This window comes from Pecten maximus, chromosome 9, assembly GCF_902652985.1.
Source record: "Pecten maximus chromosome 9, xPecMax1.1, whole genome shotgun sequence".
Lineage (NCBI taxonomy): Eukaryota > Metazoa > Mollusca > Bivalvia > Pectinida > Pectinidae > Pecten > Pecten maximus.
This window is the reverse complement of record NC_047023.1, coordinates 39912320-40028495: the sequence shown is the minus strand read 5'-3', so window position 1 is coordinate 40028495 and position 116176 is coordinate 39912320. Positions and strand designations below refer to the sequence as shown.

Below are 116176 nucleotides of genomic sequence, written 5' to 3'. Positions count from 1 at the left end.
TAGGTATGGCCAGATCAAACACGTCCATATCAGGTCAGTCATTAGGTATGGCTAGATCAAATACGACCATATATGGTCAGTCAGTCGGTTTGACCAGATCAAACGGCCATAGCTGGTCAGTCAGTAGGTATGGCCAGTCCAAACACGACCGTATCAAGTAAGTCATTAGGTATGGCCAGTCCAAACACGATCATATCTGGTCAGTCGTTAGGTATGGCCAGATCAAACATGACCATATATGGTCACTCATTAGTTATGGCCAGATCAAACACGACCATAATCATCTGGTCAGTCATTAGGTATGGCTAGACCTGACACGGCCATTTCTGGTCTGTCATTAGGTATGGCCAGACCTGACACGGCCATTTAGGTCTGTCATTAGGTATGGCCAGACCTGACACGGCCATTTCTGGTCTGTCATTAGGTATGGCCAGACCTGACACGGCCATTTCTAGGCATTCAATTCTTTTGACTAGATCTGAAGCGATTACAATTTCAGACATGGGAATGACATATTCAAATGCCATGGATTATTAAGTATTCTACCATGTTTGCTATGCAACGCCAGTTTTGATTGGTTTAAAACTGTGTATTATTTGCCAGTAATACACTCTCGTGTCAATAATACACGCTCGTGAGTCACGGCTGTTACAATCTTTCCCCTCCAAAATCGTGAATTTGTAAACAAACATGGCGGCGCCAAAACGTTTGAACGTCGGAGACCATGTATTTTACAATGGAGAAATTTGCCAGATTGTTAATTTCTATCCACCCAGAGCAGACTTTGCTAAAAAATATATTGTAAGGTCAATTTTCACAGGCAATCTTTGGAGAACACTTCTACATGAATTGCTGGCCGACATCCCCGAAAGTTCTCGCAACGTTGCCGTCAACTGGCTTTGGAATGACGCCAGCTTTTGAATATTCATTAGCACGCGCGAATTATCGTTTCTTGAGAATTGTAACAGCCATGTAGCGACACATTTCCCTGGGATTTCGTTGCCGTTTTTTCTATTAGGAAGAGGTAGATCTCAGAACTAAACAGTTCATGGTAGAATAGAAATAATCAACTCTGACTCGTGTATTGTTGCAGGATATACAACTCGGACTCGGATATTTTGCAATTTTAATTAATAACTCAGGCCGCCTGAGTTATTAATTAAAATTGCAAAATATCTTCGTCCTGTTGTATATCCTGCAACAATACACGAATCATCGTTAATTATTTCTTAAATAAGACAACTGAGGCTGTATTATTGGCGAAAAGAACTCCGTCAGAATGACAGGTGTTTGTTATATTTATCTGTTATCCAGAATATATTCACATTCACAATGACAAAAATCAAACAACCGTTATATAGTTAAATATGGGGGATTTTTAAGTATATCCCATTGAAAAAAAAATTACCATACATGAAACATTACAAACACATATCCACCCTAAATAACTTCTTCACGGTTTTGTGATAGAACTAATGTTGTGTATATTCATCCTCAAGTTGTATGTAATGAATTGAAGTTGATCTATGTAATCAATCTTAGAAATAGATTCTAACAATTTCGAAAAAAAAACTTAAAAGTAACAAAAAAACGATAAACTTGACTTTTAATGGATAGTTTAAATTCATTTCGAACTAACCTAAGTACATGTAAGTGTGATTTACAGAAAGGAAGTAAGTCATCGATTTTGTAACAAACTTTTATTTCAAAACCGCATCAGAATTCCAAAACTCATAACTATAAATAGCACCATAAAATCGTATCCAGTACGCACTCCGGTCCCTTTGTTGCCCGCTAGTTTCTCCTCCACTCCGTTTCCGTCTGTAAGAGCGGAAGTTGGTTTCACTTCCGGTGAAGTCCGGTCCGGTTTTGTTTCCTTTTCTGTAGTTGTCATGCCTTCTTGTGTTTCGGTTGTAACTTCTGGTATTGCCACTGTGGATGTTATCTGAAGGTTTTGTTTTGCTGTTTTTACAAAATCCAATTGAAATTGTATGAGTTACATATCAAACAATGATATAATGTAATAACTATGATAAGCTTAAATAGTCTAATCTAAAGGAAGAACATAGAAATAAAGACACAGGACCAAGGTGAAATATATACATACAAAGGCAAACCCCATAAACCGACATAAAATTTTACATGAAATTAATTTTAAACAAAGAAAATAACAAAACAAAAAAAAAACAAAAAAAAAACAAGCCGACAAACAGATTGTTTCGAAACATACACTGTATAACTTATTCATACACTGTATATGGAAATGTATCCCAGACAATACCCTGTGTATGACGGGGATACCCCTTTGAACATATTTGTTTAAGTAGTCGGATGGCACAGTTTCCTAAATTTAGCCTGAATATCAATCTTTAATTGACGCCTCTCAACTATCGGCCACGTGCTAGGGTAACGATTTAGTCAACTCTGACCCAAAACAGGTTTCCCAGAATCCCTTTAGCATCGAGATTTTCTTCTGTACATTATGTTGAGAAGATATTAAACACTTTTCTCAGTATCGAAACACATCTGATTTTGTCTTTCACTTTTACACTATCTACTATTTCCATAAAAGTTATGGATTCAATACCAGTTGAGTTACAACGCGAATGTTGAGCTTTGATTTAAACAAACATCTTTAAGATCATGATTAATATCACGTGGTACAAGAGACGCGCACATTTTCAGCCAATTGTGTGACTTGTTTTGTGGCTGTCCATGATGTCTTTCCCCTTGATGGTCTCACTTTGTTATTTGAGAACGTGATATTTTTTTTTAACTTTGACATACATTAACATAACGGAAATACGCGTCGAAGAGGCTGAAGACACTTAGTCTCCGGAATATCTGGCCTAGATTCAATACCATTCCCCGTCTTAAGGTAATGTTCCATTAGAAAGTATTATTAGATTTGAGGAAGTTAAGGACCTTTTAAATCTTTAATGCTGACCTATCGAGAACTTTTCCCTAGGTTATGGAATGTTGGTGACGGTGTTATACGTACATATGTTTAACAGTTTTCATGGTAATTGTTATTTTCCCGTGTACGTGCTTGCACTGTATCCGAACTTTGACCATGTTTTTGCTGACAACCTATGCACCTTTGTGTTACCTCAGATACACACCTAAAACTGTAAGGTTGTATATGACTAGTGGCGTTGTTTGGGAATCTGCTAGACATTCATACGAGCCAGCGTCGGACATTTTGACGTTTTCTATGTGGAGATGACGTTCTCGTGGGTAATCCATCATCAACTTGACCCGACTGTCCCCCATGACCTTTGTCCCAATAACAACTGGTATTCGTCTGTTCCTTGTCCAAACTATCTGCAGAAATAGAAATAAACATAATTAAAAAAAATAATAAAATCGGAAGCTACGAACCCTTGCACACGTTGTAACATGTGCACACGGCACAAACTTACGTTTGCACACGGTTCTAACATTTGCGCATAGTACAATCTTGTCTCTAGAGACTCCAATTTAATAATAAAAAAATAATACCATGAAATGCTCAGCAATTTTGAACTATTTTCTGTCTCTATATTAAAAAGTTCTAAGTTCAGACTTTTGCTTTAATAAATACATGATATATCGCTGGACAATTAATCAACATCACATCACAATTTTGCAGACTATTTTATAATTGGGAAAGTGCAATCATATTTCATATAAATGAGGCTGGTATGACCCATTTGACTAGTGGGGCGGTGCTCAAACAGCGGAACTTTGCTGAAATTTGCTTTAGAACCCCGCTCTTTCTTAATCCTTGGGTGGATTACCACCAAATTTGGTGTTAAACATTTTTGGGGAGGACAATAATACTTTATATAAATAAGGCTAATTTGACCCTTGGGGCCCCGAGTGGGGTGGCCGAAAAGGGGGAATTTTGCTGTAAGTTTGCGTTCTATATATAATTATTCAAATGTCAGATGACCATTAAGGGTTATGGTCCTCTTGCTTTCTGTAGCGACTCTGGTTACATATTTAAGGACTTAATTCCTTGTTAACAAAAATAATGACTTGAGATCGACATGATATTATTTTCATTTTATCGATATGTTTATCATTATTATTTTGTTTGCATCCCGATACTTGTATATCCGTTTGGCTGTCTTTTGAGTTAGTTAGCCCGAGTTTCCTCTGGCACCAAACACCAGACGTCAGACATTTTGACACACAGAACACAAACAGTCAATATCTACTGGAGCAGAAAAAGAAAGAAAACATAGGCTACATCCATAGAACCGTGGATTGGATTATCACCAAAATATCAGAAGATATGATATTGTTACTGAAAATAGGTAAAAACTTAAAAGAGCTATCTAATTAGACAGAATAGATACCAAGGCTGAGGCATAACAAAACATTAAGAAACAAAAGAAGAATATATTTTTGGGGAAAAAAACAAGAAAAAAAAAAAAAAAAAAAACAACATTTTAATATTCGACACCTAATTTTACATCGATTCATATTTTAAAAGGGGACACAAACAAACTGTTATTGTTTAATTGTGGAAATCCTATGTTCGGATAGAGTGTACATTTCGGCTAAGATCCCGAGGTTCCATTTCCTGTTTAGATTTGTGATATCCTTCCGCTCCTTCCGTCCTCGTCACTTTATTGATCGTGTCAGAAATATAATGATAATACAAGGAGGTAAACAACATTTGTATAACAAACTATCGGATGTGCAGAATTACTCCTATCCCCATCACATACCATAATACAATAATAGATTTCATTTCAAGTGTTATATATACAATTTACAAAACATGTTAAATCGGCTCGAGCAATAAAATGGTAAAATGGGAGCGAGAGGTTGTCTATAACAGACGTGAACATGTGGATTTGACCAGGGTTTACGACTTCCTGGTAACAGGTGGATTTGGCCAGGGTTTTTACTTCCTGGTAACAGGTGGATTTGGCCAGGGTTTTTACTTCCTGATAACATGTGGATTTGACCAGGGTTTACGACTTCCTGGTAACAGGTGGATTTGGTCAGGGTTTACGACTTCCTGATAACAGGTGGATTTGGCCAGGGTTTTTACTTCCTGATAACATGTGGATTTGACCAGGGTTTACGACTTTCTGATAACATGTGGATTTGGCCAGGGTTTACGACTTCCTGATAACAGGTGGATTTGGTCAGGGTTTACGACTTCCTGTTAACAGGTGGATTTGGTCAGGGTTTACGACTTTCTGATAACATGTGGATTTGGTCAGGGTTTACGACTTCCTGGTAACAGGTGGATTTGGTCAGGGTTTACAACTTTCTGATAACATGTGGATTTGGCCAGGGTTTACGACTTCCTGATAACATGTGGATTTGGCCAGGGTACGACTTCCTGATAACATGTGGATTTGGTCAGGGTTTACGACTTCCTGATAACAGGTGGATTTGGCCAGGGTTTACGACTTCCTGATAACAGGTGGATTTGGCCAGGGTTTACGACTTCCTGATAACATGTGGATTTGGCCAGGGTTTACAACTTCCTGATAACAGGTGGATTTGGCCAGGGTTTACGACTTCCTGATAACATGTGGATTTGGCCAGGGTTTAAGACTTCCTGATAACATGTGGATTTGGCCAGGGTTTACGACTTCCTGATAACAGGTGGATTCGGCCAGGGTTTACGACTTCCTGATAACATGTGGATTTGGCCAGGGTTTTCGACTTTCTGATAACATGTGGATTTGGCCAGGGTTTAAGACTTCCTGATAACATGTGGATTTGGCCAGGGTTTACGACTTCCTGATAACAGGTGGATTCGGCCAGGGTTTACGACTTCCTGATAACAGGTTGATTTGGCCAGGGTTTACGACTTCCTTGTAACAGATGGTAGGCTGTTCCACAAAGTTGCCGCTACCTTTCCAGAGTACCGGTTACAGAGGGTTTGGAACGCATAACAAGGATTCTGTAAAGAGTGACATGTTCCTGTAACTTCGGAGCTACTCTATGTATTGTCTTTGAATCTTTCAAATATGAGTATGAAACCAGGCGTGGTGCAGTGTTCTGGACACTCTGTAGGGGATTAATCAGTACATCAGATACACCAAAGAGGAAAGTATTACCATAGGCTAATCGAGAAGTAACAAGCAAATGTACCAGTGTCTTACACGCATCTGTGGTGATGAACCGCTGGCTACATACATGTACAATGTATCTGATCTGGAGATAAAGGAAAATGCAATAGTCTTTACCTGTTTCTCTGTGTTCATAGATCTATTAAATGTTTCTCACAGCTTGGACTTTCTCAGTAGTCTGGGCACCAACCTTTAGCTGGAGACCCATAGTGAGGTGACACTTATGGGAAAAGATCAGTTCTGTCTTTTCTTGATTTACCTTGAGCATAATGGAATTCATCCAGATACTGATAACATTTATACAGGCTTCTAGACTTAAAATTATTGTGTCCAATTGTTATGTATGTTGACCATGCAGATGTGTGAGTCATCAGAACAGCAATGGTACGGAAGACTATAACGACGACAAATATCCCTGATAGGTTTGTAACAAAGATATGACACGAGGATAGATTGACTGACCGTTATGTTACGTCACAGGATACTGTATTGCTATACGCTCTGATGACCTCACGTCGATTTACCGTCATCCTAGTAGGTTTGAAATTGGCTGACTTAGAGCTCTTTTTGATAGGAGACAAATATTGATATGGAATTAGATATCCATTGTTTAAAAGACTTTTTTTCTTCTTTGTTTTCATTTAGGAATATGAATACAAAGACACTTTCATATGCTGCAATGTTTTTAGATAAATAAATAAACTTATTAATAGATAAATTTACAAAAAATAAACCTTTTATTTTATAGAATTCTTCAACTTAACCACGACCTGGACAATTCTGGAGGACTCAATTCGAACGCGATATGAAATTAAACAACACAGTAAGAACGCAAAAGAATCCGATGGGGACGTGGTATGGTCTTCATGGATGTTGGGGGACCTGGAGGAACTTTGAACATGTTTATAAAAGCGAATGAGATTTTGGTCTAAAGAACCTAAAAGTGACGTTGTAAGGTTGTCTCTGTTACTTTTAAACACGAACATCTGATTGGCCTGATTAATAAATTAAGCGGACCAATCAGATATTGCCTTTCATATGCTGCAGTCACAGCCAGATGACAACATTTTTCGGGACACATTTTCATTTGCTGTTACTTTTTTTTTATTTAGTCATGCTAAACTGGAACAACTATCGACCTACAATTCTGATATCGGTTAAAACCAGGATTCACTATGAATCCACCTTAGCTGTATGAGTTGATTAATCCTGATGTAAACTTCATCAAAGTCAATACTATCTCGGAATGACAGAGTACACGTAAGAGAAACGAGAGGGGAGGGAGGGTACAAATTCCATGTCTGTTAAATAAATTACTTATTCAAAGAATACAACTTTTTTTTTATTATTACGTTGTGCATGTATAAACTCCCTGGTATATATATATATATATATACACACAAACTGTACCTACCTGTATATCATCCTTATCCACGAAACATTCCAATCCCACTGTGGCTGCTATATTGACATTCCGGTATAAAATGTTGCCCGCTGCTGCAAAAGAAGAGAAGTATATAAATACGTGTTAAGATATGCTCTGTTCGTAAGATGTTCTAACAGGCGCGGCAGTATGGCCCCAACACACGTGTATCTCTTAGATTCGCTGTTTATTTAAATTGTTTGTGCTACAATGTACACATTTGTTGTAGTTTGGGTTCCTTGTCGGGTATTTTCCATTTCTGTGAGGTTTTGATATAATCAGAATACTGTTATATTGAACAAAAATAAATAAAGGTTTTATATATAATTTAAAGAAAATGGTGCATGAACTTTATTTCATATGATCCTTTTTATATAAAAACGTTGAATTAGCTGTTATGTGGTTGTGAGTTTAGAGCTTTCACACATTCTACACTTCTTTACAGAGGTTGGGTTGCCATTCATCTAATTCGATTTCTATTATCACACCCGATAATAGGCCATGACGGTCATCTTAAATTTCTAAATTAGATGTTGTAGCTGTACATAAGGATGAGGTGTAATCGGGTGGCTGTACTCCCTGTCAAACAAATACAGCATATCTCATGTCGTGACGAGGAAAACAGTATCTACATAGTTCTCATGTCTCATGTCGTGACGAGGAAAACAGTATCTACATAGTTCTCATGTCTCATGTCGTGACGAGGAAAACAGTATCTACATAGTTCTCATGTCTCATGTCGTGACGAGGAAAACAGTATCTACATACTTCTCATGTCTCATGTCGTGAAGAGGAAAACGGTATCTACATACCTCACATGTCTCATGTCGTGACGAGGAAAACAGTATCTACATACCTCACATATCTCGTGTCGTGACGAGGAAAACAGTATCTACATAGTTCATATGTCTCATGTCGTGACGAGGAAAACAGTTTATACATAGTTCACATGTCTCATGTCGTGACGAGGAAAACAGTATCTACATAGTTCACATGTCTCATGTCGTGACGAGGAAAACAGTATCTACATAGTTCACATGTCTCATGTCGTGACGAGGAAAACAGTATCTACATACTTCTCGTCTCATGTCGTGACGAGGAAAACAGTATCTACATAGTTCTCATGTCTCATGTCGTGACGAGGAAAACAGTATCTACATAGTTCACATGTCTCATGTCGTGACGAGGAAAACAGTATCTGCATAGTTCTCATGTCTCATGTCGTGACGAGGAAAACAGTATCTACATACCTCACATGTCTCATGTCGTGACGAGGAAAACAGTATCTACATAGTTCTCATGTCTCATGTCGTGACGAGGAAAACAGTATCTACATACCTCACATGTCTCATGTCGTGACGAGGAAAACAGTATCTACATACTTCTCATGTCTCATGTCGTGACGAGGAAAACAGTATCTACATAGTTCTCATGTCTCATGTCGTGACGAGGAAAACAGTATCTACATAGTTCTCATGTCTCATGTCGTGACGAGGAAAACAGTTTATACATAGTTCACATGTCTCATGTCGTGACGAGGAAAACAGTATATACATACTGCACATGTGTGATGTGACGAGGAAAACAGTATCAAATAGTTCTCATGTCTCATCTCGTGACGAGGAAAACAGTATCTACATAGTACACATGTCTCATGTCGTGACGAGGAAACAGTATCTACATACTTCACATGTCCTCATGCCGTGACGAGGAAAACAGTATCTACATACCTCACATGTCTCATGTCGTGACGAGGAAAACAGTATCTACATACCTCACATGTCTCATGTCGTGACGAGGAAAACAGTATCTACATACCTCACATATCTCGTGTCGTGACGAGGAAAACAGTATCTACATAGTTCACATGTCTCATGTCGTGACGAGGAAAAAAGTTTATACATAGTTCACATGTCTCATGTCGTGACGAGGAAAACAGTATCTACATAGTTCACATGTCTCATGTCGTGACGAGGAAAACAGTATCTACATAGTTCACATGTCGTGACGAGGAAAACAGTATCTACATACTTCACATGTCTCATGTCGTGACGAGGAAAACAGTATCTACATAGTTCACATGTCTCATGTCGTGACGAGGAAAACAGTATCTACATAGTTCACATGTCTCATGTCGTGACGAGGAAAACAGTATCTACATACCTCACATGTCTCATGTCGTGACGAGGAAAACATTATCTACATACAATAAAAAATGTACTTCACATGTCTCATGTCGTGACGAGGAAAACAGTATCTACATAGTTCACATGTCTCATGTCGTGACGAGGAAAACAGTATCTACATAGTTCACATGTCTCATGTCGTGACGAGGAAAACAGTATCTACATACTTCACATGTCTCCTGTCGTGACGAGGAAAACAGTATCTACATAGTTCTCATGTCTCATGTCGTGACGAGGAAAACAGTATCTACATACTTCACATGTCTCATGTCGTGACGAGGAAAACAGTATCTACATAGTTCTCATGTCTCATGTCGTGACGAGGAAAACAGTATCTTCCTACTGCACATGTGTGCTGTAAAGAAGGGGACAGGTCTCTTGTGGTGAAGGGGAAAATAGTTTATACATACTTCACATATCTCCTGTCGTGAAGGGGAAAACAGTATATACATACTGCATATGTTTCACGTTGTGAAAGGGATCACAGTATTTCTACCACAATAGGTTGGTGATATTCAACTCCCAATGCATGAAATAATCATTACAACTGTTGAATAACATTCAGTTTATACCACACGTGAAATAAACTTTAAATGCGTTTTGATTGGTTGACACAATGACCTTTGACCGGGACTATATTTTGATTACGTGGTTCAATGCAATTTTATTGGCTAACACTTAGAGGTCATATGGCTTCACGATGTTCTGCAAATAGTTACTCAAAACTGTAGTTCGCAGTTGTTATGCTATATTCTTGAAAAATATATAACGCTTTCTATCAACGTATTGCTTTGAAAGAATAAACCTACTTATTATTTTGTTATGATTTGTAATAAATTTCAATATTTCCATCGTTTTCGAATTTGTCAGTTTTGCATATTAATTAGCGGCATTCCTAATTAGGTGATATCCTTACACCACGACTGATATTGTGAAAAGAACAAAACAGGTCACTTCATTCTCAAGATAGCTTTTCTGTTGTGATAGTAACAGGTCACACAAACTCGTGGTTGTTGTATATGGTATTTTTCTAACTCTGGTTAATTATTTTTCCAAAGTTACAAAAAACACTAAATTAAGCTCGGGTTTTGTAACTTCTGAAAGAAATACCATATACAACCACTACTCATTGTGTAACTTCACTATACATACTGCACATGTCTCCTGTCGTGAAGGGAAACACAGTATACAGATATAAAATATAAATAACTGATTTGTCTTTAAGTGTTCGTCTTTGGTTGGTTTCATGCCTAATTAGTCAACAGTTAAAGCTCTTTCCCAGAGGAGACGTGACCGATCCGATCAAGTGATTCCTAAGGACACACGACTGTTGACTGCTATTAAAGGCTATGAAACAAGTAGTTTTTGCTACATGATTGATAAAAAATAATCAGAAATGAAGAAGGCATCGGCAATCGCGATCAGAATCAGAAAGACGTTTTATCATAATCATTTGAATGCTTGGACCTGTTCGGATGTTACACGCCGCGGTCATCATCTTTGACTGTTAATCGGTCAACATTTTGACTGTTAACCGGCTTGTGACGATTTTCTTGCGATTTTCCTACGAGATAGTCGAAAACACTCAATTTATATTACATAGAGAGTGAGGTAGCAAAATAGTTTATAAGTTTTTACATTATGTCAATGTCGATGTCATGATCGTCCCGGGAAAATCCGACGTGTTCGATACTTGATGATAAGCCTCATGCTTCTGGTGTCGCTTTAAGGATTGAATCTTGATTTGGTCGATTTCATGGGGTCATGAATTGAGTTGCTCTTGAGACAAATTTAATGAACTGCATAAAATACAAGAAAACATAAATTTGATAATTTTGATAATTATTCGATGCTTATAACAGCAATTTAGAAAAAGTGAAATCGTTCCGCGGAAGGGTTTTAACCATGTATTCATACGCACTGATCAGTGTTAATCTGGTCAAATTCATGAGCAAATGAAACAGATTAAGTTTGGTTTCATTGATTTTAAGTTAGAATAACTGTTTCGTTTTTAACACTGTTATCCTCTGTTGTTTGATGGCACACATATAATTTAAGTTTACATTACTTGACTACCTTGTACAGTTAAACAACAGACTATGACTTCATTGGGCCAATCTGACTTCTCCAACACTTGTTACTAAGTATAAACATCACGGGACTATCCCATTCTGTATAATTTCTATACCAAACGTATTGTTATGATTATCTTAATCTTAAAATCATATGCAATACATACTGATCACTAACACTTTATCAATTATGTTACCGTCTGGAATTTAGTTGCTAAGAACAGCTGTACTCAAACACCAGGGAACTAACTCGATACACTATATATAGGTCAACAATCTAATATCATGATGGTGGCGGTGGAAGGGATGAGGTGAGGACTTTGACTCTGATGAGTGTTAAAAAGGTTTATATGTCAAACCTCCTCTATTGACGATGTGTATATTTGTATATGTGCGAAGAATATATAAACATGTCCCCTGCCATTCGAATCAATACTCGGGACCCAGACTTACACGTGCATGTCTCAGATGTCTAGCCACCAACCCCCTTTTTTCTCTCCTCAAGCATATGTGTAGAAGAATTTCATATTGTTAAACTGTTGAATCAATATAACCCTCGTCAGTAACCCCCGGAGAGAACGCCCCTTGCTTTGTTATACAATAAAACCTCTTAATCAAAAATTTAAGCTCGATTTGTAAAGTTTCATTTACCAGTCTACTCGGGATATTCCAAGATACATGTAAATATTATTTTCGTTTCCTTTTAAAGGAACAATATAACCATTTCAAATCCTGTGCCATTGTTGCCAACACTAAACTACATGTACGCCGTACATCGGTGCTCGGACGACAAGGAAATGCAATTTTCCTAATTACTGCTTTTTAGCAGCATACATACAATTTAATTATTTTAACTACATTTAGTTCACAAATACGATAAATAAATGCTTACCTGCAGACGAGGAAAATTCAACACTTAAAAGGACAAAGAAGAGTACACCGCCCAAATCGAGCATCATTTTCGTGAGCGAGTCCATCATAAGAGGGATCAAGGTACACAACTAAACTCCCAATATGATCACAAAAGCGCTTAAACGTCAAACGCTCAGGCGACCTTCAATGTATCTGAAAATAAGCTTGTATAACACGGCTTTAAAATCCTTTGTACACTCGTATTGCCTTTCGTTGTTTAAAACACACTACACATGATATGTCATTACAACATGACAGAAAAAGGTGGCAGTCTCCGGCTCGTGTTCCAAGAGTGCAAGCTGAACATTACAAGTGGGTAATTCAGCAGTGGCCTTGTTAGGCCAGCCTGACTCCTGAAATTCCACACTACTCCAGTGTACCGCGAGGGGATGTCGAATGAAAACTCACCACAAATATGACCCAGCTCGAGTGTTTTTCAACATTATAACGAGCAATGTATCATACACTTTATGTATCCCATCTATATCCACCACGTATATAATCAAAATAAAGGATGAAGGTCCTGCTATATGGCAAAGTGATCACTACACTCGTAAAAACCTTCTACGCGGGTTTTTTTTATCACCAGTTGTACTCACGTAGAATGGCTGTAGATTTTGTGTTAAAACGGTAATGACTTTCGCAGATCGTTTTTTTTGTATGTATCAAAATCGAAATCAGCCATGACCCCGATTGGATGAATTTGATGTCGGTTTTACAAAATTGAATATTCCCAGTCCGACATTACACATGCAATGTCTAGTCCGTGATGTATAGGAGGAGCTTCACGTTCTAGCACCTGTTTTGACTGAGACCTTAGATCATGTGGTTAACTAGCGACGTAATACCGCAGGCTGAGACATAGCCTTGTTGTTTAACATTCTATAGATAAGAATTATATCATGAGCGAATCAGTCTCTGTCAGTTTCTTTAATATGATATAGAAATGTATGCAAACTAAATGAACTCTCGCGCCACGAGATTAAAATGCACGGTTCTTACTTCCGGTGCCGAGCACCGACCAAAAACAGAATCTGAGGCGTCGTTTTGACCTTGGCATCCGATAGCGTTATTAGTCACTTGCTATAAAGTGCCTTCTGTAGGCTGACGATTATGTCGATAAACTTGTCGACAAGGATTTGTAGAAATGTGACGTGTATGTAATGGCCAAATAAAACAGATGTAAATCATTACCGCGGGAACTCAAAAACAGAAAAGAATTGTTCGCAACAATCGCTATAAAATCCACTCAATTTGCAGTTTGATGCTATTAATGCTGACTGCCATTGTCACTACACACGTACTTACTTTTCAAATACTTTGCTAATATGTCATATGATATGAACTGACGATATTTCAACAATGCTTTTCCTCCTCACAGAGTAGGTCATTAAACTATTTAAGGCACTGTTAAGACCTATGATGGGAATCGCTAGCAGTATACACAATTAAAACAATATACATGCATGTATAGACACTTATTTCTCAACATCAGTTCCTCTGGCGAAAATCACGTGCGTGAAACGTGTACGACCCTCGGCATTAATTATTGTGTCATTATAGACACAAAAATCTAAAAAGTCTGTAAAGGTGCTATACACACAAATGTAGGCTCCCAAACACACCTTGGCTGGTGTCACAGACAACAACTCTATTTCATGAATTCAGTGTACTTTGTCTAAAACACATGTTAAAGAGAAGATGGAGGTCGTGTATGTAATTGTATATTGGGTTGAAATTGACTTATTACCAGCAGGATTGCGTCTATCCATCAAAAGTAAACAAAAAAGAACAAATTAAGTAACAAGCTAAACAATAAGCAGACAAGGAAAATATAAACGCCGAAAACACTGATTAATAAATTATAAAAACGCATCGGGGAAAAAAATATGTATCCACTAATGTGCACGCACACGTTTTATCATTGAGAATTTCCGTATGATGTGCTCCTCCCAGGAAAAGCCCGGATGTTCCTGCACGTTATGTAACGCTTGTATTATCGCCGCGACGCCATCTGTTTGATCGACAGTGAGAATGTAAAACTAATCATAATAAATTAGGTCGTGTATATATATATAACCTACCGAGCATGGAACACCAATAACCTATCTTAGATACTACGTACGGCAAAACGCGAATTCGAGCGGTTTGGGCGAGAATCGATGGGCGTAACTCCAGATTAGGTGCTTTGTTTATAGAACATGGATCTGTTTATAAATAATATCCTACAATTTTAAAGATTTAGAACCAGATTTGAAAAGCTTCATCAGCTTTATGACCTGAATTGTTACGTTTTAAAACTATTTTCTGTGAATGTACATCTATAATATTTTAACACAATTGATGCAAAAATGCAGTTCATTTATTTCAATTTTTTTCAGATAAACAATAGGTTAAGATAGGATTATCATTTTAATTGATGGGAAACATTAAATATGTGCTTTTAAAAAGAGAGAGAAAAAAAAAAGCAAACAATGCTTTGAAAACCTCCGGAAAGATCACATGATTTAGATCAATTGGCTCCGAATTTTCTTTTGATTCAATAATTCATGTACAATTAATCGCTGGTTGACAATACGACAATTTGTATGTTACCTATATATATGGTTGTCTATGTTACCTATATATATGGTTGTCTATGTTACCTACATATATGGTTGTCTATGTTACCTACATATATGGTTGTCTATGTTACCTACATATATGGTTGTCTATGTTACCTACATATATGGTTGTCTATGTATACCGTCAATATTACTGGTTGTCAAGGTAACAATTTGTATGTTACCTATATATATGGTTGTCTATGTATACCGTCAATATAACTGGTTGTCTTGGTAACAATTTGTATGTTACCTACATATATGGTTGTCTATGTATACCGTCAATATAACTGGTTGTAAAGTAACACTTTGTATGATGTCTATATAATTGGTTGTCTATGTATACCGTCAATATAACTGGTTGTAAAGTAACACTTTGTATGATGTCTATATAATTGGTTGTCTATCTATACCGTCAATATAACTGGTTGTAAAGGTGACAATTTGAATGTTACCTACATATATGGTTGTCTATGTATACCGTCAATATAACTGGTTGTAAAGGTGACAATTTGTATGATGTCTATATAATTGGTTGTCTAGGTAACACTTTGTATGATGTCTATATAATCGGTTGTCTAGGTAACAATTTGTATACTGTCTATATAATTGGTTGTCAAGGTAACACTTTGTATGATGTTTATATAATTGGTTGTCAATGTAACACTTTGTATGTTGTCTATATAATTTGTTGTCAAGGTAACACTTTGTATGATGTCTATATAATTGTTTATCTATGTAACACTTTGTATGATGTCTATATAATTGGTTGTCTAGGTAACACTTTTATAACAAAACAAATCTTGGATAAAATGAGAGTAAATTAGCCTATGTATTCAGTACCATTTAAAGTAAAATGTAAATGAACTGCACATTTATTTCATATGGTATTGACTATTAATCTATTCACAGTGTATAGCGCGCTAATGGACCATGGCGATCTGGTTTGGTATGTTGAAATCACTGGACTCACGTGGTACATACAAATGTATTTAACCCATTTTTTTTAGTCCAGACTATCGCTGTACGTTGCCTGTATATCCTCTCTCATTGACATCAATGTTATACTATGTATACCCTCTCTCATTGACATCCATGTTATACTATGTATATCCTCTCTCATTGACATCCATGTTATAATATGTATACCTTCTCTCATTGACATCCATGTTATACTATGTATATCCTCTCTCATTGACATCCATGTTATACTATGTATACCTTCTCTCATTGACATCCATATTATACTATGTATATCCTCTCTCATTGACATCCATGTTATACTATGTACACCCTCTCTCATTGACATCCATATTATACTATGTATATCCTCTCTTATTGACATCCATGTTATACTATGTATACCCTCTCTTATTGACATCCATGTTATACTATGTATATCCTCTCTCATTGACATCCATGTTATAATATGTATACCTTCTCTCATTGACATCCATGTTATACTATGTATATCCTCTCTCATTGACATCCATGTTATACTATGTATATCCTCTCTCATTGACATCCATGTTATACTATGTATACCCTCTCTCATTGACATCCATGTTATACTATGTATATCCTCTCTCATTGACATCCATGTTATACTATGTATACCCTCTCTCATTGACATCCATGTTATACTATGTATACCCTCTCTCATTGACATCCATGTTATACTATGTATACCCTCTCTCATTGACATCCATGTTATACTATGTATATCCTCTCTCATTGACATCCATGTTATACTATGTATACCCTCTCTCATTGACATCCATGTTATACTATGTATATCCTCTCTCATTGACATCCATATTATACTATGTATACCCTCTCTCATTGACATCCATGTTATACTATGTATATCCTCTCTCATTGACATCCATGTTATACTATGTATACCCTCTCTCATTGACATCCATGTTATACTATGTATACCCTCTCTCACTGACATCCATGTTATACTATATATACCCTCTCTCTCATCGACATCCATGTTATACTATGTATACCCTCTCTCTCATTGACATCCATGTTATACTATGTATACCCTCTCTCATTGACATCCATGTTATACTATGTATACCCTCTCTCTCATCGACATCCATGTTATACTATGTATACCCTCTCTCATTGACATCCATGTTATACTATGTATATCCTCTCTCATTGACATCCATATTATACTATGTATACCCTCTCTCATTGACATCCATGTTATACTATGTATATCCTCTCTCATTGACATCCATGTTATACTATGTATACCCTCTCTCATTGACATCCATGTTATACTATGTATACCCTCTCTCACTGACATCCATGTTATACTATGTATATCCTCTCTCATTGACATCCATGTTATACTATGTATACCCTCTCTCATTGACATCCATGTTATACTATATATATCCTCTCTTATTGACATCCATGTTATACTATGTATACCCTCTCATTGACATCCATGTTATACTATGTATATCCTCTCTCATTGACATCCATGTTATACTATGTATATCCTCTCTCATTGACATCCATGTTATACTATGTATACCCTCTCTCATTGACATCCATGTTATACTATGCATATCCCTCTCTCATTGACATCCATGTTATACTATTTATATCCTCTCTCATTGACATCCATGTTATACTATGTATATCCTCTCTCTTTGACATCCATGTTATACTATGTATACCCTCTCTCATTGACATCCATGTTATACTATGTATACCCTCTCTCATTGACATCCATGTTATACTATGTATACCCTCTCTCTTTGACATCCATGTTATACTATGTATATCCTCTCTCATTGACATCCATGTTATACTATGTATATCCTCTCTCATTGACATCCATGTTATACTATGTATATCCTCTCTCATTGACATCCATGTTATACTATGTATACCCTCTCTCATTGACATCCATGTTATACTATGCATATCCCTCTCTCATTGACATCCATGTTATACTATGTATACCCTCTCTCATTGACATCCATGTTATACTATGTATACCCTCTCTCATTGACATCCATGTTATACTCTGTATACCCTCTCTCATCGACATCCATGTTATACTATGTATACCCTCTCCAATTGACATCCATGTTATACTATGTATACCCTCTCTCATTGACATCCATGTTATACTATTTATATCCTCTCTCATTGACATCCATGTTATACTATGTATACCCTCTCTCATTGACATCCATGTTATACTATGTATACCCTCTCTCATTGACATCCATATTATAGTTAGTATACCCTCTCTCATTGACATCCATGTTATACTATGTATATCCTCTCTCATTGACATCCATGTTATACTATGTATACCCTCTCTCATTGACATCCATGTTATACTATGTATATCCTCTCTCATTGACATCCATGTTATACTATGTATACCCTCTCTCATTGACATCCATGTTATACTATGTATATCCTCTCTCATCGACATCCATGTTATAATATGTATACCTTCTCTCATTGGCATCCATGTTATACTATGTATATCCTCTCTCATTGACATCCATGTTATACTATGTATATCATCTCTCATTGACATCCATGTTATACTATGTATATCATCTCTCATTGACATCCATGTTATACTATGTATACCCTCCCTCATTGACATCCATGTTATACTATGTATATCCTCTCTCATTGACATCCATGTTATACTATGTATATCCTCTCTCATTGACATCCATGTTATACTATGTATATCCTCTCTCATTGACATCCATGTTATACTATGTATACCCTCTCTCATTGACATCCATGTTATACTATGTATATCCTCTCTCATTGACATCCATGTTATACTATGTATATCCTCTCTCATTGACATCCATGTTATACTATGTATACCCTCTCTCATTGACATCCATGTTATACTATGTATATCATCTCTCATTGACATCCATGTTATAATATGTATATCCTCTCTCATTGACATCCATGTTATACTATGTATATCCTCTCTCATTGACATCCATGTTATACTATGTATATCCTCTCTCATTGACATCCATGTTATACTATGTATACCCTCTCTCATTGACATCCATGTTATACTATGTATATCCTCTCTCATTGACATCCATGTTATAATATGCATACCCTCTCTCATTGACATCCATGTTATACTATGTATACTCTCTCTCATTGACATCCATGTTATACTATGTATACCCTCTCTCATTGACATCCATGTTATACTATGTATATCCTCTCTCATTGACATTCATGTTATAATATGTATACCCTCTCTCATTGACATCCATGTTATACTATGTATACCCTCTCTCATTGACATCCATGTTATACTATGTATACCATCTCTCATTGACATCCATGTTATACTATGTATACCCTCTCTCTTTGACATCCATGTTATACTATGTATATCCTCTCTCATTGACATCCATGTTATACTATGTATATCCTCTCTCATTGACATCCATGTTATACTATGTATATCCTCTCTCATTGACATCCATGTTATACTATGTATACCCTCTCTCATTGACATCCATGTTATACTATGCATATCCATCTCTCATTGACATCCATGTTATACTATGTATACCCTCTCTCATTGACATCCATGTTATACTATGTATATCCTCTCTCATTGACATCCATGTTATACTATGTATATACTCTCTCATTGACATCCATGTTGTACTATGTATACCCTCTCTCATTGACATCCATGTTATACTATGTATACCCTCTCTCATTGACATCCATGTTATACTATGTATACCCTCTCTCATTGACATCCATGTTATACTATGTATACCCTCTCTCATTGACATCCATGTTATACTCTGTATACCCTCTCTCATCGACATCCATGTTATACTATGTATACCCTCTCCAATTGACATCCATGTTATACTATGTATACCCTCTCTCATTGACATCCATGTTATACTATTTATATCCTCTCTCATTGACATCCATGTTATACTATGTATACCCTCTCTCATTGACATCCATGTTATACTATGTATACCCTCTCTCATTGACATCCATATTATAGTTAGTATACCCTCTCTCATTGACATCCATGTTATACTATGTATATCCTCTCTCATTGACATCCATGTTATACTATGTATACCCTCTCTCATTGACATCCATGTTATACTATGTATATCCTCTCTCATTGACATCCATGTTATACTATGTATACCCTCTCTCATTGACATCCATGTTATACTATGTATATCCTCTCTCATCGACATCCATGTTATAATATGTATACCTTCTCTCATTGACATCCATGTTATACTATGTATATCCTCTCTCATTGACATCCATGTTATACTATGTATATCATCTCTCATTGACATCCATGTTATACTATGTATATCATCTCTCATTGACATCCATGTTATACTATGTATACCCTCCCTCATTGACATCCATGTTATACTATGTATATCCTCTCTCATTGACATCCATGTTATACTATGTATATCCTCTCTCATTGACATCCATGTTATACTATGTATATCCTCTCTCATTGACATCCATGTTATACTATGTATACCCTCTCTCATTGACATCCATGTTATACTATGTATATCCTCTCTCATTGACATCCATGTTATACTATGTATATCCTCTCTCATTGACATCCATGTTATACTATGTATACCCTCTCTCATTGACATCCATGTTATACTATGTATATCATCTCTCATTGACATCCATGTTATAATATGTATATCCTCTCTCATTGACATCCATGTTATACTATGTATATCCTCTCTCATTGACATCCATGTTATACTATGTATATCCTCTCTCATTGACATCCATGTTATACTATGTATACCCTCTCTCATTGACATCCATGTTATACTATGTATATCCTCTCTCATTGACATCCATGTTATAATATGTATACCCTCTCTCATTGACATCCATGTTATACTATGTATACTCTCTCTCATTGACATCCATGTTATACTATGTATACCCTCTCTCATTGACATCCATGTTATACTATGTATATCCTCTCTCATTGACATCCATGTTATAATATGTATACCCTCTCTCATTGACATCCATGTTATACTATGTATACCCTCTCTCATTGACATCCATGTTATACTATGTATACCATCTCTCATTGACATCCATGTTATACTATGTATATCCTCTCTCATTGACATCCATGTTATACTATGTATATCCTCTCTCATTGACATCCATGTTATACTATGTATATCCTCTCTCATTGACATCCATGTTATACTATGTATACCCTCCCTCATTGACATCCATGTTATACTATGTATATCCTCTCTCATTGACATCCATGTTATACTATGTATATCCTCTCTCATTGACATCCATGTTATACTATGTATATCCTCTCTCATTGACATCCATGTTATACTATGTATACCCTCTCTCATTGACATCCATGTTATACTATGTATATCCTCTCTCATTGACATCCATGTTATACTATGTATATCCTCTCTCATTGACATCCATGTTATACTATGTATACCCTCTCTCATTGACATCCATGTTATACTATATGTATACCCTCTCTCATTGACATCCATGTTATACTATGTATACCCTCTCTCATTGACATCCATGTTATACTATGTATATCCTCTCTCATTGACATCCATGTTATAATATGTATACCCTCTCTCATTGACATCCATGTTATACTATGTATATCCTCTCTCATTGACATCCATGTTATACTATGTATATCCTCTCTCATTGACATCCATGTTATACTATGTATACCCTCCCTCATTGACATCCATGTAATACTATGTATATCCTTTTCATTGACATTCATGTTATAATATGTATATCCTCTCTCATTGACATCCATGTTATACTATGTATACCCTCTCTCATTGACATCCATGTTATACTATGTATATCCTCTCTCATTGACATCCATGTTATACTATGTATATCCTCTCTCATTGACATCCATGTTATACTATGTATACCCTCTCTCATTGACATCCATGTTATACTATGTATATCCTCTCTCATTGACATCCATGTTATAATATGTATACCCTCTCTCATTGACATCCATGTTATACTATGTATACTCTCTCTCATTGACATCCATGTTATACTATGTATACCCTCTCTCATTGACATCCATGTTATACTATGTATATCCTCTCTCATTGACATCCATGTTATACTATGTATATCCTCTCTCATTGACATCCATGTTATACTATGTATATCCTCTCTCACAGACATTCATGTTGTTGTTTTTTTTTTGGGGGGGGGGGGGGGGGGTTGCATTATGTGTGTGGATGTTAGTGTGTAATAACGTTGTCTACGTATTTATACATATATATGAGTGTAAGTGTACAAAGTTACCTTCACACTATAACTTAACCATGGTAACATGGATTGCGTGGTTTCTTTGAGGACGACCAGAGTAGATAGTGTATTTAACAATCGTTTGATGTTAGGTGTTCACTGACTCATATCTATAATGTAAATCAAAGTGAACGAATACTTTTCACTTCATTTTTTTAGATTTGGTCAATTACAATGGTGTTATACCCTTCCTGTGTGTGGTGGGCATGATATTAACATCTTAAAGATCCTTGAACGGATAAATCACAACAGTTGGAACCTTTTGATTTTCAAAAGATCTTATGCTTTCAGTTACATTTTCTAAAAGAAACTGTTTTTTTCTGAACAAAACAGATGTTGCCGATTTCTAAATTAAATGTAATAATAGTAAACATATAACTTGACAGATATAATAAATCAATAAAAGAAAACTACAAACTGTATTTGTACATATAATTGAAAACATTGTGAAACTTCGTTAACTTAAACTCAAAGTATTTCTCTAATGCCGGTCGAAATATCTTTTTATCTTGTAGATATCTCGAAATACTCGGATACCCCACCAGTGAAATGCTTGTATTTGCACACGTACTGAAAATGAGACAGTAGAAAGACTTAAGGGATTTTTTGCATAAGCTTCAAGATCAATGACAAGTTTCTAGTTTTGTTTTTTATTTCTGACCTGAAATTTGAATTGGGGTTTTACTGGCACATGTCGACATCGATATTCAAATACGTTGCCTTTTCAGCAGGCGACAAAATGGTGACACGATTAATGTACAATTCAGATGACAGAATTAATAAAGTGCGCGTGTAACCTAAAGGAACATGGCCGCATACAGTTCATGAAATTTGATTTTCTAGGTAAAGTAATTACGTAAGGCAAAATTTTATCAACGATGTGCACATGGCCAATATTGTATAATTATCTTTGAATCAAGAATGTTTGAAAATACGCTGTTTAATTAAATTCGAGGAAAATGGACCACGTATTAAGTTAAATTAGCTAAAACTGGTTTTGCAAACATCCGTTATTTTTTATGAGCATATCGCCTTAAGATACATCGACAGAGTAAAACAGGTAATTGGAGTATACTTTATCTTGAAACTTCTGTCACCGGTATGCTAGGGGAAAATACCTTCCTCTCTTGATGACATTTGATTGATTCAATAACATATTCAAAAACTAAAACAGTTAAAGTTGTCTTATTTGTAATATAATTCCCGAAACGTTTACACCATTATTGTTCAACAATGTCTACATATACTGTAGTTACAATGGTGTATTAATGACAATGTTAATACTTTGTCAGTCCCGAAAATTACAGTTATTTCATACAAATTTACAAGACAGAAAAAACGTGCTAACAAACAAACATGATAAAATTGATGTACTAAAACAAAACATCTCAATTTTTTAGAAATATGTAACAAGGCTCATTTTGATTTCCTCAGGAACGTGACGTTTTAAGAAGATACGGGTCGCAAAATCTACCCCCGCCCCCTCCATCCTCACACACCAAAATATGCTGATGGACAAGTTATGTGCTCCATGAGCAATTCTTTAAAACAATATTGATATATATTTCAATTCAAATAAACATAGATAAGCTTCTATCCTCTACTAAAACGGCTTGGAACGGACATTGCGATCGAAGTGTTATATCTTGCGAACGTTATGCTATTCGGAGATGACGTTTGACAAGATGGACGTTCCCAGCCAACGTACAAAACAATCAATCTAGTGCAATTTCAGGAAAATGATCTGTGTTTTTTCCAACAAAAAGTGTCTTCGCCTGCGAATAGGGGAAGCCGGCTTTCCCAGCAAGGTTTGCTCGATTTACGTTTAATATAATGGAAAGCCAGTCGACCTTCACATGATTGGAATAAATCTATGAACACATTAATCAGAACGGCGGGCTGTCCAAATCAAGTAGGCCTAATGTGGTATTGTTTCAGTAGCCTAGTTTTCTTTCAGTGTTTCTATATTCAGAGTCTCTATACTGTACTTCAAATACATGTTTGCGAAGTTATATATATATATACATTAAGTACATTCTTAATACATTGTATATCAAAAACAAGTTAAGATTACTTATAGATGTGAAAAGAAAAATAGACATATCATATTATTCTCTCTAGGTCTTTTTACAAAACTATGTACAACGCTCGCTGTATGGGAAATGAGGGGTGCCTTCACCTCCTACGCGGAAGGTTTTGGCTCTGTGTTACAGTGGACGTCAAATAACTTAGAGAATAGATATACTTTATCACGAAGGATATGTAATTTATAGAAACTTAAATCATAAACCTATACATTATGTATTCACCCTGCAATAGCTAACGCGCTGTCGTGTATCCGTAAGGGAAGATGGTCACATATGATAGGTGTGCACTTATAGTTAACTCACGTATTTGTCGTTACACTCTGACCGCGACAAGTACAATGTCTAACTCAGAAATATTTTAGTTCATTAAAGCGACTATAACTGTAAACAAAGGTCCATGGGCCAGAATGGCCACGTGACTCTAATGGTCCTTTTACAATACATGATTATGTACGCACGTAGTATCTACTAATTGTATTCTCAGCAGCAACTACAGTGGTGCTGTTGGCCAGGGTGGCCATCTTGGAGTTCTGACCAGGCGTGATACATGTACATGTATGTTATACAAAAATATCATGGGTGTCTATGCAATAGTACGGTGACTGATTTGTGTAATTTGGTGCTTTCGTCTTTTCACCCCGAATAGATGAAAATCAAATATCTTAATTCTCGTCCTTTCGTCTTTTCGCCCCCGAAAATTAACAAAACTTAAATTTCGCCTTTTCGACATTTCGCCCCGAAGAGACGAAAATTAAAAACCTTAATTTTCGTCCTTTCGGGGTGAAAAGTCGAAAAGACGAATTTAAGGTTTGTTAATTTTCGACTCTTCGGGGCGATAAGTCGAAAAGACGAGAATTAAAGGCGCTAATTTACGTGCATTTATTTCGTCTTTTCGCGTATGATGTTTCGTCTTTTCGGTAGAAAAGTCGAAATTTAAGTTTTGTTTTTGTAATGACGAGAATTAAGATATTTGATTTTCGTCTTTTCGGGGCGACAAGACGAAAGGACGAAATGGCACAAACCAGCCACCGTAAAATAGTCCAGAATATCAAAAAATGTAAAATACATGTATTCTGGACTATGGCACAGTTACCCATGCTATATTTGTATAATATATATTATATTCCATATAACTAAGAATTATCCTAATTACGAAAATCAAATGTGTCCGACAACGTGTTTTGCTTTATACCGACATGTAAATTAATGCAAAACAATTACAATACATATGTTCGATATGAATACAATTTGGATGACAGATAGTTAGGGCGACATGAAATATTTATCTGTCATTCAAATTGTATTCATATCGACTGTATACTACCATTTGGTAACAGTTCAATGCTTATATTTACATTCATAAATATTTTGTATTTACTGTAGGTTATGACGCGTTTAAATTTGCCGCTTACCCTATCACTGACATCATCAAGTTCAAATACCGGAACAGCCGACATTTCCAGAAGGAATAATATAGTCCCTGATGACGTTATTAATAGCAACCACATAAGATCGTTTTTGTACAAATTTGGCTTTATTTTTTATTTCATATACGCTTGTAGGTATCGTCAAATTGTTCACAATTGCATAATTTCTGATTGTTCAAAATCGAAACCGTTTTTTCTGCGCAATGATAAACGGTTAACATTTAAAAGTGATGCGGCTTTGAACGGGCATTGCCCAGGACAGACTCGATTCCTCGGAAACACTTATGTTTCTATCGACTGGATTTACGTTATTTTAAGAAGAATACCAGCGTTTAGATTCTAAATGAAAGTCGTCTTGACAGTAGGGGGAAACGATTCCAAGGGTATTTCGTTCGAAACAGATTCCAGTCTAACCGGTCAACTCAGTGTAGCTAGGCTAACTTAGCAGACGATTTTCAACTTCACAGGGGCTCGATTTTGTAAGGTAGGCCTTTGACATCAGTTAATAACTATAAAACTAAAATCCAGTAGGCTTACACATACACAACCGGAAACCACGTCGATACTCCCGATATTTATACAAGATTGATTTTATAAATACATTACTTTTATTGTTCACGTATCTTGCATTTCTGAAAATTCGGAACGAGCCCCTGTGAGTGTCACGACATTGACAATTTGATCATATTTCGTATAGATCAAGAATGGCACTTATAGTAATTTCGTATTGACTACATTTTTCTGATTATAAAATGATACTCTCATAACTTGTGATGTTGCTTTATTTTTCGTTGTGGCTTCTGTAAATAAATGCTAGCATTCCAATGCTCTCTAGGCCGAAAGTAACTGGCGGCCATTGTTTAACCTACAACACCTGGGGCTGTATTCCTACACTGACCGAATCACTGTAAAATGTAGTATACAGTCTCATGAATACAATTTGGTTTACTTACGACATATAGACAAATGCAACACAGAATGTAAATATATGACATTTTATTGTTCACCAATAAAATAATTTATTAAAGCAAAGTACATTTAATTTCTCTAAAAATTATTTCCGGAATTTTTGTACCGGTATTTTCCGGAATCTATAACTCCGGTTGAGTGGCATATTAGTCACTTCTGTCATGGCGACTTACTAAATGAGCGACATCAACGAGATCGGCAAATTCAATCCAAGTAATCGGTATTGTATACAGTGTGGTAAGGTAGTATCATTTCAATTTGTAATAGCTGATTAGCCTATATATCATTCTAGATATGTATTTTGGTTCAAAGGTAAAGGATGTGGTCGAAACGAGTAAGAACATGTGTGCATATTCGGAATGGCATTTAAATGTCGTGGATTGATGTTATGATTAACACACCACGGTTTAAAATGTGTCCTATACGGGGTCACGCCAAATTCCCAATATGCGAAAAGTGGTTTAGGCCTATTGATTATGCCATAGGTTACATGTAGGTTTCAGCACATCGGTTTTAGATTTAATCTGAAATATTGAAATAATCTATCAAGCTTATTTAGAAGGGAAACATTTACACCGCACTTGTACATGTGGTGTACTGTTATATGAAATTAAACTAAATAAACAAAACTGTAACTTATTCAAGGTCATAATTATAACAAAAACATTTACTGTTTCAATTTCCTGATAATGTTTGCTAGAAAGGTTCGGTTAGCCAAGTAGAGCACGTGCCGTAAACAAAAAAAAAACAACATCAAAACAGAATGCTCAAGTTCGAATTCATGCAGAAATCAAACACGCTAGATAAACTGATTCATCTTAATTCATTCATTTAAGGGATTGTTATATTCTCTATACATATGTAGATACTAATATGTGTCAAGTAGTAATAACGACAGTACAGACAAGTAAATTGTCGAATTTTCGAGGCAATCTGCCCCTTTATCAAGACAAGTAAATTACATACGATCACATATAGACACAGAACATACTATATGCTTTATATTAGATACTAATATGGATATTATTGAATTTTAACGAGGATTTAGATTCCATTTACCTATAACATGCCTAAGGAGCGTGGACGAAGGGCCTCGAGAGGCAATACAAGGTTGAGGAGAAGGTCAAGGCCACCTACCAGGGACGCTTTGCCTCGGGAACCGGAGGAGGTCCAACAGGAACCGGAAGACATCCAACAGGAACCAGAAGAGGTACCAGAGGAGGACCACCAGGGGCTAGAACAGGATTCAGCTAACTTTGGTATGAACCAATTATTAGATATCCCTCCACCCCCAATGGTCCCCAGTGTCAGTGATCAGTTAGGGGATCATGTACATGCTTCTGTTAAGGAAAAAATTTGGAAAAATGAATATTTGGACCTAGGGGTACTATCAGATTTAGACCCTGAGCTAGGTATGAGACAAAATGTAGTCTTCATTAATGGATCATTACAATTGAGGGTAGCCCAGGCAAAATCCAAAGTCAATAATATTGAAGAATGGACCAATGCATTTTTGATATACACTAGTATCTATTTGGTTAAATGGCCAGAAAGGGCCCAGGAGTTGATTAAGTATATGAGCACCGTGCGATTTGCTGCCAAAAACTTCAATGGCTTTGGGTGGAAAAATTATGATGTACAATTCAGACTACGCCAGGCTCGTAACCCACTAAGAACTTGGTCCAGCATTGATCATGAGTTGTGGCAAATGTTTGTGTCGGCCGCCTATAGCACGGCTAGGTCTACTAGTAATACATCCAGTCCCGCACCTTCAAGTAAATGCTATGCTTTCAATTACGAGGGTGTTTGTCATCGTACACAGTGCTCTTACTCTCACACATGCATACGTTGCTCTGGAAATCACGCAGCAGTTAGATGTTGGGCTAGTAATAAGGCAGGTCCATCCCAGAACTTCCGTCCCCGTCAGAGCCATAATCCTCAGATGTTACGGGGCACCAACCAGAATAATTTTCGCTTTCGTTCCCCCGGCAGTTACCAAATGCGGCCCAGAACATTCAACCAGAAAAATATGGGAGTTAGGCAATTCCCCAATTAGGGTGTCCAATCTGGTACAGGCGCTTCACAATTTTTCAGACCAAGCTATAGCTGATGAATTAGCAGCAGGTTTTCATAATGGCTTCCGCTTGTATTATCTAGGCCCCAGACAGCATATCGAAACTCAAAATCTCAAGTCTGCTTTGGACAGTCCAGTTCAACTAGTACAAAAACTTGAGGAGGAAATAGAGTTAGGTAGACTTGCGGGCCCTTACCCTAAGCTCCCCATTAGCAACCTTAGAATATCACCTTTGGGGCTAGTTCCTAAAAAAAAGTGGTGACATGCGAATGATTACTCACTTGTCATACCCAGCAGGAAACAGTGTCAATGACTTTATAGATCAATCTAAAATATCAGTTAAGTACACTTCATTTGATAAGGCTTTGGAAATGGTGCAAAAACTAGGAAAAGGGGCTTTACTGGGTAAAAAAGATATAAAATCGGCATTTCGGTTACTCCCTATTCATCCTGGTGACTATTGTTTGTTAGGATACAAAGTTAGTGGGAATTATTACATAGACAAGTGTTTGCCATTTGGTTGTAGCATATCCTGTGCACTTTTCGAAAAATGTGCTTCTTTCCTAGAGTGGCATGTTCGTCAACAAGCTAAAACGTCAAATATTGAACATTATTTGGATGATTTTCTCCTGGGGTCTGTTGGTAATTCGGCTGAATGTGCTTGTTTAATGGATACTTTCGATAAGGTTTGTGCAAATTTGGGTGTCCCTTTATCTGATGATAAAACTGAAGGTCCTACAACATGTCTAGTGTTTCTAGGTTTGGAAATAGACACAGGGAAATGGTGGTTAGGGTTCCTTTAAAGAAAGTAGAAGAGCTGTGTTCCTTAATTACTCAAGTGCTTGGTAAGTCAAAAATTAAGTTGGCAGACCTACAGTCCTTTGCAGGTAAAGTTGCATTTTGTGCCAGGGCTATACCTAGTGCTCGTGCTTTCTGTAGACGGATATACGAATCCATGTCGGGTGTCAAAAAGGCGTACCATTACATTCGTCTCGGTGCAAACTTGAAGGAAGATCTTAGGACATTACACACGTTTTTCCATTCTTTTAATGGTGTTTGTTATTTCCCAGATAGGGAATGGTTGTCAAACGTGAGTTGTGAGCTGTACACAGACAGTTCAGGCAACAGTGCATTAGGTTGTGGGGCACTCTTTCAGAAACAATGGTTGGTAGTGAAGTGGTCAGAATTTCACTTCTCGGCTGAGGTTTTTAGGGATATTACTTATCTTGAACTGATTCCAATATTTCTTGCTCTTCTTGTGTGGGGCCAGGAACTTCAGAACAAGAAAGTTATTTTTCATTGTGATAACATGGCCCTGGTGGAAATTTTAAACAAAAAATCTTCTCGATCTTGCAGAGTTATGTCCCTTATCACACCCTTGCTATTAGAGTGTATGTACATGTACCATAATGTCCAGTTCAAAGCAATGCACGTACCAGGGGTTAGTAATGCTAAGGCAGATGCACTCTCTCGTTTGCAGTTTCACCGTTTTCGGGAATTGGCCCAGGATTCATCCCAACAGGCTTGTGTCATTCCACAGGCGTTCTGGACAATTTTCATGCAGAATTCCACAGATTGATAGTTCGGTAACTGATAATACCAAGTCTACTTATAGAAACGCAAGATTATCCTTTGAGCAGTTCAGGTCACAAACAAAGCTCCCAGCAATTTGGCCTCCCCCTACTTCACATATTGTTAATTTTATTCTATTTATGTTTAAGAAGGGAGTTGCTTACTCAACAGTCAGAACATACTTGGGTGGGATAAGCTTCTATGCTAAGACTCGTTCTGGTACAGATCAAACTAACACATTTATTGTTCAAAAATTGTTAGAGAGGTTTAGACGAGAAAAATTTCGGCAGGATAGTCGTGCCCCTGTGTCAGTTGAAATGTTAGTTAAATTGCCAACAACTTTAACAAGGGTATGTAAATCAATATACGAGGCGAATATGTTCACAGCAGCATATTTTCTGGCATTTTGGGGTTTATTGAGAGTAGGTGAGTTAACTGTCAATGGAAGAAATACAGACAGAGCTATACATATTCAGGATGTGCAGTTGTCACATGAAAAAATCATGCTTAGAATACGTTTTTCCAAGACTGATCAATCTGGCAACTCTGTGCAACTAGTTATAAGCAAGGCAAAAAACATAGCAGTATGCCCACTGCGTGCATTACAGGCTTATTTACAGGTTCGTCCCAAACTTGGAGGTTCTTTTGTTTTGTCATTTGGATGCTGCACCATTAACACGATATCAATTTAGCTCTGTTTTCCGTAAGGCACTGGCTTTCAACAATGTTGATACAAACCACTACAAAACACTCTCATTCAGGATAGGTGGTGCGTCACGTTGTGCTCAATTAGGAATGGATTCAGAGACTATAATGCAGGCTGGTAGATGGCGATCATCATGTTTCACCAGATATGTAAGAACAAAAAGTATTGTTATGCCACAGTTGGCTTAAGTGTTGCACGGGTTATTCCATTCAGGGCACATAGCGGCATAACTGACAGCATATTTCAAGGGCAAATAACTCGTTAATAATCGCTATACACCATGTATTAGTTTACTGTCATTAATTACTGGCTAGCTTCTCTTGTATCAGGAATTATATAGTTTATAATATGATCTCTTTGCCCTGTTAATCTTTTGTTCGATAGGTTTTGATAACAGATTTGTATATGGCTGCAATGTGAGGATAGTAGGATCTCCCATAATACGCAGAGCGGAGGAGCATGCCCTAAATAGGCCTGGAGGTACCATGTTCGCTATGGAACGAATTGGGATGAACATAGAGTGGGTAGGCATTGGCGGTTTAAAACTAGACCGTCTTATACAGGTAATAGTTGAAAATGTGCACTTGAAAGGTCAACCTGATATGCTAATCATTCACTGTGGGGGCAATAGCATTGGGCAAGGCAGTTCTGTATTGGAGCTGTGCTCCTTTGTTAAGGATATTCTAGTGGATCTGGCTAAATTTCTGCCCCATACAATATTGATTTAGTCTCGGATATTACCAAGATTTCATTGGGGGGAAGAAGCTGACATTTCTGCATCAAATCAAGTGAGAATACGGATGAACAGGGAGGCTGCTAGTTTTCTGTTATATAGGCTGGGGGGTGGATATATTAAGTACCCAGACCTGAAACTGGACAACGATTTGTATCTTGAAGATGGTGTTCACCTAAGTGAAGTTGGCAATGAATTATTCTTAAATACAATACAAGGGACATTAGAACAGTTCTATTCCTGGGGAGGGGGGCATATCCCTAAACAACTTTCAATACAGGCATGGCTTTTGACGTGGACCTGCCACCCCCCTTTTTTGGTGTGGCGGTGGTCACTGTAGCAGTTAAAGGTTAACCGCTACAGCTCCTTTTGGCGGAACCACGTCAAATCTGGATTATTTGACACTATCGATAGTGTCTTTTTGCAGTTATCACAGCTATTGATTTCTACTGGCACTTAGTGATGGTGCATAGTGCTGGAACATTATCAATTTGTGTTTAAGAAATTATTATTTGCTTAGTGGCACTTATCGATAGTGCAATCAACTATTGGCTTGTCGGCACTTATCGATAGTGCAGTTTATTATTTGCTGGTTGGCACTTATCGATAGTGCAGTATATTATTTGCTGGTTGGCACTTATCGATAGTGCATTTAATTGATTGAAAAATTAATACGCATTTATAGATAATGCTGTTTTCTTGATTATCAGACATATATTTGTGACAAATACATTTCAAGTAATTATCAATTTCTGATGAATTAATTAATAATAGTATGATCAATTAACAACTTTTCTGTTTCACTTAAGTCTCTGTGTATGATGGTTATCCTATACACCAATTTCAAATGTTGTATTGTTTGTATTATTAATGTTGTCGATTTTGCCAAGCACTCATCGATGAGGGCAAATCGAAAATAAAGCCATGACCTGAAATGTCTATTTGGTGTTCTAGTCTTTAATAAGACATTTTATTGTTCACCAATAAAATAATTTATTAAAGCAAAGTACATTTAATTTCTCTAAACATTATTTCCGGAATTTTTGTACCGGTATTTTCCGGATTCTATAACTCCGGTTGAGTGGCATATTAGTCACTTCTGTCATGGCGACTTACTAAATGAGCGACATCCTACCCACCCAACCCTATATATTTAGGTCGTTATTTTGTCAGATACTGCTCTTGGGTTTGTTTTGTGTTTCAGAAATTGCCTGATTGATATTTCGGCTACATTACTTGGTGCATCAACATCTGGGCAACAGCATTGCATTCAGTTACGTGTAAATGACATTCCACATTGGAAACCTGAACAATCATTCGTAACTTACCAAGCTCAATTGTGGTCATTCCTGGTGCTTTGGGAAGGTATAGTAAGCAGACAATGTGAATTCATAGACTATTGGTATCTGCTAAAGTTTCTTCATGGTTAATTGGCTCGTTGGTGATCCTGAGCCCAATTTGTATTGTTTACAAGGTAAGGTATGTGTAACATGTTCAATATATCAGGACATTCGGAACCACGTCAAATCTGGATTATTTGACACTATCGATAGTGTCTTTTTGCAGTTATCACAGCTATTGATTTCTACTGGCACTTAGTGATGGTGCATAGTACTGGAACATTATCAATTTGTGTTTAAGAAATTATTATTTGCTTAGTGACACTTATCGATAGTGCAATCAACTATTGGCTTGTCGGCACTTATCGATAGTGCAGTTTATTATTTGCTGGTTGGCACTTATCGATAGTGCAGTTTATTATTTGCTGGTTGGCATTATCGATAGTGCATTTAATTGATTGAAAAATTAATACGCATTTATAGATAATGCTGTTTTCTTGATTATCAGACATATATTTGTGACAAATACATTTCAAGTAATTATCAATTTCTGATGAATTAATTAATAATAGTATGATCAATTAACAACTTTTCTGTTTCACTTAAGTCTCTGTGTATGATGGTTATCCTATACACCAATTTCAAATGTTGTATTGTTTGTATTATTAATGTTGTCGATTTTGCCAAGCACTCATCGATGAGGGCAAATCGAAAATAAAGCCATGACCTGAAATGTCTATTTGGTGTTCTAGTCTTTAATAAGTATATGTTACATGTACCGTCCGTAAGGAGAACGCTCTGTGACTCGTCATACATATGTTACATGTACCGTCCGTAAGGAGAACGCTCTGTGACTCGTCATACATATGTCGCATGTACCGTTGGTAAGTAGAGCGCTCTGTGACTCGTCATACATATGTTACATGTACCGTTGGTAAGGAGAACGCTCTGTGACTCGTCATACATATGTCGCATGTACCGTTGGTAAGTAGAGCGCTCTGTGACTCGTCATACATATGTCGCATGTACCGTTGGTAAGGAGAACGCCCTGTGACTCGTCATACATATGTTACATGTACCGTCCGTAAGTAGAACACTCTGTGACTCGTCATACATATGTTACATGTACCGTCCGTAAGGAGAACGCCCTGTGACTCGTCATACATATGTTACATGTACCGTTGGTAAGGAGAACGCTCTGTGACTCGTCATACATATGTTACATGTACCGTCCGTAACTGTGACCCGTCATGCACACCCACGTGACTTTATTCGATTTTCTTAACAAACATCAACCGAGGCCAACATTGTTTCAATTCTCATAAACATATATTTATAGAACGATTTTTATGACTTTTGGCTCGGTATCGTTATTTCGTAAACTCATTTAACCTTTATACGAAGAAATCATCGTTATCTACAGCTATAACAATTGTGAATAATCTCGGTTCTCCGACCGAAACAAGTAAGAAGTCTAACTCAGGAATAAACGCAGTTAAAATTTATATCAAATTTACCTGTTGTTTTTTAGTTCATAAACATCTGCGAATCCATCGCTAAGTCTTGCTAACCGTGAAACTCGAGGTATTATGCTCATATTTGATACCCTGCAATACTATTCGCAATATACCGCTCGGCTAGAGAGGTCTTCTGGTAAGCCAGAGTTCCCGGTTCCGATCTCGAGCGCAGGCAAGGATTTAAATTCAATTAATCATGTGTTTGTTACATACTGAATGATTAAAACAGCCCAATGTTTATCTACGTGATGTTTACCGGTTCTTTTTTTCTCGTGGTGTCGATCTCCTGTTTCATGCTCTAATGTTACTTTAGTATATGTTTGTAAGTACATGGGATGATTGGTATGCTGTGAGCCTCGTATTGAAGGAGGTACTCAATGATGTTCTTTTTAAGTCCTACTATTCTCTGATTATACAAAGCCGTGTACCCAAGGACTTGTCTCATTTGATTAGTTTATATCGACGAGGCAGCACTCTAAAGTACAAAAAAAAAGACAAGCTGCTTTTGCAAAATGGACAAAATCGGTGAAAGAGTAGTCATCCAATATTTCCATAAAAAAGGTTTAACAATTAAGGATATTCATAATGATGTGGTAGCAACACTAGAGAAAGATGCCCCTTCATATGCTACAATGAAAAGGTGGGTGGCGAAATTTAAGCACGGCCGACAGCCTTGAGGATGACCCCCGTCCTCGAAGGCCTGTCAATGTTTGCAACCCCAGATTTGGTCAATAAGGTTCATGATATTGTTATGACAGACGAGTCACAGAAAGATATATAGCCAGTACCAAGACTTCTTACAGTTGATTAGAAGCACACCAGGCGCACATTATCACGTGCTAATCTTAAACTTTTTGAGGAAGATCCTGCCCACTTTCTTCAGAGATTTGTCACTATGGATGAAACATGGGTCCATCATTTTACCCCAGAGGCCAAACAACAATCGAATGAATGGAAACACCTTGGCTCTCCCCCTGCTAAAGAAGGCAAAGACTATTCCATCAGCTGGGAAGGCTATGGCCTCGGTTTTCTGGGATGCAGATGGTAGTCTGATGATAGATTATCTCCAAACGGAACACACAATCAATGGCACATACATACACATACATATGGTTCACTTCTGAGGCAAATATTAAACTCAAGGGACGCGGAAAGCTCACTAAAGGTGTGCTATTCCATCAGGACAATGCTCCTGTTCACAACATACGATTTTGGCTTTAAATTGATTGAGCATCCGCCTTATTCACCTGATCTCGCTCCATCAGACTTTCATCTATTTCCAAAACTGAAAACAGCTATTTCAGGCACCCACTTTCAGTCCGATGATGACGTCATACATGCAGTGGATGACTTTCTGAACAGCTAAGAGCAGGAGTTCTATAAAAGTGGCATCGGGGCTCTTAAACACCGCTGGCAAAAGTGTATAGATACTGAAGGGGAATTTGTGGAAAAATAATACAATATGTCCGGCAAAATTCAAATCCTTCAATATGAGGCTCACAACATCAGCCCTCGTATGTTGTTGAGTAAAGAAAACGTTGACAAAGTTTGTATTGTTCTGTAAAACAGGTTTTATTTTCTTTACACGTCCTTTCAGTTCATACAAACGTACACAATACACACACACACTGGTATACTTACAGGGAATATTGAAATATGAATATATTAAAAGGGAAATCATGTTGCTTGATAAGCAATAGAAAATTTAATCAATTAACAACACGAGCAATTAATTACCAACGTGCATTTGTGATAAAAAGACGTGATTGCACGACAAAACACGTGGTAAGAACTGCGGATCATTTTTCGGCATTTTGATTGTTTATCATTTTCACTAAAATGATTCCTTATATTGTCTAATATTTTTATTTTGGTGTTATAAGTGAACATCAGTTCAGAAGACATGATGTTATGTTCCGGAATCAAGATAGATAGGTTCAATTTATCAAACTATTTTTGTGAGATAATAATCTCGACAACATTAAGTGGTGGTACATGAATCAATATGCTACATTTGTAACTTATTGTGTGAATAAAAATGCTATGTAATATCTTATGACAGAAACTGAAAATATTATTTATTTCTCTTTGAATAATTTCTGTCAAAATCTCACCAAGTAGTATACAGTGTACATTGCAATAACAATATGATGCATTTTTTCCAGTAAAAGATAATGAAATAACCAGATGTGGGTTCATTACGGTGCAGTGCATATATGTAGCCACAGGTGCTTGACACGTTCATGTGACCCAGAACAAAAACACAGATAAATAAACCCTTGGTACGACTCCTAGTTCATTTATAATTGACAAGGACAAAGACATTGTTTAAAATTCAAAGTTGTTTTTTAAAGTACAAATGGAGTCTTCCTACATAGCATCTCGGGAGCAGCAGTCCGACTTGAAATCTGTTTGGTATCACTGGTAAGGTTAGGTTAGTTCCTTAAACAGGAGCCATATACACATATAGAAATAATCAGACTTATTTGTGGTCAGAATCGAACATTAAATAACATGTCTTCAATTTCGAAGACGATGTTTATGACCTTGAATGAGATATGTGATGGTCGGACCCTCGTCTGGTTAATTTGCAACGCTGAGTCATAGAAATGTGTCAGGCCCCTATGTACATGTATGTTGCTTGTTCAAGCAACCCTATGAGACATTTTGTCAATTATTAGAATCCACCTTCTCAACACGTTTCAAAACCTCTGATTTCATCTTGATTTTGTAACCGTTTTGAACAAAGCGCCACTGCCATTACACAGATAGGATTTCAAAACGATCTTACATAGGAAATGTCTTTGTCGTATTGTAGGATAATAAGCTCGGGAACAAGAGAATGTGATTCTGAGAACAATAAAAGTCAAACTCAGATAACAGATGGATGAAGGTAAAATACTAATCGGTGATATTTGTTACACGTGTTGAAATATGAATATATATCTGGGTTCAATAACACATCCACTCACCTAAAACAAAGAAAACGTATGTCCTGATTATTCAGTTATGACAGATTTTCAGTATCATCATGCTAAACAGCGTTCCGTCGTACTAAGATTTAACAGTTCGAAATTAGTTTAATGAATTTTATGAAAATCATATTCAGAGTGTATATTTAACTATGTATATTACAGTTGTACGTTATCCGACGGTTACAAAATACTAAACTCCCTATATTCGTTTAATGATTAAAGTTTTAAAGCTTTACGTACTTAATTACTTAACTTAAAGCTTAATCATACTTATTATAAAAAAATCATCACACACACAAAAATAAAAATCTTTTAAAGTATACCAAACGAAACAATATACAATCAAATTTAGTAAAATACACTGTAGCTACTATCAGACCTTGTTAAACACTGTCTCAGAAATCTCTACATGATTCAGATTTTACTGATGGACTTTTGATTATAACTATTGCCATGGAAACGGCAGAATTAAGATCAGATTTATAGTTGTTATGAAGATTTTCAAAAGTGAAATCACCGGAATTGCCGATAAGGAATTTGATTCATCGAAATGTACAATTTATTTCTCAAATGTTCATTAAAATACAAAAGAACGACAACAGACGAAACGTAAATACAGATTTTGCATGTTAAACTAAACCATTTTCACATACATTCCTCACAATCCTATTAGTAAGACATTACACTAATATTACTGAATCTCCTATATTTGGTTTTTCATCCTACGTCTTTTTCTCTCTCGTTCAGTATTACAATAAAAATGTTCTATTTATACAATCATTCCAAATGTCATTCAGGCCCTTCAATCTTCATCATCTTTCATACAATTAGTCATATACCTACACTTCCGGTTACACTTGTACGCAACCTCCTTTCACCGCCAGTACCGGAAGTCAGCGTTAAATTACAACCATACTCCTACAGCTACACTTAACTATTTACAAGAAGGGATAAACCTACACAAGACGACCACAAACAAAGGTCTAGTGTCAACTGATCTAGTCTTTGTTTCCTGTGGTATGAGCTAAACATAGAGAGCGAGTAACTGTCACATTTCCGTTTAACCTGCTAATACATGGCTTGACGGGAAGTGCTCCGATGTTTTGATCAAACTAGTGTAACTTGGAGGAAAGTCAACGCAACGTTTACTTCTCATTGTCTCGAGTCGAACGAGTAATATACTCCTGACACGTGGTTTGGATTAACGCGACACCGAATTAACGTAGTTTGAATCAAAGAGGCTCCTAATTAACGCAGTTCAGATTAGCGGTACTCCGACTTAACGTAGTTTATTATAATTAGATAAAAACGATTCCGAATTAACAAGGTTCGGATTAACGAAACTCCGAATCACTGTAGTTTGGATTAACGAGATTCCGAATTAACGTAGTTCGGATTAACGAACTCCGAATCACTGTACTTTAGTTTAACGAGATTACAAATTAACGTAGTTCAGGTAAACAAGAATCTGAATTAACGTAGTTCGAATTAACGAGATTCCGAATTAACGTAGTTCGAATTAACGAGATTCCGAATTAACAAAGTTCAGAATCACGCGATTCCGAATTAACGTAGGTCGGATGAACGAGATGTCAAATCACTGTAGTTCGGATTAACGAGACTCCGGGTCACTGGAGTGTGATTTAAAGAGGCTCCTAATTTACATAGTTCAGATTAACGCGACTCTGAATTAACGTAGTTCAGATAAAAGCGATTCTGAATTCCGAATCACGGTTTGGATTAATGAGATTCCGAATTAACGTAGTTGAAAACAACGCGATTCTGAACTAACGTAGTCTTGATTAACGAGACTCCGAATTACCGGATTAGAAAATGCTGTGTTATAAAATAACCAATACCATTTCAACTGAATAAGAAAAAAACAGGTGATAAGCGGCACATGTCAGTAATATATCAACTGATACAATGATAGCTTATTATTTCGGATGAAGAAATGAGTAGCTAATATTTGAAACCGGAATGTGGAGTGTTCGTTGTGCATGATTCCGGATAAAAGATATTGTTTGAAACGCGTATGTGGTTTCGGTTTAAACAGATAGCTTTTTGATATTTTTTTTCTAATAACTATCAATCATCTTGAATTTGTATACCTTTTATGTAATGTTTTATCGACATTTTATACTCCCTTTAATGTGTTATGAGTTCCTACCTAACCTGTGGACGGACTATCAACGAATACTGCAAAAATAGGGGCTACATTTGGCTACTGTGATTGTACACTAGAAATGATGAAATGTCGCCACGACATTCTGATCTTATTGTTGTAATAACTCTAACAAAACCTAGATCTCATTTAACCATCAATATGCCATATTTAACTTGTAAGATAATTCATTGGCACTAAATTAAAAATCTGTAATGTATCCCGTGGATTAACCAATACATCCGGAAGTAGTCACTAGGTAATACTGTAAATCTGATCCCGTCGCCTGTGTTCGGATTCCGGAATAATACGATTTTATAGATCAGATTGAGCAGATAGGACAAACATTGCACTGTCTTCACCAGATGGCCAATACGGTAACAAAAAATACTAAAACTGGAGTAAACGTCGCTCTCATTAACGGTGATGAATTCTCTCCTCCTGGGGGAGAATCTGAAAATAAGATAAAAGTGATGTTTATCTTCAATTTCCATACAAGTGATGACAAAATGCATAGATAGCATGCCATGTCAACGTAACATCCATTACGAGCCAACCACGCTGTACTGCTTGGTGTTGTTTTAGCTAACGTAAAGTAAATATCCAATCGTGTATTATCAGTTTATTTTTACACCATAATTTCAAAGACATCCGACTTTATGTAAAACGTTAGTTCAGTCATCCAAGGTTAGAACTGAGAAATCGTATGTCTATAGCATAAACATTAAATTGGGCATCAATTCTGTCTCAGACAGTAAATCGAGATGAATACCTGTTCCTTGGTTGTTTGGTTTTGGTGAGGTAGCTTTTATTTCCTCCGCTGGGTTGTGAACGTTGTCTTTTTTCATCGTCGTTGTCGGTTTCATTGTTGTGGATTCGGGTGTCGTTGGCAATGTCGTCGTCGTTGTCGTTGTCGTTGTCGTGGATGTCGGCGCAGCTGTGGGTGCGTTCGTTGTGTGAATCTCTATCAATTCTGTAATTAGCGAAATATCACCAGGCTGTTATCGAATATTCGATTTCGTATCAGTATAGTGTTACTTTGGATAGGGCAGCTTCCCAATTATCCTATGTCAAGTCTGGAGACCAGTTCATTGGGGAAAATACTGAATAAAAATAGGTTCTAGTTTAAACGGATAATTTTGACCTGTTGATGTTTTACTCGCTACATGTATATTTTTTAAACAGAAAAAAAATGCATTTGTATTTCAAAGAATCATTTATAATTATTAGCAAGAAAGTATAGGAATATCGAAATTGAGAAAATTGCAGATCATGAAAAGCAAGGGAGGTAATTGAATCAAACTAACGGATTGTGCTGGAACTGCTATTAGCTGTGTTGACTGCCTCACAAAGGTAAGTGCCGAAGTCTTCCGAAGTGACACTGTCTATTCGGAGTGCCATTATCCAGGTGCTTTCGTCTACTTCCGATATATCGACAGCTAAGTTTTCTGTCGAGTCTTCTTTCCGCCAAGACATCTGAGGTAAGGGGTGGCCCCGAACAGTACAGTTGATCTCAATCATCTCTCCTGCGGAGAACCGGTACTCTGATGGCTGTACAGACACCGTGGGTGGATCTGAAGCGGGAATAAACATACTCTATAATATCTATATTGACATACTCCGTAATATCTGTATTAACATACTCTGTTATATCTATATTGACATACTCTGTAATATCTATATTGACATACACTGTAATATCTATATTAACATACTCTGTGATATCTATATTGACATACTCTGTAATATCTGTATTTACATACTCTGTAATATCTATATTGACATACTCTGTAATATCTATATTGACATACTCTGTAATATCTATATTGACATACTCTGTAATATCTATATTGACATACTCTGTAATATCTATATTGACATACTCTATAATATCTATATTGACATACTCTGTAATATCTGTATTTACATACTCTGTAATATCTATATTGACATACTCTGTAATATCTATATTAACATACTCTGTAATATCTATATTTACATACTCTGTAATATCCATATTAACATACTCTGTAATATCTATATTGACATACTCTGTAATATCCGTATTGACATACTCTGTAATATCCATATTAACATACTCTGTAATATCTATATTTACATACTCTGTAATATCTATATTGACATACTCTGTAATATCTATATTGACACACTCTGTAATATCTATATTTACATACTCTGTAATATCTATATTGACATACTCTGTAATATCTATATTGACATACTCTGTAATATCTGTATTTACATACTCTGTAATATCTATATTGACATACTCTGTAATATCTATATTGACATACTCTGTAATATCTATATTGACACACTCTGTAATATCAATATTTACATACTCTGTAATATCTATATTGACATACTCTGTAATATCTGTATTTACATACTCTGTAATATCTATATTGACATACTCTGTAATATCTATATTGACATACTCTGTAATATCTGTATTGACATACTCTGTAATATCTGTATTAACATACTCTGTAATATCTATATTGACATACTCTGTAATATCAATATTTACATACTCTGTAATATCTATATTGACATACTCTGTAATATCTGTATTTACATACTCTGTAATATCTATATTGACATACTCTGTAATATCTATATTGACATACTCTGTAATATCTGTATTGACATACTCTGTAATATCTGTATTAACATACTCTGTAATATCTATATTGACATACTCTGTAATATCTATATTGACATACTCTGTAATATCTATATTGACATACTCTGTAATGTCTGTATTGACATACTCTGTAATATCTGTATTAACATACTCTGTAATATCTATATTGACATACTCTGTAATATCTATATTGACATACTCTGTAATATCTATATTGACATACTCTGTAATATCTATATTAACTTACTCTGTAATATCTATATCGACATACTCTGTATATCTATATTGACATACTCTGTAATATCTATATTAACATACTCTGTAATATCTTTATTGACATACTCTGTAATATCTATATTGACATACTCTGTAATATCTATATTGACATACTCTGTAATATCTATATTGACATACTCTGTAATATCTATATTAACTTATACTGTAATATCTATATCGACATACTCTGTATATCTATATTGACATACTCTGTAATATCTATATTGACATACTCTGTAATATCTATATTGACATACTCTGTAATATCTATATTGACATACTCTGTAATATCTATATTAACTTATACTGTAATATCTATATCGACATACTCTGTATATCTATATTGACATACTCTGTAATATCTATATTGACATACTCTGTAATATCTATATTGACATACTCTGTAATATCTAAATTAACATACTCTGTAATATCTATATTGACATACTCTGTAATATATATATTGACATACTCTGTAATATATATATTGACATACTCTGTAATATCTATATTGACAAAGTTTAGGAGAGGGCGGATCTTGTTATGTTGGTTTACAGGTATGAACAATTCGTCGGACAAGAGAGAACAAAATGGTAATTCGATAAATAAATGATACTAAACTAGACAGTATGTAAACGTCATAAAGAGAGTTTAATTATATATATAGAAATTTTGTGGGACTCAAGAGCTTATACTGATATATATCAGTATATCGATAATATGTGGAACATGGCAGTCTTTTTGGTATCTATGATGGATCAGATTAGATACAGATTCCCGTTAAGACAGCATGTCGGATCATACAGGTCCTGATATAGACAGTGGGTCAGACTAGAGAAGTTACTAATTTACTCACATTCTACGTCTATCTGTATAGCCAGAGTGTCGGACCCGAGAGGGTTTTCAGCGAAGCACGTGTAAGTTCCAGCATCGCTCCCTTGGATATTGGTCAATGTTACTGTCCCGGGCCCTATTTCTGTAAAACAAAAAAGTTTGTCAATAAACACGCCGTGCTCCATATGGTGGATTTTTATCGCCATACCGGCACGTTTTACAAATCCTACCTGGCTGCAATCGCCATAAAACCCGTAATGAGGCTCCCAACACCGACTGTTTTGTTAGAAATGTGATTTTTCTTCTCCTATATTCTATACAGTAGTAATATTTTTACAACGAAGAAAGCTACTTAAATCATTTAAAATACGTCAATCTGGAAAATATTGTCGTGTTAACGTACCTGTCTGTCTGTCGTCCCTGCTCCAAGTTACAGTTGGTGATGGGGTCCCGGAGGCGAAACATTCTAGATCAACTTCTGTTCCTTCTCTAACGATCATATTACGGCTCGACTGTTCGACGATCACTTCAGGAGCACCTTATGGATTCACAAACAAAGTAGATGTTATCGAACTAGTCTAATTTTGTAAAATAAACATTTCAAGTCCACTTCAAGGGCGATAACTCTTACACTAAAGTGGTACAGTAAGTTTCACAATACCAAATACAGATCCAAAGTGATTCTGTTAAGATTGCATGTCTTTACATGCTTGCTTCTGTCGAGAGTGTTGTCGGGAAAATACACTGTTGACAATTATCCAATCAACACCTGGGACAAAATCACGTGATGTATAACATACCTAATGCAAAAACAGTGATATTATGTTGCGCCGTGCCGTGCGCATTCTCAGCGTCGCACGTGTACACCCTGTAGTCGATGCGGTCAATATTGCGGATGAGAAGAGCAGAAGTGACCACTCCGTCCAGCGGCTCCACGTAGTTGGTGGTTTTAAATTTCCAACTGTCCATTATACGCTGACCATCGATATACCATTTCATGTCTGGAATGGGACTGCCCTCTGCCGTGCATTCCAGGGTCGAGTCTCGACCGATGTACTGACCCATATTCCTCATCATGGTTTGAATCTCTGGCGCATCTGAAAAAATAGGTCAGTCATAAAAGCCACACGAGTTATCTCCCTTTCAAATGACTTGGCAAGTTTGTATGCCAATTTGATTCCCCGATATTTGTAATAAATCAAAAATGAATTTCTTTTAAAAACTGATGATTATTTTTAAACGCAAAATTAATTTATGTAAAATGTCCATTGCATTGATACATTTAGTCTGAATATATACTACTTAACCGACACATTGTGTATTTTGCCTACTGCTACGTTGTACAGTAGCCCGAGTTTCTTCTGGCCCTGACACCATGTCTGGTGTACCAGATATGGAGTAAGGGCCAGAGGAAACTCAGGCTAGTTGTACAGGTACATGGTACAAGGAACCCAAGCACAGATTCGTGACTCTAAACTACATGTACCGAGAATAATCCAAATTATGAAATGCTGAATTTATATCTATTATATCTTTATATAATTAATTAAAATTCAATTTAGCCTTGGTTAATCCAAAGACTTTGGTTTTGATTACGTACAAAGCACGTCCACGGTGATGTTTCTTGAGGCGCTGGGTTCGATACCATTGGAAGCATGACAGATGTACTCGCCGGCGGAATGACGAGTTATTTGAGGAATGTTGAGAATGTTGCCAGTTTGCTCCAATCCTGTAAATACAACAAACAGAAAATAAATGCATTCCGAAAGACAATGCTGTATATACATCAATGCTTTATAAACAGGAATTCATTCAAATATGTTAAAGATAAGACTGTAAACTCATACGTGAGAATGCACTTTAAATTTGTTCATTTTGACGTATAGCATCGATTGTAAGAGATGTAAAAACTAGTGCAAAGAAGACAGAAAAATTACAGAAAGGAGAGAATGAAGAAGCAAAAGAAAGGCTATACAATTATCAATCATTCACACTGTAATAACGTTTGAATTCCTTAACAATTTTTATCTTCCTTTACTTTAGCATCAACTATTTCTGTCCTAATTTTATATATTCTTCTTTAGTCGTTCAATATATAGATTGTATATATTTTCCATTCGTCTACTTACGCTCCCGGGCTAGAGATTGGTGATCAGAACCGGAAACTCGGCGATACCACGTGATTTCCGGTTTTGGGTTACCCTTCACGTGGCATCTTAGTGTCACATCGTCAAATTCAGAAACAGCCATATTGTTGCTTGTCATTTGACTGTCTATTGAAGGCGAAACTGAATGAACAATAAAAATGTCCTCGTATTATCGCAGGCGACATTTCTTCTGATTTACATATCAAAGGGAACATGTAACCATTTCATTAAATTAACTTACATATACTTTGCATATTTTCCCATCAATGATTTGTGTTGTTCAATTTGAACGCAAAATGACGAAATTTTCCTTTGTTTTGACGACGCTATACATTGTACATACTGATACTTGTGACTGATCTGTACATACTGATACTTGTGACTGATCTGTACATACTGATACTTGTGACTGATCTATACATACTGATACTTGTGACCGATCTGGACATACTGATACTTGTGACTGATCTGTACATACTGATACTTGTGACCGATCTGTACATACTGATACCTGTGACTGATCTGTACATACTGATACTTGTGACCGATCTGGACATACTGATACTTGTGACTGATCTGTACATACTGATACTTGTGACTGATCTATAAGAGTGACCTCCCTTTGTTTCACTAGCGATCGCCTGACAGCTGTTGGGAGCCGAGAGTCATGGGGGTTCGGGTAAGTGTATAGTTTAAACTTGCCAAATGTCTCATATTGTACAATGTAAAGGCTTTCCGCACTAACGAAGTTCATATGTGTTAGGCCCTTCCATACATAGCTGGTGGATTCCGGTATAATGTATAGCTCTGGACGACGGACGGACAATTTCTGACAGATGGTCGTCGTCAGAGCAGTGTAGGCAGGATATGAATATTCGTTCTATGGTTTACTTAGTACTTACAGCCATGTTAGGGTAGGACTATGGAAGTACCAGGATTCGTTTATCAAAGATTGAATCCGACTATTTGGTTTCATTCCCCGAGAAGCACGTAAAGAAAGACAACTCTTATTTGAGATTGACATTAGTACAGATTTAGAGAGTGCTCTCCCCTTACCCAGAACTATTAGGCTGACTTGTTTTTCCAGGATAGGGAAGGAATGAACCACACATCTGTATACACCCTCATCCGCCGGTTTGACGTTATTGATGACGAGACCCCAATCTTTATCATAGGAACGGGCCAGACTGTATCGGGAGTCGGGCAAGATAATTCGATCATCCACCGTAATGGCTACATTATACTGGGACATCCACATCACCTGTGTACAGGTAAAAAATACAGGTTAATAACAAAAACAGTTCAGGTAAAAAGTATCAAGGTAAAGAACAAAAGTACAGTTAAAATACTACAGGTAAAACACTACAGGTAAAACACTCCACTACAGGTAAAACACTACACTAGAGGTAAAACATTACAGGTAATAAACTACACGACAGGTAAAATACTACACTAGAGGTAAAACACTACACGACAGGTAAAATACTACACTAGAGGTAAAATACTACAGGTAATACACTACACGACAGGTAAAATACTACACGACAGGTAAAACACTAGAGGTAAAACACTCCACTACAGGTAATACACTACACTAGAGGTAAAACATTACAGGTAAAACACTACAGGTAAAACACTACAGGTAAAACACTACAGGTAATACACTACAGGTTAAACATTACAGGTAAAACACTACACTACAGGTAAAATACTACACTAGAGGTAAAACATTACAGGTAATACACTACACTACAGGTAAAACACTACACTACAGGTAAAACATTACAGGTAAAACATTACAGGTAAAACACTACACTACAGGTAAAACTACGTAACACTACAGGTAAAACAACCTCTACAGGTAATACACTACACACAGGTAAACACTACGGTAAAATACTACAGGTAATACACTACAACTAAGGTAAAACTACTACATACAGGTAAAACACAGGTATACACACTACAGGTAAAACACTACCACTAACATCAGGTAAAAAACACTACACTACAGGTAAAACACTACACTACAGGTAAAACATTACACTACAGGTAAAACATACACTACGTAAACATTACAGGTAAAAACATACAGGTAAAACAACGTACACTACAGGTAAAACACTACTACACTACAGGTAAAACATACAGGTAAACACTACTAAACTACAGGTAAAACACTACAAAAACTACAGTAAAACACACATAAACTACAGGTAATACACTACACTACAGGTAAAACATTACAGGTAATACACTACACTACAGGTAAAACATTACAGGTAAAACACTACACTACAGGTAATACACTACACTACAGGTAAAACATTACAGGTAATACACTACACTACAGGTAAAACATTACAGGTAAAACACTACACTACAGGTAATACACTACACTAGAGGTAAAACATTACAGGTAAAACACTACACTACAGGTAAAATACTACAGGTAATACACTACACTAGAGGTAAAATACTACACTAGAGGTAAAACATTACAGGTAATACACTACACTAGAGGTAAAACATTACAGGTAAAACATTACAGGTAAAACTACACTACGTAAACATACAGGTAAAACCATACGGTAAACACTACACTAAGGTAAAAACACTACAAACTAGTAACATGGTAAAACATACACTAAGGTAAAACATTACACTACAGGTAAAACATTACAGGTAAACATACAGGTAAAACACTACACTACAGGTTAAACACTACACTACAGGTATATAACAACAGGTAAACACTACAGGTAAAACATTACACTACAGGTAAAACAATACAGGTAAAACATTACACTACAGGTAAAACAATACAGGTAAAACACTACACTACAGGTAAAACACTACACTACAGGTAAAACATTACAGGTAAAACACTACACGACAGGTAAAACACTACACTACAGGTAAAACACTACACTACAGGTAATACACTACACTAGAGGTAAAACATTACAGGTAAAACACTACACTATAGGTAAAACATTACAGGTAAAACACTACACTACAGGTAAAACACTACACTAGAGGTAAAACACTACACTACAGGTAAAACATTACAGGTAAAACACTACAGGTAAAACACTACACTACAGGTAAAACACTACACTACAGGTAAAACACTACACTACAGGTAAAACATTACACTACAGGTAAAACACTACAGGTAAAACACTACACTACAGGTAAACACTCCACTACAGGTAAAACACTACACTACAGGTAAAACATTACAGGTAAAACACTACACTAGAGGTAAAACACTACACTACAGGTAAAACACTACACTAGAGGTAAAACACTACACTACAGGTAAAACACTACACTACAGGTAAAACACTACACTACAGGTAAAACATTACAGGTAAAACACTACACTACAGGTAAAACACTACAGGTAAAACACTACACTACAGGTAAACACTACACTACAGGTAAAACACTACAGGTAAAACACTACACTACAGGTAAAATACTCCACTACAGGTAAAACACTACACTACAGGTAAAATACTACAGGTAATACACTACACGACAGGTAAAATACTACAGGTAAAACACTACACGACAGGTAAAATACTACAGGTAACATGCTTCAGATACATTTTTTGTAAACGTACTTATTATGTCGCACTTTTAGTGCAAAACCAAAGTAAAACAGTAAAGCGGAAATATGATATTAAAACAGCAACAACACAGAAATAATGAAGACAAACTATAATTAGTGCTAAATATGTCAATTAACAGTAGGACATACACGTGTAAATATGTCAGTTAACAGTAGGACATGCACGTGCAAATATGTCAGTTAACAGTAGGACATGCACGTGTAAATATGTCAGTTAGCAGTAGGACATGTACGTGTAAATATGTCAGTTACGAATTCGTAAACATTGATATAAAGGACAGCTACTAAATGGAGCTCTTATTTTTGTGTTGAATATAGGAATTATAATGATATATATGTATATATTGATATATATATAAGTAGTTTTCGTTTAAAATGACAGCTTTTAAGATTAAGGGAGATAATCGTATACAATTCTGATTACATAGATACATTCATGTTTATAACATTTGTCCGCCTTATGACAATCGGTGATTGATTTTTTTTTATAATGCATCATTCATTTCCAGATAGCAGTGACTGTATGGATGTTTACTGATAGTTGTTGCCTTGATGTAGCTAGCTGTTTGGTGTACCTACCCTATGGGTGCCGAGATCCTGGATACTACACGGAAGCGTGACGGAGAAACCTCGCTTGGCTGTGATGTTGAGAGGCGTGGTTTCAAGAACGGGTCGAGCTGGAATGTACGAAAAAGACGCTATATACATCAAATAAATCTACCAGTAACATTATTGCTAGCAAACATTAGGTAGGAAGAGTGCTAGATGTGTTGTTTTTTCAGTCAGTTTTTCAGTTTGTATCTTTTTACTTTAACGGAAGTAAGAAACTCTTTCCTTTCAATAATTATAAATTCCATTTCTAATAAGCACTGTTGGTTTTCCGTCACTTATGAACTGTATACTTCACTGTCTGTTATTTCTTTCTGTAGTGATGCGTAATGAGTGTAGAATGGTGCCCATTATTATCCTGATATTACTATGACCCCAATGATATGATACATGTACGCAATAATCACAGAATTAGAGTCTTCGTGACGTTGAAAGCTTGGTTTATCTTGTTTGGTGACACTTGATTGTCATTTCTATAAGAGGAATGGTTACATATCAATGTATGGTATAATGATACTAGTGTCAACAGTATTATCCTGATGTTGCTATGACCCAAATGCTTTGTAGTATTGGCCAATTCGGAACTCCTCGGGTAAAAAAACGAGGAGTTCCGGATGAGGATTGACCCCAATATTATCCTGATAGTACTATGACCCAAATGTTATGATAATAATGTAGAGGTACGTCTTAAAGAGGTAGGCTACAACTGTTTGCCATAAACTATAAGTGTTACCGTACAAATTCAGATTTGATTTATATTCAGTTGAAAACTTTGTTTTGTTCATGTGAAGTGCAAGTTTTGATTATAATATGTTGCAATATTATCTTTGAACCTTAAACAAAGTCTAAATTAAATGTCAAACTCAATACTTCTAAACATTCCAAATATTCAGAACTCATTTTCAGAGCGTCATTGAAGTCTAAAAATTGACAGAAAACATACAGGGAAGGAATTTTGTATGCTTCATAAGTAAGCTGGCAAATGATATCGATTTATGATCAGTAACTTATATTTGGGACTGCGTATGATAATATACATAAAATAAGCCAGTCATTTCATGTAACGAGGGCAGTTTGTCAGATTTGGCAACTTGAGAGCATATACAAACACGTCATGGGAATCTATCAGAGCCACAGCTATCTGGTCATGGCCCTCGCTCAGATAAAACCTTCACTCACATGCTGCTGTTTTTCTATAGAATATGTTATATAAGTTGTTTTTTAATGTTCTGTGATTTAGTAGACATAGATTATTACTTTAAATTTCCTTAACCTTATAATCAAGAAAGTTTCATTCGAAACACGGCCCAGTTTCACATATGAATTAATATATCTCAATTTCATTTTGAGGTTTTCATGATGTAACGTGTATACGTTTGACCTTCACAGTGACACACGTCATTGGTACTGTATAAAGGGACACAACTCTGGTTAACGTGACAGTGTAAATTTAGTGTTACAGTATTACAGTACTCTAGGACACTGTCACAGTCAGACAGAGCAGTATGGACAATCTAAGAGAGGACGATATAAGGATAATAAATTCAAAGGGAGGTAATTTAGATGGAAAAAATTAGCTGAGAATAAATTTCAAAGTGATCAATAGAAGAGGTATGAAAAAGGTCCATATGTAACTGCCGATTCTATTCTTTTACATACCGGTATCACAGATTGAGAAGCTGCCTACTGACGTAGCTGCCGTTCTATGTACCGAACATATTGAACCCCGACACTGTAGCGTACTTGTACAGTGTATGGTGTATTTATGGCAGCAGGAAACGCATACCTGACACGCATGTATACAAATACACATTGAGTAATCATACCCTCCGTAGAGTACTTGTTAAATCATGTCTATCAGCTCGGCACTTCCAATCATTGTTTATGACATGTCTCTCGGCCTGGTCACTTCCATTGTTGTTGATGACATGTCTATCGGCTCAGTCACTTCCATTGTTGTTTATGACATGTCTATCGGCCTGGTCACTTCCATTGTTGTTTATGACATGTCTATCGGCCTGGTCACTTCCATTATTGTTTATGACATGTCTATCGACTCAGTCACTTCCATTGTTGTTTATGACATGTCTATCGACTCAGTCACTTCCATTGTTGTTTATGACATGTCTATCGGCCTGGTCACTTCCATTGTTGTTTATGACATGTCTATCGACTCAGTCACTTCCATTGTTGTTTATGACATGTCTATCGACTCACTCACTTCCATTGTTGTTTATGACATGTCTATCGACTCAGTCACTTCCATTGTTGTTTATGACATGTCTATCGACTCAGTCACTTCCATTGTTGTTTATGACTTGTCTATCGGCCTGGTCACTTCCATTGTTGTTTATGACATGTCTATCGACTCACTCACTTCCATTGTTGTTGTTGACATGTCTATCGGCCTGGTCACTTCCATTGTTGTTTATGACATGTCTATCGGCCTGGTCACTTCCATTGTTGTTTATGACATGTCTATCGGCCTGGTCACTTCCATTGTTGTGTATGACATGTCTATCGACTCACTCACTTCCATTGTTGTTTATGGCATGTCTCTCGGCTCAGTCACTTCCATTGTTGTTTATGACATGTATATCGGTCTGGTCACTTCCATTGTTGTTTATGACATGTCTATCGACTCAGTCACTTCCATTGTTGTTGATGACTTGTCTATCGACTCACTCACTTCCATTGTTGTTTATGGCATGTATATCGGTCTGGTCACTTCCATTGTTGTTTATGACATGTCTCTCGGCCTGGTCACTTCCATTGTTGTTTATGACATGTCTCTCGACTCAGTCACTTCCATTGTTGTTTATGACATGTATATCGGTCTGGTCACTTCCATTGTTGTGTATGACATGTCTCTCGGCCTGGTCACTTCCATTGTTGTTTATGACATGTCTCTCGGCCTGGTCACTTCCATTGTTGTTTATGACTTGTCTCTCGGTCTGGTCACTTCCATTGTTGTTTATGACATGTCTATCGACTTAGTCACTTCCATTGTTGTGTATGACATGTCTATCGACTCAGTCACTTCCATTGTTGTTTATGACATGTCTATCGACTCAGTCACTTCCATTGTTGTGTATGACATGTCTATCGACTCAGTCACTTCCATTGTTGTTGTTGACATGTCTATCGACTCAGTCACTTCCATTGTTGTTTATGACATGTCTATCGACTCAGTCACTTCCATTGTTGTTTATGACATGTCTCTCGGCTCAGTCACTTCCATTGTTGTTTATGACATGTCTATCGACTCAGTCACTTCCATTGTTGTTTATGACATGTCTATCGACTCAGTCACTTCCATTGTTGTTTATGACATGTCTCTCGGCTCAGTCACTTCCATTGTTGTTTATGACATGTATATCGGCCTGGTCACTTCCATTGTTGTTTATGACATGTCTCTCGGTCTGGTCACTTCCATTGTTGTTTATGACATGTCTCTCGGCCTGGTCACTTCCATTGTTGTTTATGACATGTCTCTCGGCTCAGTCACTTCCATTGTTGTTTATGACATGTCTATCGGCCTGGTCACTTCCATTGTTGTTTATGACATGTCTATCGGCCTGGTCACTTCCATTGTTGTTTATGACATGTCTCTCGGCTCAGTCACTTCCATTGTTGTTTATGACATGTCTATCGACTCAGTCACTTCCATTGTTGTTTATGACATGTCTATCGACTCAGTCACTTCCATTGTTGTTTATGACATGTCTCTCGGCTCAGTCACTTCCATTGTTGTTTATGACATGTCTCTCGGCTCAGTCACTTCCATTGTTGTGTATGACATGTCTCTCGGCTCAGTCACTTCCATTGTTGTTTATGACATGTCTATCGGCCTTGTCACTTCCATTGTTGTTTATGACATGTCTCTCGGCTCAGTCACTTCCATTGTTGTGTATGACATGTCTCTCGGCTCAGTCACTTCCATTTTTGATGACATGTCTCTCGGCTCAGTCACTTCCATTGTTGTGTATGACATGTCTCTCGGCTCAGTCACTTCCATTGTTGTTTATGACATGTATATCAGCTCAGTCACTTCCATTGTTGTATATGACATGTTTGTTAGCTCGGCATGGTTTTTGTGACTAGCAAACGGAAAGTACAGAACCAGCGGGACATGGGTAGTATTTGCACAAAATATGACTAGGCTGTAATATTGTGATAATTAAGGTGTTATTGGGCGGCTATGGAAACAGAAAAAAACAATCGATAAATATCATTTAATTCGTGATAGGTCCAACTGATTCCCATGTCCAGGCTAAATGTTGTCCTCTGGTAGTTTTCATGCGGACCTATACTAAAGTGGTTTCCACTAGTACATGACTATGTACCTCCAGGTAACATAAGATGTACAGTTTGCTCTGAATGTAACAAACAGGGACATTCTTGGATAGACGAGTTTTAACTAAAACCTGTGAGAAACATCTTACACTATAATCCACGTGCCATACTTACTTGTAGTATATATGGCCGGGCCATGTGGTACACGTCAGAGCGCGTGTCTGACCTTCAAGGGAGGTAATCGATATTTAATTGATGATGTCCCGCAAGTATTACTTGGTGGATACACTGTATAGCTTGTCTAGTTATACCTTAATCAATTGACCAAACATTGGTTGGAGGTGTCAGAATATGTGGATGGTACATGTACATGTAGTTATAATATCTAACATGGAATCAGTATCTGTAATACCGTCAATCATACTTATCATGTTTTATAAACCGACACAGATTCATTACTTACATAAAAGTAATTTTGACGCTTGATAGTTCGCTTCAAATAATAGGCTGAATACTTTTGAATCAATCGCCCAAATGACCAAGACTTTTTGGAAGCCTTGTTGTCATCGTAATTGCCTAATTATGAAAAAGACAGCAATGATGTCCTTGATTGTTAAAAATAAATAACAGTTATATACGAGTATGATTCGTGGTTTATCCTCTGATAAATTGATGGTGGGTTATCATAGATAAACACAGAATCGACATCCTAGCTGTAGTAGTATTGAATGTCACGGTAACTGTCTGTAAGTCACTAAACATCGTTAATATTAAACAACTGTATCTATGTCATCCAAGTAGCGATATGGACCCGGGGTAATTAGTGTCAATTACACTCAATTAGCGAGTACTCATTGGCAAACATGTGTCACACAAATTCCATGTACTATATACCACCAGTACATAGCTACCTGTAGGTTCCTTGTACGAATGTTTGTATATTTACATCATAGATACCTGTAGGTTCCTTGTATGAATGTTTGTATATCTACATCATAGATACCAGTAGGTTCCTTGTACGATTGTTTGTACACTGTATATTTACATCATAGATACCAGTAGGTTCCTTGTATGAATGGGTTTGTCTCTGGAACAGGGACATGTTAATTTATTAAGAGTCTGGGTTTATTTCTACCTGTGTGTACAGAATTAAGTTTTACGTTGGTTTTTTTGGGCCCGGAATCTACACTTTAGACTGACAACACTGAGTGGTGCTACTATTACCGAATCTGGCCCTCTAAAACACCTAAAATATACACTAGAATATCCAAATACCATAAGACAAATTATCAGGTCCCTGTGGATAGTAATACGATGTACATGTTACATATACTAAGTATATGAAGCTTCGTAGAGGGTGTCTTTGGACCGCGTAGCGATATATCATCGAATATAGATCCAAATTAGCCTAAACTGGTCCTGTGGTCACAGGGTTGAAGACACACGCCACTGTTTAAGACGTACCCTGGTATATGTATCGTCGAGATTATGGTGTGCTAACATAGCCTAGATGAACAGGAGGAAAGTTCAGCCCATAATTTTATATTCCATAATTTAATAAACTCGTAAGAAACACCAACATCTACAGGAACTTCTAAGGTATAGGGTAATTTAGCTATTACAGTATAGGTACTTTTTTTACCAGAACTCGACACCTATGATATATCAGAGACATATATATACTGAAACGAAAAAGAAACGCAACTTCAAATTGTAGGTTTAATAAAATAATACTTGTGAGCATTATGTTTAAATTTCATATGTAATAGTTAATATTGAATATTGATGTAACATCCTTTAAATGTTTAGAGATTTTTAAGAACAGGTCACTTTGCTAGAAGGTCATGATTGGTAGTACCCTACGTGAATCCAAGTTGAAATGGCAGCAGTTTTGAAACCGTGCCCTAATATCGTGTGTGTCCTCCTCGAACAGTTATCACATCTCTAATTCTTTGTTGCATTGAGTTCATCAGGGCATTGACTTTCCGTATTGGAATGTTATTCCATTCTTGGACGAGTGCATTTGCTAACTGAGGGAGGGTATTTGGGGGGTTACGGCGATTTCGAATTCTTCTGTCTAATTCATCCCACAAATGCTCGATTGGGGACAGGTCGGGGCTATATGGAGGCCAATCTATAGGAACAATGTTCTGTGTCGCAAGAAAGTCTCTACAGACTCTTGCAACGTGTGGTCTCGCGTTATCTTGCTGAAAGGTTAGATGATGCTGCCTAACCAACGGCACAACATGGGGCCTAAGGATCTCATCCCGATAGCGTACGGCCGTTAAATTCCCATTGACTATCACCAAAGGCGTCTTCAAACCATGGGAGATTCCCGCCCAAACCATAACTGATCCACCCCCAAATCGGTCGTGTTCCAAAACACAGGCGTCAGCAAAACGTTCGCCTCGACGCCGGTACACACGTTGACGGCCATCTGCTCGAAATAACGTGAATCGAGATTCATCGGTGAAGAGCATAGACCTCCAACGTCTCATAGGAAAACGTCTGGGCATATGTGCCGTTGCCCATTGCATACGACGTGCTCGACGTTGCGGTGTTAGTGGTAAACCAACGTACTGTCGCCTTGCACGCAAATTAGCCTCACGCAGTCTGTTGATCACTGTTTGGGGATGAATTCGACGGTTATGATTACCAATCGTATTCCTTGCCGTTTCAGCGGCCGTTAATCTCCTGTTACGCAGGTGTGCCAACCTAAGAACCCGGTCTTGACGTCGCGACGTTACGCGTGGACGTCCTGATCTCGGCTGGTCATCGACTCTTCCTGTTGCGTTAAGACGTGAAACTAATCGACTAATAGTCGATTTGTGAACTCTGAATTGTCGAGCGACGTGAAGTTGCGTGTTCCCTGCCAGAAGCATCGCTATAGCACGTCCTCTATCAACCTTTGATAACCGTGGCATAATTGTAAAAGGAATTATTGTTTGCAAAAGTATTGGCGATGATGTGGCTCAATGTTAGTGATGAATTGATACTGGTTTGAATGAAAAAAGAACGCATATGTTTGTACAGGCACGGTTTTTGATGTTTTTACCGCGCCGGAAGTGCATAGGTCTCTAGTCACACTTGGGTGATTTTGAAGATTGGTATGGGTGTTAGGCAGGGTGCATATTTATTTCCGCGATTTTTATACAGATATGTATATTTAATACAAAATTAATCACAATTTTCCATGTTGCGTTTCTTTTTCGTTTCAGTATATATATATATATATATATAGTATATAAGAAATTGAAATCTGTCCTTGCGAAGGTGAATGTATAAAAAATAACAAAAAACAGACTTTGCCGCAAGGCGTTTCTGCCCTCTCAGGCTTCTTCAGGCGGACTGAACTTTATATATATATACAATGTAGTAGAAATACACGATGTAATGAAATCAACACGGCATTTTCGCTAACGTTTTCATTATTTCTACTATTTACACAATGCACAACGTCCTTTAAAGTTTTCATATATATATAGGATTTCTGGAGAATTGCTGCTTAATTTTGAGACGTAAACAAAGCGTCAAAACTTAATACAACCTATAAAATGCCGAAAAGTCTTTGACTTTTTTATATATATATATCTTTATGTGATCATCGCGTGAAGCTAAGTATACTTGGGGAACTGCCAGGCCACACTAGCACAATAAAAGTCCCCACGGTGAACCCCTGGGTCATTAGCAAGGGAACGAGGCGGTCATTAGGGAACCCCGCCGGTCAGTTGGTACTGACCCGTGTCCTGGTATGGCCCTCCGAAACTCAAAATGCGTAAATCATCGACACTCGGACTTCTGTAAGTAAGTCTAACATACGTTAAGTAGGTTTTGATAAGGATTTTGACAAGGGGCGCCTTCACAGTACACATTTACTGTAGACAGATTTTGCCAGAGAGGAATGTTTTATTCTGTATACAGTTTCCAAACATACATGTATGCAGTGTATACGTTTGTGCATAGAGTGCACACGTGTAGCAAGTACATGTATCTTCTTTAAATCACAGACTTAGAAAATACATGTATATCTAAGTCCGTGCTTAGATCAAGTCAGTATACCTAATGCGTGACTATCAGAAGTCGAGATTTACAATAAGAATAAAAAAAATGAAAAATGATAAAAACGAAAACGGGGAAAGCCAATGACAGAATGCAACATATCCATAAACATTCTTGTCCCTAAACCTTTTTTTGTTAGAATTTCACAGTTTGACCGAATTATTTTCAGTTTTGCGCCAATCAGAATCACAAAATACCCCGGGCGCGATAACGAGATTCCAATGTACCGTGTATACTTAAAAGTAACATCGTGTGTACTATCAATCTGTACCCTGTGTTTGTACCCCTGACTGCTCCGTGACTAGGCAGACATATTTCTTAACTTTATTTTCAAAACAATTATAAGATTAAACTTCCAGCAGGCGTGAGAAAGCATTACAGGCATAGCATAGCTATATGGTATGATATTACGACCGCTACTCGCCACCAACCGAGCACCCTTGGGAAAATCGGAAAATTTAAAGCGTCTCGCTGTCGCAGATGTCAACTGTGCACGATGGAATTCTAATATGCAAAACGTTGTAACGAACACCAGATGTTCCGGAATCAATGGCAGTCTTTTCTTAGATCAGTTGAAACTGGTGCACGGTATGCTTTGAGTCGAAAGATAATGCTCCTTTAAAACGTCTGGAATGTTGAACGGTATATATTTGACATGTATGAGTAATAATAACTATCAAACAATCCTAAAGACATGTTAGAGGACAATTTGTTGCTGAATTCCATCTCGTTAGCAAGACTTTAGACATGCCACTTACAATTTTCATAGCTTTTCAAGCCACCGTGTCTGGGTTTTAGCTTTTCTTCCCTTTAAAAGATGTCCATAGTCGTTTCGAACACATCTGTTTTCTTCATATACGTGCAAAACACATGCACGTTTATATTGATTTTTTACGTGGACACTGTTACCTAGGTATACTGCCACTATTTGTCCAGTAAAACCTTGTTATACTGCCACCATTTGTACAGTAAAACCTTGTCAGACTGCCACCGTTTGTCCAGTAAAACCTTGTTAGACTGCCATCATTTGTCCAGTAAAACCTTGTTAGACTGCCACCATTTGACAGTAAAACATTGTTATACTGCCACTATTTGCCCAGTAAAATCTTGTTAAATATTGTCAACCATTTGTCCAGTAAAACCTTATTAGACTGCCACCATTTGACAGTAAAACATTGTTATACTGCCACTATTTGCCCAGTAAAATCTTGTTAAATATTGCCACCATTTGTACAGTTAAACCTTGTTATATTGCCATCATCTATCCAGTAAAATCTTGTTATATTGTCACTATTAAAACATTATTCAGCCACCATTTGCAGAGTTAAACGAACTCACAACCATTTGGATGACCTTTTTCCCCGATGGGGAACACATACACCGTTAAGTAACAATAAACGAAAAAGATGTCATCTTCATACATTTTCTCTAATGAAATTATACATGTACATTGTACTATATCGATGCTTTACTTTCTATAAACAATGGACGTTATTTGAGGGTTTTGCGTAATCATATGGATGGCATTTTATCGAGGAAACAATGTAATAACCAATGTCTGGCGTATATAAACGAGGGACGTTATATAGAGGTTTCAACTTATAAGTGCCGGTATTCGGCGTTACAGTATCATTTGGTTTTCTTTGTCTTAAGAAATGAAAACCATCCTTTAGTGATTGAGGACATCCCCCAAACGTCTGTGTGATGTTGAAAAATAATAACTTCTTTTTGGCGGGAGAGTGCAACCTACAAGGTCAGGTTAGTGTCAATCTATCAAGCACAGTTGTCGGTTTTGAGATCACAGAAGCTCATTTGCAACAAGTTGCGTTAGTTTGTGTACTAATTGAATAATTGACGACTTGAGATGTAAGGAGTAATTAACCTCTTAAACTATCATCTAATATTTTACCTTTGGAACATCTAAATACCATTGTCTCGCCAAATTTCACCCACTTTTTTCCCCATTTTCTCATCAGATCATAACTGCATTGTACATACGAATCACTATCTAGCCACCTTCCGATGGATACATACATTTAATTATATGATTAAGTAAACGGGCGTCTATAATGTTCATGTTTCTTATGCCGAACCTTTTGCTGAAAATTGGCAACAAAATATGTTTAAACTAAAACTAACAGTCATATTGGTTACTATACTAAGCTATTTTGTGGCGAAGTCGGAAAAAATAGAAATGAATACAGTAAAGCTAGTGTAAAGATAAAATTTCACAAATTCCAATGGTGGAGACATTTGGTGAACCATACACACGTGACGTCCTACGTGAGAAATATGATCGTCAATATCTACGTAATGTAAACAAATAACAACTCGGACACAGGGACGTTTGTCCTAGTCACTGTACGTACTTTTTAACCCGAAAACTCGTATATCCAAACATTTTCCGGATTCAAAAAAAGACAGGCAAAAGGGGGAAAAAACTTGTTAAGAATAGTTTAACACTGGTCGTGTATACATGTAGTTGAAAATTAACAGGTCTACTTTGGTCTCATACTCTAACCAGATCGGTTTTATTTCTTCAAAAAATCTGCACATTTGACAGGATATCAAAGTAGTGGTCGCGTAACATACGGGTAATTTGATACACTGTCCCCGTAACATACCGGTAATTTGATACACTGTCCCCGTAACATACCGGTAATTTGATACACTGTCCAAGTAACATACGGGTAATTTGATACACTGTCCCCGTAACATACCGGTAATTTGATACACTGTCCAAGTAACATACGGGTAATTTGATACACTGTCCAAGTAACATACCGGTAATTTGATACACTGTCCCCGTAACATATCGGTAATTTGATACACTGTCCCCGTAACATACGGGTAATTTGATACACTGTCCCCGTAACATACCGGTAATGTGATACACTGTCCCCGTAACATACGGGTAATTTGATACACTGTCCCCGTAACATACGGGTAATTTGATACACTGTCCCCGTAACATACCGGTAATGTGATACACTGCCCCCGTAACATACCGGTAATTTGATACACTGTCCCCGTGACATACCGGTAATTTGATACACTGTCCCCGTAACATACCGGTAATTTGATACACTGTCCCCGTAACATACCGGTAATTTGATACACTGTCCCCGTAACATACGGGTAATTTGATACACTAGCCCCGTAACATACCGGTAATTTGATACACTGTCCCCGTGACATACCGGTAATTTGATACACTGTCCCCGTGACATACCGGTAATTTGATACACTAGCCCCGTAACATACGGGTAATTTGATACACTAGCCCCGTAACATACGGGTAATTTGATACACTGTCCCCGGTAACATACGGGTAATTGATACACTAGCCCCGTGACATACCGGTAATTTGATACACTGTCCCCGTGACATACCGGTAATTTGATACACTAGCCCCGTAACATACCGGTAATTTGATACACTGTCCACGTAACATACCGGTAATTTGATACACTGTCCCCGTGACATACCGGTAATTTGATACACTGTCCCCGTAACATACCGGTAATTGATACACTGTCCCCGTGACCATTACCGGTAATTGATACCGTCCCCGTAACATACGGCAATTTGATACACTGTCCCCGTAAATCTATCCGGTAATTTGATACTATGGTCCCCGTCACTACCGTTATTTGATACACTAGCCCGTAACATACGGGTAATTTGATATACCGTTCCCCATAACATACCGGTATTTGCTACACTGTCCCCGTGAGACAAGACCGGGAAGTGATAACCACTGTCACCGCGTACCTATTACGGGATAATTTGATACACGTCCCCGGTGACATACCGGTAATTTGATACACTGTCCCCGTGACATACCGGTAATTTGATACACTGTCCCCGTAACATACCGGTAATTTGATACACTGTCCCCGTAACATACCGGTAATTTGATACACTGTCCCCGTAACATACCGGTAATTTGATACACTGTCCCCGTAACATACCGGTAATTTGATACACTGTCCCCGTAACATACCGGTAATTTGATACACTGTCCCCGTAACATACCGGTAATTTGATACACTGTCCCCGTAACATACCGGTAATTTGATACACTGTCCCCGTAACATACCGGTAATTTGATACACTGTCCCCGTAACATACCGGTAATTTGATACACTGTCCCCGTAACATACCGGTAATTTGATACACTAGCCCCGTAACATACCGGTAATTTGATACACTGTCCCCGTAACATACCGGTAATTTGATACACTGTCCCCGTAACATACCGGTAATTTGATACACTGTCCCCGTGACATACCGGTAATTTGATACACTGTCCCCGTGACATACCGGTAATTTGATACACTGTCCCCGTGACATACCGGTAATTTGATACACTAGCCCCGTAACATACGGCTAATTTGATACACTGTTCCCGTAACATACCGGTAATTTGATACACTGTCCCCGTGACATACCGGTAATTTGATACACTGTCCACGTAACATACCGGTAATTTGATACACTAGCCCCGTAACATACGGCTAATTTGATACACTGTCCCCGTGACATACCGGTAATTTGATACACTGTCCCCGTGACATACCGGTAATTTGATACACTGTCCACGTAACATACCGGTAATCTGATACACTGTCCCCGTGACATACCGGTAATTTGATACACTGTCCCCGTGACATACGGGTAATTCATGTAACGCGGAAGGAACATTTAAGTTTAAACAAAGTTATGAATCCATATTCACAAATAAAGGTTTTACAGTTAATTCTACAACATAAGAGGCTGAGTTTTAATGTTTTTTATGGGTGGTTAGTACACTTAATTGGATATCGTCATAACCATATACCTTATATCAAATTTGCCGCCGAGGAGACTATAGGCTGTGTTACGATAAATTGATGTATGTATATAACTTTTTTTTTCGTAAATTGGTCTACCGCATGGCGGCAAAGATGTATATATTTTCCGACATTTAGCAAAACCCGACAGTTTCAGACGGCTACACGCCCAGATATTTACGTTGGTGAAGTGGCAGTTATTTCTGTAAGTTTACGTATTGTTAATGTCACTAAAGCCGCCATGTGTGTGGCGAAACACAACACAATCTACACGAGAACTGCAGATCCTAACGTCAACCAGTCACAGGGCCCGTTAAATAAGACTAAATGTCAAATGAGCCAATCAGATAACCCGTTGCATCCGTTTATGTCAGTACTTACAATGTCAACATAGTTACGTGTGATTGGATTCACTGATTATGACCCGAATGTGTTACACCAAATCTATTACACCGAATTCGAATCTGTTACACCAATCTGTTACACCGAATTCGAATCTGTTACACCAATCTGTTACACCGAATTCGATTCTGTTACACCAAATCTGTTACACCGAATTCGATTCTGTTACACCAAATCTGTTACACCAAAATCATACACTCTCTTATTTTATTTATTTCACCCTGTTGTCGAGCAATGAAATCTTATATATCATTTGATTCATACGAATTAGGGACAGCAGTGACATCTGACCAATGAAAACGCTCCGATTTGTTGGTGAAAAAAGCATTTCTGATGTATTGATTGGTTATTGATTAAGCGTTTAAGCTCATTGCTATTTGTTATCTTTATAAGCTGGGCCATTTTCAAAATCATTTATGGTTATTGATATAATGGTATCCGAACAGTTTACATTGTGTGCTAGTGCCAATAGTTCCCCAGCTAACAAAAAAGGTTTCATGGATAATTGAACGAAACTTCGAAAACTCAAATGTCGAGAAAATATATAGAACATATTTAGAGCTGTTTTCCTTTGATATAATACAAAGTGAAAATAAATGTAATCTGAGGCCAAACAAGACACATCGGGGTTGACCTACATGTACTTTAAGTCAGCATCTATTATGACGATAAACCACGAACACGGTAACACTTTTTATTGCACATGTCGCGTCCTGAAAATCCTCCAATCAGAGGCACCGTTATTCCCGACTTACGTCAGTTATCAAGATTTTGATTGGTTGAGAAGAAACCAATGCTTCCGAACGTGACATTTATAATCACAATTGCTTAACACTGGCATGTCTGGACTTCGTGAAAAATATACACAATTGTTCCATTATTATTATTTTTTTAAGCCCTGTATATACACTGAGATGCTTTGGAACTCTTGTCAAAGATAGCAACTCGTTACCTTCAGTTTCCACTAACGATATATATGTATCATCGGGCGAACTACGTCATCCGACAGATGTCGAGGTGTTCCGGAGATCAAAGTTGGTCGAATATTTACGACTGTTATCGCCACCTCAGAAAACACTTCTGGTGTTACATACATCACACTCACAGAGACGCTTGTCTTATCATTCACACTACTTCAACAGGTAGATAGCGATACATCTAATAGTAAATAATGGGATTTACTACTGAATTCCTGGCACACGCCAAAGGAAACAAGACTCGGAGCCCTCTTGTCCACAGATTAGTTAGCCCAACATCTCTCGACTCAGATACACTTATTATTATAGATTTGAACGCCGCTGTATAAATATCACGGATCAAATTATATGCATTTTCAAAATTCGAAAATACTAAAGGTGTGTTTTATTTTTACAAATTACGTTGAAGTTATCTCCATTTTGAAAGTTATATGTTGCTACTTTATTGAATAAATAGCAATATAAAGTTTTGAATTTATCTGTGATCTAACACAATTTATTTGAAAGTATCCCTATCGCACACCTGTTAAAAATAATTCAGATCTTCGTCACACTCGACATTGTAGAGTATAAAAGTTTACACCGGGACAATCAATTATAAACAAAACGGTCGACAGCATGTAGATATAATACAATGCTTGATCTTAGTGATATATCGTGAATTACGATTGCACTTGATGTCAGGCTGTATTGGAGCTATTTTTATGTTGCTTGTATTTCATACTAATTGAACAAAATGAGCAGAGTTAGAGAGCATTTCGTTGTACTTAATAAGGTGAAGTACTAAAAAAAGATAGTAGAGGCTATGTTTGTGACCAATGGAAGTTATTGTAGAAATATTTTGGTAGCGTCGTCTTCGTGAAAAAGTAGCGAATGTAAACATTTCAAAGTAAGTTAATTGGTTTAATGAATACACCAGAACTCCAAACTTGAATAGAAAGTCATGATAAAAGTTGTAATAAAGATCACATTCGGTCATATTGTACAAGGAGAACACGATAAAATGTTGGTTAGTGGGTTGTAACATGGCCGTGGTATTACGGTATGCGGGTAACCACTAAAAGTCCCTTCAGAGAACGTGTCCTTATCTTAAGGGAATCTGTAAGCTATTAGTCATAGGTCGGGTGGTCCTGTATCACATACACGAATAAAACTCTACAATTAAAACAGAGATGAAATAGTCTATATCAGCTCAAAACAGCTGTTGGTTTTTTTCTCTCGATTTTAGAATCTGATATATTTACTTATTATTATTTCTGGAGTTTAGATATGCTATATACGCTATCGTATATTCCTTGCATGGAATTTTGAATCCACATCCGAGAGTTGACTATAAAAAATCTCGACCTTTTGGTTTTATGAGCTGTAATTTAAGATAAAAATTATCTTGAGAGTTCTTACTTTCTTCAATTAAGATCCGACACAACACCTGCCGACGAATCACCAGACAAAGAACTCGGAAAACCTTAGTAGAATAGCATGCGAAGCGCTGGAGTGTGGGTTCCGAACTACGGAGGAAATAGCATATCTGATGAACCGCTTTAACAAACATTGCATGTAACTGTAGAGCAAAAAATGGCAGAAATATATATTTCACATTTTTATAAATTACAAAACACGTAAAAAGCATTATGTTCCTTGTATGTGCTTGTGATTATTAGCAGAGTTCACTGAAACATGCCAAGACATTAGGTACAGATCGGTTCTTAAAATTATTATTTAAGCCCCAAAATAAAACGATGCATTTCTAAGATGAATGCTGTAAAATAAAATTAAAACTATCCTCAATGGTACCAGGTGCGTTGCCACATGTGAAACCTGCCATGAAGCTTACGACTCTTTTGAAGATAAACAGGACTTCCTACTGCTTTGGCTTCCGTGCATTCGCATGTAAACTAGGTTTGCGTAGAAAAAAACTTAACAGATTTGTGGCATGTATTTATTTAAAATTAAGCATCCACATTCAAAAGGGACCGAAAATAGGCCAAAGAAACGATTGAATTTGGATCTTCACCTCGGTTTGAAGATTGTAAATAGGCGGCCATAGTTAATGCTTTTCAATTTTGTCTTCAGATTTCATTACATATTAATTGAAGTAAATATACATATATATATGGAATCTCATGTTATTAAAAAATTTAGATAATTTCCCAGTTTCTCTATAGAAATAGTTCCCATTCGTCACACTTTTATCTCGGAAATAGATTTGTTATCTATGTTACATGGCGAGGTGAAGAAAACCGTTTGAATTATTTAAGGTATACATGTATATCGCTTGACTGAAAATTATGATAAAACATGAAAGGAATTTTCACAGAAAATTTAGGAAAGGAAAACATAGGAAAAGGAAGAAGTCAGTGCGCACTTATTGTCACAGTATGTACATAGGTTATCCTAAATTTTCCTCTCAAAATAACATGAACATTTAGTACATGCAAGTGTAATAGGTAATACATCTACCCGTATTTCTTGAATTTGTTTTGAATGAAATGCTGTTTTAAATCTTGTTCGATTTCATCGTGTGTTCCAGAAATTGCCTGGTTCGAGTGAATCTTCTTAAATGACCCACCCCTCTCCAATTCGAGGATGAGCAGGTCATTATTATGGTAGATTCATTGTACCTTCAATGAACCCATAGTCTACATCAGATATACACTTATCGACACTCCGCCGAATCCTCACCTTTTTGACCTGTTGTAGCCACCAATTTTATATAAACAATGGGCGTGTTTCAGGCTCGACGGCGGAAATATCGGCCGTCATGGGATCGTGTGTCCGAGTCTGACAAAGACAGCTGTTTGTCAGTATACAAGATACATTTTTGTAAGTATCAGTGACGAAAAGGGCCGGATTTCAGCACCCGGCGTTTGGTTCGTCAATTATAAAGTCAGATCCATTCACTCGTGATGACTAAAACACAGTAGTACAGTTGTCTCGCAGAATGAACAGACAAGTGTAGATTTTATGCATGCATTAAACAGTTCAAACAAGTAACTGTCAAAATATACTGAAACAAGGTTCACTCCTTGAGGTTTATCCCCAACAAATAATAATCTGCCTTTTTATGAGTATAATCTAACAGTTGTTTACATCACACCCAGAGGGCGTTTAAGGGCGGTTTAACCGTTAAACTTTAAAGTGTTATGTTTTTATCTAATGAGTCTGTTTTAGAGAATTACTGGTTAATAAATGATTTGACATGATTCTCCTTTCGTTCGCTGTCCGTTCGTTTATTTATCTTTTTCCATGGCAACTATTAAAACAGAAATGGTTCAATGTACTTGCTAAAATGCATTTTTGTGAAATGCCGAAAACAACAGCTACGTCTATAAGGAGTTTGTGTTCCGAATCGTCCTGATGGTACGGCACTAATATTAGAAAATCTCCGTTCTTAGTGGGTGTTGTTACTTCCATATACTCGCTCAGAACTCACGCTGTGACTGTCTGAAGAGCTTCGAGAATAAAGCTATAGTCTGGATTACCTGCCTTGTTACATTTCTCTTCGCTAGGCTGCGCTCATGGACACATCGCTGCTTACTTGATCCTGACCAAACCAGCTCCAATTGGTCAATTCGATTAATTAATATTTGGTTAAATTTCAAGCTCGGAAATCCCTCTTGTTTAAAGAGCAACGTGTGTGAGATCAAGCGTCGGCTTTGTTTAGGTTGGTAAGTTTCATACCTAGACAAAAGTATTTATGATAGTCATCCGAAAGGGAAGTAAGTTCGGTGTCAAAGGTCACTAAAAGGTCAAAACGTACATTCCTAATACCAACTTAATATCTCGATAACTTCCATTTTGATTACGTTATTAATGGCTTATTAACACGCCCATAGCTACATTAAACAAATATTAGTGTATAATCATATGATAATGTGGTGTACAGTAACTTGACATTCTGTTATATATCTCCAAATCTGACACATTTCCTCATACACATCACATACCAACTTGTGTTATCAGCAAAGCGTCAAATTCTGACGTAAATTGTGAGAAACGGCTCATTATATTGTGCAAACTACACAAACCCTAGAATTATATTATATATGTATCAGACATTTTACTCCGAGTAAACAGCATTACAAAACCTAATAGGACTTATTGTTGAAATTGCTCTGGAATTACTATACAATTTGCGATGCGAGTGGTATTGCATAAACCGGTTACGTCCAGTTACGTGTTAGATAATGTTACTTATTGGTGAGTCCGATATTTTAGTGAACACTATATGCATCATTAGGATAATGTAATGATTGTAGAGATAACGCCCAGATTATATATAGATGTCTCTGCCATGCAGAGGCGTGTTCATGATGGCGCTCGTTAGCGAAAGCGCTCGCGTGACAATAAACCGGCGATCCTGAACGTTAGAGCGCGATCGCGCGTGCATTCAAAATTACGGCCACCATTGTAAGTAAACAGTGTATATTACATGGTGAGGTGTTTGTGTACTTTTTCCAGTGGAAAAAAAATCATTTAAAATACATGATTGTCGTTATTTTTAACAGTAAATCCTTCTTACCGGAATAACAGCGGCCACTGATTTCGTCGGTCACAAAAAAAACAAAACAAAACAAAAACAAAACGCGTATGATATGCTCCCGTCATCGATTTTTAAAGTCAGTTTCTCCATGTTGTATACATTTGACGCCACCTTAGTTTTTACTGGCGAACAGCTCGATGGGTTTGTACGCGTGCGTTCGCGAACGCTTACGTATGCGCGTCTGTTAGACGCGAGAGCCCGTAAACACGCCTCAGGATTCTGAATTACCCACTGGATCAAATTCATAACTGGAATATTACCATCTATATATACATCTGTAAAGACTTATTACATAATCATGTCAGATTTCTGTCATAAAAAGGATAAGGCCTCGCAATACGTTTTTACTTTATTCCAAAATTTATGTTGATATTATATAAATAGAAACAGACAGATCATTGAAACAAATTAATTGAAAATTCGAACTGCGATGTTGCTAAATCTCGCGCCCAGTAGTTCTCGAAAACATCGCAGCAACAGTACAAATTATACAGAATTGTACACTACGGAGGAAGTACTTCTGTAAATATCGGACTGCGGCCAAGTCGCATACAACTCCATCTGGAGAATCACTTATATGGCTCCAAAGGAATAACATCACACACCGATATATATAAATATGCTGATGGCATTTACGCTTCCCCGACTAAGATCAATTGAAATGACATTTTTATTTCCTCGGAAGGGAGAATTAAACACAAATCTCAGAAGGGTGGGACTCTAGATGATACACGTTTTTATAGACAGTATATGACTTGTGGTATCAAGTGACCTTAGATGAAGGCCCTAGACCAAAGGGCGTGTCCCCGGGTACTGCAGCTGTCGGTACTGAATCACATGTACGTTATCATCCTATCCCTCATCCCCTTAATAAACACACCAGTAGACACACCGTACAACAACAGAATATCCGTTTTTCTTGGCCCCTCCTTGTATGCTGTCAACACGCACGTGAAATGAAGACATGCGACATATGGGGAAAAGTTTGCATGTGAAATTACATATAACAACGTACTTGTGTACTTGTAGTTACTGTACTGTGAGATTACTAAAGCTTACCTGAATATCTCACAAGGTATATAGAAAACACGGACTGATTAAAGTACAGGATGTACGGGTATAGCGTCCTGTGTCCCCGGATGTTAATATTGACAGAACGTGTGCTGTTACATAAGGAAAAATACACAGACATGTGGAATGTATTTGAATTGCAAAACATCATCCCTACACATAAATCAGCAAAATCAAGTTATCGAAGTACATATGGATATGATAGATGCGACACATTCGAATCGCATCCAGTACAAGTTCATCCTTGAGAAACCTAAGACCACTTCGACCTTTTGACCTTTGTCTCACTGTTTGGTACGGAAGTCATTAGTTCAGTCCACCTTTTACCATCTGCCTCAAGACCAACACTCTCGGTGATCTCTCATTATAGCAACACACTAAACATGCGTATTCTGTTCCCGAAGGCACGCGCATAACATGCATACATACATATACCGATACATGTCCGTTTAATCATATGAGCGGACATTGTTTACCTTCTGACAAAGCCATGTCGACAGATGAAGGAGAATGACGATCCCTTGTTTGTCCGAGGAAATATTCTGAAAACTTTGCTAAGCTAAGGTACAAGGGGATGAAAGGCGTGATTAACATCAAACCTTGTACTTGCACTGAAAATTGAGTTTGAATGAAATTATAAAGTATCTTATATAAATTTATCGTTTCAAGATGATTCAAGTAACACACAAATGACAGGTGCCCGACACCATCTCAGATTGATTGGCATTCTTGTCATTCGTAGGAAATGGACAGAAGCCAAAACATTCAAATGGCGATTTGAACATGACAGCGGTGAATTATGGGTAAGAAACCCAACCTGGTAACATGTCTATTTTGGAGATGGTGGAATTCATTATTTACACATGTTTACCACCAAAAAATCTGTTTATGGCGTAAGGTTGGTCAGAATGTTGATGATCTATCAGCGGGGTATTGTGATGAGCTGTTTGTTACAATGTATGTAGGTATGTTCTATTTGACAGGAGATGTGAGGTGATATTTTGACACTTGTTACTTGTAGTCGGATACAACAGTAGAACTCCTGACGATGCCCCCTTTTGAAGAAGTTCTATGTACTTCCAGAATATAGACTTTTTATTTTGTTTTACAAACATTTCGTTTACGATTATTAAAAGTCAGAAAAGGAAATACAAATACAGTATATCAGTATTAGGCTTTGTATACATTAATGTAGCTTCAGTTGGGCTTGTACTAACTAAAATGACTTGAAATTTTGAAGGCATCGTGCTACTCGTACAAGGGTCGAGTTCATCAATAGTGTTTTTAGTTATGTTAAAGGAGGTGGTGCATAGGAGGGCTAAATCGGCCCACAGCGTTTTTTTCCCGGAAACATATTTTTGTCAAACGCATAATATCCCCGATTATGTGGGAGGAATTAATTTCCATTCCTCAATGTATATATTCTTTTTTTGGTGATTTCATTATTTCCCCATCAAACTGCATAAGAAGCTAATGTTTTGACCACTAATTACATTTGTATTATAGAACACATTTTTATTTCCTATTTGTGAAACAAATTCAACCCATTTGTTTAAGGTTCAATTTTGTATATGAATCATCACGCTCAGTGACACTAAAATTAAATTTCAGCCTAATTTGATGTCTTCTTTGTGAAAAATATTGTTTTTAACTTTTCATTTAAAGTCTAATACCACAAAGTTATTAATGGAGTACTATCAAAATTTCTGGTTAGAAATAATCTAGGGATATTCATAAACATTTAATGAAACAAATTTATTTTGTGAATTACTGGATATGCCAAGATTTTATTATGTTAAATGCATACACCCCAAATTTTGGACAACATATCAAAGTACCGAAAGTACTGAAAAATAGAGGCAAATGCTACAAAAGGTACATCAAAACGTTCGATTAAACATTATTTTACTGCTTTACTGCTTGTGTCAGACAGGGTGCTCCTTTTTAACCCTTGGTTTTTTAATACAATTTACTTCATGACCTTTCTTTGTATGCAAAAATCTTTTGTTATCCAGTAATTTTTGATGATTTTTTTTGGTTGTGTATTAAGTTAATATGCAAACATGTTTTTTAAAAGTAAAATTTAATAGTACTCCAACGATTATTACATTTTATCTACTTAACAAATAAAAGAAAATTTCAAGAAGGTAAATTTTTTACTGATAATTTTGTTAAAAAAACTGTAATTACACTTTCTATCATACAAATTCATACTAAACACACGTTTTTTTTATAAAATATAACATCACATGAGACTATCAATGCAATATAAAAATTATCAAGTACTTTTGTACGAGAAATATATTGAATTTAAAAGGGATGGTACAATTTTTTTACAGAAATCATGTTAGGTGGCGCTGCGTATACAGCATTTGCCAATTTTCGTTTTAGTGTCTAAAATGATATGTATTTGGTAAAAGTCTATCATAATATCATGCATAAAATAAGATTCGGCCGTGGGCCGCCATGCACCACCTCCTTTACATAGTAATGTCACATACATCTAACTGAAAATTGACACGTTTACCCACGACGCTCTCTCATTGATTTTAACACATTGATATATGTCACAAATCGAAGCAAATAAGATTTGGCTCAAGTAATAACAACATAATTAAATATCTTCCCCAAATTATTAAAAAGTTCAATACTTGGCAAAGAGGTGGTCATCAATTAAATATTTTTGTAACATTGTTCTCCGAAGATTCATTAGCAAAGGCAATACAGAAGAAAATAAGTATCCATTATCAAATATATTGCTGGTTTTTATAAATTTGTGAACATTTCTGAATATAATTATGTTGTGGCCAAGGTAGATGTTCATTTCCACAGAGAAGCAACTTTAAGTTAATAACTGCATCTAAATTTTGGAGACTAAGAAAAGGTAAGCGTCTCTGTATATCATAATGTGCACAATCAAAGAACAAATAAAAGGCATTTATCATTCTTTAATTAACATATGACAAGGGCAGTTCATCGCTTAAGGCTACAATATAACATATGTGATCATACTATCGCACCTTTTCAAAATGGTAGAATTATTTAGACGGATACAACTAATCGACAAAAGTTTTGACGGGTCTGTAGATTGGTTGAAATAATTTACAGAATCTATTTTTTAATCTTAATCTTACTACAGCATTTGTGCTTATCACTGCTATGGTCGTAAAACGTAAACCATAGGTGTTGCCTACCAACAATTGATAACGGTATTTATCTGGGTCGTAGTCTGTCATAGTAACTTGGCTAACATTACTGCCAGATTGTACTGTTAAGTTTTATACCATGCTAAGAGCGTGAATTATTTATGGGAAATAATGAAATTATATCCAAATTGTCCTACATAAATGAATTAACTTGTCGAAATAAAACAAAATTGTGATGTTTGATAGCAACATTCGGTAATCTACAACGCGATTACGTTTCAGACACATTTCGGACATTAAGAAGGAGATGTGGTATGTTTCCGTTTAAGCAGAAGCTTTCAACCAAAGTGTTGTTATAATCTTATGTTTGCTGTTTCTCAGACTACGGTACAGCAATGACAATTATAACAGCATATCTGAAGTTATTTTCTGTGACGTCATTTTTATGACGCTCCAATTGTTACTAAAGTATTTAGACGTTCTCTCGAAAGTATTCAGCTTTGGTAGACCATTCATTTGAAGGTCACGCCATGATGATGATATTACTTCAAAAATGAATCAGAAAATATCGAGCATGGCAAAACACTGAAAGCTTGTAAAACGTTAATATAAACAATAAACTGCATACATAGCTGCCATAGACAAACTAATCATACCGGAAGTTTATCAGTTTGACTGGGACTTATTGTGTAGTTATGGCCGTATAGTGGAAAGTTATATACGCAGTGTATTGCTCAAATCAAAAGCAACTATCAATTACCAATGAATGCTTTCAAATCTCAAATATTCGGGTCTGCTCGTCATATCGTGCCACTAAAACCAGTAACGGTCATGACGTGACGTCATATTCAAAATGAGACGAAAATTCCCGAAAGCTGTCGTTAAAACATATACACGTATGCATTTAAAAAAATCGAAAGAAACCGTCCACGTTTACGTTATATATAGATATTATCCTATGACTCCACCATTCGACCGTTACCATCAAAACAATTTCAAACATGGTCGTTCTCTTTAGTTACCCAAACTACAACGCGATGGTAGTTTCCGTTTGATTGACGGTAACTGAACAATAACCGATATCAAACTCTTCTATAATTACACAAAATCGCAATAACTTGTCTTTAAACCTGCTTCGTCAACATTTACATGTATTTAACGCGGGATTTAAACAATGAATTATTTTTCCAACAAAGCGTTCATAGAATTTACGATTAGCCTGGTTTTCATCAATTCTAAAGCTATTACAAATAAATATCGCACAAAGTCCGTAAGTCTCTGTATCAATCTTTTGAAATGACGCTAGTTTGTGAGTCATATTGGCGCACGTGCACGTAAAACACGCGCAAATTACACACAAGCGGCGCCCCTGTGGTGCTTATCTGGTAATTCTTTCGACACAGATTTGTAAAGCAACCATCTGTTCTCAAATCCATCACCTCTCCTCGTTTGATACCGAGGACATTTGTTTATATTGTGTTGTAATGTATATGCTGTACAGACCGACATTCCTATTGCAGACCTTCCGTTTTGAACATTTTCCAGTAAGAAAAAGACAGAAATCTTGTTAAACCATCTATTCTATTTCCTAAAGCTTTCAAGCGAAGAGGAATGGTCTTCATCGCAACATGAGTAATACGGGCGCATCTAAACACGCTGCTATTAACACAATACATTGTGAAGGCTTGCCCGTGTATCGCGACATTATACTATCAGACAATGCTAGAATGAAGATATACCCATCCCTAATCAGCAGAAGAAACAAGATCTGGAATAGCATTCCCACTGGTTGGAAATATGAAGGAAGATGTCTACACAGATATACTTTGGTTCCAGTCTGCTGAAATACGAAGAAATATCTCCATTTTTCAGTCTCGTGTCACTAGCTAAACTTTCCTAATGAATCTCAGAAAATAGTCCCCATCTTTAATGCCATTTAAAATTTATCTTCTATAATAATAATAATTTTTTTTATGCGGCCAATTCGTTAGGGGCCTATGTAGAAATAAAGAAAATGATAGTCAGTGGAATCAATTAAAACGATGAAAAGTGAACTTGATTTTGTTTATATCTGTGTAAGGAGTGACTTTATGAATACATCCGTGATAGTGTGTGTTCACAAGCTTTCTGTTTTCAGTCAAGGTGTGCCTAATAACAGATAAAGACGGAGGCATCTCGGATCAGTAGCATAAACACCATGTTCCGGCTGAGAACAATCACCAGAGGGCACATGACAGTATAATAAGCAGAATGCTTCCTTCCCACTTCCGGTAAATGTCAGATTCTGTCGGACCCGGGGTTATATCGTACACTATACGGATATGAAGCCGATGAGATATTCTACCTACAGCAGATCTGAAGGAAATCCATGTCCCAACCATCACCGTTATCTTTCTGGTCACAAATATAGTTATTTGTCTCTCTCGTCTCGACTATAGCTCACTAACGTCTGTCTGTCTTGTAACAATTATAGCTCACTAACGTCTGTCTTTCTTGTAACAATTATAGCTCACTAATATCTGTCTTTCTTGTAACAATTATAGCTCACTAATGTCTGTCTTTCTTGTAACAATTATAGTTCACTAATGTTTCTCTTTCTTGTAACAGCCACAGTTCACTAATGTCTCCGATCTTGTCACAACTACAGTTATATAATGTCTGTCTTTCTTGCAAAAGCTACAGTTCACTTATGTCTCTCTTGTCACAGTTATATTTCACTAATTTATCTCTTTCTTGTAACAGCCATAGTTGACTAATGCCCAATATTCTGGAGTATCCATCTTACATTCAGTATATTCACTAGTGTTCCTCTTGACCTAAGAATAAATTGCCCATGGTACCTGTTGACCCTAATTTGAAGCTGACCAAGGTCGCGAAGAATGAGAAAACACTTTGTTCCTGTACTTCCGGTGTACGTTTTAGCAGCAACACTTTGATGCTTATTTACAATTTATGGTTTCGGGCATGTTGTGTTTGATAAAGCGTTACCATGTTTATCGATACATTAAGGCTGTACGCTCTCTTGACTACCAGAGTAATGTAGTCCTACACGTATATGAGTTTCATATGTAAAACGTCTTAAAATAATAATAGAAAATTTGTCAATAAATTAATGACAAATTTGAAAGATACGCAGTTTTTAAAATTAAAATATTAAATGCACACACAACTAATGACTCAATTGAAAGATTGAACTGATGATACTTTTCAAATGTTGACAAACTTTAATTTACCCATTTGAAAGATTTACAAATACAATGTAACGGAAATAAAATTAAGTGTACTTCAGGAAACGCCATGAATTTTAATCCGACAGGCAATAGCACATACACAAATCGTTTTATAATTCAAGTACTCATCTTAACAACACTCGACAATAATTTGCAGATACTGCATATGCAATTCTCAAACAGTAAGTTGAAATTCAAAATTAGTATAGTGCATTAGGGCTCCATTCATACGCTCCAATACTGCACTCAACCCCCGTGTTAGTATAGCTACAGGGAATTAAATGACGTCATAACCTCCAATTATGTTAGATAAGAGAGTTCGGATCCGTTTAACATGGAGCCAGATTATATAAATCACTGATACACTATTGTATAACATAGATACAGACAAGGTCGATGACATTGATGATAATATAGAAGAGTTGGAGATCCTCAGATAGACGCTCGCCGAGTTTTCATTACACGTGCCTTTAGGTTTACATACTTCCAGTATATGATAATGCTAAGATGTACCGAAATATCTGTTTACTGTATCTTGTGGATTTGTATATCTCGGGTAATATTAAAGTAGTTGGCAACCGATTTAAATGCATAGCCAAAATACCATACTTTCTACCAGAACAAGCTTATCGTTTGGGATATTAGTCTATATGATAGTGTTTTAAGATATAAAGCTAAAAAATCAGCGTCAAGAAGTGTTGTTATCACTGACGTTAGTGTTTTCAGAATAGATGGTGAGAAAAAGAAGAAAGTTAGCATTCAAACAATATCTGTAATAAACTATTAGTAACTTTGTACAGTCTCTGTAAAGACATTGATACAGTAGATAACTGGTGCGCATCGAATATATCATATACACATCTAAATGGAAAACAATTGGAATCATTAAAGTTATTAAATCTCACCAAAAATAATTTTGAGAATTCTTCTAAAACAATGGACATAACGTTGTAAAGTATGTTGCGATGTATTAGACATATGTTGTGATATATATCAACCACCGACTTATATATATTTATATTATCGGTTATCAACGATCCTTGATGCTTATGTGGAGATATCGAAAATACTCAACATTTTATCGAATGCCAAGAAATTGTCTACTACGATATCTTAGAAGTTTAAATATTCCAGATGTTTTATTAGTTGATATTTAACACTTTACTGTGGGGAAACCCAAATCTACCTGTCGACCAAAATATCCATTTTTTTGTATTATGTCTGTGAATATATTAAAGTACAATTCTCTTAAATTCCAGACTGATACATTCACATTTCCAACTTATATACAACATCTTTCACAAGTTATACATTACTAGATCAATAACTGTCAACAATTATGTTTTATTACATTTTCCCCCTTTTCAGTCTTATATATTTTGTATTTCTTGGTCGAGACAAATCTTTTCGATGTATAAATAAGATTAAGCAGCCATTAAAATTGTTTTTTTTTTTATATGTAATAATGCTCGGAAAGGGCTGAATTAGTTATATGAATTCGTGCCCAATCCCTTTTGTTTAAGAAAAGGAAATGAAATATGTTTAAATAACTTATCGCTGTGGGAATTTCATTATCTTAGTTATGCTCTCCGAGTATATTGTCTCTGGCACGTATTGATTATGTTTTGATGTTGACAATGTTATGTTAATTTGTTTATTGTGGGTATCCTACACACCCACACTGACGAGTCGGAAGACCTCAAGTTAATAAAGAACTTGTAGCTATATAGGGTATCGGATAGACGTGCGTCCTATACTGTAACTTCCGACAAGTTTTGAAATTCCGGAAAAGCACGAGAATATACGAAGAGAAACGGGACCTATTCCACCATCTTGTATGTATCATCAATAAGCATGTGTTTTTATCTATCACATAATTGATTACCCGTGTGCGGTAATTGGGTCCATGTGTTCGCGCGTTTTACAGGGGTGACTACTGACCAGCGGGATACGGCACGTGATCTCAATTGTTTCGTCAGAGAAACATGCTAAGTTAATGACCATTTGTCCTAACAACTTACTACCAAAGCGGCTGATTTCGTGGCGTGGTTCTTCCATACAATGAGAGATTGGTGATCCTACCTTTAATCAGTCTAGTTTAACATGTTGTTAAATCACCGGGTTCAATCGTTAGTACTGACCGGACGCCGGTGCTTACACCTGGGCATCGATCAATTTTACAACCTGGCAACGATAATTCCTATAGAAAACACGGTTGATTTTGTTTATCTTTCTCGGCATAGTCGTATGATATTCTTTTGGCCCCGGATATGACGCGACAGGTGGCGTTACTGGTCAAGACGGAGTATGTGATTGGTCAATGTAGCGGTAAATGCAAAATGCAGATATGCAGTTAAAAACAAAACAATGCAGTTAAAAAGAGATTGAATGCAAAACTGAATAAGTGGATGTATCTTTTCAAATGACACATTAATACAATGATATATCGGATTCAAATGCAGTCTTATTATCACCAAAAATGATTCAAACTGATATTATTTTGTTATCCATGCTGAAACACACTAGTTCGTTAATGTATTTCACCAGCAGTTTAACATTGTAACCACCAGCATTAAAACTATGTGGTTTATCTTTTTAAAAGATATTTCTTGTTTCTATCTGATAATGCAGTCATTCAAGGAAAATAACCGGACTATTGCATTTTTTGATAAAAAGAGAAGTTTTCGAAATCGTTCGATGGTGTTCCTTAAGTTGATAAGTCAGTTAATCGCTGAATTCAGAAAGAAAGAAAAACCGATTGTTTGCACTCAAGCCTTGAGCAGATTGAATGGTAACCGACCCAGTTAATGCATGGTGAATGCGACCCGTTGATTCTCGTCTTTATTGAATTTTGAAAATAAGATTATTTTTTTTTTAAAAAAAAAAGGGAAAAAAATTTCGAGTGATGCTGACGTAAAACTATTTATCATCATTACTAATATTTTCGGTCTATTGGGACTAAAGGCACTCGGAATATAAACCTGTCAACATCATCACCATCTCAGAAAAATCCGGCGTCCAGATGTAAAGCTCAAAGCGTCTTAGATGCCACATGTGTAAAATACGGAAATGTCTCAAAATTCATATTTAACCAATACCAATCAATCCAAAAAGATTTGACAATGTCAAAATATATAATATCGATGAACTGTGAGATTTATAATCACTTTTATCGCGGATTTTACTGTATATGTTACATAATTCGTGGATTGGGACATCTTTGGTCATACCCACTTACACTATGGGCGACTTAGCAAACACTGAGAAGTGTTTTCACCTGTCCGTCTATCCTTGCAAATTACACGTAGCCAATTTATCTTACTGTTCTGTGGTCGGGTTATTTTACTTGAAGGACTGCATTATCAGATAGAAATAAAAGAGAAGCGAAATAAACCATGTTTTCAATCCCGTCTTTCGTGTTCATTTTCTATAGGAATTATCGTTGAACGGATGCGCAATTCATTTGTGTGTTGTTGTTTTTTAATTTTTAATAGATATATATATAATTATTTTTTTCATATGACAGTGAACTTAGATTCCAATGAGGATGGCTGCTCGAGTTATGGAGTATAATGTGCCAACAAGGTTTGTGGGTTCTATGTAAGCTGATATGATCGTTATGTACTTAAGGAATTATAAAAGTGCTATATCTCATGCTGACTTTGAGCATTTGTCGGTGGCAAATGATAGGCGTTTGCAAAAGTTAATTTATCAATTTGAACTTTTCGCTTATTTCTCCAATGAGTCATAATATTATGAGTTCTCCTGTTCTGTCAGGGTGCAACGTTGATTTTTTCTGTACAGATATCTACCAGTGAGAACAAATAGAGAAAAACCATGGCTGAGTGAAGTTGTGGAAATTCCTTTCCCAGGCCGATAAAACCAATCTTGTTACTAGCCTTTCATTACGAGAGCCTGATAGTCTATGTATGTTCTTGTGGAAAATGATTGTTGGGTTTGTTGTCTGATTAAATACTCCATATAACGATCTAAAACATCTTTAAAAGAACAAGAGACCTAGGAACAGTCTCAAATATAGAGCATTTCTTAGTTATCGCATTATCAGAATTATGAGAAACGAAACGGCATCATTATTCCTCCTTTGAAATTTCACTACCACAACTATGACCACGAATTAACACAATAAGGCTACGTTTGATCTCTTTATTTATTGTTAAAATATAGTAATCAAACTCTCAGCAAAATGCACTATTTTAACACATGTTACTTTGGTAGTTCACTAGACCAAGGAGTTATCAAAATCTAACTTTGACAGTTGAGATTGATGGTGCTCTAGCTGGTATTCTAATATACATCCGGGCCATCGAGACACATTTTCTGGCGAGAGGTATTACCAGAAATGTATTCCTATTTATAGAGTATGACAGTTTAAAGCCTAACAAGTGTGCTTTTGTATTGATATTGATACGTCACATTTGATATCTTGATAATTCCAAAGAAAAGTAAGTAATTTTCACAATATTGTTTAATGATGGACGATCATTGCTTAGCAACTAAAATTATGCGCGATGAATCTAGGTCACGGAAATGTTTGACTGTTGAGAAATATTACCATCAGATATGCCTGTCAGATTTTGGAATGTAGGTTTGGAAGTGTGACATAATGAGTGACTTATCTTCGATACTTAACGACCCAACATGCCACACAAACGTTAGATCACGTTGTGTTAACGGAGGACGTGACGCTGGCTGGAGTACCCTGTACCAGACTGTGATATACACACACACCGTCCCTCTCTGTGATCGGGCCCCACGACATAAATGCCAAGTGTTATTTCCCCTTTTTAATGACACATAGCAATACACACAAGTATGAGGTATAAGGTAAATCATTCAGACTTATCGCTAAACCACTTGCTGTAATCATACGGCAAACCGATTTTTGTATAACTTTATCTTTACTTTTTTATACATGAACACTAAGACACCATTTAAGAAATACAGTATATGTAGGATACTGCAAAGAAAAAAATAGTGTACATTATAGCTACATTACTTCTAGGTCTACAACAATCTCGAGTGTTCCGGGACACGGTTGATACATCTGTTGTACATTTATGTTATCCCCAAACCACCTTAAGACTACGACGGCATCTCTGTCTACTGCTGTACTTTGCTGTTATTTTGTACCATCATACTAACCGATTACTGAAGGCACACAAGAGCTACCGTAAACATGGCCTCTCCGGGGATACCCTGTATTACGTACCAACATGTTCTAAATTGTTTACTTAAGAAATGTGTCATCCTCTTATCTGGTCGGACTTGAATATGCCAAATTATGCCAAACGGTTCAACTAGATTATCTTGACATCATACTACATCTACGTCTATGTATCTCTAATATGCTTGTATTAGTCAACTACTACTTCATGTCTGTAAAACGTTTGCTGGAATGTATGATCACATGACATGTAACTTTCGGCTTTGTCGAAGTACAACTTATTATGTATATTGTCTTCCAAGTACGCGACTCTTTTAGTGCATTCCTTACCATAATGCCGATTTGATCGTCCTACATGTTTGAAACTTTGAAAATAAAACAAACAATAAGCGTCAAGTTGATGTTGGTTCATATCGTCAATATTAGTTTTGTAAGAATTGAATTCCTAAAAAAAAGTACATACAGTATTAGGGTCTATACCAGTTAACAAACACAAACAAGCATTTGCTTCATTCTGAAAGAAATGTAAAAGGAGGAAATATCTATAAGACATATATTTATAAACCATGAACAATTATAATCCATTGTACCAGTACACCAGTGCATAGAAGGTGAGTATTCGTTCATTAACGAAGGTAGTCTTCACCACGTGGTAGTTATGATAAATGTCTGATTTGGCCGGCAATGAAACACCACATCACTTCATCAAATTGGTCCAGATCTCCCAAACCTCATGTCGTTGGAGATTTAATTACATTAACTGAGAATATTACAAAAGGTGATTCCAGATCGGTCTCAGTTTCCCCTTTATACTTGAATCGTAAGTTCATAAATGAAATTCGCGAGGCCTAAAACTTGCTCAACATCAATTAAATAGAGTTCAAAAACAAAAAAGAATACCGACAAAACAAAGTCATACAACTCAAAATCGGTTAGACGAGGAAAGAATATAAACAAATATACAGATTTGCATGGAGAAGCTTGTAAAACTACAAGACCAGGTACTCCGACAGAGTAAGCGTCTTCTATTCTATGGATGGCACTCACAATAAGATTTAGGTCAAATCTGGGTTAAGCCACGCGTTTGGGTTAGATTGTACCGTCATGATCACGAGGAATATATGGTGGGTACACGCTCAACAAGGAATACGAACAACTTTGAATGTATTTTAGCGAGAACTCGCCTTTCAGAAGGCGCTTTGATATCCAAGGGAAAGTAATTTGTCCTCTATTTAGACTATGTTCATCGATGTTCAGTCAGTATATGTAAATGTAAGTTATATTTACATTTTCATTGTTTAAAGCGAAATTAAATGAACACCGACATGTAAACATCAAACCGTAATTATATTTCTAAGGCAAGTAATGTGTAAAAAATGGAGTCTGTCGAAAACGTACAAGAAATATACGACCAGGCGTTCCAAAAGGATAGGCGAAACCCAAGGTCTGTATAATTTCGGCGAAATCTATTTTAAGGTATCAACATACCTTAGTAATTCCGTCTGGACAGTGTTCCTGGTCAGTTTCCTGTCAACGTCTACGGGGATAGATATACAATGCAATTTTCAATTTGAATGGGAAATAAAAAAAATCTCACTACACTTTGCGCTGTCCATATCCATGTCTGTGAATTAGCTGTTATTCCTCAGACTCATCTCCGACAGTCTATTTCTCCAGTGTTCAACAATATTCTTAAAGTACAACAGCGTAGGTTTTAATTAAGATATAGTTAGGTTACATTCATTCTAAATAGCTAACGAATATCTGTCAGATAATGACTTTTGACCTCATCTGTTATAAAATCAACACCAGTTACAGATAAAGATAGGCAGTACCGCCATATTACCAAAATAGCAGTGACAATGTCACTCTCTAAAATACTTTCGGTATTGTGCGTATCCCAGAGAGTGGTTGAACGTGTACTCACCACCTTGTGCCTGTAATCCTTACGGTACAATTATGCGACTTACATCCCCACCTCCGGGTAAACACCTAACCCCTAGGTACCGCGCATTCCTTTGCACGTGTAATCAAAAGCCACCAAATACCTTGTTATGTTGCGTTGTAGCATTACGTACCTGTTGAAGGCTTGCCTTTGCCAACCGTTCAACATCTGGATTTTGTTTAACTAATTACCCCCAGAAAAATCAATAGGCGATTCACTATTGTACAGTATAGGTTGATCGTGATACAGTAAAAACGGATGGTTTCTTTAGATATCCATCAGAAGAATCTATGATGTTAATATTGTTATTTCTAATTGAAACAAAACATCACTTAGCCAAAAACATGATCATATACACATCTATAACGGTATAAGCCACATGCTTAAAATCGTCACTCAAATTTGGCATACATTAGAATTAACAGAAACTTTCTTAGAAATGTTTACCGGATGTAAGGACCGTTTGTAGCAGTTGATAATATTCTATCCTACATCAAGGCTTGTCTAGCTTATAGATTTAGAATTGATATTAATCTTTTCATATCAAGCATACATTCACCGGAAAACTTTCAGTTTGCCTATAGCGGGATATGTATTATATATAGTGTATCAGACGTTTAACACGATGTCATCAAATGTGAAGTAAGAACATTTCTTTAAGGACGTTAATGTTTAAGAAGAACTTACCAGTCACAGTCACAAAACACACGCCCACCAAAGGTAGCGCAATAGACATCATTATTTTCCAAGACATGGTGAAGTTCACTAAATAAATCCCAGATAATCCCAGTGCAGATTCTCCGAAGAATTGTATGCAGGTGTCTAAGCTCTAAAACATAGTCCAACACTTGAGTACCTTAGAATGTACACGTGTAATGCACGTCCGAGAGACAGAAAAGTCAGAAGCTGATATAGTTCGTTATTACTATCCTCGTGTTACGTTACTTTCCCTGTGTAGTTTGTCCCAGGACTAACTCCTCATCAGCCTGACAGGTCCCCAAACAGCGGGATAGAGAGAGCTCTCTACGCTAGCACTGGAGAACCACAGCAGGGTTTTTGGGAATACCCACTAAACTTATAACTAGTATGGATTTGACTGGAGTGACCCGTGGAGGCTGCGTCGGTAAGTACACTTACTCCCAGCCTCTGCAGCCGGTCTGTGTGATTCGTGGGGCAGAGATGACTGTGTCTGTCTGTTGTCTGTCAGGATGTCAATACGTCCGCCTATTGACCGTCATTTGTCCGGTCGCTGCTTAATATACTTATATTTCCCACTTTTCGAAATTAAATCTTCCTCTTTGAACCATGTGTGGCTGGTGTTTCAGTGGACATTTGCCAACATCTAAATATATTTCAACTGTATTTCATATTATATTACTAAAATACAACCCATTGCATTAGTATATTGTGCTAAAAAAGTAAAATCACGGTTCATTGTGATGCAAATCCCCAAAACCAGTCAAATTCACCTCAAGAACTCTTCAAACATGTACACTGAAAACAGGTATTTTCATCAAACGAAGACCCAATGTTCTCATTTGATCTTTCATAGCAACACCATATATCATATGATGATATTTTCAAATTTGATTGGTTAAGAAAATCAAATAATAAAATAGTCGGCTTAAGATACGTACTGACTTCAGATGAGGCATCATATCAGAGAAAACTAGAAAATGTTCGTGCTCATACACATCTATTGTATCTGTAAAGCAAAACAATAACTTTTAAGACCATGTCATAATCAAAACTTACCAAATTATTCCACGACGTTTCGTTAAAGAATAGCCTCGGAAATAAGTACATGTCATTCATGGACAATAGTAGGTTTTGACCTAAAGTTATAGAACGACAAAATATCGCTCACTTTTCTTTTGATTCTTTTTTTCTTTTCTGTTTCTTGAATCATATATTTTCTTTTTATACTGACATACATCCCAAGCACAAGCTGTACCATTTTTACGTAATCAGCAGTTCAGATGTGTATGTGGCGCCTTGGCAAAGCACTGCACGCTAAGCTGAATAATCAGGCGTTTAGAACATTTCTGATATCGGTGTAACTGTATAGCTTCGTCGACTTTCTAAAGATAATATTCAGAAAGTAATGGGCCTATTTACTCAAGTAGTTTTGATTTTTTTTTTTTTTTTTGTAATTCAATATCAAATAACGTTTAAAAATCAGAATTTTTAGGAATGTTTCATTATCTTTTTCAATGTAAAACATTTGTAAAAAATAATGTATGTTTAAAGGAATGTTTGGTGATTTTATACAAAAGCGTATCGATTGTAAAACAATAATATTGATTGAGTATTATTAACAGGTAACACATACCTGGATCATTCCCTTTAACAGTTTCTGTAGATACTTAATGTACTATAATAACACCAACTGTAGGCTGAGGACATGTTGACAGTAAAGTGAAGCTAAGTGATACGTTAAACATCCCTACAGCTGCCAAAACAACCTTTGATCAGCCCAGGGTGGATCTGACAAAGTCGTTATTCCAAAACATAAAACAACCAATGGAATGCTTTGAAAATGACAAGTTTGTCGCTTTACATGAGACTATGGTGTAACAGTACATCAATAAGTCTGTGGTGTATCAGTACATCAATAAATCTGTGGTTTATCAGTGTATCAATAAGTCTGTGGTGTATCGGTGTATCAATAAGTGTGTGGTGTATCAGTACATCGATAAGTCTGTGGTGTAACAGTACATCAATAAGTATGTGGTGTAACAGTACATCAATAAGTCTGTGGTGTATCAGTACATCAATAAGTCTGTGGTGTATCAGTACATCAATAAGTCTGTGGTGTATCAGTACATCAATAAGTCTGTAGTGTATCAGGACATCAATAAGTCTGTGGTGTATCAGTGTATCAATAAGTCTGTGGTGTATCAGTACATAAATAAATATGTGGTGTATCAGTACATCAATAACTCTGTGGTGCATCAGGACATCAATAAGTCTGTGGTGTATCAGTACATCAATAAGTCTGTGGTGTATCAGTACATCAATAAGTATGTGGTATATCAGTACATCAATAAGTCAGTGGTGTATCAGTACATGAATAAGTATGTGATGTATCAGTGTATCAATAAGTCTGTGGTGTATCAGTACATCAATAAGTCTGTGGTGTATCAGTACATAAATAAATATGTGGTGTATCAGTGTATCAATAAGTCTGTGGTGTATCAGTGTATCAATAAGTCAATGGTGTATCAGGACATCAATAAGTCTGTGGTGTATCAGTACATCAATAAGTCTGTGGTGTATCAGTACATCAATAAGTCTGTGGTGTATCAGGACATCAATAAGTCTGTGGTGTATCAGGACATCAATAAGTCAGTGGTGTATCAGAGCATCAATAAGTCTGTGGTGTATCAGTACATCAATAAGTCTGTGGTGTATCAGAGCATCAATAAGACTGTGGTGTATCAGTACATCAATAAGTCTGTGGTGTATCAGTACATCAATAAGACTGTGGTGTATCAGGACATCAATAAGTCTGTGGTGTATCAGTACATCAATAAGTATGTGGTGTATCAGTACATCAATAAGACTGTGGTGTATCAGAGCATCAATAAGACTGTGGTGTATCAGTACATCAATAAGTCTGTGGTGTATCAGTACATCAATAAGTCTGTGGTGTATCAGTACATCAATAATTCTGTGGTGTATCAGTACATCAATAAATCTGTGGTGTATCAGTGTATTAAAATAAGGCAGCGGTAAATCAATATTTTGATAAGCCTGCCGTACATCAATAATATTTTGATAAAATCATTTGTTTTTTCACACAATAAAGCAAAATGGACAAAAACATCAAGGCTTCGCGCACTTGATGAAGGATTAAGATTTTAATATAAACATGACGCACATATTCCTGGTGCTTACTTAATGACGATTGGCATTTCTATAAATATTATAAACATTGTAATAAGATTCATTCCGTTGTTTACATCAAACTTTTAACGTGAAATGAGAGTATCCTCCCGGCCCTTGTCCTGTACCTCCTTATTGAATCAGTTGTATCGCCTGACAATGTAATAAAAGGAAGCACCAGGCGTGGTAATTAGGCTAATATGGTGCTTTATTGAGTCGTTATGGTGTTGATAAACCGGTGAACACTATGTGCTCCTTGGCCTAAGATGGCTAGTTACCCTGAGTAGAATCAGTAGGAGGTGCGCCCTTTACACTACAGCATGTGTTTTGATGTATCCGGGGTTAGATTCAGTGACCATAAAGAAAGTTCACAATGTGATGAAGATTCATTTAGACTCTCCACAGGAGCGAGGTACTTAATAATCATATACATCTTTAGTTCCCCTCCGCTCTCCCCCTTTCGCCTCCCGTGGCAGTCAATTTGGGTGATTACTACAGGGAAAAGGCTTGTCTTCCAATCTGTTTGTTAATATCATAGAGGCGCGTTAGTGTCCCGGGGTCATATGCAGAAATATCACGTGCGCGCGTGTTATATCTCTATGTGCATGTTCTACACATGTTTTTCCGTGGTCTCCTTGGCATCTAGATCCTAGGGTTAATTCAATGCAATTAATGATGTTAGAACTGTAGACGATATTATGAACAAATTTGATTTTTATCTATAAATGTAATCAATGATATTACGATGTGTACGGGGGCAAAATATTCCTTTCATATCAAGTACCAATATCGGAATGTATTCCGGAAATAACAATATCGGAATGTATCCCGGAAATATCAATATCGGAATGTATCCCGAAAATACCAATATCGGAATGTATCCCGAAAATATCAATATCGGAATGTATTCCGGAAATACCAATATCGGAATGTATCCCGGAAATACCAATATCGGAATGTATCCCGGATATACCAATATCGGAATGTATCCCGAAAATACCAATATCGGAATGTATCCCGAAAATACCAATATCGGAATGTATCCCGAAAATACCAATATCGGAATGTATCCCGAAAATACCAATATCGGAATGTATCCTTGATATACCAATATCGGAATCTATCCCGGATATACCAATATCGGAATGTATCCCGGATATACCAATATCGGAATGTATCCCGGATATACCAATATCGGAATGTATCCCGGATATACCAATATCGGAATGTATCCCGGAAATACCAATATCGGAATGTATCCCGAAAATATCAATATCGGAATGTATCCCGAAAATACCAATATCGGAATGTATCCCGAAAATACCAATATCGGAATGTATCCCGAAAATATCAATATCGGAATGTATCCCGAAAATATCAATATCGGAATGTATCCCGAAAATACTAATATCGGAATGTATCCCGAAAATACTAATATCGGAATGTATCCCGAAAATACTAATATCGGAATGTATCCCGAAAATACCAATATCGGAATGTATCCCGAAAATACCTATATCGGAATGTATCCCGAAAATACTAATATCGGAATGTATCCCGAAAATATCAATATCGGAATGTATCCCGGATAAACCAATATCGGAATGTATCCCGGAAATACCAATATCTAAGTTAATTAAAACAGAGAGTGTTGTATAGTCAGTTATTTTCTATCTAAATTCTAAGTACATGTATAGTATTTGGGACTAGAACGTCAAACAAGTGAATTATCAGCCATATTTCACGGCAGATAATTGAAAAGCGACCATGTGGCTCTTGATCAGATGACAAATGCATTTTTGAATTAAGAAATATTTCTTTATGATCGGTATTAAAACATGAAAGATAAAAGGAAATGAACAACGTTACAGAATGATTGTTTTCCTATTTTTCTAACATTCTATCAATACATTTTTTTTATGGATTGAGCTATGCGATAGAATTAAGATTGGGTCAATGCCACTTACTGAAGAAGAAGTATTACAGACATATGGTTAACGGTTGGTTTACCTAAATATATATATAAACACGTGGACAATGAGTGCGCGGTATAGTTAATGATCCATCCTTTACAAGGGAGGTAACTCGGTTTCAGATTTATTTTTTATCTGACTGAGAATCTCCACGTCACCCCCCCCCCCCCCCCCCCTAAAATTTAAAATTGTATGAATCTATCGAGATATACACTAGAATGCAGGATTTTCATTTCGAAAATTAAATAACATAACGTGATTTAATAATGCGAGCAATCTATAACAAGAGATCCCAGAGGGATCTTGGCGCCCACCATTGAATGATCTTTATAGGTTCCATGTCAGATTGATCTTTTCTCTACTTTTCCCTTCTTCTAAGTCTTACTACTCTGTGTAAATTCAGAAATAGCCCTCTAGATCTAGTACTTTTCAAACAAGGGGAACCTATATATAAAATTTAAGATTTAGCGATAATGGCTGTCTGTCGGCCATGTTGTTTTCCGATTGGTCCCAAAATGCAATACCAGGGACCAAGGGGAACCTACATATGAAATTTGAGAAAGATCCATTCAGTACCTTCTGTACAATAGCGATAACAAACTTCAATTTTCAAAATACAAGATGGCTGCCTGTCAGCCAGGTTGTTTTCTGACTGGTCTCAAAATCCAATATGTATAACTAGACACAGAGGGCAACCTACAAATGAAATTCAGAAAGATCCTTTCAGCAATTTCTGATAAATAGCGATAACAATCTTCCTTCAATTGTCAAAATCCAAGATGGCTGCCTGTCGGCCATGTTGTTTTTCGATTGGTCTCAAAATGCAATATGCATAACTACGCACTGAGGGAAACCTACATATGAAATTTGAGAAAGATCCCTTCAGTACTTTCTCAGAAATAGCGATAACAAACTTCAATTGTCAAAATCCAAGATGGCTGCCTGTCGGCCATGTTGTTTTCAGATTGGTCTCAAAATGCAATATGCATAACTAGGCACCAAAGGGAGTCTACATATGAAATTTGAGAAAGATCCCTTCAGTACTTTCTCAGAAATAGCGATAACAAACTTCAATTGTCAAAATCCAAGATGGCTGCCTGTCGGCCATGTTGTTTTCCGAATAGTCTCAAAATGCAATATGCATAACTAGGCACCAAGGGAAACCTACATATGAAATTTGAGAAAGATCCCTTCAGTACTTTCTCAGAAATAGCGATAACAAACTTCAATTGTCAAAATCCAAGATGGCTGCCTGTCGGCCATGTTGTTTTCCGATTGGTCTCAAAATGCAATATGCATAACTACGCACCAAGGGAAACCTACATATGAAATTTAAGAAAGATCCCTTCAGTACTTTCTCAGAAATAGCGATAACAAACTTCAATTATCAAAATCCAAGATGGCTGCCTGTCGGCCATGTTGTTTTCCGATTGGTCTCAAAATGCAATATGCATAACTAGGCACCAAAGGGAGTCTACATATGAAATTTGAGAAAGATCCCTTCAGTACTTTCTCAGAAATAGCGATAACAAACTTCAATTGTCAAAATCCAAGATGGCTGCCTGTCGGCCATGTTGTTTTCCGATTAGTCTCAAAATGCAATATGCATAACAAGGCACCAAGGGGAGTCTACATATGAAATTTGAGAAATATCCCTTCAGTACTTTCTCAGAAATAGCGATAACAAACTTCAATTATCAAAATCCAAGATGGCTGCCTGTCGGCCATGTTGTTTTCCGAATAGTCTCAAAATGCAATATGCATAACTAGGCACCAAGGGAAGCCTACATATGAAATGTGAGAAAGATCCCTTCAGTACTTTCTCAGAAATAGCGATAACAAACTTCAATTATCAAAATCCAAGATGGCTGCCTGTCGGCCATGTTGTTTTCCGATTGGTCTCAAAATGCAATATGCATAACTAGGCACCAAGGGAAGCCTACATATGAAATTTGAGAAAGATCCCTTCAGTACTTTCTCAGAAATAGCGATAACAAACTTCAATTGTCAAAATCCAAGATGGCTGCCTGTCGGCCATGTTGTTTTCCTATTGGTCTCAAAATGCAATATGCATAACTAGGCACCAAGGGGAACCCACATATGAAATTTGGGAAAGATCCCTTAAGTACTCTCTGAGGATTAGCGATAACAAGAATTGTTTACGGACGGACGGACGGACGGAGGGACGGACGGACCACGGACCACGGACGCAGGGCGATTTGAATAGCCCACCATCTGATGATGGTGGGCTAAAAACAGCCATACAATAGGATCAAAAGACGGAAGATAGAGTTTATATGCAATGTGTAATAAATACAAGATTTCACAAAACATTTCTCATAGACCTTGGAATAAAATATACCTATCGCCACTCTGTGACACATGTAGTCATCACCCATTATTGAGAAACGAGTACATGTACAAGAGTATACCAATAGATGCAGATGTCTTATATCTGACACTTCCGATATACGTTATTAACACGGTTTATAGAAGTGGATACAAGCGTACAAAAATCAGCACGCATTAGTCAATATGTGAGGCACATTATCAATCAAACGAATGACATAATCATCAAACATTATCGTGTAAACATAGTTGATATACATGTATGAAGGTTAAAACATAGAATTACCATCAGCTTTGTTTATGGCGGTAGGAGTTACCTCCCTTCCGTTATCAACGAGTAGTAGTATTGTCAATAAAATGCATAAATAATACAAATAATACAAAATATATCTAACCAACAAAAACATAGATAATACCCATATTATAAAATATATCTAACCAAAAAAAACATGAATGAAAATTATAACAGCGTCCTAATCATGAAGACCAGCATAAACCCAAAAACATAAAGACACGATAGAACTTCTGGAGACGCAATGAATTATTTATTCACATCAAAAATGGAAAAAATAAAAATGTCAAACGTAAACTTTTGGAGTTCATAGCGTAAAGTATGCACGATAGACTTACTGTTTTCAATCGATCATAATTACGTCTCGTTTGAGATGTAGCATCTCCATAATACTGCATCGTTTACACAAGAGTGTATGATATATTTTCCAAGACTCATCTACATTTAGAGAGAGGAGCACCACATTAGAAATTTCCAGTAATCGGTGGATACCTTCACAGTCTTAATTACAATTATGAAAACCCGGTATTGATTCTTACATTATATCATCATTAGGGTATAAATTCTATAATTATATACATATATGTTATAATTTATATTTTACAAAAACGTAGGCTTTAAACATACTGCAAAAGGAAATACCCAGCGAGTAATTATATACATACATTTAATTTTTATATACTTTACCCGCTCGCTGCACCAGTTTGCAAGGCTTTGGGCCAATTCTTATAACACATTTTAGATAAGCTATCATCTTACATGTATATTCATCATGATATTGTTTGGTCTATAACGGGAAACAGATCTAAAATTTTCGCTTTTACTGACGCCTTTCCACACAAATAAAACTTACTTACTGCACAAAAACTGCAGAGATATGGTCGACAGGAATGACATACACATATGTTTATTTTTTAGGTTTTTGTTTATGTTTTGATATAGAGGGATATATATGTTATTGTTTTGTACGTGTCAATCGTTCTACATCACCATCCTGATTGATCAAATACCGTCAGCATCTGTTTATCTTTTATTTATTGAATTAAAGTTATAAACTAATAAACAAGAACGCAAGAACAAACCAACTAACAATGTTGTCGCTTGTTTTCCATTATCGCATGTTCCCGCCGATCTGTGAGATGTTTGCTCCGTGTAATAATACATGTATAACCATGTGATACGAGATTTGCGAAAGGTTTAACTCCTGAGGTGATATATATATATATATGTGTGGGTGTGTAACTATGTGATACGAGATTGGTGATAACTCCTGAGGTGATATATATATATGAGTGTAACTATGTGATACGAGATTGGTGAAAACTCCTGAGCGTCGATGTCTATTTTGGAAAGAGATCGACAACACTGCATTGTCCACACTGATCTCACGGTGTTTACAGCTGTATAGCTTCAGTAACATTGAAAGCAATGCAAGAATTTAATACGCCGTGAAAATATTATAACCAGCTTATCCATATCAGGATATACTATTTAACACTGGTAACCTTAACACTACATTTCCTGGAATTTGCCAAGCCTTAAAAGAACAAATCATATTTTTCGATTTCATTCTTTTCACGAATATTAAACACCATGAAAACAATATCTTTTACAACAATTGTACTGAAAAACCAGATAATCTATATAAGAACTAGCTTGTAACGTGCCAAGTTATATAAAATGTATATGTGTGATCCTGTTCAATCCCGTAGAATTTTCGTGTACCTATATTTCATAGATTTCCGTATATTAAGAGCATGTTCGTACCCACATTATTTGTCAAAGAAGTATTATATCGTTAATCATAACTAATCTAATATTAGTATTTATGGCAAATATAATTTAGCGACATGCTGCCAGCGTGAAAAATAATTATGTGTAAAATACGCAAATTACATTCATGCAATCGGATATTTCTATGAGGAGACATTGCATATGAATAAGACTGCTATGTTCAGCATTTAAACTCAGGCAATGAATGTTGTCATATTGCTACCAGTAAGTTTGAATGAGCTTGAACACAAAAACATTATTGCAAAAATACGGTACAGGAACATACGTACAAACAAAGCACTAGGGTCGTCTGAGCAGCATTACAGACACCGGGGGTGGGCGGGACCAGGCTGCGATAAACACATATATAATGCATAAGTAAACAAAATATTAATCATAATACATTTCAATAACATGGAAAATAATTGACTTAAATATTTTAAGTACTACCATAACACCAAACAAACACTGATAAATTTAAAGCTAAAGATACCAGCGAAATGTAAAGTAAGATATAACCAATGTAGTATACAGGGAACTGCATTAAAGTTTAGCGTTTCATTGCTCCGCCCCTCCGTTTACTCCTTTTGATCGAATGACCAATCAAATCGTTTGTTGTCGGATTCCTTCAGTGTCACAGCGGAGGTCTTGCGATGCATTACTGTCCCTTTGATCTTATCGTACATTGTAGTACACGTAACTGCCATGGCTTGACATGATGAATGAAATGAAATGTTCAATTTCGGGAACGATATACTATTTTCAACTTTCCCATATTTAGCACATTCGTAATTACAAAAAGATTTTTTTTGTTAAAACGTAAAATGTACTTGTGTTATCCTACACGTATCCCTCACGGTTATTTGTTCATATTGCATGATAAAGTGTGTTGATGTATATACTATATATCCATTTTATTTGAAAAACATACAAATGGGCAATAATTTAGCAGTTAACTCTAAATGCCGAAATATTTCCGTAGGAACAATTAATTGAAACAAACTGATAAATCTTGCATTTTCGGTATACAAATGATGACAAAATGATTTTTCTACATTGTTAAAAGAAATTATTTTACATCATTGTGGATATATATTTGTACATCTACATTTGCCTTCATGCTACATAAATGTGCTGTAATGAATAAATTGAAAATCATACATTTTTTTTTAAATACAATACTACTAAAATTTCCCGTTAGAACATTCATTTCAGAATCAATAATACAAAACAAGCGACACTCGTTTTATCAAAAGTTTAATGATGAAAATTATTTTTAAAAGTGTACTGAAAATTAAAAAGAATTGCCTCACTCGCAGGCGATAATATTAAAAGAAAGAAAATCTTTGATGGTACCTGGTGAGAATGTACTATCCTACACAAAAAGGAAACTTTTGACACATGCTATTTGTATGTTCACATCTTCCTTTTCTTTGGGGGTAGTGGCGAACACAAGTCGTCTTCTTCAGATATGGGTCTCACAAACGGATTGTTGAATTGGAGCTGATATAGCACGTGCATTATTTGTGGTGACGTTGTCGACGGGCCAACCACCATGTTAGATGGCGTTATCCAGTTAAAATTAGGTTGCCAGGCTATCGCCGAGTTCGCCGTCGCGGGGGTACTTAGCGTCGCAGACGTTTGAGTTCCCGTTGAAAACTCGGGGTATTGAACGCCCCTCTGTTGTAAAAGTTGCTTCACAGGATTGTTGTGGACTTTGGCTTTGTTGAATCCAAATTTTGTGGAACAGTCAGATTTTAATATTGCGGCAAATGTTTTTCTGCAGAATCAAGATCCTTCGGTACAATACCTCTAAAACGTTTCTCCAAGACCGCTATATCGGGATGTATAGCCCCCATCCAGAGCGCGCGAAGACCGTAGGCACCCACGGGATAATACTTCTCTATATCCGTGTTGACGAGGTAAGGCAAAACCTTACTGAAAAATGTATTACATGTTTCGTCGTACGTGTGCTGCTTTAAGCCAAGATTCTGTTTAAGTTTTTCAAGTTCTTTTGTCAAAGTTTTCACTGTCGCTGCAGCGTCCACAATTTGTTTTTTTTGAACGTCATGCTTATCAAGATCATTGCACATGTGAGGCCCTTCACACACGCCCCAATCACAGTTGCGTTTTGTGTGTCCGAGTCTCATGTGGCATTGCCCACACTGCAACTTTGTTTTATCAGCTTTTATATTAGGATTTGAATACTTTTTTTCCAGAGCCTGTAGTTGTTCTTTAGCACTATCTAATTCCACAGTTTTCACATGCATGTCATCCTGTAAATCATCCATCATCAACTGTAAAGGTGTTTTATATACCTTAGTTGATCCATGCGGAGTACACACAGTGCCTTGGTGACTCTGTCCCACGACAGCCTGGTTGGCATCTACATGCATATCATGGCTATCATCCGAAAATAAAGACCGTGGCTGTAACGAATCGTTTCTTTCTTTGTGACTTACAAATGGCTGTGGGGAGTTTCCATCAAATGTACGTAATTTCATTCTCCTCATTGATGTACCCGATAGAACTTTAGCACACCTAAAAGCTTCAGCAATGCAAGTATCGCTCACCGCAATGACCCAGGCTCCCTCGTCGTCAAGATATTGTATTCCGAATATCTTTTCCCGCAAATTGTCAATCCGACACTGTATACAAACCCGATCTGGAATATTAAATTTCCTTATTTTCTCGTGTCCATATTCAATCTGCACCTGTAACGACTCCATAACTGTATTTGATACACTGCAATCGGTATGACCTACATGTAACATGTGGTATTCTACGGGTCGCACGCTTTTGACCGTGACGTAACCTTTGTTGATTGGACGCTTCCATTTCTTGATTGAAATAGGGTTTCGGAAGGTTCGATTTTTAAAAAAAAAAAATTTTAATTAATCGTCACAAACATGTATATTTGGACTTTGTTTTTGGTGTTATCGTTAAAATAACCATTATAATATATAATGATCAAAAGCAGTATTTCAATTGAAATATTTAAAAGAAAGCAAAGCGTGACTAACACCAAAGCGACATTTCGCGCTTTTTATTATTTATTTTTAGATATTTTGGCGCCAATGTCATAAATTGAAGAAAAAAAATCAAAATGACTACACGGAAAAACGCGAGTGGTAGAGAGTACAAAAAAGGAGACGGCATTAGTTCGGATTTAAGAAAGCTGATTGTCCAAGAAACATTGCATCTTGGAGGGAATGTTTTGACCGGAGAAATTCCTAGAGGAGTTTTTACCAAAGTTGCGGAAAAGTATAAAGTTAATCGCCAGACTGTAACAAATTTCTGGAGGCAATATGTGTCAGATGGCGCTCTATCGGAAAAAACACGGAATACATTGGGAAGACCAAAGCTTAATACAACCGATATTGAGATGATACATTTAAAAAAAAAAAGATAGACCATCTATAACCGGGACAGAACTGAAACAAAAATTGATTGAATATTCCCCCGTCTCGGGAAAAGTTGATACTTCTACTATATACAGAACTATGTCAAAAAAATTGGATCTTACATATAAACGGATTACACGCCCATTCTGTGACAGGTTTTCGCAACATAATATGGTTTACACACAAGCCTATATGGATTTTTGCAAAACGGTACGGCCCTGTCAAGTGAAATTTATGGACGAGAGTGGGTTCAAAATAACCACCACTAACTCTAATTATGGTCATTCTAAAAAGGGTGTTGCATGTGTTGAAATAGGCAAATTTCACCCAGGTCGTAATTTAACTTTAAACCTAGTTGTAGGTTTGAATGGTGTTATATATTACAATTTCGTGGATGGACCTTCTAACATGAACACGTACTTGAACTTCTGGAATGAAGCAAGTTTATCTCAGGACCGACTTGGTCGATCGGCTTTTTTACCGGGCGATGTAGTAGTTGTGGATAATTGTGCAATACACCATAACAACGCAGAGATAGCCCTTTCACAGTTTTTCCAAATGCAGGGTGTCGGCTATACATTTTTGCCTGTATATTCACCGGATCTAAATCCAGTTGAAAATTGTTTTGCGAAAATTAAATCTTTAATGACCCAAAAACGATTCCGGGAACTTGCGAGTGTGAACTTAAAACTCTCTATCATACGTGCCATAGAGGAAATCACTCCCACCGACATGAAAGGCTTTTACCGACACACCGGCTGTTTCAACGTTTGAACACTGAACAGGCTCCGCCCACATACTTCGCAGTATAGATTGACAGGTAAACGAGTTACAAATTGAACCAATCAGCATCGTTGAACGTTAGTTCCGTAGGTCCTTTCGCTAAACTTCAATGCAGTTCCCTGTACAGTATTTGAAAGCACATTGTACATGGATTCCAATATGGAATACATTTGTTTCCTTAATTAGTGTTAGTGACAACTGGATCACCCACTTACCTTTAGAAGCTTGGTCCATTTGAAAGATATCGCGATATTGTTTTAATTAAACGCGACTTCGGTATCCTTGGGAATATTAATTCTGTTAATACATCCAAATATAAATCGTCAAAATGCATGTGGTAAATAAATTCTGTTCATGCCATAAATATAAATGTATCATAAATATTGGTACTATTATAACAACAACGAGTAATTTGACATTGTTTTCTTCTCGGGTCAAAAACAATAAACTATATATGTTATTTCCCTGTAACTGAATATAACACAATTAGCAATATTGACGATACAAAATCATTAGTGAACAGGTTATGAATTTTAGTTGCCCCTTTTTCGTCAGTTCTGATTCAGTAGGATCATTCTATACACACAATATGAATACAGTGTTTAGACATTTATCAGAACTATATTAAATCGTTATGTGAGTGTGAACCTAACAAGGTCAAAGGACAGTGCAAATATGGAGTTTGAAGGAATGTGTGGAATGTTTGAGGAAATGTGTGGAATGTTTTAGGGAATGTGTGCGCTGTTTGAAGGAATGTGTGCGATGTTTGAGGGAATGTGTGGAATGTTTTAGGGAATGTGTGCGCTGTTTGAAGGAATGTGTGCGATGTTTGAAGGAATATTTGCACAGTTTGAGGGAATCTGTGCGGTGTTTGAGGGAATTAGTGGAATGTTTGAGGGAAGGTGTGTGGTGTTTGAGGGAATGTGTGCGATGTTTGAGGGAATGTGTGCGATGTTTGAAGGAATGTGTGCGGTGTTTGAGGGAATATGTGGAATGTTTGAGGGAATGTGTACACTGTACACTGTTTGAGGGAATTTGTGCACTGTTTGAAATCATGTGTGCACTGTTTGAGACGCCTCAATAATTGCTGTGCAAATCTTTTTAGAACTAGTTCCTTTCCTTTTAGATCAGTTAACTGCAGACAAATTTACATGATGGCACTATTCTACTATACATTACTGATATCTACATTCCGGAAACAAAGATGCACGTGAGCATGCACAAAGGCATCGTCGTAGTGTAGTATACAAGTATCCGACGATGTCACTATGACCAGCACGTGCAGTCTTACCTCGAATAGTGATGGTGATATGATGTGTTGTGTATCCTACGATGTTTCCGGTCATACACACGTAAGTTCCGGCGTCAGAGGCTTTGACTGATTGGAATGACAACGTGTTCCCCGACCCTACTGGTGCTGTAATAGCAAAACAATCCGGATCAGTGTACTTAAATATATATATTACATTCTGATATATCAGAGTTATCTCCCTTCATTTCAATCTATGGATGGTATATGCACTATACAGTTGATGGGGGACAGAAAAACATATTTTAAAGCAAATTTCCTAAATGTACAGAAAGAGAATAAGGGGTCTTCTTAAACAAGGTTCAATTCATATTTAGAAAATATAGCAATCCATAGTAGTTTGAACAAAAATATTACATGAATTAACACCAACATCAACAATCAACTTTACAGGGAAAAGTTTAAATGGGTTCTCTATCATTGAAATACAAACATATAATTTGGATCTACATACTTCCGCGAAACATCAAGATTGGAGCCAGACATGTAATATGTTCACTTTTTCTCGAAGTTCGCAAATTAAATAGAAAACGAAGGGACGAAACTTGAATCTTACAAGACTCTTGTGGAAGAACTGAAAATATTTAAACATCACATGCACATGTATGTGCAATTATTATATTATTGGATACAAGATTATTCTCTTTATAAACTATAAAATAATTAACTCATATTAAAAAGAAATAAGGGAATATCGGCATATATGTGGGATTAAAAAACAAACAAACAAACAAACAAAAAAACGAGTGCAATAATGAAGAAAAGTTAGATACATCTATACATCTAGGCGTTTGAAGTACACGCGGTGGAATAGAAGTGGCACTGAAGTTCTTTTAATGGCATTACACGACAATTTAAACAGTTAAACAGTTAACTAGTGTTTATATATGTTATTTATTATATATCAAGCTTATTTAGTGCTTTAAGATTGATTCTCATGATAACCACATCATCTTTTTGTCTGTCTTATTAAATTGTTGTTCGTTTCTGTCCAAGACAAAGGTTAGATGTTTAACTAAAAAAAGCTACGTGTATAAGTATAATGTTTTATATTCCGCCGCATCAAATACATCAAATAAGGTAAAAGATTATCTCTACATCATATGTATAATAGGATTATCTACACACTTCCGTATGATATGATTATCTATATGTCACCAGTTGCGGACCCAGAGCCTAAGCTGGGGGGTTTCAATTTTTTTTTAAATGATCTGTATCGGGCAACGCGAGGCCAGTAATGGAGTAATACTGGCAACAAAGTTCACAAATCGCATTGTCAATCTCAATTGACCTAAGCTGTTGATAGCAAAAATTCCTTTCTTTATCTACACAACACATATATAATAGGATTATCTATACATTTCATATAACTTGTAAAATTTACACGTGACCTGTAATAGATATGGGAACACTAAAAGTCGGATAATGGCGGGGGAATGTACCAGCTCGCGGTAAGCTTGTTGCTTTTTAAGTCATTTACTGTATCATATCAACAGTTTAATAAGTGCACGGGACCCGTAACGCTTAATACTCAATGGATATACATAAACGACATCACTATATGCACTATATGTAGTTATTGCAAATAAGTCTACACCATATCTAACTTTAATACGCAAGAAAAGGTGTAGAAGGGTTTGCAATAACTACAGCATATAGTGATGTCTTTTGTGCATATCCATTGGTTATTAAGCTCGAAGTTACACTTGCTACCGTGCTGACAATTCCCAGACATTAAAACTAGATCTTACTTCATCGAACCACAATAAATTATTTTACAAGTATATTGTGTATTTGTCTTATCTCCGTACTTACTCGATATGCAGCCATTTCGTTAATTTACACGCGTGTCACACGTGTGTGCCGTGCGATGTTCATATTTATGCGACATTGTGCACGAGATAGATCAATTTCGTGTAAATAAGTAAAAAATGGTTATAACAGGAGACACACCCACAGCACTCGCTATGATGTGAATCTGTTTACGGTTGTCTATGGTGTCACGTGATATGTAAATGAAGCCGAGTAAGCATGGCGGAATATTCCAGTGCGGATGCACAGTGGCAGAGTTTGCGGATTTTCTCTACAAATGTGATATTGATTCCATCACAATTAGTCAAAGATAGTGAGTGTAAGCTTATACAAATTATAAATCTTATAAGATACTGTACAACTCATATCTGGCGTTCTAATGAAGGAATGTCTCTTTAACTTTTCTGTGCCTCTCAATGTAATCAGCAAAACACACTGATATTGTATGGAAAAATATGCTGGCTTTCCGGTGGTTAATGTCGCCCGTCAATTGGGGGAGGATGTTAACAAAACAGCAGCAAATGACCAACAGCGAACAGAAATTTAGAAATGAAATAAGACATTACTACAGAACAAAACAGTGTATTATTAAAATTGGAAAAAAATATTACAGAAAAAAACCAGTGTATTGTTCAAATTGGACAAATTACTACAGAACAAACAGTGTATTGTTTAAATTGGACATATTACTACAGAACAAAACAGTGTATTATTAAAACTGGAAAAAAAATATTACAGAAAAACAAACAGTGTATTGTTCAAATTGGACAAATTAACAGAAGACTCACAAACAGATAATGGTATGTATGGTTTGCTTCATACTTACATTGACTGATGCCCTGATCTCCTGATTTGTACCAGTTAAACATGGCGGTTTCTGATGAGCTGTAACAGGATACATTCAGAGAGGCTCCGAGATACACAGTCTGGTTTCCACTGGAACGTGTTAGGTCGATATCCGGGGGAACTATAAAATGGTAAATCGGCAATTATAACAATTCACACAAACGTTATAAATATTACCCTCTCCCTGTGAAGGTCTATAGGGATAGTGATCTAGTTAAATATGACCCTCTCCCTGTGAAGGTCTGTAGGGATAGTGATCTAGTTAAAACTGTGTCAGTGGTTACAGTGTAAATTATAACAATTAAAACTCATTCAGATAACAAATACATTGCGAGAAAAAAAATTCAACAAAAGGACATAATTCTTTTGAAACCAAAACATTAGCAATCATGTTAGTGTCCAGATCTATAAAAGGTCAGGTTAACAGTGTACCAGTATCGCCACGTGGTTATGAAGATTGAATACGAAAAAGAAGTGTAGAAGTTTGAAGTCCAGTAATGATATATAAGTAGAGTTTCGAAAAGTTTGGATTAAAATCATACAAGATTTGGTCAAGACTCAAAAAAAGGAGACAACCAAAAACAACCGAAGACAGTAATTGACATATAGGGCTGCTTACATGTTTAGTTCATATATTGAGTTACAAGACGTTGGTTACGTATACATATATATCAATTTATGATAGTTTCATATTAGCAGAAACACAAGCATTAATATCAGATGATAAAAGAAATTGAAAACAGATTCCCTTACCGAGTTGTTTTATTTGGAAAACAGCTCCTGTATGGCCAAACATGTTTTCACATTGAACCCTGTAAAATCCGAACTCGTCTTCATTCACACCAGTGATTGTTAATGAGTTGATGTAATCTTCCTGAGAGTCGACTTTGTATCTCTTGTTACCTTGCTCAATGGCATAACCATTATGAATCCATTCTACCATTGGAGAAGGGTTTCCTGTGCAGCGTATTGCCATCATGACGTCATTTCCGGCGGGCACAATTCTGTCACTAGGAGTGACGAGCTGTAGGTTTGGTGCAGCTGAGCAAAGAAATATTTATAAAATATCTATAAATAAATATCTATAAATTCATCTCCAGCAATTAATGAAACCAATACAAATTAATGCTATGGCTTTCTTTGAATATATGTCACAAAGATAGCCTTTTTGTCCATAAACATCGTAAAACGCATGTACGGTAACAATTTTATTATGCCATCAGTATTTTATAACTCCACAACCACTACATATATAAATATAAACTGGATATCACTCATGTCATATGGAATGTACTTGTACAGTAAATTCCACGTGACATAGACACGGATGTAAGGGTATATACCATAGGATGACTACATCGTCTCATTGTGTACAGTTCTACTGTTGTGTTAAAGACCGGTATTTCCTTCGACTCCTAGTACATAATTGTAAGTGTATATTCTAGAAATGATGATATATTTTCATTTCCGAAAGGTCCTACTATCGAATAAAGAACACTCAACACAATTGGGACTTCTGTAAAGCATAGCCAGACAATAATTAAACTGTATCACACAACTATAGCTTTCCTATATGACTCCTCAGTGATGTAAAGGGATTTGAAATGTTGATATCTACATTATTGGTGACGGTTAAACAATATGTCGAAAGAAATGTCTACATGTGGACTGGAAGTTGAAATTTGTCCATAATTCAATAATTTCCAATATTGGATTTCAGACAAACGTCAAGTACATATTATATCGCTTACGGAATGAATTAAAACCTGAATTAGTTACCTTGATGTGAGGAAGAATTTCCATATTTAAGAGTCTATATACTTACATTGTACATCCACTCGAAACTTCCTCGATACAACCAGCGGGTGGCCATTGTCCAAGGAACAATGATACTCTCTGTACCCTCGGTAATGTCCGCCAGATATTCCCGAGATGTTGTGAATCAGTAGTCTCGCGCTTGTTCCAACTTCATTGTCGAAGAATTGCGAAAAAAATTCAAAACATTTTAACAGATTGGAAAATACACACAATTACATAGTTTTCAATAGCTGAAAATATTGTTAAAATCCAAGTTGCCTACATTGAAATATTGTTCAATTTAGAATCTGAAACAGCTCCAAGTAAGTCCCGCAAGCCACATCTGAACACTCTTTAATTTTGATATTTGGAAGTATTATAAACTTATCAAACACAATATATTCCAATGTATTTTATAAAGCCGGTATCAATATAATGTTGGTGGTGAGACGTATTTCAGGGTGATGGCTCCTATATAAGTAATATAGCATTACAGATACATTCTTTAATTCAGTGTTACAAGAGTTGATACTTCAAACTGAGTCCAGGCAGTAATTATTCTTAATTAATGGTATTCAGTTTTGGTGATTTTGTTTGTTATTAATCATCGAAAATGAATTTTGTTGCAAATAGTTTGAAGTTGATCCTGGTTTGACTAGATCAGACACATACAGTCAGACAACTAGCTGGTTTATCTACTTATGACGTACCCATATTTCTACCCGTCAGACTATCTTCGTACCAGGACACTGTTGGTGGTGGAGATCCTTCGCCCATACACATAAGCTCCACAGTATCGCCGGCGATGACACTTGTTGTTTCCGCGGAGGAGTTAGTTATCTTAGGAGGGCCTGAAATATCAGCATATTCGGTTTTAGTTCCTAGTCACAGACAAATACATTCAAGTGTTTATTAAGGTGAGATTTTCTTCTCTTACCCTAGGACATAGGTAGGGAGGTTTCTTATTATATTGTCATACTCAATATTGTTACGTGTATGTCCAGGTATTTAATTAGATTTACATACTCAGTACTGTCAGGTGTATGTCCAGGTATTTCATTAGATTTACATACTCAGTACTGTCAGGTGTATGTCCAGGTACTTAATTAGATTTACATACTCAGGACTGTCAGGTGTATGTCCAGGTATTTAATTAGATTTACATACTCAGTACTGTCAGGTGAATGTCCAGGTATTTAATTCGATTTACATACTCAGGACTGTCAGGTGTATGTCCAGGTACTTAATTAGATTTACATACTCAGGACTGTCAGGTGTATGTCCAGGTATTTAATTAGATTTACATACTCAGTACTGTCAGGTGAATGTCCAGGTATTTAATTAGATTTACATACTCAGGACTGTCAGATGTATGTCCAGGTATTTAATTAGATTTACATACTCAGTACTGTCAGACGTATGTCCAGGTATTTAATTAGATTTACATACTCAGTACTGTCAGGTGAATGTCCAGGTATTTAATTACATTTACATACTCAGGACTGTCAGGTGTATGTCCACGTGTATGTCCAGGTATTTAATTAGATTTACATACTCAGTACTGTCAGGTGTATGTCCAGGTAATTAATTAGATTTACATACTCAGTACTGTCAGGTGTATGTCCAGGTATTTAATTAGATTTACATACTCAGTACTGTCAGGTGTATGTCCAGGTAATTAATTAGATTTACATACTCAGTACTGTCAGGTGTATGTCCAGGTAATTAATTAGATTTACATACTCAGTACTGTCAGGTGTATGTCCAGGTATTTAATTAGATTTACATACTCAGTACTGTCAGGTGTATGTCCCGGATTTTCTTGGGTTTTGTATTGGCCAGACAGGTGAAGATCCCTTGGTCCGATTGTTTGACGTCTCGGAGTAATACACTCCAATCGACAATTGATGATGAAGAGGTGAATCCAAATCTCTCATCACCGGTAAATATCATACGTCCTATGGAGTAAGGAGTGGAGGTCTTCTTGTTGATCCACATTACAAGTATCTGGTAATCAAAAACATCATTCATATTTACTTTATTAATAAAACTATATTGGAGACTAGCAGATATGTACTACACAAGTTAACGTTCTTGAAAGCATGAAATGAAAAGTTTAGAGAGTAACCTTGGAGGGTGTATAGGTGGAAAGTATATATGTGTAACTCATAAAGGGTGGTAATAGAGAAATGTACATGTATGTAACTAATGGAGGATGGTAATTGTTCAAAAACAATGAACCACTTTTAGGAGGGTAATAGTATAAAGTATGTAACTATTAGAGGGTGGTAATAGTATAAAGTATATGTAACTATTGGAGGGTGGTAATAGTGTAAAGTATATGTAACTATTGGAGGGTGGTAATAGTGTAAAGTGTGTAACTATTGGAGGATGGTAATAGTGTAAAGTAGGTAACTATTGGAGGATGGTAATAGTGTAAAGTAGGTAACTTTGGAGGGCGGTAATAGTGTAAAGTGTGTAACTATTGGAGGGTGGTAATAGTGTAAAGTATGTAACGTTTGGAGGATGGTAATAGTGTAAAGTGTGTAACTATTGGAGGGTAGTAATAGTGTAAAGTATGTAACGTTTGGAGGATGGTAATAGTGTAAAGTGTGTAACTATTGGAGGGTGGTAATAGTGTAAAGTATGTAACGTTTGGAGGGTGGTAATAGTGTAAAGTATGTAACGTTTGGAGGATGGTAATAGTGTAAAGTGTGTAACTATTGGAGGGTGGTAATAGTGTAAAGTATGTAACGTTTGGAGGGTGGTAATAGTGTAAAGTAGGTAAATGTTGGAGGGTGGTAATAGTGTAAAGAATGTAACGTTTGGAGGATGGTAATAGTGTAAAGTATGTAACTATTAGAGGATGGTAATATTATAAAGTATGTAACGTTTGGAGGGTGGTAATAGTGTAAAGTAGGTAACTTTTTGAGTGTGGTAATAGTGTAAAGTATGTAATTATTGGAGGGTGGTAATAGTGTAAAGTATGTAACTTTTTGAGTGTGGTAATAGTGTAAAGTATGTAACTCATGGAGGGTGGTAATAGTGTAAAGCAAAACTAAACGTATAAAAAAACTTCAATACTTAACGTAGCATATAACCTTTATACTAAACGCACTGAACTGACCTAAAATGAGGATTTAAGTTAATTTACGTTTACCACGGTACTGTTGTACATTTCAAGTCATTACTGTCGCTGGCTTGGCATGTATTGATAGTGATTTAATGGTGAGGGTAGGATAATGTTACGGATACAAGTACAAACGTACCAGTTAGATTTACGTTTTATCTAACACAGCCAGTGGAACAAGCATAGCATGTGTATTAACAGAAAATAAATCCAGGCAGTTATCGTTTGAAAGTTTTATTTTAGTTGCTGAAATGAAACTTACGCACCGCACAAAACTTAAGTTTATGTATAATTCTTTCACTGATACATTGCATTGGTGATTCTATTTTCAGTACATTAGTAAATCTTAAATCCCGGCTGGTGATAGTCAGATAGGCCATGTATTTATATCAAAATCTTGTTGGTAGCATTTATATCACTGATATTGTATCCTCCGTATTATAAATTGCCTGAATGAAATGCGAGATAAAAAAGTGTTTATGCTTACAAACCATAACTGCTAAAAAAAACTGCCATGGGACGGTAAGTGTAACAGAGATAAACAGTTCAGAGTGGTAACAATGTCTGTTAATTGAATTCATTTATTGACACCCTTTTACTGATACCCTTTACTGACACCCTTTTACTGACACCCTTTACTGACAATCTTTAGTGACACCCTTTACTGACACCCTTTACCGACACCCTTTACTGACAATCTTTACTGACACCCTTTACTGACACCCTTTACTGACACCCTTTACTGACACCCCTTTACTGACACCCTTTACTGACACCCCTTACTGACACCCTCTACTGACACCCCTTACTGACAACCCTTACTGACACCCCTTACTGACAACCCTTACTGACACCCTCTACTGACACCGCTTACTGACACCCTTTACTAACACCCTTTACTGACACCCTTTACTGACACCCTTTACTGACACCCTTTACTGACACCCTTTACTGACACCCCTTACTGACACCCCTTACTGACACCCTTTACTGACACCCTTTACTGACAATCTTTACTGATAATCTTTACTGACACCCCTTACTGACACCCTTTACTGACACCCTCTACTGACACCCCTTACTGACACCCTTTACTGACACCCCTTACTGACAATCTTTACTGATAATCTTTACTGACACCCTTTACTGACACCCTTTACTGACACCCTTTACTGACAATCTTTACTGATAATCTTTACTGACACCCTTTACTGACACCCTTTACTGATAATCTTTACTGACACCCTTTACTGACACCCCTTACTGACAATCTTTACTGATAATCTTTACTGACACCCTTTACTGACACCCTTTACTGATAATCTTTACTGACACCCTTTACTGACACCCCTTACTGACAATCTTTACTGATAATCTTTACTGACACCCTTTACTGACACCCTTTACTGATAATCTTTACTGACACCCTTTACTGACACCCTTTACTGACAATCTTTACTGATAATCTTTACTGACAATCTTTACTGACACCCCTTACTGACACCCTTTACTGACACCCTTTACTGACACCCTTTACCGACACCCTTTACTGACAATCTTTACTGACAATCTTTACTGACACCCTTTACTGACACCCTTTAATGACAGCCTTTACTGACACCCTTTACCGACACCCTCTACTGACACCCTTTACTGACACCCTTTACCGACACCCTTTACCGACACCCTTTACTGACACCCCTTACTGACACCCTTTACTGACACCCCTTACTGACACCTTTTACTGACACCCTTTACTGACACCCTCTACTGACAACCCTTACTGACACCCTCTACTGACACCCCTTACTGACACCCTTTACCGACACCCTTTACCGACACCCTTTACTGACACCCCTTACTGACACCCCTTACTGACACCCTTTACTGACACCCCTTACTGACACCCTTTACCGACACCCTTTACCGACACCCTTTACTGACAATCTTTACTGACACCCTTTACTGACACCCTTTACTGACAGCCTTTACTGACAGCCTTTACTGACACCCTTTACACTTAATTTATTTATTTCTATCTGAATATTAATTTCTGTAATCGATACAAAATGCTTATTATATAAATCGTCAATGATGTCAGTAAAGAGGCTAAGTAAAATGCAATATGTTGATGTAATTTTAAGGTGACTGCATTTGTTATGTAACTATATTCGCTACATAAACTAGATGTTTCCTTTAATGTAAGTGGTCTGGAGTAAAATTAGGGAAACAGACGAGAACTTTTCAAACAGGTTAGAAAACGAACACGGATTGACATTAAAACTCCATCACGAGACTTGTATGGGAGTCGGGGTTAAATGGGGCGATTTCGACGATAGACTGTGGCAGAATGAACATTTAACTAAAACAGAACATAGGATCCATGTTTTAAATAACTATTTCCAATTAATTACGATAAATGTAGTGTGAATTATCCCAATGGTAGAGAGTCCTTAATAACATGTTATGGCTGACAAACTGGCAAGAACTACTTATGTCATAGGCCCACAATGTTTTTTGGAAGATTAAAAAGAGAACAATGGTCACGTGAGCAAATGGTTTTACAATCTAAATATAAGTGGTCCAGTGGGCCTGCATAGCTCATCTGGATATTTCAGTAATTTTAACGAAATACTCCAATTTAAGTTATATTTAAAATATTTTCCTACTTTTGAACTGTCTCTCCAAACATTGGTTCAAAGTACAGGTTGCCAAAACCCTGTCATTCTTGAAATAGAAGAAAGGATATTTCCCCTATTGGGCCCCTTTCTCCCGCCCCAATAAAGGCAAATCCTTCTTATAGCCCAATAATACTCCAGACCAGATTTCATCAAAATCCATTCAGTTGTTCAAGACTAGTATGGATTTACCCTTATTTCCCCTATTGGGCCCTGCCCCTCTCGCCCCAGGGGATCAGACCCAATATTTTTACAAAATATGTTCCCATTCCCCTAAGGATTTTTCTGACCAAATTTGGTTCAACTCCATTTAGTGCTTTGTGAAAAGTAGCAATTTAAAGGACATAAAGCATAAAAAATACTACTTGGCTGTCATGTATTTTTATCGAGCTGGTACCAAAATCCTCAATATGAAGAGGAGAGGTGGAGAGGTGGGGTAGGGGGTGGGGGTAGGGTGTGTGTGTGTGTGTGTGTGTGTGGGTGTGTGTGTGTGTGTGTGTGGGGGGGGGGGGGGGGGGGGGGGGGGCTACATGTAACTGAGACGGAATTCTTGCTTATATCCTGCAACACATCATTGAACCTTTGATATAAACATAACACAAAACTTTTTAATATCCGTCCGAACACTACAGGAAGTTGTCGCGTAAAGTAAAATAAGCCATCTTTGCTACATTGCGGATATTTCCGGGCTCAGTTGTTCACAGTCTTGAATCACACGACATCTTTATTCGATATAAACTGATAACGCTATATGTTTCTCATCATTGTAATAAACATGCAGTTCACATCACTACCATAATATCTCTCCATTCAATCATTACAACTATCTGATAAGGTTTACATTTCGAAATTATCTCAAGAAAAAGTATTATTTCAACAATTGTTTTTAGTAAAAGTGTATATTAAAAGCGAACTAGGCTTTAAAAGTTATTTTGGTTTCTGGTAGTTTTCTCTCACTTGCTCTAGACAAGTATAAACCAAATCCATTTAACCTGTCCACTTCGTTCTGAAATGTTTAGGTTTATCTGTAACTTGGTATCTGATACTGTGCGTAATGGCCCCCTTTACAACTCCGAGATAATCTGTAGTCTGTGGGTTTCATAAAGATGGTATCAAGTCCGTTATCCAGACCAAACCTCGTCTCAGAATCGTTCTCTTCATTTCTAACGCGATATGAGATGTCACAGGCAATGGTGAATCCGTCGTTGTTCGGAGTATGTTATCTTCTTTGCAAGATTTAATTTACTTACTCACAATATTTCACGATATATCATTAAAACATGTACATGTAGGAATATTTGAAAATAAGTTATGCCGTTTGTTTGTTTATTCTATACTTAAAACTAACATAAACTTTGGCATATAAGTAATAACACAGGCGTATGAAACGTATGTGAATCACGATATTTACATCAGATATACAAATCGTCTTTAAAGAATAAACATATATTTCAGGTGTATGGATGTTCTTTGATATGGTCGCACACAGTTTTAATCTTGTTTTCGTATTGGGAATAGACATCAAAATGATCAACATAAGCTGTTTTGATACAGCTGTAGATAACTAAAAAAACCGGCCTGCTTCAACATTGAGTTAAATAGACAAATCTGTTAATCAAACTTTTTTTTACATATGATTCATCGCTTGTCACTTATACATATAAAATTTTCCTCTTAAAAACGCAACATATATATTCGCTTGCAATACAATATTCTCCTTAAACTGGCACGTGTAAGATTAAGCTACACAGTTGATTATACCAGAAGAAACGTTCAGATCAGGAGAGATGACGTCAAGTCCTAATAAATACTCTCAACGATCACGTCAATATCAACAAAACTTAGATGTCAAAAGTAAAGTTAAAAAAGTAAAATATAACAAATACGGCGAAGACAGCTTTAAACCATTTCCAATTTAAGCCGAAATATAATAGCTATGAAAATAAAAGTACAAATCCAGCCTTGTTTTTCCCCCAGCTGTTGAGAGATTTGTGAAATGGCATACTCCGTAACGCCAAGGACGAATTTAAATAAGAGCCTTGGAGGACTGGGGATGTAAACGGAATTTTTGTGAAAATGAAAAAACCTAGGCTACCCACCAGGGGGTGATATGAGAATAAGTAATGCCGTGGGGCTGTGTTTTAATCTTATATATAGAATGATATCGAGAGTAGGATAAGGTAGGCATTCGGGAGTAGGTGATAAGACAGAAAATTTACAAGTAACATCTGACATCCTAAATCTACAATACAGTAGAACTCCTACGATAGAAGAGGAACGTTCTGTATGAATCGTGAAACATGGTCTAGTATTTAATGGTAAACCTGAACACTGTTTTATGTTGTGGAGCTATAACACACAAACAAAAGAAATAAACGGACTGCACTCTAAATATACCGCTAAACCACAGGGACACGTTACAATAATAATGTATGTATAAAATATAGGGGGGGGGGGGGGGGGGGGGGGGTCGATATAAACATAACACTTTGTAACGTGTCCCTGTGGCTAAACGGTACTCCGGTGTGTTATAGCCCCATAACAAAACATATTGCGAAGATTGCTTCCCTGATGAACTTCTGTGAATATATGGAAGTCTCTAATAAGTGAATTACGCTTGTGATATTATTGACTATAAAAACGACGAACTCTACACCTTTCTCGTGGAAAAGTATTTCTATTGACGAATTATTTTCTCTTAGAAATCATTACGCGGATGTACCAGCCAATTAAAAGCGTCGTTTCAAAAGGCGACGTAATTTTTTACGTTTTAGGCTGATAGCATTTTTGTAAGCCAATGACAATGCTTGTTAAAGGCAAAATTTTTTTATATACAAAATGATAATGGTCTATAATTATGTACTGCTGAAATTGTATAACGATTCCTGTCTTCATATATTGTAATAAAATATTTTTATACAATGGTTTTGACCAATATTTGAGGGAGGTTGTCATAGATGGAGGGTGTCATTGATGGAGGGTGTCATTGATGGAGGGGTGTCATTGATGGAGGGTGTCATTGATAAAGGGTGTCATAGATAAAGGGTGTCATTGATGGAGGGTGTCATAGATAAAGGATGTCATTGATGGAGGGTGTCATAGATAAAGGGTGTCATTGATGGAGGGTGTCATAGATTAAGGGTGTCATTGATGGAGGGTGTCATAGATAAAGGGTGTCATTGATGGCGGGTGTCATAGATCGAGGGTGTCATTGAATGAGGGTGTCATAGATAAAGGGTGTCATTAATGGAGGGTGTGGCTGTGATAGATAAATGGTGTCATTGATGGATGGTGTCATTGGTGGAGGTGTTGTTTGCCAAGTGACAACTTATTAACTTATATTGTCAATAAACATACAATGATACTTTTAAAATGAACAAATTAAGGAAAATACACATGAAAGATATATATATATCTATATATATTGACTAAGGATCAAACACTCGTAGAGATAAGATATATCCCTGACAATTTGAAAAATTAAGTAAACGAGGTTGAAACTTATAATTAATTCACGAAATTAAAAACAGTTACTTGATCATATGCTTAGAATATTTAACAAAATTTAGTAATCAATATAGTTACTGTTGCTTTTACATAAAAACGCAGATATTGTATTTTTTAAGCCAGTGTGTCGAATCTGAAAGCCTGTATTAATTGCCTTTCCCATTCTTACCGAATGTCATTCCACTAGTCGAAAGCTGTCTATTGTAAGACGATATGTTTTCTCACAGGTTTTATAATGTAAACAGTCTGAAGTTGTAAACGTTCAACAATATGTGTTTTGTTTTAAAACAGCAAAAAGTGAATATTGCTTGGTAAGCAGAATCTAATTGTAGTAGTAGTAGTGGTGGTGGTGGTGGTGGTGGTGTAATGGTTGTTGTCGTTGTTGTTGTTGTCGTTGTCGTTGTTGTTGTTGTCGTCGTTGTTGTTGTTGTTGTTGTCGTTGTTGTTGTTGTTGTTGTTGTTGTTGTTGTTGTTGTTGTTGCTGTTGCTGTTACATACTTACTGTTGGGTCAAGGCCATTGATAATGCATGGAAGTTCGGCTGTTTCGCCCAAAACTGCGCTAACATTCGTAGGGGTGTCTTCAAACGTCACTTCCGCCCCGACTCGGAAATCTAAAACAACGCAATTTTTTTTTAAAAGACATGGACGAGTTCTAAGACATCTAGATTATGCTTAGATCGATGGTGACAATTTTTCATAATCGATAATATTTCACGTGTGTGTATTAAGCATATCTGATTCAACTATTTTTATCTCTTCGCTCGTCAGATAGGTTCGTACTACAGCGGGTAGGCGCGGACCTACGTCACAAAAGAAATAATTGTCAAATAATTACCAGCCCCGTTGATTTTCACCAAGTCCTAAACCTCGATATACTACTCCAAACCAGCATAAAACTGGAGATTTTCTTTATTAGTGTGTTGTTTTTAATCTAAAGTATGTCAGACTTTCTATTTTTGCTTCGTTTGCCTTTTTCAGTCCTCGATATTACTCAAAATAGTTCCGACTTTGGTTTGTTTAACTTGTTTTAAACTGATCGATTACCAGAACTGCGATTTATGGAATAAAGATAAGCTTCGCTGAAAATGATAATTTCGAGATCAAGTTAAAAGAACAAGAAAATACGAAGCTCTTTATTCTCTATATGTGATATTTGAATGATCTCCTGATAAACGTTTTTTTGATATTTTCGAAGATAATAGATATGAAGTTTCATTCAATTAAAGGTCAATATTACGAAGTTGTACTTGAACGTTCGCCAAAAAATTATTCAAGAAGTTCAAAGAGTTGAAAACGCTATCAGTTAATCCATCATTAGTTTATAAACGTGATGACCTTTTCTAAACAGGAGGTAGAGGGTACTAAAGATGAGGAGAACTTTCCTCAAAATATGTATTTCTGAACGATCAAAACGAATTACACAAGACGGTTGATAATACCTCCACTTACGCCATTTACTATTGATAATTTCAAAATTCATGGCAACTGTAAGAAAGTCTGCAATAAAGTATGTCAGAGATTAGACGATACCATGCATGTATGGGATATAAGATAAAGTGAACTATTTAGTCTAAAACTCTTATTATGATATTTGTGATTACATACTACAGTGTATGTTAATTGATATCTCGATATCAAGCCTTGTCTTATCTGTGATCAACAGATGTATGCCCACGCAACAGTTCAGACAGGACGCTGTCTGTCGCTAGGTTTCCAGATATAGGACACTACTCTGGCTTAGTCAGCCTCTCTTACACATAACATTATGGCTGATTCAGTTTAGAATTTCTCTCTGGGGATTTCTCGCTCTATTTCAAACTAAGCTATGTGGAATATATATGCCATGTGTCTGTAAAATACTTGTTTAAAGAAGACCGATTTGAGAATATACTTTTGCACGGTTTACGGTCTCTAATTGGTACAAATTGCAAGGATTTGGCAATAAGTTCTAACTCATGGTCCACATATAGGTATGTAATATAGTATCTATAACACATATATATGGAACTTTGGCTGGGACATTGTGCAAAGTCACTGTGGTGCTGAGTCAAAATTCTAGATCAAAATCACATACTTCTTTTTGAAACAGTATCAAACTATGTGACCTGAACGCTTTGCACGTTCACTCGGAAATTACATAATGCAGGTCTGTATCAATCGTTTGAATGATTATGACTATAGGAAAGCCTTTCTAAAAACAAATAAGGTGATAAAATGGAAACGAGCTACAACCTGACTGAGAATATATGTAGGAATGCCCATGTGCTTTATACTAATACAAGGGTTGACCATTATTTTTTACTAAAACAAGGGCTGTCCATGATTTATCAAAAATTTCCAGGTGTTAAAAAATTGGGTTTGAGGTTTAACTAAAAAAGGGTTTTAAAAAATTAATAAAAAAGGGGACCCATGGTTTAAAAAAAGTTTGTCCTTTTATATAAACAACCATTTTTTAAAAAAAGGGCGAGTTAAAAAAAAGGGGGTCCATTTTTTATAAAAACGGTTGTCC

The 116176-nt window shown here is 36.6% G+C and overlaps 5 protein-coding genes across 7 annotated transcripts; 2 read left to right on the top strand and 3 right to left on the bottom strand.

The window, feature by feature from the left end:
- Positions 1 to 1685: 1685 nt before the first annotated feature.
- On the bottom strand, positions 1686 to 13495 carry LOC117334919 (igLON family member 5-like). 2 transcript variants are annotated; one of them, XM_033894766.1, is made up of 4 exons: positions 12657 to 13495; positions 7498 to 7580; positions 3123 to 3324; positions 1686 to 1962 (listed from the first exon to the last, which is right to left on the bottom strand). In XM_033894766.1, the coding sequence occupies exons 1-4, from the start codon at positions 12742 to 12744 to the stop codon at positions 1706 to 1708; spliced, it is 630 nt and encodes a 209-aa protein (XP_033750657.1). In that variant the 5' UTR covers positions 12745 to 13495; the 3' UTR covers positions 1686 to 1705. The 2 variants fall into 2 exon arrangements, with proteins under 2 accessions (XP_033750657.1, XP_033750658.1); XM_033894767.1 differs by having other exon boundaries at positions 7498 to 7577; positions 12657 to 13470.
- Positions 13496 to 28079: 14584 nt separating this feature from the next.
- LOC117334012 lies at positions 28080 to 29237 on the top strand. Its single transcript, XM_033893430.1, has one exon. The coding sequence runs from the start codon at positions 28248 to 28250 to the stop codon at positions 29235 to 29237; it is 990 nt and encodes a 329-aa protein (XP_033749321.1). The 5' UTR covers positions 28080 to 28247.
- Positions 29238 to 29997: 760 nt separating this feature from the next.
- Positions 29998 to 30834, top strand: LOC117334011. Its single transcript, XM_033893429.1, has one exon. It carries the CDS (start codon positions 29998 to 30000, stop codon positions 30832 to 30834), a length of 837 nt encoding a protein of 278 aa, XP_033749320.1.
- A 5840-nt stretch (positions 30835 to 36674) lies between these two features.
- On the bottom strand, positions 36675 to 94877 carry LOC117334191 (protein amalgam-like). 2 transcript variants are annotated; one of them, XM_033893675.1, is made up of 11 exons: positions 94691 to 94877; positions 50407 to 50504; positions 47244 to 47448; positions 46170 to 46328; positions 45641 to 45769; positions 44841 to 45137; positions 44444 to 44578; positions 44063 to 44182; positions 41570 to 41836; positions 41035 to 41235; positions 36675 to 40715 (listed from the first exon to the last, which is right to left on the bottom strand). In XM_033893675.1, the coding sequence occupies exons 3-11, from the start codon at positions 47443 to 47445 to the stop codon at positions 40621 to 40623; spliced, it is 1605 nt and encodes a 534-aa protein (XP_033749566.1). In that variant the 5' UTR covers positions 47446 to 47448; positions 50407 to 50504; positions 94691 to 94877; the 3' UTR covers positions 36675 to 40620. The 2 variants fall into 2 exon arrangements, with proteins under 2 accessions (XP_033749566.1, XP_033749565.1); XM_033893674.1 differs by lacking the exon at positions 94691 to 94877 and adding an exon at positions 84813 to 85194.
- A 3841-nt stretch (positions 94878 to 98718) lies between these two features.
- LOC117334192 (peroxidasin-like protein) lies at positions 98719 to 114278 on the bottom strand. Its single transcript, XM_033893676.1, has 8 exons — positions 114169 to 114278; positions 106142 to 106358; positions 105062 to 105202; positions 104380 to 104520; positions 103308 to 103595; positions 102535 to 102675; positions 99879 to 100004; positions 98719 to 98884 (listed from the first exon to the last, which is right to left on the bottom strand). Exons 2-8 carry the CDS (start codon positions 106347 to 106349, stop codon positions 98805 to 98807), a joined length of 1125 nt encoding a protein of 374 aa, XP_033749567.1. The 5' UTR covers positions 106350 to 106358; positions 114169 to 114278; the 3' UTR covers positions 98719 to 98804.
- Positions 114279 to 116176: the final 1898 nt, after the last annotated feature.

Excerpts from the sequence above, each read along its gene's own strand:
- LOC117334919 (XM_033894766.1), bottom strand. The coding sequence starts at position 12,744 with ATGATGGACTCGCTCACGAAAATGATGCTCGATTTGGGCGGTGTACTC. Across the intron at positions 3,325-7,497 it reads TGGATAAGGATGATATACAG|ATAGTTTGGACAAGGAACAG; the intron begins GTAGGTACAGTT and ends CTATTTCTGCAG. Across the intron at positions 1,963-3,122 it reads ATACAACCTTACAGTTTTAG|CAAAACAAAACCTTCAGATA; the intron begins GTGTGTATCTGA and ends TTGTAAAAACAG.
- LOC117334012 (XM_033893430.1), top strand. The coding sequence starts at position 28,248 with ATGCCTAAGGAGCGTGGACGAAGGGCCTCGAGAGGCAATACAAGGTTG.
- LOC117334011 (XM_033893429.1), top strand. The coding sequence starts at position 29,998 with ATGTCTAGTGTTTCTAGGTTTGGAAATAGACACAGGGAAATGGTGGTT.
- LOC117334191 (XM_033893674.1), bottom strand. The coding sequence starts at position 84,879 with ATGTCTTGGAAAATAATGATGTCTATTGCGCTACCTTTGGTGGGCGTG. Across the intron at positions 50,505-84,812 it reads GTGTTTTGTGACTGTGACTG|CTCGACCCGTTCTTGAAACC; the intron begins GTAAGTTCTTCT and ends CGTACATTCCAG. Across the intron at positions 45,138-45,640 it reads CATCACCGTGGACGTGCTTT|ATGCGCCAGAGATTCAAACC; the intron begins GTACGTAATCAA and ends CTATTTTTTCAG.
- LOC117334192 (XM_033893676.1), bottom strand. The coding sequence starts at position 106,349 with ATGTGGATCAACAAGAAGACCTCCACTCCTTACTCCATAGGACGTATG. Across the intron at positions 103,596-104,379 it reads GTTTCGAGTGGATGTACAAT|CTGCACCAAACCTACAGCTC; the intron begins GTAAGTATATAG and ends TTCTTTGCTCAG. Across the intron at positions 98,885-99,878 it reads TATCACCATCACTATTCGAG|AATTAATATTCCCAAGGATA; the intron begins GTAAGACTGCAC and ends ATGTATTAACAG.